Source organism: Schistocerca cancellata, chromosome 11 (genome assembly GCF_023864275.1).
Source record: "Schistocerca cancellata isolate TAMUIC-IGC-003103 chromosome 11, iqSchCanc2.1, whole genome shotgun sequence".
Taxonomy (NCBI): domain Eukaryota; kingdom Metazoa; phylum Arthropoda; class Insecta; order Orthoptera; family Acrididae; genus Schistocerca; species Schistocerca cancellata.
The window spans coordinates 12,971,339-13,115,517 of NC_064636.1; the positions used below are offsets into that span (position 1 = coordinate 12,971,339).

The 144,179-nt window shown below is 41.4% G+C and overlaps 2 long non-coding RNA genes across 2 annotated transcripts; one reads left to right on the top strand and one right to left on the bottom strand.

Annotated features, from left to right (window-relative positions):
• Window positions 1-12,353: 12,353 nt before the first annotated feature.
• On the bottom strand, window positions 12,354-40,918 carry LOC126108644 (uncharacterized). Its single transcript, XR_007523578.1, has 4 exons — window positions 40,774-40,918; window positions 40,552-40,666; window positions 16,688-16,797; window positions 12,354-14,823 (listed from the first exon to the last, which is right to left on the bottom strand). It is a non-coding gene; the product is annotated as an uncharacterized LOC126108644 (long non-coding RNA).
• A 17,183-nt stretch (window positions 40,919-58,101) lies between these two features.
• On the top strand, window positions 58,102-103,420 carry LOC126108746 (uncharacterized). Its single transcript, XR_007523618.1, has 3 exons — window positions 58,102-58,258; window positions 75,911-76,491; window positions 103,251-103,420. It is a non-coding gene; the product is annotated as an uncharacterized LOC126108746 (long non-coding RNA).
• The last annotated feature ends 40,759 nt before the right edge of the window (window positions 103,421-144,179 follow it).

Here is a 144,179-nt window from a genome sequence, read left to right on the forward strand (position 1 = left end):
GGTACAGTGTGCACTATTGGATTCGGCAGTCTTACAACGCTAAAACCCCGAATTTTGTCCGCGAGTGCTACGACAAACTTTTGTACCGTCGAGCAGTACACAGTGGATCGCTTGCCGCCTACTACACCGCACACATGCCAACTAAGTTGGCCAACGGATGCGTCGGCACAGTTTTCCAATTATCCACGTCGTGTTCGCAATAGTTCGATGCAGTTCCCGAACACACCTACTAGCAGTACTCGACAGGAGAGCGCTTCTGCATTCACACAGCCACAAATGCCGGCATCAGGTACGAACAATAACTTACCGTTATCTTATGTGATTCGGCAGTCGTGTGCCAGTGTTCCGTAACAACACAATGTTTTTCACACACAAAACTTTGAATTCAAACGTTTTACGTCGAGTACGAACTTTCCACGTGTTCCGAGTGCTCGACAGCGGCCGACACAATGTGCTCGAACATCTGTGACTCTGTGATAAGGAATACCGCTCAGTCCACGATATGGAGATTGTAGCATTGCACTGATACCGACAGACATCACTTTGAACACCTTCTGTAAATGGACGTTCGTACCAACTTTGTGACCTTCATTGATCTCCAAAGACCTTACTGTTCCACACCACTGGATTTGTCTCTAAAGCCGCTATCAGAAAATAAGTACCAAACTATAGCATCCCATTTAAAATGGCAAAGTTGACCTTCATATCTCTGACAACTTCACCTAGCAACAAAAAACCAATGTCATATTATGGCCCCCCATTGTCCCAGGCAACTTTTGTCCCACAAACAATTCGGCTCCTATCATACTTTGAGTTATCCTTGTGGCAACAGTTAGTGACTCACCCTGTAGATATCCTTAAAGTCAGTGGCTACACAAGGAGTTTACAAGGCATCACAAGGACAGACACCCTCCAGTTTCATGTGACAAATCCATCAAGGCTTACAGACACATCTGGCACATTAATAGACCATGATCTGTCAAATATACCTACAGACAGGTTATTACTACTGTTGTTGCAGACCGTTTTGGACAAACAATTTAACTGCGAGATCACATAAAAACCGAGGAAAAAGGAAGTGGCTGAATTTAGACAAAGTAACCTTAGAAATCTGAGCAGCCTAGAATTTTTGCTAGAAGAATAGCGTGGTACGATGTGTACATAGAACACAGTGCAAAAAAGAGCTGGGAATCTGGAATTAAGACACCACATAGATTGTCCTAAAATATACAGAACTACTGGGGTCAGACCACACAAAAAATGTTCACTACAAAAATTAAAAAGCAAGAGATGAACTGATTTACCTCTTTGAAATATATCAAAGGAAAAGGTCAGGTCAGTCTTGAGGCTTACAAGTATAAGAAGGAAGCATACACTGGGATGATAAGAAGCAAAGGCAAGCCACCAAAAATCTAAAATACAATCTAACATCTCTAAAACAGTCTGCAACTATATAAATGAAAACAGAAAAGAATCGCATGCCTTGAAAAATACAAATATAGTTGACAAGAGAAGGGAAAGAAGTGACCGATCCACAAAAAGTGTGCAATATTTTCAACCAGCACTATATAGAAACTGGAGAAACTTCTAAAACAAAACATATCAGCACCAAAAAGATTGGGAAGGCCTAAAAATGTGGCTCAGAGTTGATATGTCCTCCCTACAGATGAACCTTTAAAAAATTGGAGCACTAAAAAATAAAAATACAGAACTTGTGGATGGCATTTCAGAAAAAACAGTCAAACACTGTGCTAGATATCTTGCTAAACTTATGGCATTCCTGATACATTTAGTAATGAAGCAATGAGTATTCCCAAAATGTTTGAAGTAAAGTTGTGCCAGTGTTCAAAGGAGGGGGTATAAGAGACCGCGGAAACTATGGGCCCATAACCATCACACCTGTTTTGTCTAAATGGTAAAAGCAGTGACTATAGATGACAAACTTCGTAACACACATCAGTGAGGCAATGGATCATCAAAAGAAAGTATCTAGTGTCTATTTAGACCTTTCAAAAGCTTTTGATTGTGTCTGCCATAAAACTCTTACAGAAATTGGACTGCTATGGCACAAGAGAGAAAGCTGCTGAAAACAGACAACAGTGAACTGAAATAAAATAAAAATCTGGAAATACAGATAGAAATGTTTACTCTGATTTTCTGCAGGTAAATTGTGCAGTAGGTCAGGATTCAGTACTACAATCTCTGCTCTTTATCTTTACATAAATGATATGCCCACTGCTGTAAATAAAATGATCATGCATACCAATGACAACTTCACTAGTATGTAGTGACTCAGTGAAGGATTTGGAAAAAAGGGCCAGTAAAAACTTACAAATGGCAGAAAGGTATTTTACAGATACTGACTTATCGGTCAACAGGAAGAAAACTGTTTACAAATTTTGAAACAAACAAAACCAACAGATCAGAGGGATTTACAGTGTGTATTGGGGTGTACACTTAGAATCAGTGGACTGTAACAGTTTTCTGGGTATAGATGTGGACAAATGTCTCATGTGGAAACCACACTGACAGGATCTGTTCCAAAATAAGTACAAATATATTTGTAATGAAAAAAAGAAGTGCTATACAGTGGACACAGAAACCTTGCTTAATATGTACTATGGAATTTCCTTCCCACATGTATTTTACTGTACCCAACATGGGGTGGTGCAGCAGATGTCCACGAATAAAAAAATCCTAAAGCTTCAAAAGAAAGCCATTTCATGCACAGCTAAACTAATGCCTTGAGAATCCTGCAAAAACAATTCGAGGAATTTAAAATATTAACTGTACCAAGTCTGTACATATGAGAGAATACTTCTCTTAATGGTAAAGTGTACAGCACCTCTAAACAGAGAGACTACCATCTTGTATCAAGAGCATCAAGGAACTAAGCATGTTCAAAAGAAAACTCAAGGGACACCTCATCTCTGGATGCTGGTATAAGGTGAAACAGTACTTGCTGACAAATCAATAGGACAAATGTTATTTGAAATTAGTCTCGTGTAGTTCGCGAACGAACTAGTTCGGGAGAGCATTCCCACAGGTGAAGTACACGAAACAGTTCACGGATAACCTAGCTCCTTAGTTCATTCGCTCTTTTAGGAAGACCGACGGACACCAGCGAGACAGAGCGAGCCCGCAGTTGGCTTTAAAAAAAAAAAAAATCACATGCTTGGAAATTAAGAATAAAGTTGGCAGAGTGCAGTTACTTCAGAGGGAGAATCGAGATATTTTAGTGGCTGATCCTACTGCTAGTGACCCTTCGGCGTCTTGTTCTAGTAGCAGCAGTAATGAAAACAAAAAGACTATATGGGATGAGTATGACCAAGAAATAAGAAAAATCACTAGACCAAATAACCAACTTGCTGCTGGTATTCGCGAACTCGATAAATACCTCAATGAAGAGTATTTAGATCGAAAAAAAGATCCGCTCTAGTGGTGGCACGAGCGTCTTCAGTCACATCCTCATGTGTATGCATGTGTGTTACAGAGACTTTGCATAATAGCAACATCAGTGCCCTACGAACGCGTTTTTTCGGCGACGGGACAAATCCTTAATGAACGAATAACATTATGAATGAACAAAGTTTCCAAATTAATCTTTTTACATAATAATATGTAAATTTTTGTAATATTTCACTTGAAAATTAGAAGACTGATTATTTAAAGAATGATAATGCAAAGCATAAAATGTATGCTTTAGAATACGATCTCACTCAGGGGTGATAGTTATTTTTTCTATGTCTAATTGTTTGGTAACAAATTATAAGTGTTAGTGTTTCTTCTGTTAATGATAAAGGTATTATTGCTTGTGTCATATAGTACTTAACCTGCACCTAAAGCAGAAATATTTTTTGTTGGTTTTTCCAAAACTTTTAAAAAGTCTATTTATGAAAGTGTATTTTTATTTAAAAAAAAGCACAGAATTTGAAATAGACACAGGAGTACGACATAGAACTAGACTGTTTAGCATTTGCTGATGACATGGCACTGATCACACAAGACATTACCGATGCACAGAAACATCTAGAATTATTACAAGAACAGGCAGCTAAAATAGGATTACAAATTTCATTTGAAAAAACAAAATTTCTGACTGACGTCAAAGATGCACCTTCTGATCTCAAAACTGGCAATAACTACACTCTCTAGTAAAAGAATTTAAATATTTAAGTGAATGGATTGCAGAAAATTGTAATGAAAAGAAATCTGTCAGATCAAGAGTCCAGAAAATGGAGACGGCGTTTTATTTAACGAAAAACATCTACAACAAAAAGAGTCTCTCATGGAACTGCAAAATATGACACTATACAACAGTAATTAGACCCGAAGCTCTCTACGCATCTGAGACACTAAACCTTCAGCACAGAACACTGAAAGAGGAATTAGAAGTGAAAGAACGTAAGACAATGAGGAAAATCCTAGGACCAAGAACTAAAGATGGGGTACATTATCCAAAACCCAATGCAGAAATATATAAAAATATCTCCAAAATAACAGACACAATGCGCATGAGAAGAATCCAATTCATGGGGCACTTTGAAAGAATGGACTCAAACAGGTAAACGCACAAAATCCATACATTTTTAAAGAACAAAACTACAAGACCGAGCTGGTACAAACAGATGGAAAAAGACCCGAGAGAATTAGGGTCTCCAAATCTACATGATAGAAATGAAATCAGAAAAATCACAAACACACGGGGTTTTGAGGAAGAAGAGAGAAAAACTAACCGACATACACGGTCCACGCAACGAAAGCTAGCCCATTCGTTGTTTATGAAGGAATACTGGGCGAAAAGGAAGGCCAACAAATGTTGATTACGCGTGGTCCTAAGTGATCCATCCGCGAAGAAGAAGATTAAAAAAAAGCATTTAGCATATTCTGTAAGTAATATTCCTACACTGAACTAATAAATAAATAAATAAATATTTTTTTAAAATTAAAATACTACAAGTACACTGTATGTAAAATAAAGTAAAAATAAAGTAGTTTACTACACCATTTTACCCATTTTATAAATAACTGGTTTATTTGCCCTTTCGAAGTCTAATTACTCGACATAAAACTGTAATAATACAGGTATTGGCAACACTGGTCATTATTTAAAAGACCAGCATAACGAATAAAAGAGTGTGTGCCGTAGCGGTAGCAAAGCAAGCGAACTGTCTTTCCGGAAATCGAGATGGGAGCTAACGAACTAAAAGAGCGACCTAGTTCGCAACAGAACCAGGAACTAAACTGAACATTCCCAGTCACGAACTGTTATGCGCAAGACTAGTTGGAATGTCTAATTTTCCTGAAAGAAGGGAAAAGAAAACTAAGTGTAGTGCTGAAAATACAGAAGAAAACATGTAGACTAAGATGCAGAATTGCAATAATGTATAAATGTCCTAATTTTTCTATGCAGCGAGTTTAACATAGATGAACTAAAAGAGTCTTCAGTTCTTCTACACGTATTATTATTATTATTATTATTATTATTATTATTATCAGCAGTGTGTCAGAAAACATCAACAACAATTAGATTGTAGACTTTCCCTATGTGTGCTAGACTGCTGCATAAATGAACACAGGCTATCATATATCACTAAATAAAAATGTTATCAGTAAACATTACTACAGAATTATTTCATGTATCAAACGAAAAAATTTCCAAGAAATTTGTTCCTTTCGGTATAAATTTGCAACATAACACACCTAAAGTCATTGTAAAACTGATCAGAAAAATATAAAAATGGAAGACCTAATCATTTCTGAGAGTGAGTGATTATGATCATCATAGTTTTAGCAGTGATGATGGCTTGCCTTTGTCTTCTCTTGCCACTAATAGATGGAGTAAAATTTATTGTAGTACAAAGTGTCCCAACTTTTACATTTATGTTGGCATAAACGGCAAATTGGAAGATGAAGTTACCAACATGGCACAGCATAATTTGATTTCTGTTTTTCGGTGATGATTTGATTGAACATTTAACACTTCAAACTAACTTGTATGCCACCTAAAAGGCCACACGTGTAACCAAAAACAAAGTGTTTTTCTAGCAAATAATATTGTCGTGGGAATAAAACGCCCCCTTAGTTACTGTGACACTTGGTCTTGCTGTAAAGCGTTGAAGGACAACTGTACAAGTTCACTCATGCCCCTAAAAAGTTTTGGAGGGCTACTAACACACATCCATTTGAACAACAACATGACGCCACGAAGAGAGTCTCCAAATTATGGTATACTTTCATAAAATAATTGCTACGTTTGACCACATCAAGCAGTTGACGAATGAAAGGAGACATTCGAAGGTAGTATTATTTATAAATAATACGTGCCCGAAAAACCCACCAGAAGCGCATTTACAGTAAGGCTTCAGGCCGATGAATAGTTTTAGTGATTTTTAAGTGTACACTGCAAAAATAGATACAGCTGAGGATAATTTAGGGCAAAGAGCTGTACCTGACTTGTGCTAGGGTCTGGAAGGGGAAGGTTACCACACGATTTCTGACAACTGCCTTAAAAGTTCGCCACTAGCAGAAAGCTAAAAACATGGGATACACAGTTGTGGTACCTTCATGTGTGACCACAAAGGTTTGGCACAAATGAAGCATGAAGAACTCAGTAGAACGGAATCTAATTGGCCAGTAAGGAATGATGGAATATCCTGTAAAACAATGGACGGACAATTTTTTAACTACGATCAATTCTCCAGATGACGTTTCTGTCGTGAACAGAAACGAGGCTAACGGCAGCATGAAGCAAATTTCTTATCCTAACACAGCTAACACATATTGTGCAAATACAGGATGCACTGAAAGCAGACACCGTTCTATACAACTGACAGAAAATCGTGAAGGCCGCGGTTAAGATTTGTTTCTGTATTTTGTCCATTTATCAGTTGCGTTATATACCGGTAGGAGATTACAACTAGGAATTTAGAGTTAAAACATTAACTGGTTAATTACGTACTAGAAATGTGACAGGTTTACCACGTAATACACCACACCCCAAGAGATTCAAACGACAGGTGCCTACAGAAAAGAAAAAGTCAGAAGTGACACACACACTGCAGCAGGGGCCTCTAAAATGTCGTGCAAACTGTGGTACGAAAAAACACTTAGAACACGATGTATACTTATACTTGTCACCTGACAAGACCGGTTTCATTCCTTTCCATAATTAGTTATTTTGAGTCTATCCAGGCTGTGACTTACGTTTTTCTATTCGCTGTGTGTATCTCTAAGATTTGCCACAGTGGTTTCACACGAAGGCACCCTCCAACATTCATTCGAAAGTATAAGAATGTAATAAATTCAAATGTTTATTTCCTTACTGTGTATCTGATTTAATTTAATAAAATTCCACCTGAAATTCAGTGGTTTTACGTTACGTTCCATAAAAGGATGACCAGATACGGCAAGATAGGAGCACCGCGTGTCATTAACAGCCCCGTCTTCGCACTCGTGCGGCTGCAGACCGGTGCATCACAATTTGCCAGAGACTGTGACCACATACTGGACACTGAGGTTGTCGTCAGGCACCATCTCCTCCGTGAAGTGTACACGGGCGAGCTGCCACAGGGGAAGGGGAAGGGGACTGGGAAAAACTACTGCCAGCTGCAGACAATTGTGAGCTCCCTCTCCTTGAGGAGGCTCGTCAAGACTAATTGGTCCAGGCAGACACCGCCATCAAATTCCTAACCCAATAAAGTCAGAAGTTACAGTGTTTCATTTAAACAATCAACAGGCAACCCGATCCCTTGACGTTACCTTTGCTGGTAGAAAGTTAAAGCATAACCCAAACCCAAAATATCTCGGTTTTAAGTTGGATAGATTGCTTACATTCAAACCACACCTAATAGATACTGCTGCTAAGATACGTACAAGAAATAATAATATTCAAAAGCTCGCCAATGCTAGCTGGGGAGCTGATGTACGTACTCCGAAGATTTCTTCTGTAGCGCTGGTATACTCTGTTGCAGAATTGACAGGAAGAAGGGATCTCGCAGGCCATACAATGTCACCGTTACGTGAAATTCTTTTTCTTCGACCGACTGCGAAACTAGTGCCGTCGGCTGTGGGCAGCTGGCCGCCCCGTCTCGTCAGTCTTCCGTTCTCCAGACGTCCGGGGAGGCGCCGGGAGATTGGCTCGACGGTGACATTGAAAACTAAATCGCTGCCATTCCCCGAGATTTGCTACACCGCACATTCCAGAGTTTTCATAACAGGCTGTTAGAGTGTGAACACCGAATGGGAGCACATCTTTCCAATGTCATCTTTAAAAAGTAAAGAGACACTTTTGGACATTTTGATTGTAAAGACATACTGAATAATGGCATACTAAATACATTCAGTTCATAGAACTGGGACCAGAACTGCATGGGGGAGCGCGCTGGGGGAAGGAGGAGGGGGGGGGGGGGGGGGGGTGACGCCGGGGAGTGCACCAAAGTGTTACCCACCTTTGCGATTGTGGCCAGCATAATGAACAGCTTTCCCTGGTCTGCAACTGAACAGTGGAGACCGGTACAGTGATGGTGACTTGTCCCGTCCAACAGTTCCGTCATACAATGCTGCATATGAAGCAGATAAAACCCTGGTATAATATGAAATAAATGTCAATATATTATTAAAATTTTTGAGCCCCTCTGGTGCTAGGCCAGCAACATAGACCAGAAAACGCGTGATTGGCATATCAGAGTGTGAACATCACACACAAAGCTGAAGAGAGTGTTTTTAGCAGTAGGAGCGAGTTATTTTGCGACTGACATCACACGTGATGCGGTATTTTAGACGAGATTCTCCAGTTGGGGGTGGCAGAGGGGGGGGGGGGATTTTCTGTTGGGCTACAGTGTTCTTTAATTTGGTAACGCACTGTTAGGTGGGAAGGAGATGACGGTTTACGACTAAAGCCACCGAACAGCAAGGTCGTCAGCGCTCTCGTGTTAATGATGTACAGACGAGCACGGAGAACAATCTTATTTCAAAAAATGACAAAATGGAAAACCGAGTCTCATTCCCCTTCGAGAACTGGAAGGCAACCACAATAATGTGAGCTGCAGGAAAGCCCGTAGTAAAATCCCGATGAGATGCTGCGTGACAACTGGACGAAATAGTGGATGAAATACCAGTAAAGACATCATTAACAAGGAGTCAGATGTGCGTGCCTAGGTGACTACTTATAAATAAACAGTGACAGAGCCACTCGGTGACACGTTAAAATCTCACATTCAATATTTGGGAAAAATTTCCAGAAACCAGACAAAAATCTTAAAACACAAACACTACTCGCCTCATTATCAGTTACGATAGAGGGCAAGTCCTACGGGAGAGCCAGATCGACACTCATATCGACATAACACATCAAAATACCTCATACTGATGTGTGTCCCACATCTGTGACAAGTTGGGGGCAGTCTTGCATCTTAAAAAGAAGCCACGTGTCAATGTAGGATGTTCCACTACGAGCTGTATAACAGTTACTCCTTCAGACCCTCCCAGGTGGAAGGAAGTAACCCATGGACACACTGAACGTTGTACAGAATGTAGTTCATTACTCCTCACAGGGTGTATACGGGGAGAAGGAAAAAATTCCCGGATTTCTCCCGGATATCCCGTTTAAAAAATATGCTTTTTCCCGGGCGAAAATACACTTTTTCTGTTCTAAGTGACGGTAGGTTTTCCGTAAATTTTCCCTCAGAACTGTAAAACTTATCAATCCTTTGAATGGTTAGCGTTTTATACAATCGCATAGAACTTCCCGGAAAAAAAAGAAAAGACGGGGCAAAGAAGTTTTGGAGAGACTTTTAATAAAAAAAAAAAAAAAAGGAGAGAAGTTTTGGAAAGACCTTTGATTTGCAGCAAAATATACGTTTCATATTTTCGTATTACGAAAGTATAAATGCGAATTGCACCAAACACAGGGTGTTAGTTTCCGGGGCGTTGAAACTGAGGTTGCGATGTTCTTTTGTAAGCGAGTCATATCTCAAGCCACGAGGTCTCGTCAGCCGATGGCAGCAGCTATTCGGAGCATATGACACGTGTTATAGTCAGCCAACAGCAAGATCACTGGTTACATAGCGCGAACACGCAAGAGGAAAAGTTAACAGTTTACATTAATGTACACAGTACCGTATACCTACAAGGAAAGCTAAGGTTTCACATATAATGTTAGTCTCTAAGATTAACACGCTGCAACAGAACCTAAGCTTTTACGTGTAATATTGATCTTTTTTTGTATGTGTTATGCTTTAAGACACATCACACAAATGTGCTAGAAAAATTTAAAATTATGACATAAATGTCTCAGCTCCACATTCTTGTAAGTGGCTGGTCCTCAAACTGTTCAGTTTCGAACGCTCTGTGATTTAGATATCCATCCCACTTTCTCACACGTAACAATTCATCTTGCGTAAAAAGAAATTTACTTTGAAAGTAACGGTTTTCTAACTACCGTTCGTAATACTATCCGGAGACTGTTAGAAATAGGTTCGATTTACCAGTTGCCAGAGAGTGCCAGAAAACAGGCATTATTGTGCGTGTGCAACTGCAGTGGTGTAGGAAGCCCGCATGTTCGTGTGTATAAAGCACTAAGAGAGCTTAGATTACACCATCAAAGAAACAGGGCATCAGAGGATACTCCAAAGAGCATCGGAATTTCGTAAACCATACTAAAATGCATAATTCGGCTTGAAGTGCAAATTGGCTTTTTCCAGATACACAATGAAGTAGGTCCCATCTGATTAAGCTTTTCAGTGTGCTTCTTGGGATGTACATCTTCTTGGAGTACCAGTACTCTACGATCTCATTTTTGGTTCTTTATTACGGCATAATGCCATATATGGCAAAAGATGATAACGTGCACTTGAAATTCAGCGAACAGTTGGAACTAGCCAATACTGTAGAATGAAACACTTCGTTTCAAATAAAATGATTCCCTCGGCGGAAAGATTCATAAAGCCAAATTTCTTTAGCAAACTTGCAAAAATAACTTCACTGTTCGTCAAATACTTGATTGCTACTAACTTGGAAACAAAATAAAATCAGAAAACTGAAATTAATAATATATTTTTGCCCTCCGTAATTATGTGAATGTATTTTAATTCACTCGATAGCTCCCGGCCACAGAAATCCATTTTGTTTTCATTTGACATGTGAGCTGTACACGAAGAGAAGCAGCGAAATCACTCGACGGTAACACAGCTAACGTGGAGGTTAACCCCCCCCCCCCCCTCCCCACTACAACTCAGACCACTCTGTGCAAGCGTGAAACTGGCAGCTAGGGCGCACGAAAAAAATTTTTCTCGTTTGTATCTGGCTGCTTGCTGCTACTACCGATACAGCTAACAGCCAAACTTCAAGTAGCGGGAGAAGGTACTGCTTAATACGCGAGTCAAATGCGCATGCGCAACAGACCGCTGGCAATTGGTCAAACGAACCTAATGTGAACAGTTGTGACGTCGTGCTCATAGCAAGCAGTTTATTGTTACGAAGAATTACAGTCTGCGCCCTACGGCATTTGACATACTTTTGCTATTTGCAGACGCTTGTGCGTGCACGGTTTTTCGTTGTTGTAAATTGCGCATTTCCTTTGCCACTAAAGTTTTATTTTTTCCCCTCTCGTTTATATTTTATTGTTGCAGTATCATTCTCCAGTAGCAGGATATAACAACATTCTTTGTTAGAGAATCTATTCTGCAGTCAAAATTACAAAAATTTAACTGAAAGCTAAAACAATGAAAAATTCCCGGAATTCTGAAAAATTCCGGGGTTTTTCCCGGTTTTCTCCCAGATGAAAATATTCCCGGGTTTTTCCCGGATTTCCCGGTTGTCCCGGGTCGTATACACCCTGTCCTCACTTTCGGCAACTGAAAATCCTGCCGATACGTGACCTTCCCAGTCAGAAATGAGGGGACGGCGTACACAGGGTGTGTGTGTGTGTGTGTGTGTGTGTGTGTGCGGGGGGGGGGGGGGGGGGGGGGGGGGGGGGGGGGGGGGGGGTGAGCAAGAGTGAGAAGGGAGCGAGCCTCGTCGGCAGCTGCAGCGGTGAGTTCGTTTCCTCGAATCCCTACGTCCGGGAAACGGGCAGAAAATGGTCCCCTCGTCTCGCCTTTAAGGAGAAGGGGAGCATCCTGTACTTCTCGCAGGGTATAACAGACCACCAAAATTTCGAAGACTAGCCATTCCGTACCGGCGATGGCCACGTCGGGGACTAGGCACCGAGTAGTGGCAGAGCACGCACTGTCTCCAAATTGGGTCACGGTCGATTCCACGTGGGACCCGTCAGTTCGAGTCGGGACGTAGACTGCGGCACCTCAGAGTCGGCCGAGTGCCGTCCGCAGAGGGACCGCACGTCACATCAGCAGAGGACGGCACGGAACACCACAGTTACAAATGCGGCGATCGTTTTAAGCGGCACTGTGGAATTACACGCTACTGCCCGTCTCGAGATCGAAAGTCACGTGTCGTATGCAAATTTCTGAGGTTACTCACCGAGCTTTCGATTACTACTTTCTGTCTGTAGTTGTGAGTTTACTAGGGGGCACAGTAACTGGAATTTTTATTTTGCATTTTATCAAACCCTACATTTACAGTATTTTAGTCCCCTTCAAACTACTGTTCGTGTGCAACGGTGCACTCGGCGCAATGCTTTCGCCACTGCCGGAAACAGTTCTGGAACTCTCGTGGCAGGATACTGTTCGAAGCCGTCGGTGCGTTTTCTTTGATGTCGTCGACATCACCGAATCACTTTCCTTTTGGACTTTGCTCCATCCGTGAAAATAAAAACAAAAGTCAGACAGAGTGAGACTGGGTGAGAGGTTGGACGAGGGACAAGCACCGTGTCACGTTTTGCCACAGACTGTCAGCCTGTCGGAGCTGTGACGGCTGGAGCATTGTCTCGGTGGAGCAACCAGTTCCCATTTTTCCCCAGTCCTGGCCATATTCACTGCACACACCTTCATATCTTCCTAACACATCCACATAAAAATATCGGTTCACAAACTGTCTGGAACAACACACTCCTTGTGAACAATTCCATTCACACCGAACACACAGACAAACACTGTTTTCACATCGGACGGCACTCGACGTGCTTTCTCGGGTCGTGGCGATGTTCGAGTTTTCCACTGGCTCTGCACTCGCTTTTACTCCCCGGCTCCGGATTGTACCTGTAGTACCGACTCTCATCCGGCAGGTGGATAGTTTTGCATTTCACTCTTCGAGCCGTGGCAAACATTAACGTTGCTTTCTCTTTGGTCACCTGCGAGTGAGCGAGGAACAAATTTTGCAGACTCCGTCTCGTGTGCAAATCTTCAGTTAAGATTTGCTGGACTGTGCTCTGTGACACTTTTCTTTCCTGAGAAATTTGGTCAATGGTCCTCTGAGAATCACTCATTTGATTTATTGTAGCAATGTTTTCATCATTTCTTGATGTCGTAAGTACAACCACGGTGTGGCACGTTTTCAGTTGATGTTTTGCCAGATCTGAAATAAGAGAACCACTTAGTTCTGCAATTTCCCCAAAGCATCGTCACTAAAGGCTTGCCGAAGCATCCCAATAGTCTCTGCTGCAGTTTTCCCCGACAGGAAACAAAATTTCACGCAGACTCTTTGCTCGTTGTCAACCCCGTCATTAAATGCCGAAGGGTGGGAACAGGAACGCAAACAAAGCACAACAAACAAGCCACTAAACTCTTACTGATGCCAGTTTCCTGAGCCACGTGGAATACCCCTAAGTAACACCACCTAGTACCACAACACGTAACAACAAAGCGTGCACATCCAACTGCACGATTCCAGGTAGTTTTTGATCCCACCTCAAAGTTCCAGTTTTCATTGTGGTTTATCAGTGTGTAAATTCACAGCTGAACCAGTAACACTGCTATACATTCAGCCATTAAACAGAATTTTAACACCAACAGAGTTGTTAACAGTTTTGACAGTCAATAGTTGTATGTGAAGTTAATAGATGGTTTTAGTGAATACTTTTACGTGTTGAAACGTAAATTTGTTTTACTCAGATATCTTCAATCACATTAAATCATATGCAAATCCCGGCTTAAGGACCTACACCTGAGGCCACAGTTCAATTTTAAATTCCGCACATTAAAATTACAGGATATGCCGCAAATACGTGGCTTGCCAAAAATTAGTTTTCTGGGTTAGCAAAAGTAACCCTGAACAGGGGATTTTGCAGGGTGCTTCCCAAATCAGATGTAATGTGAAGCATTACTTTCAGGTCTAAAAATGCCTGCAAGTAATTCTGTGTAACCTCAATATCTCCTTCCCCACACTGGACCAAGTTTTCAAGTCTTACACACTGCTCACACAACTGGGTTTTTAGCACGTAATTGGCACAGTTAAAGATTTTCAGATTTTCCATTGCGGCAATACATTTCCGTGCAAAATAATACTGCAAAGGAGCAAGGCATCGAGAAGCAGATTCAAAATACACAGAGAACGGAGATGCGGCCAAAGTCCTCGAGGTCTCTGCCAGGGGAACAGACGCGAACAACCGGCGCGAACGCGGCTACACTCCACTGCACTGTACAGCGGAATTCTGCCGCAGTCGGGGGCCGACGTCAACATACAGAACAAATGGCAGCAGGGCGGCCTCCACATAGCGGCAGGATACAGCAGACAGGGCGCCGCAAAGCTCCTGCCGGTCCCCAGAGTGGACAGAAATGTGACGGACAGCGAGAGGCAGGCAGTTCTGCAGCCCGCTGCGGCACGTGGTGAAGCGGCCGCGGTGGGAGTGACGCTGCGGGTGGGAGTGGTCGAGTCCGCGGCTGCCGGTGACTGCTGCTGCTGAAGACCTCTCGAGCTCGCCATAGCCTATAACAGGAAGGTAGTAATTGACACTCCGAGGGGGATTCACGTCATGTAACGCAGCCCTGTTATACGATGCTGTAAGTAAAACAAATAAAGGACTTGTATGCCACACATCAAGTGCCAGCAAATTACTGAAATATGTATCCACTCCTCTTCCCCCCCTTCCACACCCACCCTTTCTCCTCCTCATACTGTCTTCCTTCCACACGTGAGACTTCCTTAACTACTGCCTTTGACTTTGTTCACAAATCTCTTGGGCTTTCCGAACAGAAGTTTGTGTTCACACCTCTCGAATATCAGTCATTAACAGTTGAACCTTTAGGTGTTTCTCGGTGGTGTGCACAGACTGGTCTGTTGCATAGCACGAGGTCTAGGTTAGGTAAAAGACTGATAATCTGACTGTAAAGTTAATGAAGCCAATGAACGTGAATGCGGGATATAGTGGGTGGTAACAGGAGTGAAAACTGAAACTGCAAAGTAAATTCAGGAAAGCTGTATCATAACAGACACGTCTGCGACACGTATTCCAGTACGTACTACGTGTACAACTTTGCTTCTGCCGTTTACCAATAGGTGGCGACAGCGGTAAGTAGCGGTCGAAAGAAACAGATCGCAGATGTCAGACCGTTAGCTCGGACCTCTGTCAACGTAACCTCGTTCAAACATTAGTTGATTTGTGTCTGCACTGTAAAGTTGTTTTCTGTTGAAAATGTCAGTTTACAAGCCTAATTGTAGTCATTTGCAGGAGGTGTTACTGTTTAGTTTCAATACGAAGAAAACTGCAGCTTAGTCTCATCGAATGCTCTCAATTACGTACGGTATTAGTGAAAGAACGTGTCTCGAGTGATTTTAACTTCGCAGACCAGCATAGTGGTGGAAGAGAGAATGTTTTCAAAGATGCAGAATTGGAGACACTGCCGAGTGAACACTCGCGTCAAAGTCGGGAAGAATTGGCACGATTAGTGGGAGTGACACAGCGAGCCATTTCAAAACGTCTCGAGGCCGTGGGCACGATTCAGAAAGAAGGAACTTGGGATCCTGTGTGAGCTGAAACCGAGAGAGACTGAATGGCATTTGTGAACAGTTGCTTCAGAGGAAAAAACGGAAGGGATTTCTGCATCGCATTGTGACTGGGGACTAACCGAATATTCACAGCTCCAAGATCGTGTTCTGCATTTGGTGGGACCAGCTCGGTGTCGTGTACTATGAGGTGTTAAAACCAAGCTAAATAATCACAGGTGCTCGTTATCGAACACAATATGTTTGAGCAGAGCGTTCAAAGACAAACGGCCACAACACAGTGAGAGGTACGATAAAGTGATTTTGCAGTATGGCAACGCTCGACCCCACATTGCAAAAGGGTCAAAACGTACTTTGAAACGTTAAAATGCGAAGTCCTACCCTACCCGCTGCATTCTCCAGACATTGCTCCCTCTGACTATCACCTGTTTAGATCAATGGCACACGGCCTGACTGACCGACACTTCCGATCTCACGAAGAAGTCACAAATTGGATCAACTCGTGGGTCACTTCAAAAGATGAACCATTTTTCCGACGCGGGATTCGTACACTGCCTGAAAGATGGGAGAAAGTAGTCGCCAGTGATGGAAAATACTTTGAATGATACGTGTGTAACCAATTTGTTTCATTAAAGCCTCAAATGTTGGGGAAAAAAACGGGAGAAGCAAAGATGTACACCTTGTATTACTCACATATGTTTCACATAAATTACGAAAAATGCATCAGGGTACCAAATGAGTTTGTTGCTGTATACAGCGACCTGGAATTTGGCCTCGAGGAAATCTACAGATCACAATGGACAAATGAATGAAATAAAGAACGAAAAGAAAAGGGATCCAATCTTACCGTGTCAACCGGCAAGGAAGCGTCCAGCGATTCTTCCATTGCGGCAACAAATAGGCTGACGATTGATGTTCACAGGAGTCAACTTCTGATTTGGTTTGTGCTGCAGGGAACTGTTCATAAACAGATATTTGAATCATTAACACCTTAACCGCAAATGGAACATTTTAACACAGATTAATTAATGCGAAATAATAATTCACACACAGATTCACAATAATTTACGTAGCTGTCTTAAATACATGTTTATTGACAATTCATAGTTATCACTTTTTTCTGTTTTTATTGAGCACAAACTGGACATGCTTCTAAGATATAAAATATTGTCAAGCCAAGTACACACACAGCATTTTCTACGCATCTGCATCCACTGTGTCACACTAACGGCAGTTCAACACTGAATACATTCTAGTAATATGTATTTAAATCCACACACAGTCCAATCGCATACATATGATAATGAGGCAGCTACACAAGGGATGAACAAAAGTCAATATTTTACAGTGCCACACTACATTCAACTATTCTCTGCTTGGAAGTCTGGTCCAAACCAGGCACCACCAAAATCTGAAATGACAAGAAGTGTTCAATAATCTCTAGAAACATCACTGGATCTGTTAATTTTGACAATGTGAGTCTGACGTGCTTTTCCATCAACACTTGGTATGGAAACTGCCATTAGTTCAAGGTTTTTTTGAGATGCAGTGGCAAGTTAAACTACTGCAGGCCTAGGGCAGCAAAGCTAAACGAGGTCCGCAGTCGGACTTACACATTTGTGTGCTTGTAGCGTCCACTCTGTACAAAATGAGTCAGATGCTTCGGAAAAAAATGAAGTATTGATAACGTGTGTAGTCTATGCTCTGATGAAGGTCAGTTTTCACTGCCCATCACGTCACCTCCTGTCATGTCGTGTCTAAACACTCCACAATGCATTTCAAATGGCAGCGTCCACACCGGCCATCACATCACCGTCGAGGTTTCTCAGGAAGAAAGTTTTGATGGCTGACATCGTGCATTTATCACACGATCCCGAAACGCATTTCCTTCCGATATACAGTGACATATGGATCTCCTAACTTTGTTTTGTCACACTTTGTGTGTTATTGCTATAATTTGTACCATTTTGTTATTTATTTTGTTAAAATGTTTAATTCTATAATGAATGACAAGAGATTAATTGAAGCAGTGAGGCAGCTTATGAATTTTAGAACACGAGTGTACTTCATTACTTGCTCTATACTACATTTCTAAAGTGGACTTCTATACATACTGCTACGTTATTTAATATTTTACAACGAAATGGATGGCAGTATGTCTGCAACTTGAAGTGGAAGAGATACTATGGTTAAAACGAGATTACCGGTATTAAGTGGAATATATCTGGAAGTGGTCAGGCATTTATAATGTTCGATGAAGAAATGGACTGAAACCTTCAGGCACTGCCCCTACAAACCACTGTGAGGTGCATGGCAGAGTGTACGTCCCACTGTACCAGTACTGGGGCTTCTTCCCACTTCATTCACGTACAGAGTGCGAGACGATCGAATGCCTCTGTACCTACAGTAATTATTTTAATCTTATCCTCACGATCCCTATTTGAGGGATACATAGGGGGTTGTCATATTCCTAGAGTCAACATTTATAGCTAGTTCTCGAAACTTTGGTCGTAGATTTTCTCGGGATATTTCACATCGGTCTTCCAGAGTCTCCCAGTTCGGTTCCTTCAGTCTCTGCGACACACTACCACGAATCAGACCAACCTGTAACCATTCGTGCTGGCCTGTACACGTTCGACATACCCTGCTAGTCCTATTTGGTATGGGTCCCACACTCCTGAGCAATATTCTAGAACCAGTTGTACGAGTGGTTTGTAAGCAGTCTCGCCTGTAGACCGACTGCACTTCCCCAGTACTCTACCAATGAACTGTAGTCCACCACCTGCTTTGCCTACAACTGATCCTGCAATATTCTAGAACCAGTTGTACGAGTGGTTTGTAAGCAGTCTCGCCTGTAGACCGACTGCACTTCCCCAGTACTCTACCAATGAACTGTAGTCCACCACCTGCTTTGCCTACAACTGATCCTATGTGATCTTTCCATTTCATATCCCTACAAAGTGTTAAACCTAGGTATTTGTATGAGTAGGCCGATCCCAGCAGCGATACTCTGATATTATAGTCATAGGGTACTACATTTTTTTTTTGTTATGTGAACTGCAAAATTTTACATTTCTGAGCATTTAAAGCAAGTTGACAATTTTTGCACCACTTTGAAATCTTCTCAGGATCTGACTGAATAAATAAATATGCAGCTTCTCTTAGATAGTACTTAATTGTAGATAACTGCATCAGCTGCAGGAAGTCTGATTTTACTGTTAACATTTTCTGTACGGTTATTAATACACAACATGAACAGCAGTGGTCCCAACACATTTCCCTGGGGCACACCTGAAGTTACATCTACATCAGATGACTTACAAGTTCGCGGCACCCTCAATCGGTAAAGTTGGAATTCAGTATGGTGTTAACCCACTCTCAGCCTCAGCCTTGACGACACTTTCCACTGTCAGAGGTATAAATTCAAACAGGTGCTGGCAAGTTTCTTGGGGAATGGCAGCCCGTTCTTCAGAGTGCTGCACTGAGGAGAGGTACCTATGTCTATCGGTGAGGGCTGGCACAAATTTAGCGTTCCAAACCATCCCGAGGGTGTCCTACAGCATTCAGGTCAGGACTCTGTGCAGGCCAGTCCACTACAGGGATGTTGTTGTCGTGTAACCACTCCCCCACAGGCCAAGCGTTACGAACAGGTGCTCGATCGTGCTGAAAGATGCAACCGCCATCCCCGAATTGCTCTTCGACAGTGGGAAGTAAGAAGGTGCTTGAAAGGAAACGGAAGGCAAGTGGGCTTCAAAAGTTTGCTTTTTAGATTTTAGCATATTTGAAATGCCCGGTCTTCCCTGCATGAAACAGTTTTTATTTTATATAAATACGACAATTTTTTGTGAGATATGACAGTTTTCGTGACGCTCTCTGCATTCCGGCACTGAAATGCCGCACCTTTCTTTTTGCGCCATGCAGAGATAATGCACACCATTTAATTAAATGAAATTAAATCAAATCAAACCCACATTTATTTTGTAAAAATGCCTTGTTGAAGAAATGTCTCTACGGGAAAACCCAAAATTTAAATGAATGTGTGAATTCTGTCATTTGGAACCGGTTACTGAAAACTGTATTCGTTCAGCTTACAACACCCAAAATTGGTGATTATGATGCTACTTTACGCTTCGATGATGGTATAATTAGAAACTGAATGTTTTGGAATTTTTGGCCATAAAATCTAGTTGAAGTACTGCAAAGTCCATGGTGCAAATAGATAAAGAGAATCCGCAAAACAGATATGGCTAATTTAAAATGCACAAAAGAAGCCAGACAGAAAAGAAGAGGGACCAAGAGAAGAAAAAAGACCAGTATGGTACAGATGCTGCTCAGTTTGGTGCAAGAAAATATTTATTAGTGGTAAGTAATTCTCAACAATAACTATATTAGAATTGCAACATTAAACTTTAAATGGATTTTTCTCAAAACTACATTTTTTACTTTCAGGTACCATTATTTGATAAACTAATGGGGTTAGAAACATGAAATTTGGTCAATTTGAACTGCAGATGGTAATAAGATATTACAAGTAAATTGAGAACCACCAAACAATCAAACTGTTTTATAATAATTAATGTACAAAAAGTTAAATTTTACTAGTAAAAGAATAATTTTTTTCTTCAAAACCATACGAGGTATTACATTCATTTTACTTGTAAATTGAGATATATAAACACACACACACACACAGTAAAAATTTCATTGTTTTATCACTTATCGCTCTTTTGAAAACTCTACCTATTCAAAGGGTAAAATAGCATTGGCAGAATAGGGATAAAAACTGCCTTCCATCTCTACTTAAAGCATCAATGTAGGTTTGTGCTGTGATATTGCCATGACAAACAACAAGGAGTGCAAGAGCCCTCCATGAAAAAAAAAAAAAAACAACCACACCATACCACACCACCTCCAAATTTTACTGTTGGCACTACACATGCTGGCAGATGACGTTCAATGGGCATTTGCTGTACTCGCACCCTGCCATCGGATCGCCTTCCGTGATTCGACGCTCCACACAACGTTCTTCCACTGTTCAACCACTCCTTACACAAAGCGAGGTGTCATTTCGCGTTTGCCGGCATGATGTGCGGCTTATAAGCACCCGATCAATCGTGAAATCCAAGTTTTCTCACCTCCCGCCTAACTGTCATAGTACTTGCTGTGGATCCTGATGCAGTTTGGAGTTCCTGTGCGATGGTCTGGATAGATGTCTGCCTATTATACATCATGACACTCTTCAACTGTCTGTGGTCTCTGTAAGTTAACAGACGAGGTCGGCCTGCACGCCTTTGTGCTGTACGTGTCCCTTCACGTTTCCACTTCATTATCACACTGGAAACAGTGGACCTAGGGACGTTCAGGAGTGTGGAAATCTCGTGTACAGATGTATGACACAAGTGACACCCAATCACCTGACCACGTTCGAAGTCAGTCAGTTCCGCGGAGCGCCCCATTCTGCTCTCTCTCTCGATGTCTAATGACTACTGAGGTCGCTAATATGGAGTACCGGGAGTAGATGGCAGCACAATGCACCTAATATGAAAAATTTATGTTTTTGGGGTGTCTGGATATTTTTGATCAGAGAGAGAGAGAGAGAGAGAGAGAGAGAGAGAGAGAGAGAGAGAGTGTGTGTGTGTGTGTGTGTGTGTTGTGTGTGTGTGTGTGTGTGTGTGTGTGTGTGTACAAATGTAAACATTAGGCTATGCCACATGTCAGTGTTACCGCAATCTTTATTTTACATTTGCCAAGTTCCGCAACTGACAACAAAATTATCACTTTTTAAACTAATGTAGAACGACTGCTACAGTTAAACCTATCCCACTAACCAACTTTTTGGAGGATGTGGGTTCCACTATCATACTCTAGCTCAAATGTGTTATGCTGACCCTTTTCTTCGTTTCTCACCCCCCCCCCCCCCCTTCCCGGTGTAAACTAATACCTATAAGCTGATCTAATATTCCTATGTAATTACCATTTGATAAACAGAACTGAATGAGCTGGACAACAGTACTCACATGTGTCTTTTTCCTTTTAGTCTACAAATTAACAAGGGAGACCACTTTCATCTGAACAGAAAACTCTGCTTGGGTCATTTGCTAATTCGAATGTTTCCTTTGAAACACTCTTCCTATTTCTGTAAACCAGATACAAATTTGTTGCTCAGTGACATTTTGACAGTCTTCTCCCACTCAGAACAAGCTGTCTTCAAGATAGATGAGTACTATTTTCTGCCTGGTCTTACATTAGTAAATGGGTTTTGTAATTTCCATTTTACTTATTATTTGTATTTTTCCATAATTTTTGCTCCTGAAATCCATGGCCATTCCTTTATAGGATACTCCAATTTATAAAAATGATTATTTGATTGTCTTCTGTGCACTCCCATACCGTTTATCCAATGGCAATGAATCTTTGGCTAGTAGTTGTGTGCATGCTCACAAAGGCTCTTGTGGGGGTACGAACCCCACTGCTAGCGTCAAAAGAGGACGACATAGCCTGTATCAGCAATAGCTGGAGCCATTTCGAGCACATTCTGTATGTACATGACTTGTTATTTGTATAATTATTTCCACAAAAATAGTAAGGAGTAAAATGAAACAGCTACCCCTAGGCAGGGAGAGTGGGGGAGAACGTGCCACACAAAAAATATTCGATAACGACTTTTTGAGTCATCAGTCTTTTGACTAGTTTGATGCGGCCCACCACAAATTCCTCTCCTGTGCCAATGTTTTCCTCCCAGAGTACCACCTGCAATCTACATCCTGAATTATTTGCCGAATGTATTGCAATATCTGTCCTCTACAGTTTTTGCCCTCTACAGCTCCCTCTATTACCATGAAAGTTATTCCCTGATGCCTTAACAGATGTCGTATAATCTTGTCCCTTCTTGTCAGTGTTTTCCACATATCCTTTCCAATTCTCTGCAGAACCTGCTCAGTCCTTACTTTATCAGTCCACCTAATTTTCATCATTCATCCACAGCACCACATCTCAAATACTTCAATTCTCTTCTTCCCTGGCTTTCCCACAGTCCATGTTGCACTTCCATACAATGTTGTGCTCCAAACTTAGTCTCAGAAATTTCTTTCTCAAATTAAGGGCTATGTCTCATACTTGCAGACTTCTCTTGGCCAAGAATGCTATTTTGCCAGTGCTAATCTGCTTTTGTGACCACCTTGCTCCATCTGTCACGGGTTATTTTACTCCCTAGGTAGCTAAATTCCTTAACGTCATCTACTACGTGCTCATCAAACCTGACAAATTTCTTCTTCTCATTTCTGCTACTTCTCATTATCCGCCTTTGATTTATTCTCGGTCCATATTCTGCACTTGTTAGATTGTTCATTCCACTCAGCAGATCTTGTAAATCTGCTTCACTTTCACTGAGGACAGCAATGTCATCAGTGAACCTTACTGATGTCCTTTCACCTCGAATTTTAATTTCACTCTTCAATCTTTCTTTTATACGAACAGTAGGGGCAGCAGGCTTTATCCCTGCCTCGCACCCTTTTTAATTCGAGCACTCTGATCTTTCTCTTCCACTCTTATCGTTCCCTCTCGGCTCTTCTTCATATTGTATATTACCTACCTCTCCCTATCGCTTACCCCATTTTCCTCAGCATTTTGAACTTCTTGCACCATTTGACATTTTCTAAAGCTTTTTCCAGGTCAAAAATCCTATGAATGTTTATCTTTTTACTCTCGCTTCCAATATCTACGACAACAGCAGAACTGCCTCTCTGTGTCTTTCCCCTTCCTAAAACCAAACTTACCATCTGACAACTTTGATTTGGTTTTCCATTCTTTTGTATAGAATTACTGTAAGCAACTTTGACGCGTGAGCTGTTAAGCTGATTCAGTGATAGTTCTTGCACTCATCTGCTCTTGCTATCTTCAGAATTGTGTGGATTATGCTCCTCCGAAAGTCAGATGGTATATCACTATACTCTTAACTCGACGCACAGACATCGAGTCATTTTTTTGCCACTTCTCCCGATGATTTTAGAAGTTCTGATGGAATATTATATATCCCTCCTTCCTTGTTCAGTCTCAAGTGTTCCAATGCTCATATCCATGTTGTTGTCATCTTCAGTCCAGAGACTGGTTTGATGCAGCTCTCCATGCTACTCTATCCTGTGCAAGCTTCATTATCTCCCAGTACCTACTGCAACCTACATCCTTCTGAATCTGCTTAGTGTATTCATCTCTTCGTCTCCCCCTACAATTTTTACCCTCCACGCTGCCCTCCAATACTAAATTGGTGATCCCTTGATGCCTCAGAACATGTCCTACCAACCGATCCCTTCTTCTGGTCAACTTGTGCCACAAACTTCTCTTCTCCCCAATCCTATTCAATACCTCCTCATTAGTTATGTGATCTACCCATCTAATCTTCAGCATTCTTCTGTAGCACCACGTTTCGAAAGCGTCTATTCTCTTCTTGTCCAAACTATTTATCGTCCATGTTTCACTTCCATACATGGCTACACTCCACACAAATACTTTCAGAAACGACTTCCTGACACTTAAATCTATACTCAATGTTAACAAATTTCTCTTCTTCAGAAACGCTTTCCTTGCCATTGCCAGTCTACATTTTATATCCTTTCTACTTTGACCATCATCAGTTATTTTGCTCCCCAAATAGCAAAACTCATTTACTTCTTTAAGCGTCTCATTTCCTAATCTAATTCCCTCAGCATCACCCGATGTAATTCGACTACATTCCATTATCCTAGTTTTGCTTTTATTGATGTTCATCTTATATCCTCCTTCGAGACATGGTCCATTCCGTTCAACTGCTCTTCCAAGTCCTTTTGCTGCCTCTGAATTACAATGTCATCGGCGAACCTCAAAAGCTTTATTTCTTCTCCATGGATTTTAATACCTACTCCGAATTTTTCTTTTGTTTCTTTCACTGCTTGGTCAATATACAGATTGAATAACATCGGGGAGAGGCTACAACCCTGTCTCACTCCCTTCCCAACCACTGCTTCCCTTTCGTGCCCCTCGACTCACACACTGCCATCTGGTTTCTGTACAAATTTTAAATAGCCTTTCGCTCCCTGTATTTTACCCTTGCCACCTTCAGAATTTGAAAGAGAGTATTCCAGTGAACACTGTCAAAAGCTTTCTCCAAGTCTACAAATGCTAGAAAGGTAGGTTTGCCTTTCCTAATTCTTTCTTCTAAGATAAGCCGTAAGGTCAGTATTGCCTCACATGTTCCAACATTTCTAATGAATCCAAACTGATCTTCCTCGAGGTTGGCTTCTACCAGTTTTTCCATTTGTCTGTGAAGAATTCGCGTTAGTATTTTGCAGCTGTGACTTATTAAATTGATTGTTCGGTAATTTTCACATCTGTCAACACCTGCTTTCTTTGGGATTGCATCTATATCAAATACATAACTTTCATAGTCATGGGACTTATTGGTGTCAGTCAAGATGTTTCACTCCTAGAGTTGGCTTCATGGGAGTGGGAGGAGGCAGGGATCCAAAGACAGCGACGTATCAGCATATGGCAATGGCAATACGCAATGAAAACCTTTTAACTCCACCTGTCTACGAAAACCTTGATTCCAGTAACCAGCAATCCATAATCAAAGAGAAATCTGAAACTACACGGATTTCTCTAACTGCTCAATAACTAAGCTTGTGCTTCGTAGTTAAACATGTACCAACTTTATCTGTATCACTTTATACTATCAATGTAGGAAAAGATATACTGCTACTTACTATAATGTTATCACACTAAATTGTAGACAGGCCCAATTAAAAGACACTTACACATGTGCTTTTGGCCATGACTTAAGTGGAAAAAAAGAAACAGACACGCATCATTTCAACTTTGTGCAGAGATTAGCAACTTGCTCTAAATGTTGAGAAACTTAAAATTTTGCACTTCAGAAAATGAAAAAAAATGTGACTATAATACCAATGAGTCAGTGTTGGAATTGGCTAACTCATACAAATACCTGCGTGTACCACTCTGTAGGGACATGAAATGGAAGAACACATCGGTCCAGTTGTGGGTAAAGCAGGTGGTAGACTTCAGTTTATTGGTTGAGTACTGGGGAAATGCAATCAGTCAACAAAAAGAGATTCCTTACAGATCACTCTTGCAGCCCATCCTAGAATAGTGCTGAAGTGTGTGGGACCCATACCACATAGGACTAACAGGGGATGAAACTTCCTGGCAGATTAAAACTGTGTGCCGGACCAACACTCAAACTCAGGACCTTTGCCTTTCGCAGGCAAGTGCTCTACAAAAATTTTCATTCTGGAAACATCCCACAAGCTGTGGTAAAGCCCTGCCACCAAAATATCCTTTCTTCCAGGAGTGCTAGTTCTGGAAGACTCGCAGGAGAGCTTTTGTGAAGTTTGGAAGGCAGGAGATGAGGTACTGGCAGAATTAAGGCTGTGAGGACAGTTCGTGAGTCGTGCTCAGGTAGCTCAGTTGGTAGAGGACTTGGCAACAAAAGGCAAAGGTGTCAAGTTCGAGTCTCGGTCTTGCACACAGTTTTAATCTGCCAGAAGTTTCATATCAGCACAAACTCTGCTACAGAGTGAAAATTTCATTCTGGCGAACAGGGGATACTGAACATATACGGGAAAGGACAGCACAAATGGTCACAGGTTTATTTAATCTGTGAATGTGTCAGAGATACTGAAGGAACTGAAATGGCAGACTCTTGAAGAAAAACTATCCCAAGAAAGCCTCTTAAATAAGTTTCAAGAACCGGCATTACAGCTGCATCTACCTGGGTACTCTGCGAATCATATTTAAGTGCCTGGCAGAGGGCTCATCGAACCACCTTCACAACTCTCTACGATTCCAATCTCGTATAGTGTGCAGAAAGAACAAATAGCGATATCTTTCCGTACGAGCTCTGTTTTCCCTTATTTTATCGTGGTGATCTTTTCTCCCTACGTAAGTCGGTGTCAACAGAATATTTTCACATTCGGAGGAGAAAGTTGGTAACTGGAATTTCGTGAGAAGATTCCGTCAGAACGAAAAACGCCTTTCTTTTAATGATGTCCAGCCCAAATCCTGTATCATTTCCGTGACACACTCTCCCATATTTCGTGATAATACAGAATGTGGTGCCCTTGTTTGAACTTTGATGTACTCCGTCAGTCCTATCTGGTAAGAATCCCACGGTGCGCAGCAGTATTCTAAGAGGATGGAGAAGCATCGTGTAGGCAGTCTCCTTAGTAGATCTGTAGGCGTCCTGCCAATAAAATGCAGTCTCTGGTTAGCCTTCCCCACAAAATTTCCTGTATGTTCCTTCCAAATTAAGTTGTTCGCAATTGTCATTCCTAGGTATTTAGTTGAATTTATGGCCTTTAGATGACACTGATTTATCGTGTAACCAAAGCTTAACAAATTCCTTGTGGATAACCTCACATTTTTCGTTATTTACTGTCAACTGCCAATTTTCGCACCATTCACATCTCTATTCTAAATCTCTTTGCAATTTGTTTTGATCTCGCGAGGATTTAATTAGTCAATAAATGACAGCGTCATCTGCAAACAACCAAAGACAGCTGCTCAGATTGCCTCCCAAACCATTTATGTAGGTAAGGATTAAACGATTAATCTAAGGATACACTACAACCTGCAACATATTGCTCACACAGGGATCTCGAGGATAAGATTAGAACATGACCGCACGCACAGAGGCATTCGAACAATCATTCTTCCCACACTCGATATGGGAATGGAACAGAAAGAAACCTAATAACTAATACAATGGTACGCACCCTCTGCCATGCACCTCATGACGGTTTGCACTGTTGAGCATAGATGCAGAGGCATTCTCACAGACAAGGATGAGGCATTCTCACATGACTGCCAACTCCAGTAGCTCTGAGCACTACGCAGCTATCACACGGGACAGTAGCAGCATGTCGTCATCTGGACTCGGGGCTGAGACACCCTAGCTTCATTTCTTCACGTCAACTCCTCCTCTCCCATACGCTTCGCCCGGTCCTCCTCAATGCAGCACGCCACCATCTTGGACATTGACCTCCTCCTCTCTGATGGCTCCATCCGCACCTCTGTCTACATTAAACCCACCAACCACCAAAAGCCCCGCATTTCGACAGCTGTATTCCCTTTCACGCCACAAAATCCTTCCCGTACAGACCGTCTACCCGGGGACGGCATATATGCCATGACACGAATCGCCTTTGCCCAGTATGGTGAGGTCTCACCGACGCCTTCACAGATGGGCACTATCTCCCAGACCTAGTCTGCAAACACATCTCCCATGTTCCCTCACACCCCTAATCCTCCCACCACCCCCGAGAACCAGCCACAAAGGAGTGTCCCCCTCGTCACCCAGTAACACCCCAGACTGGAACAACTGGACCGCATCCTTTGCCGGGACTTTCATTACCTACAGTCGGGCCCTGAACATCCTATTCCATCCCTATGCCACTCCCAATCCCAACCCCTTGCCAGAAGTATCATATTCACAATGTTGATAATGACTATGATGGATCTGAGTGTGGTACTGTCAAAGGGGGGGAGGGGGGGCTGCTCCAGGGATCAGTGTTGGGGCTGCTCCTGTTCCTTATTTATATAAATGATATGCCCTCTAGTATTATGGGTAACTAAAATATTTCTGTTTGCTGATAATAGCTTGGTAGTAAAGGATGTTGTGTGCAACGTTGACTGTTTCAAGTAGTGCAGTACATGACCTCAGTTCATGGCTTGTAGAAAATAAACTAATGTTAAATCACAGTAAGACTCAGTTATTACAGTTTCTAACACACAATTCAACAAAACCTGACGTTTTAATCTCACAGAACGAGCATATGATTAGTGAAACTGAACAGTTCAAATTTCTAAGTGTTCAGATTGTAAGCTGTCGTGGAAAGCCCATGTTCAGGATCTCAATCAAAGACTTAATACTGCCATTTTCACTATTCGAACAGTATCAAAAGTGAGTGATACTTTTAAACATAAATTAGTCTACTTTGCTTATTTTCATTCACTTATGTCATACGGTATTATGTTTTGGGGTAACTCTTCCCATTCTTCAAGGATATTTTTGGCTCAGAAACGGGCAGTTCGGGCAGTAAGTGGTGTGAGTTCACGAACCTCTTTTCGACCTCTGTTCACGACCCTGGGTATTTTGACATTGACCTCTCAATACGTATATTCCTTATTGTCATTTCTTGTTACCAATATTAGTTTATTTCCAAGAATAAGCAGCTTTCACTCTGTTAATACTCGGCAGAAATCAAACCGGCATTTGGATCGGACTTCCTTCACTCTTGTGCAAAAAGGTGTGCAGTATACTGCTGCATCCATTTTCAATAAGCTGCCACTCTAATTCAAAAATCTTAGCAGTAATCCACGCACTTTCACTTTCAAATCTAAACCGAAGGGTTTCCTCATGGGTCACTCCTATTCTGTCGAGGAGTTCCTCGAAAAATTAAGCCGATTCTTATTGTATCGCTGATAGCGTTTACTTAAACTTACGGACTGACTTTTCAGGTTCATGAACATTTATTTTTATCTGTTATTACTGTTGTTTTAAGTTCATGTAGTGACACATTCCATGACCTTTGAGGTTCGCTCCTCAATTTGGTCCTACAGAACTTGACGTGTAAATAAATAAATATCTACCTGCAAGACCCAGGTGTGTGAGCTGCCCAATCGACCGACCCTGCACTTCCTATTCCTGTCCTGCCACACATTTATCCTGCCCCATCAGGGACCGGGCCACCTGTGAAAGGACCTGTCCCATTTACCAGCTCCGCTGCAACCACTGCACAGTGTTTTATATTGCTACGACTACCGACAAGCTGTCCACCGGGATGGACAAGCTGTCCACCGGGACGAATGGCCACCGCCAAAGTGTGGCCGAGAGCAGAGTAGACCACCCTGTGACACACCGTGCAGCTGAACTTAACACACTTTATTTCATTGGCTGCTTCACTACCCGAGCCATCTGGCCCCTCCCCTCCATCACGAGCTTTCTGAACTGCTTATTTATCCATTTCTCCAGCCCCAATCAATCACGATTGTATCGATGTTGTCAACATAAGTATATTCAATAGCTAGGCAAATTTATAATTATCACAACCTGAATTCATGAACATTGTAACATAAAGATACATCGTTAAACCACTTAACACAGTTGATAATCTTTACAAATAACTATATATTTACATCATTCCAAGTAATCCTTGAAAGTATAAAAATGTTTTTCCAAGAAATATTTTTTTAGCGAATCCCTATTTTGCTCATGTCTTTGATCCCTTGTAGGCAACAGCCTCGCCACAGCGGATACACCCCCGCCAGATCACCGAAGTTCAGCGCTGTCGGGCGTGGCCGGCACTGACGGGTGACCACCCGGGCCGCCACGCGCTGTTGCCATTTTTCGGGCTGCACTCAGCCTTGTGATGCCGATCGAGGAGCTACTCGACCGAATAGTAGCGGCTCCGGTCAGAGAAAACCATCATAACGGCCGGGAGAGCGGTGTGCTGACCACACGCCCCTCCTATCGGCATCCTCAGCTGAGGATGACACGGCGGTCGGACGGTCCCGGTGAGCCACTTGTGGCCTACAGACGGAGTGCTTTGATCCCTTGTGGAACTTTGTTGTACAATTTAATTCCATTATATAACATGCTATTTTGAGTTTTTGATTTGTTTTTCCTGTGGAGGTGTAACTGTTGTCTGTGTCTGGTTTCATGTGCACGTATGGAACTGTTTATTGGGAACTGGTCAACGTGCTTTTTTTATGTATATTACTGATTGCAAAATGTACTCACACAGAATTTTAAATATACCCAAAGATTTGAATAACTCCGTGCAATGGGATCTATTGCTACTTTTGGTTGCGATTCATACAGCCCTTTCTTGCCTCTTAAATATTGTTTGCCTTTCTGCTCCGTTGATCCCCAGAGGGATATGCCATAACTAATTACAGAGTTGACATATGCAAAATATGCAGTTCTAGTACACGAGTTACTACAAACCGAGTTTATTATCCTACATGCATAGCACGCTAAAGCTATTCCCTTTCCAAGTTCCGCAGTGTGCTGGGTCCAATTTAGTCAAGAGTCGACAAGAGTGCCTAAAAATTTTGTTGACGGTACACATTCTAAGTGCTCCTCATTAACTTTTAGCTCGGTACTGTTCGGTTTTCTGTTTAGGTGGAAACTAATACTGTTGTTTTCACATTTAGGGTTAATTTATTAGCCTCTATCCACTGGAATACATGGTTAAGTGTTTCCTCAGCTTTTCCACTGAGTACACTTGGCAACTCAGCTTCGATTGTCATCAGGAAACAATACTGATTCACCACATTTGACACTTTGTAGAAAATCGTTGACGTATATTAGAAAGAGGATTGGGCCCAGCACACTTCCTCGGACTCCTATATTATTGTATTTTGGTTTTGAAAGGTATGATTGGAGTTTGAGTGATCTCCACCTGTTGGACCCTGTTTCGCAGGTATGAACGAAACCACAAGTTAGTTACTCCTCTTACTCCCAGTGCATTTAGTTTGTTTAGGAAAATTGTGTGGTCTACTGTGTCAAATGCTTTGGTCAAATCAAGGAAGATCCCTGTTTTGTGGCCTCCTTTGTCCAGTGCTCTGAGGACAACATTTGAGAAATGAGCTACAGCTGAATTTGTGCTTTCGCCAGCCCGGAAACCAAATTGCACTTTACTCAGGACATTGAACCCCATGAGCCTGTTTTTCATTATGGTCTATGACGTTTGAAAAGGACGACAGTAACAAGATTGGTCTATAATTTTCAATGATTTCTGGGTCACCTCTCTAATATATTGAGCAGACAGGAGTTACCTTCACAACACATTCTCTGCTCCCGGCCTCAACCTAAAGTAACACACTGTCCCCACCCCCTCTGTCCTATCATCTCCTCCCCATTCTTGTTTGCCACCCACTGCCAATGAACCCACCTAGCTTTCCCCTCTCTCCTCCTTTTCCACTCCGTTTTCCTCACCACCTCACCTCACGGCCTCCGCACGCTGTCCCCGCTGACACTGTGGTCCCTGCGTACTCCGCCAGACGGCGTTTCTCTCTTCCCCCCCCCCCCCCTCCCCCTTCACCACCTCATCCAGGTTGCTGCTACCATACCACTTGATAGTCACACTGTGGCCCGAGCTGCCAGAGTGGGTGGCCACGTGTGCGTAAGGTGTGCTTGCTTTAAGAATGACCTTTGCGTATCTCCGTTTATCTCTTCCGATGGAGGCCACGGCCGAAAGCTCAAGTGTGAGTTTCTTAAGGGGAGTCTGAACACCCTATCCCGACAGTGTTAAATTTAGTGACTTGGCTTCCCTATATTTCAGGAGCCACTGTAGCCATTGGCATGAAACTTTTACAGGACATTAAAATGTGTGCTCTGACTACTGAACTACAACAATTGCATTTCAGCCAGTGCTTTCAGAAATACAATTTTTTAATTACGCAGTTAAAAATTTGTGTACTTTCTTTGTATGTTATCCTAAATAATTTTAATTACATGTAACATTATGTCCTTTTAGTTCAGTAGATTAAGGATACGTATGTTACTACTCCCTGAAAATTTGGATCCTCTACTCGACGTGCTTTCTGAGATTTATGGAAAAATTCAACAAAAAACGTAAAGTTTCAGGAACGGTCTCTAAAGTTTCAATAGACTAACTCAATATATGCTTAACTTTTTATTTTTAGTCACTCTGAAGCACCCTGCACCGTACTGAATATCATCCTTTTGATCTTTTTCCAAGTTTCTTCTTCTTTCTTCTTTCTGGACTCCTTAGTGGCCAACAGTGCCGCATCTCTGCTTTATCAATGTGAACCTTGTCCATCCATTCAAGGTCTCTGATGCAGTTTGCTCCAGGATTAATTCCCATATGCTGTAGCACTTTCACCCCACAAATGCTGCCATCATTAAAAGCAACAACAGCGTCACTGACCCCCACTTTCTTCATTTCAACAAAAACTTTTTGGTTAGCGCGTCCAAATAAGATTATTGAACGACTCAGGATTTTGAGTCTGACCAGTAATTCAGGATTTACCAGGTCTCTATAAAAAGGTTTTATGATATCCATGACTGCTGCTGGGATGGAATATTTATGGCTGTATGAATTGTGTGTACTGGGCATTGAGGTAATTGCACCATGAATCGGATCCAGGAGGGCAAAAGTGGCATACTGCCGGCTTCATTTTCAACAAATCCTCAGTATAAATTGTAATGGTCATCCCATAATACTGCTGTAGTTCATCAATCATTTTGTCTGTCAGCCTGCCTGTTATGGTTTTACCAGTTCTACCATCTGAAAATTTCTTGTCTCGCAAACTTTGTTTCAACTTCCTAAACTTGGTGCCCATCCTCTTCTGGACATGACCTTTATAACAGCAATCCATAGCCTTCCATATAAAAAAAATTACCGATTTTGTTACATCTTGAAGTAATACACGTAAAAATTTTAACTAGCGTACATTATACTTAGAAAATAAGACGTGAGTTTATAAGTGATACATAAATCATTTTATTCAAAAAATTGTAAATTTTATAACGAGAAAAATCTGAAATGTGGGAACTGTTTTTTTTTTCATTATACCTCCCCTTAACTGTGCCTGTCTGCAACTCAGTGTGTTATCTTTACGGTAAGTAGCAATCTATCTCGTCCGAGACTTTATATTCCTACCTGGAGTTTCCATTGTTTGATTTCACTTAATATTATTTTTTTAAGAAACCTCTTCACATCATTTGTAAAATTTAATGAAACAGAATTACGAGGTTCTTGTTGCCTACCTCTGATGTATCTCTAGCACCTGAAGGACCATCTATCAAGATTGGTAATTTTATCGCTTGCTGCCTGGTGAAATTGTGGCAGTAACACAATACCCCTAGCAAACCTTCACCGAGGGTTTTGCAGAGGGAAGATGTGACACAGTTGTCTAGTGGAACCAGGCTCATTGTCAAAATACCAATCCCAAACGTCATCAAAGCAACAATTCTGAATGGCAAGTCAAAAAGGAAGCGCACCATTTGATTTCAAAAGACTGGAGCTCCCTATTCATCTTGCATTCGTAATGACCATCGAATCCCAAGTCAGTCGTTTTAGGTACGTGTAGGCTTTTCGAACAGTCAATTATACGTCGCACGCTCAAAAGTGTCTGCCAAAAAAATTTGTTATTGCGAAAGGCAGAAAGACAAAAATGCTCTGTGTTCAAAAGTATACCAATAAACTTCAAATTTAATTACTGCACAAAGAATCCTTGTCTTTCATTATTTTGCACACGCAAATGTGTGTGCTTCACATGTGTATACATACCCCAAAAGAAAAAGAGCCATCGCAACGCATGCTTGGCACAGCTCATGTTGAATAAAAATCTGCTGCCAGCCACAATCAAAGGTGGGTTATTTAGATCACAGCCATTTTCAGTCTTACACCTATCTTTAAGTAATCATACCTTATATGTTATAAATTCTGTTTTCAAATGTAGTACACATTTTGAATGTGTGAGTTAATGTCTCGTCTGCAGGTAACAACATTTTAAGTGGCATTAATGTGTGGAAATCTGAATATGACGGTGCAAGTGAATACTTTGGTGAGAAATGCTCAATTGTGATACAGATATTCCATCTAACAGTGAACAGTTAACTAGAATCGAACGTCAAAACATGAAACTGAATGTACAGTCATTTGAAGATCAGCATACGTACAAAACTGGTCCCGATTTAAATAAACCACCTCAAACAGTGATGACAGATTTTGTGTGTTCCCTTTACTTATTTGCTGAAACTGCCCAAAGAACATTTATTTTCTTACCAGGTAGCGCACTATTGCTGTTTACAGAAGCCACTTGACACCAATTTCTCTTGATCCCCAGTCAGTAGAACATAAGGACTGATGCTTCGTGATTTGGTACTTTTGCCACTTTGTAATGCACTGTCGCGCTTGGGGGTTAACCGAAGCGTCCGATTCCACCTGTCAGCTTTGACCCATGACAAAGACGTCACGATGGCGTGGAGTTTAGTTTGTGAGAGTGGCGTGTTTGGATGTGTGTCGTTTTGATATGATCGGTGATGCTCTCTGGTGGTGTGTATGTGTTGTGTATTAGGTCATGCTTTTGGTTCTGTGTGTGTGTGTGTGTGTGTGTGTGTGTGTGTGTGTGTGTGTGTGTGTGTGTGTGTGTGTGTGTGTGTGTGTGTGTAGGCAGTGCATTGTTGTGATCGGTGGTTCTCTCTGGTGGCGTGTTTACAGTTAGCGTGTTATGTGGCATATGGGGTTCATTTGCATGGTAGCATTGCATATGTGTGGTATCGGTTGTGACTGTGCTTTCAGCGGAATATTTTTCAGTGAGTTAACGATTTTGGTTTTGTTGTGTCGACGTTATTGTAGTTTTGTTCTGTTCGTCATGTGTGAATTTTTGTAAATCGCTTTGTTTATGTCTTTGGTAGGTGTGGATATGACTGACAAGGTGAACAGTTTTCGGTTGTCGTCAATGATGGGGAACAGTGAGTTGTCTCTAATAAAACTTCTTCAGCTATTTGGCCTGTTGGCTGAAGTTGTGAAGTGTTCAGTGTCTCGTGAAGAAATCAGGCTTACTAAAGTTCTGTTGTCTCGGATAAGGGGCAGCTATATGTGGAGATGTCTTAAGGATAACAGGTCAAGAGAATTGGTAGATTCTAATTTTGATTTTCTGGGTTGTTTTGTAGGATTATATGTGGTGGTGGTGAAAGTTTTGAGACTTATGTGGTGTCAGTAGTTGCTGTTGACCTATATAGGTCAAGGGAAGTGTTCGATTCCAGTGTTTTTAGTTGATTTTGGGAAGGTTGTGTTGGTTTTATTTTATTGTTTTTGTAGTTCGGTTTAGCAGCGTGTGTTTATTTTTAGTTTGCCCCCTCCCAAAAACCCCCAAGTTCCCTTGCTTGTCCTGTTAGTTTCATTATATTTTTGGAGGAATATGTATTTGATGGTTTTTTGATCTATTTTTGTGTTTGTTGTCATGTTTATGTTATGACGTCATGGTCGCGATATGGGAGTTGTGAATGGTCGTTTCTGCCATATTCGTGATGTCATTGGTCAAAGCAGATGGGTGGAACCTGACATTTCCGTTAACCAACTGTTGGCACACTAAGTTGTTTGGCTGTGGCAGCCATTAAGTTGCCTGCCTGGACAGGTTCTATAGCTTTTGCCCTTTATTTGGGCCTGTAATTTCTACTGGTTCTTATTCCTGGAAGAAGGTGCTACAGTTACTGACCACACCAGACATTGGAACCCAAATTCACAAGCATAAAATTCCAATTGGAATTCTTAATGTAATTAACTTTGGTCACATGTTTTGAACTCAAATCATAAATAAGACCCTGGAGCCAGTCACTGTTAGGTGGTATGAAAGACTGGACCATGACAATTATTACCAGTCTTCTACACCTTACCTTAAAATTGACAGATGGGAATGAAATTTTTAAAGAGATGCTTTACTTCCAAAAATATCAGGGGTCAGTCCAGTATAGCACTATTGTGTACCAAATTTAGCTTATAATGTTACACATTGTCAATTCAAGGGCAGCCTTAGCTTAACATTCGGGGAATACTGAAGTATGGGATACACCTTGTCAGCTTCGACCAATGACATAGGTCAGCCACAGATGATAGGTGATAAACATTTGAAAGCATGAATGAATGTTCAGAAAAAAGTAATGTAGCACAGAACACATCATACATGCACATCAGATGGACCCATAAATGAGAAAGAATCTTGTGTAAAGAAACAAAATTAGAAAGCATGAAATTAACAGGACTGACATGAGAATTAGAGGGTTCTGGGTGGGTACAACCTGAAAGCAGAACCACAAAAGAAAATAGAAACCAAATTATCAGGAACCATACTATGCCACATGAAAAAATATGACATTATGGAATACTTCTAGATGAGCTCAAGTACTGTGGGTATGAATGGTAGAGTGCTCAAATGGTTTAAATCATACCTAACTGGAAGAGTGCAGGAAGTTGAAATAAGCAGTTCACATAATATGCAAAAAACTGGCGATTTCTCAAATTGGGGAACAATCAAGAATGAGGTGCTGCAAGGTTTGGTCTTGGGTACTTTTCTGTTCTTAATATACATTAATGACTTGCCATTCTATATTCACAAAGATGCAAAGCTGAAACTTTTTGCCAATGATAAACTATAGTTATCATACCCTACAGACAAGAATTAACTGGTGAAATTGTAAATGATGTTTCTCAGAAAATCATTCAGTGGTTCTCTGCAAATGGGCTCTCATTAAACTTTGAGAAAACAATACATACAGTTCCACACAGTAAATGGAATGACACATTAATAACTACAGACTTCGATCAGAAATCGGTAGCTAAGACAGAATATTCAAAATTTCTAGGTGTATGCATTGATGAGGGGTTGAACTGGAAAAAACACACGGGAGATCTGCTGAAACGTTTGAATTCAACTACTTATGCTATTAGGGTCATTGAAAATTTTGGCGATATACATCTCAGTAAATTAGCTTGCCACACCTATTTTCATTCTCTGCTTTCGTATGGCGTCATATTCTGGGGTAACTCATCATTGAGTAAAAGAGTGTTCATTGCACAAAAGCGTGTAATCAGAATAATTGCTGGAGCTCATCCAAGATCATCCTGCATACACTTATTCAAAGAGCTAGGGATCTTCACTGTAGCCTCACAATATATATATTCACTTATGAAATTTGTTATTAACAATCCGAACGAATTCAAAAGTAACAGCGCTGTACATGGCTACAACACTAGGAGAAAGCATGATCTTCACTACTCAAGGTTAAATCTAACTTTGGCTCAGAAGGGGTAAATTATGCTGCTACGAAAGTCTTTGGTCACTTACCTAATAGCATCATAAGTCTGACAGATAGCCATATAGCATGTAAGAGGAAATAAGAATTCCTTAATGGCAACTCCTACTCATTAGATGAATTTGGATATAGTAAGTGGGTAATTTCCCCAACAGCCACAATAAATAAATAAATAAATAAATAAAAAGATTAAGTGTCATGTAATATTTTGTGTAATGTAATATCTTGTATAGACACCTTTTATTAACCTGATACGTTCCACATCATTACGAAGTGTCGTATTCATGATCTATGGAACAAGTACCAATCTAATCTAATCCAAGCTGAACACTGATATCCTGTTGTTCAACTGAGGAAGAAAATACCAGTGTTAGCCATGAAGGAAAAAGCAAGCAAGCAATCAAACACTGGTATTACCAACAGCCAAAAGAAGAACATACCCAACACTGGTATCGTGTACTTCAGTTCATCTACGAATTAAGTATTGCGAAGAAAACTATAACTCTCCCATTGGTATCCTGTAGGCCAGCTGACATTACCTATTGTGGAGGAAACCACAAACACAGTACATCATTTCAGGTCGCATGTATATTAACTGATGGGCAGAAAATGACACCTTTAACACTGGTATCCTATACCTATCAACTGAAAAATAGGATATTAGTGTTACCCCCAGCAAAAAGAATGACAAACCTGACATAAGTGTCTTATTTATTACGACACTGCAGTAAAGTAAATGGTACACAAATTTCTTAAAACAACAAACAAAACACACACATTCCTTCTTCCTTTCTTTTAAGGGTACATTCATTCATTCAAATTTAGAACTTGACACTTCGTTTCCCAAGCTATGCAATTTACTATTGAATTGAACTGAATTTTATCTGATCCTGTAAGATTACATTGTGTACAGTAAATGTACATCTAATACAGGACATGTCAAAGTAGTAACATTCATTATCACTTATTTTTCTACCCCTTTAGCTTTTTTTACATAATTCATAATGAATAACAAACACTTTTGCAATGAGAGAGTCTACGTTTCTTTGGAAAGTTGTGAAGTACACTACGTTGCACGTTTTCAGGCAGCCTTCTTAGTAGTCTGATACCAGAGTACTGGGGTCCTTTTCCTAGCATTTCCAGTCGGTGGGGTATGCTCCGTACTTCATTCTTCCTTCTTGTATTGTGGGTGTGTAAACTAGCATTTGTAATCCAAACTACCTTTTGTGATGTGCATTATTGTTTTCTATATATATATACAATGATGAAAAAGTTAAGATACCTAACTTCTTTAAGCAGTTTCCGTACGTTTCAGAGGTCTTTCTTCTTAAAATGGTCCTAATTGCTTTATTTTTTTTTTTGTAATGTGAACATGGACTGGTAGTGAGGTATGACTGAACAGTGAAGCACCAGCCTTTTACTTCTTTGCAAACAAACCCCTGCACACTAGGGGTGAACCAAATGAGGTCTTGCTGTTTTAAGTGGACTGACCCTGCATTTGAGTGGGTGGAGGTTCCCATTTCCATCTGACCATCCAGATTTAGGTTTCTGTCATTTCCCTAAATTACCTCCAAGTCAATTTCAGGATGTTTCCTACTATAAGGCTAAGGTCAGTCACCTGCCCCATCCTTGTGGAACGACCAGTAAGAATGTAACCGCCTCTCTAACCTATATGGTGGTGTTCTTAACTTTTACTGCTGTATGTGTACAACACCCCTGCAATAATAATCCACCAATAAATAAAACAAAGAATGTTCACCATAATGTTGGGTTATGTAAGTTATTTTTAGCTACCTTTTCCACAGTGGACCATTTCACAATACACTCGAGGCAGGTGGACTTGGGGAAGAAATAAAGAATTAGGCACATGCTGGCTTAGTTAACCAGTTATCACAATGAGGAATGTACTAGAGCCCAAACTGCATCAGCTTTTTTAGGGACAGCAAAGAGAGAAGCCCATCAATTACAGTGCATACAGGTGTTTAAACAGGCATTCTTCCCACAATCACAACTGGAATAGGAAGAAGGCCTGATAACTGATAAGGTAGGAGGTACCCTCTGCCATGCACTTGTGGTTTGTAGCGTACAGCTGCAGACTCCCCCCTGTCTATACTAGGGATAGAAAGAGCTCCACCTTACTGGCGAGTGTCAATGCTGAGACAGTACACTGTTTCAAAGAATGTCTTCTAGAAACGACAAAAAGCCATGGTACTGAAATATTTCCAAATGACCAGAAACTTGAGGTTTTCACGACACTTGTCACTTTTCTCTAGCAACATAAAGGGACTGGAAACAGGGAAATGTATGTGAACTTTGCATAACTAAGACACATCCTTGTTAATTTCTCATCTAATTTTAAGTCAAACTGATGTCTTGACAAATACAAACTCTTTGAAGTTGTAATGTACCAAGATGATACTGCCCGTCCTGACAGAATACGGAAGTCCAACTACTGCTATCGCATATTTCATCAGAGTGTTGGTAATAATGTACTGCATAAATGTGACTTGATAACTAAATTTGTAAGCCAACGATTTTCTTCCTGTGCTGTCACGCGAATATTAAACTAGCAATACGAAATATGCAGTGAACTACTTGATATGCTTAAGGGACTTTCAGATTTGCTCACAGTACCGGTATATAGGCAGTAGTCACTTTCTAATTTACTCGACTAAGTTTTGAAGTCATATGTGTGAATAGCATTCAAATATTATGTCAGCTTACTGTTAATACTGTATACAGACAGTTTCTAGTTTCCTCATGCTTTTGTTCTATATGTCTCGTCCATTCTGCATCCCTGATGGAACTCATTTTCGATGGAACCTAGGGAACACGATGAAAAAAATAATGAACGAAAAGGGACGCGTTCTCACCTTATAAACAGGGGCGAAATCAACCAGTGGGTCTTCCTTCCCGGCAACACGAGGAAGCGACAAATGGGCAAATAATTAACGTTCACTTCCTGGAATCGAGTCGTGTTCACACGAACTGTTGACACAAGAAGAGGCACTAGAATCTTCATTACCACATACAGCAAGGAAATGAACATTTGAACACAAATTAGTGTGTTATGACACATCATTCGCGATTCTTACCAATTCATGTAACTGCCGTAACTATAAATTGCCAGTAGACATGTAAGTATCATAATTTTGTTTTGAATTTTATCGAGCACAACCGACCACACACGCTTGTAAGACGTAATTTATCGTCAAGCCGGTCATTAGCGTAGGACTTCGAAGAATGGGATACAAACCGTGGGCTTCGACCAATAACGTCATTCATTTGTCAGAGTGCAGAGATAGTAATGTCTTCACTTCGAGGCATAGATAATAAAACAGTTCTGTCTTCCGGATAAGCGCTATCATTGTACATTAAAATAATTATTCGTAATGATAGTGAGGTAATTTGGAGTATTAGTTTGTTATTGTAGAACAATTTTTAGTGTCTTATTTTCGTTTATAGGAATGGATTTGTTTGTTTGTGGGTATGGAACTTTCGTTACTGTCTGTCTAGGCGAGCTTCGGTTATTCCTCGATATTTCCTTGTGGTAAGTTCACTTTTCCATTTGCTTCTTTCACTGTATTCCACTATTTTGACATATTTCACTGTTTTATTCAACCAATATGTGTATTTTCGTGTTGTAAAGTACGTAATAGAAATTTCTCAGCTGTTGATCTTCTTTCGTTTCCCAGCACTAGTATCAGTACGACATTTTCGAATGTGTACTTGCTATGTTACAGGCGAAACACCCGGCACAACTAAAATTTCTATCACGTCCTTCAATTCGCCTTTACACTGACGACACAACGAAAATTTGTATCCCATCCTTCACTTCGCCTTTAACTGACACCATATATGTCAACTGGCGAGCAAGATACAAATGTTGCGTATAGCTATATAGCTCAAGTAACGAATGGGATACCATTAGCTTCCAAGGCAACAAGGAAACTGTACCCCATAGTGAAGTACGGGATACAAATTGTACATGTGTCGTCTTCTTGTCTTCGTGTAGTACAACTGAGGTACAGTTGCGAATGTAGCGTAGGTCTATTTCCACCTTTTCGTTACCAGTGTACATATATAGAGGTCAACGGAAGTCTGGTGTACAAATACTACATACGTAGGTCCTTCTGTCATCAGTGGTACTGGTATGTACATAATAAAAGACTGTTAGTAATAGCGGAGACTAAATAAACAACACATCTACAATTTGTATCCTGTATTCCACTTGGGGGTTTACTGAAGCGGAGGATACATCGTTCAAGTGAAGAAGAGGACAGTAATGCTAGTGAAAACGTAGAAATCGACTTACGACAAACTTGTATTCCGTACTGTACTTAAGCAACACACTTCGGATGAGCTTTTAATTTGTATCGGGTGTTTCATTTACGGTTAGTAAAGCAGGGGATACATAGTTCAAGTGAACAACAGGACAGCAATGCTAGTTGAAACTAAAAAATCGACATACGCTGAACTTGTATCCCGTACTGCACTTAAGCAATACAGTTCGAAAGAGTTTCGAGATACAACCGACATACATGTAACGTGATGTATTCTTTGCTAGTAATATATTTCATTCATTTCTTTCCATTGTATTTTGCGGAGAAATACTAAGATACAAACACGCGATATCATTAACGTGAAAATACTACAGGCCCTTATATATGTGAAGTACAGTTTTTCTGTCTTGCATTCCTTTGTTTCTGAACATTCTTCTCGGCTCTTTCATCTTTATATTACATGATTTCTGGCCAATTCCGACGCCATTGGTCAAAGCAGATGGGTTGTATCCCCTGCTAAACTAGAACTGGACTTTTTGTGGGCAAGTTCTGCATTAAATACATTCTACAAGCATGCATTTAAATGCACATTTGGTCCTGTCGCAAACATACGTGTACAAAGATACCGCGGCACAAGAAAAAGAATAATCAAATTTCCACTTGTCTGTTGCCTTGATAACATTTAATTCATTTCTTTCCATCCCACGGGGACTTGCGACCAAAGATGAATTACCTATGTCTGCAATAATCCTATCCGTTCGTTTCGACAACAAGCTAACGAGTAACGAATACCTTCATAATATCCTGGTGGGAATGATCTTAACATTCGACAATGTTACTTACATCGTCAGACTATCGATTAATCGATAGTATATGCGCTATCGGTAGTCTGCTTTAACTATCTTTTATAATGTAATTCTCATTTAATTGGCGCCTGAAAAATTGTTGGTTCCTATTACCTCCATGGCGTTTGGAGTGCAGAGGAAAAGTAGACTGTATGGTGGTATTTAATCAACAACAAATACGGTGGCGCCTTAGCCAGTCTAAGTTGTTTATAAGCTATGTTGTTAATGGATTGTTTGCTGTGGGAGAGGGGTTCGTGAAAAAGGGAATTTTAATTTTCTTGCTTGTCTTCCAGTGATGACAACTCATGGTCGTGTGTCTCGTACCGACCAGATGCTTATGGTGGAAACTACACAGCTAAATAACACGTATTTGTGGATGTGCGTTATACTGATTTTTATCTTCAAATGTGTGGGTTTACTTACTTGTAAAATGGAATACAAATGTAAATAATGCTATTGTAATACAACACAGTTAGTAGAGGAAAATATGACATTTTAAAGGTTTTTTAAGTGTTTCTGATTGTACTGTGTAATGCATTTTAAAATAAATACAATTATTGTCGTTATCAAGTAAACACACCTGCTACTGCCCTCTTCTGTTTCTGAGTCCTCATTGCACTTACAAGTGTTTTCAGTTGTACATGTTAACACGTAAAGTGATTCGAAAACACAAAACACTGACGCAATCCTAATGCCTCTGCGTCACTTCTGCTTTTGCTGAAGCACAAATATCATTCATATGTTGGTTGCCCATGTTATGATCGATTAGCGAAGCTTATTCCTTCAAGGATACACCAGCTCCAGAAAAAAGCACAACTGGTCGAGTGTCAAGTTTTTAAATTTGTATCGTGGCTGGACATAAACATTAAAATATAGAGCTGTATTTACATGCTATATGCATTCACAGCATTGCAGGTCGTATTGATAAGTAATTCGGGCGAAATGTGAATCACTTCTTGCCAAGGGTTGACTGTGAATGTCCACGGCTGTTTTTGCAAAGCTCCAAATCCTGTATATATTTCTTAAGCTCTTACTCGTTAATGCTGAAACCCCTTGTTTGAAATTTGTGCAGCAGGTGAATAACCTCATCATTTTTTTTTTCATTTTTCGTGTTTACATCTTTCTGCAACCTGATGAATAATTTTTCGAACGTCACGAGAAAGAATTCTGCCCCTTAAGCTTCTCGCTCTATGAAGTACAATAGGAGGCGACCACAATATGCCAACAATCGCTTCTTCATCACTCACTTCGTTATTTAAACGCCACGCAACAACAAGATTATTATTGATCATGCAACTATAGTGCCACAACTGTTCAACCTCTGTCGTTGGCAGCAGTGAGACAAAGAACACAGTAACGAAGAAGTGTTCCGAATGGTGCTGACATGAAGCGATCAGTACTTTTTGCATGCCAGCGATAGTCTCTGTTGGCTGAGGAAATTCCGCGCTTTTGTTTATGTAAGAGCTGCGTCTTATTGTTCTGAAAATGAACCGTAAAAATCAATAATCCATGTGGATTTTTTTCAAGAAAGCGAAGGATAATAGTTTGTAAAGTGTACCATCTGCATTTGAGATAATAAACATTATCAGCGAATAGGACTAATTTAAGAGACCACTAAAAAGAAATCATGGTGAAAACTAGGAACCATGAATTAGCAATAGAAGCGAAAGGGAAGGGATCAAGTTGTGAGCTAGATCGAGTGCAAGAGGTGCAACAAAAAAGAAATCGAGAACCTCTACAACCAATTATTTTAACACAAGACAGTTGTACGCTTCCAGTTCAAAAGTACAAAAAGAACTTGGTTCTCTTTATGCACAAATGACTGCTATCTACATGCTGCCATACACAACTTCCGACCATCAATGTTTGAAAAAATTTGTTTGTGCCTTAGACAGGAGATATAATTTGCCAGATAAAACCACACTTAAATGTTTACCGATCTCAAAACTATAAGAAGCGATAAAAAATAAATCGGAGAAAGCCCTTACAAAATGTAATTTTTTAGTGTTATAACAGACATGTGGAAAAGCAACACAAATAACTCATACTGCCATTGACTTGCCACTCTATAATAAACGAAAAATTAGTTTCACCCATATTAAAGGTGACAAAAACTGCAGGCCACACAATGCATAATCTATGCACATGCAACTAGCATTTTTTAACAATATTTCCTCCTTTAACTTGTCAATGCCATGCTTAGTTTCGTTTCATTCTTGTGATCGGTATATGTCGGTATAAGCCAAGTCGGCGTAACTTGTAAGGCAATTCTTGGAAGTTTCACCCCTCCCCTTCCCGCCACCACTACACTCACCAATCTTGTCGATAGAAATCTGAAGTTATTGTGTATTTGTGTTCTGTTTAGACACTGCCAGCTCTAACAGATCATTGAATAATTGTGTTACAACAGGCTTAGTACATTTTCTTATTCATTACTACAAATAAGCAACACATTTGAACATAGATGTCTCTGTAATGCGCTTTCTCAAAATATTGTTACTTCCACGCCCATAGTTTTCTCTTGAGAGTTTGTGTGATAGCAGACTAACAAGTGAGAAATGAATGTTAACCCCAACACGATCTGAACCAAAGTTAATACAGCATAGAAAAATCAGCTGCAGTGGCATTACAATTACAATGTTGCTGTCTTCTGAGTATATAAACAACTTGCTTTTGTGGCGATTTATGTGGAAGTGTTTCCCTTATGTCAGAGAATTGGAAAGAATTAAAGCTTTCGGTGCTTATAAAATGGCATCAAAAATTAACGCATGTATTTGCCAAAAAAGACTAACCATAGCAAGTTGTAAATATAAGCCTTACTAACGAATCGAAACTTTCCAGTGGTAATGGAAAACTCTCAGCTATTGAGTAATGGAAGCTGTCGTATCGCCACTACAGTGAAGCTGACGAAACTCTATCTCTCAGGTTCTGTCAAGTGCATAATTCGAGCAACGCGGGTATGTTATAGCAATACATCGGTCTCTCACTGCACCTTACCTTATCCTTCATTAATACCGTGCTCTTTATACCGCTCCGTGTGTTTCCCCCCGACGAAAGGCAAAACACCCAACTAAACTTCTACAAGCTACATGCTTTATGTCAACTGCACTAAGACCACAAGTGCTACCGGTCTCTGTGATGTAGCGGCTGTAGCACTGCAGTAGAGTGATGGCCCTTTTGTTTCGGACTGAGTGTAAACTCAACCGAGAAAAAACATGAGTGAAGGAGCCACCCTTGATCTCTTCAACCCAGTTTCAGCCTTGTTATTCCCATGTGCAGTTTATACCGTAACTGCTGCAGTTCATCAGCAAGCATGCACACCTAAGGTAGCAGCATTGCGTAGCTGAACGGTGAACATTTCCCCTCTCACATCCCTATTCCTTACGACCACCTTCTTCTTCCTCTTGCTCTTCCTGCTTTCCCCATGCTTCTAAGACTCTGAAGCTCGATGTAACATCGACAAATAATATATTGGCCAAATTTTTATGTGAATTATTTTTTACATATGAAAGTAATTTTTCAGATAACAGGACGCTAAAGAAAGAAATTTTTTGACAATATTATGCAAAATTTCGGACATACTTGCAGGTTACATTAACATTACATATTTTCAGATCAAATCTTGCTAGAACACAATACCCGTGATAAGACAGTAGTAGTGGTTACAGACAACACTGCAATTACGAAAAAGCTGTCTAAATTTTAAGGATTCGACATTCACCCTGTTTTGCCCACTCCATCAAATTAAATGTAGAGTTCTATGTACTGACTTGGCACAAAATTCTTACTTCGAAGAGGTAGGAAGATCAAAACAAAATGTCCAGACACTCTGTGACCAAAATGGTACTGAAACAAAGGATGACAGACTTACGGCCGAAGTACTAAATGTCTTTTTCCAAAGCTGTTTCACAGAGAAAGACTACACCGTAGTTCCTTCTCTAGATTGCCGCACAGATGACAAAATGGTAGATATCGAAATAGATGATAGAGGGATAGAAAAACAATTAAAATCGCTCAAAAGAGGAAAGGCCGCTGGACCTGATGGGATACCAGTTCGATTTTACACAGAGTACACCAAGGAACTTGCCCCCCTTCTTGCAGCAGTGTACCGTAGGTCACTAGAAGAGCGTAGCGTTCCAAAAGTTTGGAAAAAGGCACAGGTCATTCCCGGTTCCAAGAAAGGACGTCGAACAGATGTGCAGAACTATAGACCTGTATCTCTAACGTCGATCAGTTATAGAATTTTGGGACAGGTATTATGTTCTAGTATAATGACTTTTATGGAGCCTAGAAATCTACGCTGTAGCATGGGTTTCGAAAAAGACTATCATGTGAAACCCAGCTCGCACTATTCGTCCACGAGACTCAGAGATCCATAGACACGGGTTCCCAGGTAGATGCTATGTTTCTTGACTTCCGCAAGGAGTTTGATATAGTTCCCCACAGACGTTAAATGAACAAAGTAAGAGCACATGGACTATCAGACCAATTGTGTGATTGGATTGAAGAGTTGCTAGATGACAGAATGCAGCATGTCATTCTCAATGAAGTAAGAGTGTTTTCAGTTGTGCCGCAGGGGAGTGTCTTAGGACCGTTGCTGTTCACAGTATATGTAAGTGGCCTTGTGGATAACGTCGGAAGTTCACTGAAGCTTTTTGCGGATGATGCTGTAGTATATCGAGAGGTTGTAACAATGGAAAATTGTACTGAAATGTAACGAATTGACACATCGTGCAGGGAATAGCAATTGAACCTCAGTGTAGGCAAGTGTAATGTGCTGTGAATACATAGAAAGAAAGATCCTTCATCATTTAGCTACAACATAGCAGGTCTGCAACTGGAAGCAGTTAATTCCATAAATTATCTGGGAGTACGCATTAGGAGTGATTTAAAACACAATGACCATATAAAATTAATCGTCGGTAAAGCAGATCCCAGACTGAGATTCCTTGGAAGAATCCTAAGGCATTGCAGTCCGAAAACAAAGGAAGTAGGTTACAGTACGATTGTTCGCCCACTGCACGAATACTGCTATTCGATGTGGGATCCGTACCAGATTGGGTTGATAGAAGAGAGAGAGAAGATTCGACAGAGAGGAGCACACTTCGTTACAGGATCATTTAGTAATCGCGAAAGCGTTACGGAGATGATAGATAAACTCCATTGGAAGACTCTGCAAGAGAGACGCTCAGTAGCTCGGTACGGGCTTTTTCTGAAGTTTCGAGAACATACCTTCACCGAGGAATCAAGCAGTATATTGCTCCCTCCTATGTGTATCTCGCGAAGAGATGATGAGGATAAAATCAGAGAGATTAGAGCCCTCACAGAGGCATACCGACATTCCTTCTTTCCACGAACAATACGAGACAGGAATAGAAGGGAGAACCGATGGAGGTACTCAAGGTACCCTCCGCCACACACCGTCAGGTGGTTTGCGGAGTATGGATGTGGATGTAGATGTAGATCCTGTGTGGACCTCAATTGGCAACCACTGTCCAGTTGACAACATCATTAACCAGAAGTCATGTGCACAGCACCTTTTTCTGTTCAAAAAGAAATTTGTGCCTTAAATGAAACTTTCACTCTGCGGTGGAGAAACTTCCTGGCAAATCAAAACTGTATGTTGGGCTGAGACTCGAAGGCTATTGTGACTTTCCTTCATAGCTCTAAACTAGCCAGTGACAAACTGTGCAACGTTCAAAAAAGAGCAAACAAAAAAGAAGCGAGACTGATGCAAGAGGTGCTGATTTGATGGAACAGCTCATGCCACATGCTCAAAAGAATTTTGCAAGTACGAAGTGAGCTTGGCATTGTGAGCAATGAAAGTTCAAAAGCACTGCCCTCACAGCAGAAAATTACCTAGCTATACAAAAGATAATAGATCCTTTTGAACCTTTTGAAATAGCAGCAATAACAATCTCGGGGGAGTCGTACATCACTGCTTCTTTAATTTTACCTCTTATATGAGGTGTCGCTGCAAAATTTTCGGACTTGTAAAGCAACTTGACAAGTAATGAAGGAAAAAGTGTTCTGGATTCCTTGATTAGTCAGTGAAAGAGTGAAATCATTTAACACATTGACTGTTAATATGCTGGTGACGTTATTAGACCCTAGGTTTAAAAACTTGTTTCAGGAAATTTCAAGAGGCAGAGAACGCTGCACAAGTACTTCAGAACGAGTAAGCTATCATTGCATCAACTACAAGAATAATACCTGTAACAGAAGCATCCATGGGCAGTGTTAATACGTCTCCTGATACGTCTAACAGTTTGAAAGTGGATGATCTCCTTTTTTTCCAATTAGCAACAGTGTAATGTCGATGTCGCTGCACTAGTCAGTGATTTGATAATTGAACTAAACCAATATTTTGAAAAAACTTGTTAGACAAGCGTGCCTGTGTGTTGATGACAAAGCTATCTGAAAAATGTTCTGTGGACATATGTTTCCCAAACTATTCTCTTCAGTTAATATACAGTGCAGTCTACATGTTGCCTAATTAAAACAGAATATTTGTAGTTCATAAAAGAGCAGTGAGGCAATTGTAAAGAATATGGCACAGATGGTCATGTACAGAAGGTTTTGTGCAGCATAATACACTGCCAGAAAACAAAATCCGACACTTTCAAGGACTGTGTTCAGACACACAGCGTATAAGATGTGCATACTGAGGGGCTGTAGTCTTAAGAGATTCTTGATGCTCAGTAGGGCTATTTGAGGACCCTGGGTTCTGACTAAGCATGCAATAACTGTGTCGAGTTTAGAGGTGAAAAGTGTTTGAAACATTCATTCTGGCGTACAACCGTACCTCACCAAAGAGGACATACTCTTGTTGAACAGCTACAGCCAGCAGGAAGATGGATGGACGGATTGCTACACATGTTGGGCACAATGTATTCGTAATACGTCGCTGCTTTCATCAGTGGGCTGTGGAACATTTCCACGTCTGTAGACCATGTTCTGGACTTTGACTTAGTACAGATGAATGTCAATGTCGACCCATTGAGTGAAGAGTGGTGGCCGCCCGAACATCATGAAGGATCGAAATCTGGGCTCATGTTGCATCTGCTGTGTCGTTAGGGATAATTGGGAACCATCAGCTTGCAGCAGCATTAGGGTCACATGCATCTTTGGCCAGGATACCACAGCCTCCATGACACCACTAATCATGGCTACCAGCACTCTGGTGTCGTTGAAGTGTTGACTGTAGAGTGGAATGGAGCTGTTGTCTTCAGTGATGAGAGTAGCTTCTGTCTATATGCAAGCGATGGACATACTTCTGCTGTACACCTGAAGAACTGCCTATTCTAGAGTGCATTCACCTATGACACATACATCTCATTCCAGAGTTGATGGTAGTGGTGGGAGAGAGGCAATCACTTAAGTTTAGTGGTCAAATCTGGTGTTTCTGCAAGATAAAGTAACCAGTGCCCAATACATTGCACAGGCATAGACCGTTTCTTCGACACGAAGGTGATGCGCTTTTTTAGCAGGATAATGTATGGGTGCTGTGTTGCAATGTGCTCTTCGTCATGTGCATCAACTGCCCTCATCTCTAGTCAATTGCAATAACTTACTCATTCTCCAGAGCCTGGAAGAACCATTGCCAGATTACAACAAAAGGCAAAAGATGCTCAGCACAGTTTACCACAGGACATCGCTTGGCACCTTTATGAAAGTTTGGACTCAAGAGTACACGTCTGTGCGTTCACCAGGTAGGGGTACAGTACACCATTTGGTCAAAAGTATCTGGGCACCCCCAAAAACATACGATTTTCGTATGAGGTGCAGTGTGCTGACACCTACTGCCAGGTACTCCATATCAGCGACCTCAGTAGTCATTAGACATCATGAGAGAGCAGAATGGGGCTCTCTGTAGAACTCACGGACTTGGAACGTGGTCAGACGATTGGGTGTCACCAGTGTCATATGTCTGTACGTGAGATTTCCACACTCCGAAGCATCCCTAAGTCCTCTGTTTCCAATGTGATAGTGAAGTGGAAACGTGAAGGGACACGTACATCACAAAAGTGTACAAGCAGATCTCGTCTGTTGACTGACAGAGACTGCCAACAGTTGAAGAGGGTCGTGATGTGTAATAGGCAGACACCTATACATACCATCACACAGGAATCCCAAACTACATCAGGATCCACTGCAAGTACTATGACAGTTAAGTAGGAGGTGAGAAAACTTGGATTTCATGGCCGAGCGGCTGCTCATAAGCCACACATCAAACGGGCAAATGCCAAATGACGCCTTGCTTGGTGTAAGGAGCATAAACATTGGACGACTGAACAGTGAAAAAATGTTGAGTGGAGTGACAAATCACGGTACCCAATGGGGCGATCCTATGGCAGGGTGTGGGTATGGCGAATGCCCAGTGAACATCATCTGCCAGCGTGTGTATTGCCAACAGTAAATTTTGGAGGTGGTGGTGTAGTGGTGCGGTCATGTTTTTCAAAGAGGGGGCTTGCACTCCTTGTTATTTTGCGTGGCACTATCACAGCACAGGCATATACTGGTGTTTTAAGCACCTTCTTGCTTCCCACTGTTGAAGATCAATTCTGGGATGGCAATTGCATCTTTCAACACAATAAAACAACTGTTCATAAGCACGACCTGTGACGGAGTGCTTACGTGACAATAACAGCCCTGTAATGGACTGGCCTGCATAGATTCCTGACGTGAATCCTATAGACACTTTTGGGATGTGTTGGAAAGCCGGCTTTGTGCCAGACCTCATCCACCAACATCTATACCTCTCCTCAGTGGAGCAGTCCATGAAGAATGGGCTGCCATTCCCCAAGAAACCTTCCAGCACCTGATTGAACGTATGACTGCGAGAGTAGAAGCTCTCAGCCGGCCGTGGTGGTCTCGCGGTTCTAGGCGCTCAGTCCGGCGCCGCGCAACTGCTACGGTCGCAGGTTCGAATCCTGCCTCGGGCATGGATGTGTGTGATGTCCTTAGGTTAGTTAGGTTTAAGTAGTTCTAAGTTCTAGGGGACTGATGAACTCAGATGTTAAGTCCCATAGTGCTCAGAGCCATTTGAACCAAGTAGAAGCTCTCATCAAGGCTAAGAGTGGGCCAACACCATACTGAATTCCAGCATTGCCGATGGAGGGCGCCAGGTGTCCGGATACTTTTGATCACATAGTGTATGTATTGATGCGACTGTTTGGGCACATTTTACTGTGCTATATGTGTTTTATTTGGTCAGAAGTTGTTGTCATATACTGGTACAGTGATGAATTACCTATCATCTCACTTATCATTAAAAAGACCTTGTCACTGAGGGTGCTGCAGTCTTGTTCCAGCACTGTACTCTGACAACATACACACTATGTGTTGCTGGCATAAGCTGTCGCCAGCACACCGATCGGCAGAGAGTTTGCAAGAAGACCGATAATAGGCCATGAATGAAGCGCACTTATCAGGAGAGAGGGGAAAAACAGACTCGCCAGCAATGCGCCGCCAAAGTCCTCTCGACCGTCAGTATTTAGATCGCCGCCGCGCCCAGTCAGTCACAGCCGGTCAACCGAGTCAGTCAGTCAGTCACAGTCAGCTCAGTCACTAACCTGGTTCGCGTCTGCCATTTTACATCACCATTTATAGTGGGACTTGTACTTCACCAGCAGTGAGGCTAATGTGGATTATTACAGAAGAGCTTGTACCACAACAACTTGGTTAAAGATAAGTAGCTTCTTGTTCTTATGAATAAAGAACCTTGTTAAAATATGTGTGCAGTTGTGTTATAGAAAGAGGATACCAGCTACCAAACAATATCCTCTCCTTGCTTCCCATGGTACAAGACTCTACAGTGGCAAATATGACACAAAAATATGTATTCATTTAAAACGCGCCTAAGATAAATAAGTATATATTTGTTGTGGATTATAGACACACCAACAAATTTGTTTTCCAGCCAAAAATCTGGATTTTCTATGCCCTCGTTATACGTTAGGGGAACAATCACTTCACTTAGTGTGATCAGATGACAGGAGACGTAGATATCGGCTGGAAATACGTACAACTGTAAGCAGTAATTCATTAATGTAAAAATTGTGTTGCTTACTATTTTCTGGTCAACCAGTATCGTGTATAAAAGCAAAACTGTGTAGTTCCAGAATAAACCCACTGAAGATTCCTTAAAAGGCGAAACTGTAGTGGAGTATAGGCAAATAAAGACTGCAGAAAGAAAAATACGTTTCCATTTATAAATTGGATATCTCAGTACTATGGCTCCTAATAAAGAAATTATTACACTAGACAGATGAATGTGAAACCAACGATGAGTGTACCTGGTGAAGCAGTCAAAATACTCTTTAATAAACAACTGAAATCAGTTATGAAAAAAATGTGAAATGTCTATAACATGTGGAAGTAGCTAAAATGGAACTAAATCTTCGAGGCTATATTGTAACTGAAAGTATTTAATAACCTGTTATGTGCCTGTTAAGTGTAGTTCTGTTTTCTATGATTCTCTCTCTCTCTCTCTCTCTCTCTCTCTCTCTCTCTATATATATATATATATATATATATATATATATATATATATATATATATATATAATCTTGATTTAATATTGCAGGGTAAATGCTGTCAGGAGACATGTATTTAAATTTGTATGTTGCATCCAATACTCTCACTGGTAAACTGTTTGAACTGTGTGGACAATATATTTCGTGTGTGATGGCGCAAAGTGCACTGTGTAAAATAGATCTCTTTGACATTGTCTAACACTCTTTGTGTGCGCTAATTATTCTGTTGTGTTCGCTGTTAATTTTGTTTGTTCTTGAATGTGCAAATATAGTTATTAGTAAAATGTCCTTTTTTCTCCTTAATACTTATTGAGCTGCGCAAATTCCAATAGGTTATGGGCCCAGTGTGCATTTGGAATAAGTATATCAATAAAATAGTAGGGAGAAAGTATTGGAAAAGTTCCAATTTACGTGAAGTGCGAGTTATCCTTACAAGACGATCGCAATTTTTTTCCGCATTATTTTTCGGTGTTCTTTACGGCAATAAAAAGCAAGTTACCGTTAAGAATGAGTGCGGCACAAATTCCACAGATTGAAAGACTTATAGGTCGCGAAAACTATACAACCTGGAAGTTCGCAGTAGAAGCGTATTTACGTTTAGACGACCTATGGGACGTGGTAGATGGGACAATGAAATCCACAGATCAGAATTGTTCAAGTAAGGATAGGAAAGCAAAATCAAAATTGATATTACTGATTGATTCGGTGAATTATGTTCACGTTGAAAAAGCTGCTACAACGAAAGAAGTCTGGGACAATTTACGAAGTGCATTCGAGGATGGTGGTCTTACGAGAAAAGTAGGATTATTACGCGAGTTAATTACCACTCGTCTGGACAAATGTAAGAGTGTAGACTAATACGTTAACAAAATAATAACCACGTCGAACCGACTGAGAAACATCAGATTCGAGATCGCTGACGAATGGATAGGAACATTGCTGTTGGCAGGACTGCCCGAAAGGTATGCACCTATGATTATGGGACTTGAAAGCTCGGGTATACCAATCACAGGTGACAGTGTTAAGGTGAAAATCCTGCAGGACGTAAAGAGTGCTTCAAGCTGTTGTACATTGGAGAAGGAAGGTGCATCTGCTCTCTACTCAAAAAACAAAAAGAAGAAATCGGTGAGGTGCTATAAATGTCAGAAGATGGGACATATTGCGTCTCAGTGCAAAGAAAAAGTAAGCCCAAGATCAGACACTCAGCAAAAGAGGTATGTTACTGATAGCCCAGAGAGAAGGTCCAATAACAAAGGTAAGGCACTCTCATGTTTTTATTCTTTTGGTGGGATGAGTAATCGTGATATGGAATGGATTTTAGACTCAGGTGCATCTGTGCATATTGTTAAAGATAAACCACTTCTTTATAACATCAAAGATAAGACTCATATGGGAATATCTACTGTTGATGGCAACAAGCTCCAGTGTTACCTGGCTGGGAAACTAGATCTACATGTAAGTGTAAATGGTGAATCAGATATGGGTACAGCACACAATGTTCATTATGTGAAAAATGTGGCAACTAACCTGGTGTCTGTAGGGGAAATTGTCAAGAAAGGAAATGCAGTCACTTTTGACATGCAGGGTGCAAGAGTAATCAGTGAAAGTGGTGACGTTACGAAAGGGGTATTTTTAAGTTGGATACCATTGACAGTAAACATAAAAATGTTAGTGATTCAGTATATTCAGCAGAAGGTTTTTTATGGCACCGGAGGCTTGGACATCTAAATAGAAAGAGTATGTCTATAATAAAGAATATGGTAAAGGGAATACAGAATTTTAGTGTGTCCAAGGATCCTTGTGAGGCATGTATAAAGGGAAAACAAGCAAGGTTACCCTTCAAGACTAGTAAAAGTAAATCCACAGAAGTCTTACAGTTAATCCACACAGATGTATGTGGCCTGATGGAGTGTGAATCCATAGGTGGGAGTAATTATTTTCTTACGTTTATTGATGATTACTCACGATATACTCATGTTTATTTTCTTAGTTCTAAAGACCAAGCGAGAGATATCTTTGAGGAATATTGCAATATGGTTGAAAGGTGGATGGGAAAGAAGATCAAGATCATCAGGTCTGATAATGGGAGAGAATATATTAACCAGAAATTGAAGAAACTTCTGGCAGAAAAGGGAATCAGGCATCAAACTACCATAAGGTACAGCCCATCTCAAAATGGGGTTGCTGAGAGGGCTAATAGGACCATTGTTGAGAAAGCAAGGAGCATGATGACTGACGCTGAATTATCCAAAGATTTTTGGGCAGAGGCAGTGTCAACAGCTGTATATTTGAACAATAGATCACCTACAAAAGCACTAAAGAATAGAACCCCTAATGAGATATGGATAGGAAAGAAACCTGATCTAAGCAATATAAGGGTTTTTGGGTGTGTTGCAATGGCACATATTCCAAAACAGCTAAGAGGAAAATGAGATCTGAAAACTAAAAAGTATATTTTTGTTGGCTATTGTGAAAATTCAAAGGGCTACCGATTAATGGATCCATTGACTAAAAATATTGTCACAAGTAGAGATGTAATATTCTTTGAAAATAGAAAGGACTCAAAAGAGAGCAAAACCACTAAGTCAACTGCACCTAGTTCAGAAGGTGAAACCTTGTGTGAGGAAATAGAAAGTGAAGAAGAGGAAGACGACAGCCAAGGACAAATGGATACAATTTATGATGACAATGAGTTAGAGGATGAAAAAAATGAAGAAAACAATGTAAGGCGTTCTTCTCGTGTACCAAAACCGAAGGAATATCCATATTTTGAGATGTATACAGCACAGTCTTTTAATGATGAGCCAAGAACAGCAGAAGAAGCAATGAGTGGCCCAAACTCTCAAGAATGGAAAGAAGCGATAAAGAGAGAATTAGAATCTTTATATCAGAACGAAACCTTTGAATGGGTAGATATGCCAGGAGATAAGAAACCACTACAGGCAAGATGGGTATTCAATTTGAAGAACCCTGAAAGCTATCACCAAAATACAAAGCAAGACTTGTGGTAAAAGGATATTCACAAAAACAAAGGGTAGATTACGAAGAAACTTTTTCACCTGTAGCCAAGTATGCATTATTGAGATATCTTTTAGCCTTGGCAGTAAAACGAAATTTAATAATTCGTCATATGGATGTTAAAACGGCATATTTAAATGGGAAATTGGAGGAGGAGATATATGTCATTCCACCAAGGGAAGCCATAAAAACCAGATCAGAAAGTAAAAAGATTTGGCGTTTGAGAAAAAGTGTTTATGGACTTAAACAAAGTGGACGTTGCTGGAATCGATGTCTACATGAAACTCTAATAAATATGAATATGAAGCAATCCAAGGCAGATTCCAGCATTTGCTATAAAGGGAGAAAAGAAGAAATAATAATAATGGCGATATGGGTGGACGATTTCTTTATCCCGACTGAAAGTGAAGGCCAAATGAGAATTTTCAAGAAACAGCTGCAAACCAAGTTTAAGGTGCATGATTTGGGAGAAGTCAAACGTTATTTAGGTATGCAGATTACTAAGGATGAAGAAAGACAAGAATTGAGCATAAGTCAATCATCATACACGGAAAAAATATTAAAGAAATTTGCCATGAGTGATTGCAAACCCATAAGTACTCCAATGGAAGTAGGAATGAAGTTAAGTGTAAATGAGACTGATGTGGAATGTGGCAAGAATGTTCCTTATTTAGAAGCAGTAGGGAGTCTGTTATATTTGTCTCAAACATCACGACCCGACATTGCTTTTGCCACCAATGCAGTGAGCAGATATTGCAGAGACCCAAAGGAAAAGCACTGGAAAGATGTAAAGAGGATATTCCGATACCTAAGAGGAACCTCAAACTATGAGTTAAAATACCATAGAGATGATAATGCAAAACTAGAGGGATATAGCGATGCGGACTGGGGGAGTGAATTGGGAGACAGATACTCCACCCCTGGCTGCTGTTTTAAATTAATGAGGGGCCTCACATCATGGTCCTGTCAAAAGCAAAAAACTGTTGCATTGAGCACCGTAGAGGCCGAGTATATGGCACTATCCTACACCCCAAAGGAAGCATTATGGCTACGAACATTAATAAGTGAAATAGAACCCAATTTAATTGAGGAACCTACAACCATCTTCTGTGACAATAAGGGAGCCATAAACCTAGCTAAAAATGATGTTACTAGTGCTAGGACAAAGCATATTGATATACGGCACCATTTCATTCGGGACCACATAGAGCGACAGAACATTGCCATGGACTATCTGTGCACAGAAGACATGTTAGCCGACCTTCTGACCAAACCCTTGGAAAGGGAGAAGTTTTAGAAGATTGTGGGACTATTTGGTTTATCTTGTGGAAGCAACACACAAAATATAAGTTCAAGGAGGAGTGTTGGAATTGTATGAACAATATATTTCGTGTGTGACGGCGCAAAGTGCACTGTGTAAAATAGACCTCTTTGACTTTGTCTAACACTCTTTGTGTGCGCTAATTATTCTGTTGTGTTCGCTGTAAATTTTGTTTGTTTGAATGTGCAAATATAGTTATTAGTAAAATGTCCTTTTTTTCTCCTTAATACTTATTCAGCTGCGCACATTCCAATAAAAACTAAGAGTTAGGCCGCAACAAAGAACCAAAGATGAACCTATAAGTTCGACCAGAAGTTGAAGCAATTCGCGGTGCTGCAGGCACTGCTGTCATTTCTTAGTCATCGGTGTTCATTTGTCTTCTGGTACTCGGTTTGAGTAGCCGAAAGTTAGTTACTGTTTGCCGTTCATTTGTCTGGTGGTTGAGTTCGTCAGTCATTGAAACAGTTGAGTCCTAATTTTTGTAGTCGTACTACAAAGGATTTTTCTCTGATGCGAGAACTTACTTTAGTTTTCTGCATGAAATACATTATAGATTCGTCCGCTGCAAGATTATGGTACATTAACGAGACAGTGTGTTTGCGCTTTGTCGCTCGTAATAGTTACTATAGATGATGTGATGTATGTCAGCTCAAGGAAGTTGTGCGTCCTGATAGTAGGATACGGAAAAGGTAATATTGATGCAATTTTTTTGTAGGTAACAATAGTTATTTTGTTGGCCTTCCTTGCAAACTTGTAATCGGTATCATTAATTCTGCAGCCAAGTGGTTTCGAACAGCATGTGGTCTTCAATTTCGCTTAAGCGGAAATGAGGTTGAATATGTGAACGGAAATACAGAAGCGTCCGATCTTACCCGTCGGCTTTGACCCATGACGTCACAAATACCGCGGAAACGACTATAAACAATTCCAATATGGCGGATATAAAAACATCGCATACGTATTGTAAACACTGAAATACACAAGTTTCACAAAAAGCCTAATGACTGTAACGGGACAAGCGTGGGAAATTAGGGGTTTTTGGGTGCGGAGAAACTAAATATACAGAAATGTAGCCACCGACCGCCATTCAAAACCACGCAAAACAACGAAATAAATCAACATCACAAAACTGACCAAATACCAAAAAACACATTCCTATCCATAATCGGACACTTCCCTTAACCTATATAGCTCAACAGAACCTACCGATCACATCCCCCAATAGAAAACTAAGAAACGAAAGCTTCCCTTACACCTACATACATCGGCACTTATGCAGTTTAGCAGGTACGGAAAAAATTTTTCATTTTTTTTCAAAATTTGATCATCATGTGTCGTTATGCGGTGGGGGGAGTCTGCAGTGCCCCCCCATCCCCCCACAGGCTTCATTAGTGTCAAATCAATATTTTCGAATCATAGGCGGCCGCTGCCGCGGCCGCATTCCAAAAAAAAACTCCCAACCTAACCTCAAGTGGGCTACGCTACAGATCAATATGTTCATCAAATTGCTTCATATTACGTATACATGTTCATTAGTGTCAAATCAATATTTTCGAATCATAGGCGGCCGCTGCCGCGGCCGCATTCCAAAAAAAAACTCCCAACCTAACCTCGTATTCAGGGCTACGCTACAGATCAATGTGTAGGTCCCTTACGTCACGGGTCAAAGCCGACGCGTGAGATCGGATGTTTCCAACCTATACCCAATACACAAAACATACATAAATAACCAAAAAAAAAAAAAACGGAACTTACCTCAAAAAAGTTCCAGTTCCACAAACTAGATTGGCCACCACAATCACACACAAATGCACACACGCACGCACGCACACACACACACACACACACACACACACACACACATACAAAAACACACACACACACACACCAACGAAAAAATACTGAACTAAAATAAAAACCCAACCCACCCAAACGTCAACCCCCTCCCCCACAACTCCAAAATACAACACACAAACACTATACAACAAAATAAACCACCCACCCACCTACCCAGCCCACCCTAACTAACCACTTTCGGTCTATACATTTTACCCACAGCCCTTAAAAAAACCCGAAGAATGCAATAGCCCTCTGGGACACTCTTCCGCCAACAGTACTCATCTAAATGAGACTGAAGGTTGGAAGAGCGCCTCTTCCCCCTCCCAAGAACAGACTTAACCGCTCCCCACATCCCCTCAATTGTGTTAGTGCAAGCCCCAGTATCATAATTCTTAAACTCTAGACTGTGGTTCACTACTAAATGATTAAATCCCCTCTCACCCAACCCCCTATATGAAGAAAACGCATCTGAAACTACTGTGGACCCCGGCTCTACATACTCCTCAATTAACCCCACTAATTCAGGCTTCGACCTCCCCTCCACAACCCTAAAAACACATTCAGTACCCCCACCCCCCTGAACAACAGCCCCCCACACCCAAAGACCAGCCACAGACTTCCCCCTCCCATACTTCCTTTTACCAAACTGCGACTCATCCACCTCCACAACCACCCCATGCCCACCCAACTTACCCCTGTACTTAATAAATTCGGAACACACCTCACGACAAAAGGAATACCAGTCTAAAACAGTCCTCTCACTCACACCAGTCTCAAACGCGCAAAAACTCTGCCCGCAACTATAACAAAAATAATACGTAATAAGCACAATCTCACGCATGGCCAATCTAGACTTCTCGAACCAGGTACCACGCCTTACAGAACGCCATACGCCATCTTTCCGGCAACACCACATGTATCCGTCCCTGGTCCGAGAGTCCGGAACTTTAACCAATTTCATAGGTTCACGGCACACACCGCACTTCACGACCTCGGCAATTAAGCCAAATAGCTGAAGAAATTTAATCAGCTCTAAAGCTGTCTCCCCCATCATCGCCCTCAACCGAACACTGTTAAGGCGGTCTTTCATATCCATTCCTGAACAAAAAACCACAACCAAATACACTCAATAACAAACTCACCCGACGTACAGCAATGAGCATTAAATTAACCATTAACTCACTAATAGAAATTCCGCTTCAAATCCAACACCTGAGCAACAGAAAACTGACCCCACCACACGAAACAAACGAAAACCATGAACACACCACCAGAGAGCACGACAAACAAAAACAAGACATCTACAAACACGCCACAATCGCAAATCAAACTCCGCGCCGTAATGACGTCACACACCACAACACGCTTACGTCACGGGTCAAAGCCGACGGGTAAGATCGGACGCTTCTGTTGACCCATGTGAACTAGGCGGATTTTCGTAAAGATTAAGAATTCATTTATTCATGTACCGAATGAAGTTAGCTGTAATGCGTTTACAGTAAGGCATTGCTTTCATAAATAGTTTTGGTTTCATAAGACAGACAATAATAGTAAATGTTATGTAATGGACTCCATTGAATTTTTGTGGTTTGTGCAGTGTGTGTACGTGTTATGCGTAAAAATATTCGTCAAGCCATATCCAGTGTTTAATATGGGTTTTCTGAATTTGCAATTTACTCTTTTGTAACGAAAAATGTGTTAAATATGGCACGAACAAAAACATTTGGGTAAACTACAGATTAGTCTGTTACTACTAGTAGTATTACTACCATGAACATTTCTGGGTGCGGTGTTGCTGGATTGATTGGGGGGGGGGGGGGGCAGGAGGCGGATGTGGTAGTGTCCCATGTATGCTAGGTTTTGTTTCAGAATGGTTACTTGTAGTGAGAACTTTGTTGAAATTCGTAGTTATTCAGGTAGTATAAAAATGGTACATATTCTACAGGTAGGCTACAGTCTACTCACATCCCTTTTCGCCTGATATAATCTCACTCTACTACGATTCACGACTCTTGTGGGAACCAAATGTCCCTGCTATGTTTTGCTATTGATATAGTAACATATGAGGTAACAGACTGGAAAGTGCAAATGTAAGTAGGTCCTACTTGAAGTTAAGCAGGAATTGTGATGTATCAAGAATTGAGGACACATATATGCAAAACATTTGGAATTAATCAAAAATGTATTCCCTAATATAGCAGATATTTAGTTAGCAGGATCTGTGTCTCAGAATAAGATTAGTAAATTTCACCCTTTTGTCATTGTTTGATATCCATAGATCAACTGCCATTGCCCCTATTGGTCAATGTAGCTGTTCACTGTAGACCTCGATGTAATGGTGTTGGTAGAAATACTTATTGAAATTGGTTGGTAAATGGCTCATTTGTTGGAGCTGAGACATTGACAGATTGCAGGTGATACCAGCTGCTAGCATTGTGTTGCTGGTATGAGGCTGTTTGTCTGCAGTCAGTTTGTTGTTATCTGAGGAAGAGTTATAGTGCGTTTAAAATGAGTTGCGGCTTTTGCCAGTTCAGTACAGAGTGAGTGGAGGGAAGCGCATTTGCCAGCATGTGCGGGGCGCATCGACAGGTGACAACAGTATATTGTCAGGCCTTCTCAGTGTGGAACCTGGCAGACTCGCTTGACTGTGTGAACAGCAAACCGATGGACCTGCGATTTTTCTAAAATTACTTTAAAGAAACTATTCTGTAACAAAAAACTGATTCTCGCATATCTTGTAGTTTAATTCATCGGCTTCATGGTGAACCCCCTCTCATTTTGTTGGTGGCATAATTATTGTGCTATATCCGTAGTAGGTAAACTCTTGAGAGAAATCCTTAGTTTTCAGCGAAAAATAGAAGCCGCAATGAAATTGTTTTGTGTGTGTTAGGTTGCGTGTTGCTACATATTAAATGTTAACAATATATTGAATTCTTAAATTTTGAAGGAAAGCTGTCTGGAAATGCAATGTATGTAAAGAACTCAGTCACGAACTCGGGTGTCGGTGGAAAAAAGTAGAATGAAATATTCACAAATTCCTCATATCTCATAAATAGTTTGATATATCGAACAAGATTTTGGCAAATGGCAGCACGCAAAGATGAGTGTTTTGCCATATGATTAATATGCAAAACATCCATATCTACCACGATATTAAAGCGACTACAGATTTTTCAGTGATTTAATGTAATTAATTAGGGCCATTGATAGCTGGTGAAACGAGAACTGCTGTTTTTGCAACAGTATAGCTGAAGAGGTTACTGTTTATTTTTATACTGAGCATGGGCTGTTTCATTAACTATTGACCTGACGCGCACTCAGTTGTTAGTTTAATAATTCACTACCTCAGGATTCTGTCACAATTTCAAATGCATTTGAAAGTTAGTGACATGAATATTTCTACACTCTGGTATGTTTTGACAAAAGAAGCAGATTTTAACAGGGCAACAAGAGAAGTTACGTATTCCTCAAAGCTTGCCACAGTCCTTCATGAATCAGTGTTCCCTCAACTACCTCCTTGGTATGGCTGACATCTCAAGACCAGTCCTGTTGTGTAACATTTGCAGTGGCTTCTTTTGTCAGCATTTCAATGTCGGTGAGCGTACACTTCCTGTTGCTTTTTGCCAGTGTACTTTTCACCTAGGCCCATATACTCTGTCGGATTTAAATGGGCACGATACGGAGGGTGCCTGATTAAACTACGCCCTTCACGTTTAGCCAGTTCGTCGACCTGGTAGTGTGAAGTTTTGACTTATACTGCACTAAGAGTTCCATTAACTTTGCTTTATACATGTTACGTTCAACTTTATCTGGAGCAACATTTCTTTGTACACAGAGCAAAACATCCCTTCCCTCCGCTACATTGTTGGAGATTTATGCATAACAGCAGTGTGGTATGGCATTCTGCCCATTACTGTTGTCATTCCGAGGAATGTTTTGCAGCACAGTGTTTCCTGACTGGTGAACAGTGACCCACATTCCCAACATGTCCACACCACTGCATTCGTGTGGACATGTTGTGAATGTGGGTCTCCTGAGGAGCGTGCAAGGGATAAGTCCTTGCAGGTGCACTATCCTCTGTGCCGTCAATGGCTCAGGTAGATAGAGCGTCTGCCATGTAAGCAGAAGATACCGGGTTCGAGTCCCGGTCGGGGCACACATTTTTCAACATGTCCCCAATGAAATATATCAACGCCTCTTTGCAGCTAGGGTGTCTATTTATTATAATTTAAATACAAAACACTTCTTCAGAATACAGGACTACACAACATATCAGTGCCATAAAATAAGACTTAATAAGAGCTGACATTGATGCACCTACTGTGTGATGCCATGCGGTACTTTTTACTTGTGCTTTGGCAACAGGGGCACTTTACCAGCCGGACTGCTGCCGGCACGGCAGGGAAAGCTGCCTCGCCATTGGTGTTACCTGGACAATGGCGTCGTGTCCCCCTCTGGTCAGCCAAACGTCAAGCTGCAACTAATTTTAAATGCACTGTAGTGCAGGATATGGTATAACATCCCTTGACCACCGTTACGTCTACTTGTTAGACGATTTAAATTTTTGGTGATTGTAGTAAATTGTGCTATTGGAGGTAGGAAACAGGGGTTGGATTTATGGTGAGTGTGCCAAAGTGTAGCAGATACGTTGCGAAGTTCTCGATTCGAGAATTATAGGCGAATATGTGATGCGTGTCAGTTCAGCAAGTGTTATCCCATAGCTATGGCAGTCTGTGATGATGTAAAATGTGCTGCATTAACTGCTGGAGCGAGATGTGTGTCTTCAGATCCATACAGTGGTTTGATGCAACTCTCCGTGCTAGTCTATCCTAACATCCCATATCCTGTCAGCTAACACCAAACAAATGTTTAAATGTTACAAGCACTTCACCAATATCGTACATCTGAAAAGACGTGAGGCTGCTACTGGCCAGTAATGTAATTTACATACATTGAGGCCCAAGAGAAAGACAGACTGTGGTGCATACATTTTGTACAGTGAAATTCTAGTTTGTATGTACGTGCCTAGTTAAGAGTTAATAGATGAAGAATTGCAGTTTGTCTGCTGAGTTGCGTGAGCAGGTGAGCTCGGGCCTACCTTGATTTTGTGATGTTGCTGTTTTCTGTTCTTATTTTCTGTAGAGCTTCACTTCAAATGAAAACAATGGTATTCTGTGACTGGGGTAGTTGTGCTTGACTACTAATTAGTTTTGTGGCTTTATTTCATTTCCACCATATTTGCAAGTCAAACATTAATCATCTTGCAGAACATTGAAGTTAATTTTGTCTATTTGCTAAAGAAATTCAGTTGTTATTAATTAGGTAAAATGAACCGTTCTTCAGTGTGAATCTAGAAATAAGAATGTCCACATCAGGCTGAATGGTTTTCAGTGTGGTTTATAAAATTGATGCTTTCAGTGTTCTGTGATGTCTCATTTGTTTTTATGGTGCATTGTAAGACCGTGTAATACTAAACATGTGAACACATGTTAGTGTCCATTTGAGGATGAGTAAACAGTTGAATGTGATAGCAGTGCAAAAATATATTTTTTCTTAAAATTTGTTGACAGCTTTAGCAGAATAAATGGTTCTTTTACTGATCTGCTTTCTGTGGAAAACAATGTTTTTCTATGACAAGACATTTCCACACCTACCTGGCATCTTCTCTCTAGGCTTCATGCTATTTCTATGTTTGTTTTTGTGTTATATTTACAGAATAGTGTTTGTTGGTTATTTATAGATTGGCAGTGGTTTATCACATGACTTAGTATTCTTCTCCAGAAATAAATTTAAATTTCCAGTTGTGCAGTTTCTTGGCTTTGCAGATCCTTACCAATTTTTTTATAAATTTTGAAATTGTCCTGAAATAACTTATTGTCTAGTTCTGGTGCATACAAATAATTGTATTTTATTATTTTTGCAACAAATTTGTGATCCTTCTTAGTGTATTTCTTGCATTGATGCTGTGAATATGTGAACCTGATTCAAAATATTACACTGTTGCCAACTGAAATCATATGGATTGATATTAAACTTACAGTGCATGTCATGACATTATAGTTGTGACAATTTATGGTAAATACATGGAAGACAAACCCAAATGTTAGATCCAGAAATAATTTCATTCAGAAATAAGTCAGGAGCCCCAAACACATTTTTTATAAAAGTAATGCTCGAAAATTAGAATGCCGTCTGCTGTGGCAACATAATGAACATCTGGCATGTAAATGTCTGCAGACATGGCTCTCTTCCAAGAATTTAGGATCTTAATTCATTTGTTGATGTGAGCATTTCAAGTAATTAATCTTTAGTGTAACAGCAGCTATTTCACACAAGTAATCCACAACTTGGCCAGTGGCTCGTCTGTTCATATGGCTCACTTTTTTCGCTACAAATTAACTTTATTTATCCACCCGACATCTTTGAAGATTGTGGGATAGGCCTACATTATTGGTTTGCGAGTATTGCAGATGTCCCCCCCCCCCCCCCCCCCCCCACACACACACACACTCTTCTGCGCTGCTGTTCTTGTTCCGGAAGCTGTGAAAGTGTACCTACTGGCCACTGTTCTCTAACATTTTTTTCAGTAATAAAATGGGAAAACATTGAAGTCAAATGAAGTATTTCATAATTGTTCCATGAAAACTGTGACAAAGCTTATGTTTCGAAGTACAGCCTCCAGGGACCAGTGGTAGAAGGAAGTTGGGGTAACAATGTACAACCAAGGAAATTTTTGTGGCACCAGAAAAGTTACACCACAAAGTGGGAGTTTCCACTCGCAAGTGCAATATGTCACTAGCTGTCTCAACACTTGTTGCATGTGAATCCGGCTTTACTGTCAACAGCCCACGTACTGTAAAGTGTTACAGGGTGAATGTGTGAAAGTTGCAATATTGGTCCTGTTGCCTACTGATGCATAATTTTTTTATACATACTAGCATGTGTGTCCGCATAGTGTTGTTTGACACAATTACATTAAATATCTAACGATTATGAAAATCTGCTGATAGCAGAGGAACTAGTAGCAGTTATTTTTGTTGCTTAGTGCTCCGTTTCTGCCCATTTGAGGACACCAAAAAAATCTAAGTCACCACATAGAAAAATATTATGATACTTTGAGGTGTAAGTCTTCAGTTATTAGCCACCCACCTCCCTTTTTGGTAGTTCAGCAAAAATAATTAACACAGCGGCAGCCTGGAAGAGAAAACTAGGCAACTTCATCTGTGAACTAGTGGTCTGCTACACAGAGAAACTCTAAATTTTCTGAATAGTTTTCTGAGAATATTTGAAGGTTTAAACTACTTTAATGTTTTTCAGCTTTTGGAAGAAAGCACAAAATTATAGTATTTTGTGTGTATGCAAGAGGAATTGTTTTGTGCTCTAATGCTGAAGTGACTTTGTTCAGTAAAACGCACATAGACCGGAAAAGTTAAAGTAATTTTTGACCTAAATTTTCAGGGATATTAAAATCTAAACACCACAGTAGTAGAAAAATGACTAACTTTGGAAACAGTGTTCATGAACGAGCCCTAAACTGAGAATATAGATTCCTCAGCCCCCTGCATATCTGTGCTGTGGGGACAGTGAAGACATCTAATTGCACCACACTCAGTCATTTAAACAGCCATTCTTCCCTGGGCACTGGGAGGAGACAAAATTCCATTGGAACTATTGATAGCCTTGGGAGAGCCAGCCATGACCAAACTCTTCCATGTGGTGGGCAAGATGTAAGAGACAGACGAAATACCCTCAGACTTCAAGAAAACTGTAATTCAAATTCTAAAGAAAGCAGGTGCTGAAAGGTGTGAAAAGTAATGAATTATCAGTTTAATAAGTCACGGTTGAAAAATACTAACATGAATTCTTTAGACAAATGGAAAAACAGGTAGACACTGACCTCAGGTAAGATCAGTTTGGATTCTATAGGAATGTAGGAGCATGTAAGGCAATACTGACCCCATGACTTACTGTAGGAGTTAGGTTAAGGGAAGGCAAACCTATGTCTATAGCATTTGCAGAATTAGAGGAAGCTTTTTACAATGCTGACTGGAATACTCTCTTTAAAATTCGGAAGGTGGAAAGGGTAAAATACAAGGAGCAAAAGGTATGAAAGGGAAGCAGTGGTTGAGGAGGGAGTCAGACAGGGCTGTAGCCTATCACCAGTGTTATTCAATCTGTACGTTAGAAAAGCAGTAAATGAACAAAAAAATTGGAGTAGTAATTAAAATCCAGGGAAAGAAATAAAAACCTTGAGGTTTTCTCAATGACATAGTAATTCTGTCAGAGACAGCGAAGGACTTGGAAGAGCAGTAGAACGGAATGGACAGAGGCTTGAAAGCAAAATGAGGATAATGGAATGTAGATCAATTAAATCAGGTGATGCTGAAGGAATTAGAGTAGGAAATGAGTTGGGAGGTAAAATAACTGATGTTTGAAGTAGAGAGGATTTAAAATGTTGACTGGTGATAGCAAGGAAAGCGTTTCTGAAGAAGCAAAATTCGTCACAGAGTTCTGAAAGTATTTGTATGGAGTGTAGCCGTGTATGGATGTGAAACATGGATGATAAACAGTCTAGACAAGAAGAGAAAGAAGCTTTCGAAATGTTACGCTGCAAAAGAATGTTGAAGATTAGATGTGTAGATTACATAACTGAGGAGGTACTGAATAGAATTGGGGAGAAGAGGAATTTGTGGCACAGATTGACTAGAAGAAGGGATAAGTTGGTATGAACATTCTGAGGCATCAAGGGATTGCCAATTTAGTACTGAAGGGAAGCATGGAGGGTAAAAATTGTGGAGGGAGAGAAAGTGACAAATACATTAAGCAGATTGAGAATAATGTAGGGTGTAGTAATTACTCAGAGATGGAGAGGCTTGCACAGGATAGAGTAGCATGGAGAGCTGCATCAAACCAATCTTTAGATTGAAGAAAACAATGGGCTATAACAACTGACAGCAGTTGAAATTATGAAAAATATGGCAGTTTGGGGATCTTAATGAATCAATTAATGAAGTATGTGATCCGGTGCATAAAATTCTGGCCTAAAGAAATGACGACATAGGTTGGAGTTTTATAAGCCCCAAGGCAATGTCTGCAAGTCAAGATGCAGCTATTTCTGAGATTAGAATATCTTGTGAATTAACGAGTATATCAGAATATGGAAAACGTTATTTAGAAGTTGAACCACTAGTCCTTATACCTAATGTTATCACTGTGCCCAGGAGTACGTTAGTTTGTCTTTCTTATGTTATGTATTAGAATTTTCATCTGTGTTTAACTGAGGTCTCAGTAAAGCTACGACCAGTATTAGAATAAGCACATTGTAAATAATATTTTGAACAATGAATCTAAGAGGTAAATGATTTGAAGTTTTGGAGAATCTGAACACCTTGCACATGTATACTATTTAGAGAAAGTACAAAATTTGAGAAATACACAAAGGGGGAAAAATCCACATATTCTCAGGAGCTGAAGTCATAACAGATGGAATTGTTCCAGCTTGCTAGCCGGCTGCTGTGGCCAAGCAGTTCTAGGCACTTCGGTCCGAAACCGCACTGCTGCTACGGTCGCAGGCTCGAATCCTGCCTCGGGCACGGATGTGTGCGATGTCCTTAGGTTAGTTAGCTTTAAGTAGTTCTAAGTCTAGGGGACTGATGACCTCAGAAGTTAAGTCCCATAGTGCTCAAAACCGTTTGAACCATTTTTGTTCCAGTTTGCTATCTCTCACTGGTTTTCCTAAGGCTGCCAATAATTCAGAGGGGACATTATCTACTCCAGTGCACTTACTTCAGCTTAGGTCTTCCAGTGCTCTGTGAAATTCTTGAAGTATCAAGGTTCCTCCTTCATGCTTACCTACTTCCTCTTTTTGATTAACAATATTATCCTGCAGTTTTGTCTCCTGACATAAACTGTGTATATATGCCCTGCACTGTCCAGTCTTCCCCTCTTTGACTGATAATGATTTGCCGTCTGAGCTCTTAATATTTATACAGATGCTTCTATTTTCTCAATTTTGCAATTTTTGGGATCTTTCAGATTTCTGTAGGTGTAATTTATCATTTCCCTAGACAAGCATGTTTCTACACAATTGCATCTGTCCGCTAGCCATACCTTCTTAGTTGTTTTACATTTTCTGTCTTTTTTCCCTTTCATGTGCTCTATTTCTGTGTGTTTTTCCTTTCGTGAATTAAATTCAGTACCCCCTGTGTTGTTCAGCTATCCACTGTGTACCGTAAACACAAACCAGGTAGTCCGTGGTGCAGGCTACTGGCTGTTTGTGGAAGTCATTCCCACTTTCTGCAGGCAATGTTTCTTCACATCTCCCTGTTTGCTACTGGTCTATACAAATACAATTTGTCACGGTCTACTGTAGTACATTGCATCACTTCAGTTACGCGAGTATTGAGAGGTTTTACTGGGTCCGAGGTACAAGTGGGCATTTTATTGACTTTATGTTCACTTTGTTAGAACAAATTATGTGCTTGCTGGTTGAGAATATGGCTCTCTTAAACATGTTGGTTGTGCTCCTTTTATAATATTCGGGATATATCAGTTCAATCTGATAGAAGTAAGTTAGCTGTAACTGTTAAAATTTCTTTCCATTCTGAGTTGTGTTGTTCAAGATTGACAGACCGGATGTTGTTTTACTACCGACTAGTTTGTGTGAGGTGAGGTACAGTATTCTCCTCTCCAGTACCAGTTAGGAGTACAGCTTTGTAGACATCCCAAGTATGTTGTATAGTTTGTTGAGCTGTGTGTGTTTGACAGGAATCAAAATATTCTACAGGGACTTGTCTAATATGTAATACAATTTACTTGTATTGTGCAGTTATTTGTAATGTAAATTGTATTATAAATGGAATTCATCCACGTGTGGTTTGTGTAATTCACAAAGATGGAAAACCTTCGGAGATGTAACAATAGTGAAAGCATATACGGAGGCCGGTCGTGGGACACCTCCTAATATCGTGTCGGACCTTTTGCCGAGCACAGTGCAGCAACTCGGGAAGTGTTGTGGCTGCAGGATTGTGCAGGAACTGACCTCTCGATTAGATTCCATAAATGTCTGATGGGATTCATACTGGACAGTCTGAATGGTCAAATTACTTTCTCGTATTGTCCAGAACAATGACGCATTGTCATCCATAAAAATTCCACTATTTGGGATTATGAACAGGGTTACCACAAGTTCTAGAAATCGGGGAATTTGAAATGTCAGGAACATCAGTGAAATTTGAGGAAAAAAAACATGGGAAAATTTAGTTTGTCTCAGTAGATGAAATGATTTGTGTACTGAGATATCGTGCACTGTCACTGCCTGGGTGCCATTTCCCTTCTCCCTCATTCTTACAGCTTCTCCCTCATTCTTACAGCTTCTCCCTCATTCTTACAGCTTCTCCCTCATTCTTACAGCTTCTCCCTCATTCTTACAGCTTCTCCCTCATTCTTACAGCTTCTCCCTCATTCTTACAGCTTCTCCCTCATTCTTACAGCTTCTCCCTCATTCTTACAGCTTCTCCCTCATTCTTACAGCTTCTCCCTCATTCTTACAGCTTCTCCCTCATTCTTACAGCTTCTCCCTCATTCTTACAGCTTCTCCCTCATTCTTACAGCTTCTCCCTCATTCTTACAGCTTCTCCCTCATTCTTACAGCTTCTCCCTCATTCTTACAGCTTCTTCCCTTGTTACAGCTTCTTCCCTTGTTACAGCTTCTTCCCTTGTTACAGCTTCTTCCCTTGTTACAGCTTCTTCCCTTGTTACAGCTTCTTCCCTTCTTACAGCTTCTTCCCTTCCTACAGCTTCTTCCATCGGCTTGCAATCAGTGTTGGCACCACTTGTTGCCACTAGCCTAGCAGCTGCCAATGAGAGGCAGGGAAGCATGAGGAGTGCTTCGTTTCAATCTGATTTTCAGATTGTCGATTCAGCGGCCAGGTAAGATGGACGTGCGTGCACTAGTTGTCCGAGTGATAGTCTGAATGTGTGTGCGCTCTCGTTCCTGAAAAAGTATATGGTTAAAAATTTAATTGAGAGGGTGTGGTTGTCTTTTCTACGTGACTGTAAGCGGCTCAGCATTTGTCTTTACGGTGAGTTCCCCCTATCCTCATTAGTACTGATTCTGAGTATTTGTGCAAGTTCTGCTGCACGGGTTGATCACTGCAGTCTCACTTCAACGACACGGTGTCTGTGACGTGTGAATAGTTGGCCACACGAGTGGACTTTGACGACGGGCCAAAACTGCAGGCCGTTTCTGCGGGTATCTCTAACGGATCGGGGCTGCCGCTCTGAAGCCCACCGTTTCCCCCTAATGTGCGGGCCCTGCCTGTCGGATCTGGTCTCACCGAGCTACGCACAGGCTGGGTCTGTTCGTGTGTGGCATAATGTGGTGGATTTTCGTGGTTCACCTGCGGACCTAGAACTGCGGTGCTCCTCGGCAGGCCGGAGGCTGTGGGTGATGGATTTCGGGAATTGAGGTGCATTGTACAGTGCAGTGTTTCGTAGATATTTTATTTATTATAGTACATTTTGGCACCTCAAAAGTAGTTCAAGTATTAGAAAATATGGATGGTAAGAAAAAGAAAATGTCGAAGTCACTGGAAGTTTGTATGCTATTTACTCATTTATTTCTCGAAAAAATCGCATGATCCCTGTAAAATAATAGACATAACAGTGTGTAATAACTGACAATTGTTGATTTACACAACTCTTCCCCATGTTATACACTTCTTTAGACACATGAGGTTCTTTCTGAAATCAGTGAAGGTATTTTAAATCTATCTTGCAATTCCAAGGAAATGCCTATTTTTCTCACCAAATGTATTTCATGTTATTGAAATAAAATAAGTGGTCTTAATGAAACACGCATACCATTTGGCTTGCTTTCTGCATCTAAAAGTAGTTCATTACAAAAGATTTTTGTGTTAGTACTAAAGATTTTTGCAGGAGAAATACAGAAGTCCTTAAACTTTTTGTCAAATTAGGTCTTAACTTACCATCGAGATCTCAGAATTTGTCAGGGGTCAATGCTAAAACTTGTGTGGAAGTCGGGGAAATATCAGGGAATTTCACTTGCGGCAACTCTGAAGTCCACAAATGGCTGCAATTATCTAAGTAGCCAAACATAAGTATTTTTAATGATCGGTTTCCATCTTGTGAAAATACAGCCCACACCACTGTGCACCCACCACCACGTTGCTCGGGACCACGGCTTCGTGGGGTGTGTGCCACACTCAAATCCTACAATCAGCTTTTACCAACAGAAAGCTGCACCCGTCTGACGAGGCTAGTCCGCCAGTGTAGGGTCCAACCGATACGGTCTCGAGCCCAGCAGAAGTGCTGCAGGCGATGTCACGCTGTCAGCAAAGGAACTCATGAGTACGTAATTAGCATTTGCGTGCATACTGGTAGCATCACAAGCTTTTCTGAAGCCAATATCTGACACTCCTTGCTGGAAACGGAAAGTTCCTGTAATTGTTGTGCCGTGCTCATTATACTTTATAGCGTCAAACTTTTTCGTTCCGAATCAGAACACTAGGCTATATTTTGGATTCAGTATTATTGCCTGACCTTTTGATGCAGGCAAGTTGTAATCATGTTTTCCACAGTAGTTGTGGTTGCTGAAACATTATTCGTGATAAATAATTGTAGGTACTCTCGAAGACAGTTTTTTTAATAGGCCTACTTACTGTGGGGTAGAAGGGATACGGTAGTTTTCTTGTTATATTATATTTGGTCGTTATTACAGTAGCCTACATTTAACGTTACCTGATTTTTGTAATCTTTTTCGTTTGTTATCTAAGAGAGGTATTCCAGTTGTTCACTTGTGACATGCAAAAAGTTTGAAGACTTGACAAGAAGTACTAATACGACTTGCACTTTTTGCATGTCACAAGTAAACAACTGCTTACGACTTTCATTCGTCTGGCATAATACAGGTACATTAAATCGTTAGTGTTATGCACTTCCGATACAAAACAAATGCTATACTCTATATTTTTTTATTTACGTTACTTTCATTGCAATATGTCTAGTAAACGAATTTTAAAGGAGATAAATGCAAGTAACGAATAATTTTTACAATCACTGTATCAAATTTTCCTGTGCTGTACGTAGTTGGCTATTAAGGGTACATTGTAGCTGTAAAGAAAGGCATTTAACGAATGATTTCGCCATATTGTCTTTGTCTTGTGCTTTTGATTTGGTGAGTGTGTACTCCAGTACACCACTACTGGCCATTCAAAAGTCCCGCCCGCAGTTTGGCAGAAAAATGGCCGCCGCATCGTTTGGTTGGCCAATCTCTCCATATACAGGCTCTCTAGCTCTGACTACCCCTCCACATTCAAAGTCTGTCAATTCCCATTGTATACAGTAATAAGACAAGCATATCATAGAAAGTTGAGTGTGTACTGCATTAATAACACTCGCTATTTGCAGTCTTTCTTCTTTCTTTCTCTACTGGTCGGCAGGGTTAAGTATGGATTTGGCACGGTTAAGGGGTGGCCGTGTGGCCCCCCCCCCCCCCCCCCTGCTGACACCCCGTACCGCCCGGGACGGAATTAGTGGACCCCGGCTGTCTGCTTCTAGCGTAAATCGTGAAATAGTGTGAATGTGTTTCAGATGTCTGCGAGTCGTGTAACTGAGGCGGAACGTGGGACCAGCCCGGTATTCACCCAGGAGGGCTGGCCGACACAACCGGCCGTCGTCGTCAATCCACCGGGCAGATTCAATCCGGGGCCGGCGTGCCTTCCCGAGCCCAGGAAGCAGCGAGTTAGCGCTCTCGGCTATCCTGGCGGGTAACACTCACTATTCCCAGTATGCCGACTAAATTTGAATGAGTGAACTGGACAGAAAGCTGCTACTGTTGTCTGCTCACTTCCATTAAATAGCAGCTGTTTATGTGCTGTTGGCGGCTTAGTATTTACTTCATTACAATGGTATTCATTGAAGTAAGTATGTGCCTGTATTAGTAAACAGTCCTTTCCACAATACGTTGTTACTGGTTGAGAAGGTTTACACTGAACACTGCTACTTGCCGTGCAGCTAACAGAACTTTCCAGTCCCTGACTCTAGATAATTGGGTAATTTGTGTGAAGAGTGAGGAGGCACGTATGTGGTGTTCGTCTGAACCGGTAGGTACTCCAAATTGCTTGCTTTGTGTGTGATGGGAGTGTGTCTGAGGTCTTTCTGCACAGTACATAACTGCACTGTGAACATTAGAAACAGGCACAGCCTCCGTGGAAATTGTCTTGCACTGTGATTTTGACCATCATTGTTAACCAGAAACTTATTGTCACTGGTAACAAACAGCATTACGGAGTAAATGTGATGGGAACAGAGACGTATCTAAGTTTGGAACAGCCTGTACAAAAGTGCTTGGTAAGGTTGTGCAGACTCCAGATCAGTGTAGACCTGCAATGCTGTTACCATAAAATAGACTTGCTTAGCTCACAAGGAATGTTGGGGACCCTGTTTCTGATTCTTAATTTCTTGACATATTGATTTACACGAAATACGATAAGTTGTTAATGTAACATTTATTTTCCGTGTCGACCCATTACAAATCGGTGTGAAGAATGCTGTACGAGAGCCAGACAGCTAAGTTTCTACTCGGTGAATGAGTGTGTGTTCTATCGCAGGCCGTTCTCTAACAATCTTTTCAAAAGGTTTATAGGTGGCTGTCATTACATGATACTATGGCCTGTTAGTTATGCCTACAGTCATACTGGACACACCTTAACATTAGTCCTAGCAACCTCCACAACATTTTAAATCTGCTACGAACCCCATTACGACCGTCAGAATTGCAATACTTTAGTTGCTCAATGTCATTTTGAGATTAACTGTTGACAGTGCATGCCCTGTGTCAAAAGTAAAACTAATGCATCAACACATCTGCAATTGTCAGTTTATTACTGGGTCCGTTGCTTGCCACCATGTTGAAGTAACAGTGTCTTTTTTGGCCAGTCATTTGAATTTTCACTGTTTTTGGGTGAGCTATTTTCTTTGTGTCAGTTTTATTTGCTTTGCTGCTTCCATTTCTTGTTTAATAACGTTCTGAACTGCTTGTGCCTCAAGCCGGAGAATTATACATGTTGAATGTGGTATGTACGTTTACCTTTCTTGTACAACTGGAGGATTTTTAGATTTGTGGTGACAGTGAACTTTACAGTGGATTGTCATCTAGCTACAGAATCATCAGGACCTGTGTAATTTGCTTTGTGACTTTAATTTTACTCGTACGAAGAATATCATATGTGCTGCAGGTAAAATTGAAGTCTAATCATCGTGAATAAAGTCGGTGGCTGTGTGGAGTAGTGTGAAGTGACTGTATCGGAAGTTGGGCAGCTTTTAATGTGTTTTTTTTCTTTTTTCTTTTTCCCTTCTAATTTCAGGTGCCCGAGTGTGGCCGACAGGAAAGGGAACTCGATCGGTGCGGTGCCGGAGCTCCTCGCGTGGGGCACAGGTGCCGATGTCAGTGCTGTGTGCCGGGGGTGGCAGGGTAGAGGCACACGGTGTGACACTGGCTGCCAGAAACCCTGCTGTCACAGCTGTGCTGGTGTGGCACGACACAGCAGAAACTGCCAGCGACTGTGTCCACATACTGGACATAGAGACCACCGCTGTGGACCACCTTGTCCGTTACGTGTCTGTGGTACAACTATTGGCAGCTGCAGACAAATATAACCTCCATCTCCTTAAGGAGCCTCATAAAGACAGGTTGGTACAGGAACTGACACTGGAGAATGTGGTGGAGTGTGCAGCATTGCTGCTCGTGCCTGCCGGACGCTGCCGTCGAGCTGCTGGTGGGACGGAACGGAGTCAAGTTTTGAGAGAAGTTAAGATTGAAACAAACCTTCAGTTTGATAAAGAAATTGAACAGCATAATCCTGGCACATTGGATCAGCGGACACAGCTGTCGGTTAAAAATTTACAGCGATCGGCAGAAATTTTATTTCCACCTGATTTTGTCTGAGTAAGTGTGAAATGCCAACTATCTTTAGTGCATTGAAATATTTGAGGGCTTAGAAGTAAAATTAATGAACTACTTCTGTGCACTGATGAATTAGTCATCGAACCCAGTTGATATAATCTGCCCCTCTGAACGTTGTGTGACCACTGGTATAGATATGTTAAACCTTACAGAATTTAAGTTAGCCTCCTACTTCTGTAGACAAAAGATGGGGAAAGGAGGAGTTGCCACATTTGTTAAAAACAGTTTTAAATTTAAGAATACTAACATTAATAAATTTTGCTTATAGCAGCACTTAGAAGCGTGTGCAACAGAGATAAAATTTCATAATATGTCCTTTATAATAGTAGCCATATACAGAGCACCTTCGTGGAATTTCAACCTGTTTATAAATGGTCTTGAAGGTTTATTATCTCATCTAAAATTTAAAAACAAAGAACTTATGGTTGCTGGTGATTTTAATATAGATGTTCTGAAAAAAACTTTCAGTGAACAGTTGCTGATATCAGTTACATTGTCATTCAGTTTAATTTCTACTGTAAATTTCCTGACTGGGGTATACAAATGTTCTAAGAATGCCATTGATAATATATTTATAGACAATTCTAGGCAACTAAGCCACATTACAAAACCAGTAGTAAATGGGCTATCTGACCATGACATGCAACACCTAACATTAAATTCTGAAAATTGTCAGGGTAAAACATCTATCAGAACAGAGTACAGAAGGCCAATAAAATAGTCAAAAACTGAGAAATTTAGGAGATTGCTCAAAGAAATTAATTTCATGGATTTTTACAGCCTCCAAGACACAAATGGAAAATACAAAACATTCATTAATAAAGTTAGCACCTTATTTGAAAATTGTTTTCTCTTGAAGGTAACTCAAATTAAGCAGAAGTCTAATAAGAAACCATGGATCACACAAGGGATAAAGATATCGTGTGAGACAAAAAGGAAACTCTGATACGTAGGGACACCTTTGGTACTAGCATTATAGCTCATTACAAAAATTACTGCAAAATATTGAAGGTTATCCCGAAATCTAAACACCTGCATTATGAGAAGAAGATAAATACATCCAGCAATAAAATAAAAACAATATGGGATATAGTTAAGTCAGAGACAGGTAGGACCAAAAATGAGGAGAAACAAATAACTCTAAAAATAAATGAAACCCTGACAAACAATGGAATATCTGAGACCAGTGCACACAAGCAATCTCAGTGAAAGGGAATTGACACTTACTTCACCCAAAGAAATAGAATCCATCATAAAGTCCTTGAAATCAAAGCATTCTAGTGGTTATGATAACATATTAACCAAGTTAATAAGAGTGTTCATAAGAGCTTAGTCATATCTCAAGTTATTTGTGTAATCAATCACTTATCACAGGAACATTCCTGGACTGGCTTAAATATGCTGAAGTTATACCTCTCCACAAGAAAGTGGACAAAGAAATGCTGTCAAATTACTGACCGATCTCACTTTTTCCAGCTTTTTCAAAAGACTTTGAAAATGTTATGTTCAAGTGTCTACTTAAGCACCTTAGTGAAAGTAACATACTGTCAAAGTCACAGTTTGGTTTTCTTAAGAGTTCTGGTATTGAGAAAGCTATTTACACTTACAGCGAAAATGTCCTAAATTCATTGGACAACAAAGTAGAGGCAACTGGCATATTCCGTTACCTGTCAAAGGCGTTTGACTGTGTGAATCACAGCATTCTTTTAAGTAAATTAAAATATTATGGCGTCACTGGTAGTGCTGCAAAGTGGTTTCAGTCATATCTTACTAATAGAAAACAAAGGGTGTCATTACTTCAGCAGTAGGCAATCAGACATCATCTGACTGGGAAGAAATTACATGTGGTGTTCTCAAAGCTTCTATACTAGGTCCACTACTGTTTCTTGTGTATATCAATGACCTGCCATCTGTAACATTACCAGATGCCAAGTTTGTCTTATTTGCAGATGATACAAACATTGCAATAAATAGTAAATCAAACATAAATTTAGAAAGGGCAGCTAATCAAATTTTTACTGACATTAATAAGTGGTTCATAGCCAATTCACTGTCATTAAACTTTGAAAAGACCCGCTATATGCAGTTAAGAACTTCCTCGAGATTTCCTTCTGGTGTGTGTATAAAATATGATGACATGGAAATAGGAGAAGTTAAGAGTGTAAAATTCTTGGGATTACAACTTGATAATAAATTCAGTTGGGAGCAATATACTAACTGCTAAAGCACCTAAACATGTCTGTGTTTGCAATGCGAATGATGTCAGACATAGGAGTTATAAATATAAAAAATTGGCATATTTTGCTTATTTTTGCTCCATTATGTCATATGGTATCATATTTTGGGGTAACTCCACAAACAGAAAAAAATTTTTAGAGTACAGGAGTGTATAATAAGAGTAATTAGTTGTGTAAATACAAGAGCATCATGTCGAAACCTATTCAAAGAATTGGGCATATTAACCACAGCTTCTCAGTATATTTATTCCTTAATGAAGTTTTTTGTAAATAATACATCACTTTTTACAACCAACTGCTCAGTACACAGCATCAATACTAGGAATAAGAAAAATATACATAAAGATTTAAAATAACTTACTTTTGCCCAGAAAGGAGTCCAGCATTCAGCAATGCACATTTTCAATAAGTTACCAGCAACCATTAAGAGTTTAGTTTCAGACAATAATTTAAACATAATTTAAAAGAATTTTTGGTGGCTAACTCCTCCTTTTCCATCTGTGAGTTTCTCAACAAGTGCAGTAGACCATTTAAATGAAAATTTATTATACTTTAATTTTTGACAATACTTGGTTGTAATAGCTGAGTAACTACCTACTGTGTGAATGATGGATGTATGGAAAGCAGATGTAAGTATTTAAGTCTGTAAATAGAGGAAGTTTAATTTTAAATCTTGTACATAATCTGACTGTTCTTAACTGAGGATTACTGAAATGAATAATTTATTTTAATTTTTGACAGTACTTGGCTGTAATGGCCAACAATCTAGCAAATATTAGAAGTCTAAATTTAATTCATGTACATAACTTTACTGTTTATTGGCTGAGGATCATTAAAATTAATGAAACTCGAGTTTTTCTAATTAAGTTTTTGTAGTGTGTTTATCTGACATGTTCCACACCCAGGAGGATTCCTTCTTTTATGCGTCTACGGAATGAACAATTAATGTAATCTGATCTGATCTCACGGGACTCTCTGGATGTGTGGAGGATGAAAGACTGGTGAGACGGGGTGGCCAGCTGCCCACAGATTGTGGCAGAGGTGTTACAGTTAGTGGAAGCAAAAATCAGGTTAGCATAAAGTTCTACTTTCCTATCTCCTTGTAAGTAGCACCTCTCGAACACTTCTGTTAAGTAATAGTTTGATACAACATTGAGGCTTCCTTCCATCGATATTTTACTAATTTAAATCTCGCATGTCTCGCACAATCCATAAATTCCCTCTGTAATGCACCTCTTTCTTCGGGGGGACAAATATTAATTATTATCAGTAGTAGTATATTAAGCTACAAATTATCATTTTAAACCTGTGTGGTCTCCCTGGCGTGCCTAGTCGACCACAAGTCCCCATCACACTGTTCACTCTAACAGAGTACATACAGGGTTGAAGACATGGAGAAAGATAGGTATCGTCACAATTTGAATTTAGAGTAATATAACTTTCTTACCTTTATTGGTCGGTGTTGCACGTCGTCGTCCAGTGATGAATCTCGCCATCTGCTGTTTGTTAAATCAATTTGAGGTCCAGGGTGTGTATTCTGCTGCGTAAGAACTGACACGTAGTTAAACTTCCAACTTTTATTTTATAAATGCTGATCGTGATGATATTCAATAATTTTCAGTGTAACAGCTTTTCCAATACATCATTTCGTTCCCTCTATCCTTGACCTTCTCAAAGCAAGCGTATTACAAGACGTCTCGACACCAACTGTCCATTGTCTCTACACCCGTCAACCACCGGCTCCTGTTCAGAGCTTACAAACTGTGCAGTACTGCCAACCTCGGTTGTATATCGCATGTATACAAATATGAAAAACATAGTATGAAAAATTAAGTGTTTATAATATAGTTCTGTGGCAATATACCTCATTATTGTACTCATATTAACAGTTTTGTCACTGGACTCGCATTCGGGAAGACGACTGTTCAATCCCGCGTCTGGCCGTCCTGATTTAGGTTTTCTGTGATTTCCCTAAATCACTCCAGGCAAATGCGGGAATGGTTCCTCTAAAAGGGCACGGCCGGCTTCCTTCCCCATCCTTCCCTAATCCTATAAGACCGATGACCTCGCTGTCTGGTCTCCTTCCCCCCCCCCCCCCCCCCCCGCCAAAAAAAAAAAAAAAAAAAAAAAGTTTTGTAACAAAATATTATTTTCCTTTATGTTTACATAGTTAAAGTTCACTTGCTCCTTCAAGTTGATTGACAGCACCGCACACCTCGCCATCCGGTCGTATTGGTAGTTTCAGTAGTCCGTTACGTTACACCTCGTGGAGCTCGTCACTCTTTAGCGGGTTCGTGCCTGGTTACCAGTGGGCCCCGGCAGCATCTTTTCCCTTCCGTTCTGCGTGTCTGTCCTCTTGTTGTTCCTTGTCCCCTCCTCTGGGGAACATGTCTGGGGTGTTTATGGAAATGTTCCTCATTGCCGTACCTGACATAAGTGCAGTCTCACCACTGTTTTTTGTTCCCTTTTCCTTTCTTCGTTCACCTTCTATTCTTCCTCCGCTTCGGTGTTTGAGGCTCCGCTTTTTCTTCTTCCTCCCTGTGCAATCCTGAAGTCTGACACGTAACAGGTGATTGCATAATGTGTAATTCCAAACCCTGGGTTGACTGGTGGGGTTCACATGTAGCAGGGTGTATACGACCTGGGAGATCCGGGCTAAACCCAGGAAATTTTTCATTTGGGAAAAACCCGGGAATTTTTTGTTCTTTCAGTTTTCAGTTAAATTTTTGTAATTTTGGCTGGTATGAATCGATACTCTAACAAAGGATATTACTGTATCCCACTATTGCAGAATAATACTGCAACAATAAAACGTGAATGAGAAAAAAATGTGAAATAAAACATAAATTGCAAAGGAAATCTGCCATATAAAACAAAATACAGTGCTCATACGAGCGTTTGCCAACAGCAAAATGTGTCAAAGGCTTTAGGAAGTCTATGCAATGCTTCATAACAAATTGCCTCCGACGAGGTGACGTCACGACTGTTTACATTAGATTCATTTTAGCAGTTAAGAGTGGGCTCCGTGCGCACGTGCAGTTGAGTGGCGTGCGAGTAGCACCTTCTCCCGTTTCTGGCTACAGGAACGTGGCTGTCGGCTGTGTAAGCAGTTGCAGCGAGCAGCTAGATGCTACTGGCAAAAATTTTACTGCCGCGCCCAACCTGCCAGATTCACACACGCGCAGTGGGCCCAGCTCTGCGGGAGGGACGGGGGGGGGAATGACAAATTCATATTGTGGAGGAGAACAACTTGTTTCACGAAGCGGCTATAATCCAGCGCACGTTGGTCTATCGATTTACTCATTTGATTTTGATGCGCATCCCTGTCGGTTTTTGAATACTCTGTAAGTTGATTTCTCACTGAATCGTATGCCGTGTGGGGTAGCTGTGCGGTCTCAGGCGATATGTCGAGGTTTGCACGGAAAACGCGTGGTATGAACACGTAATGACACCTAACCCGAGAATAATCGGGGATAACTAAACTGGTGATTCTGGCAGGCTTAGTGACGTTCACCGGCGAATAAGTTTTGACAACGGCAGGAATAGTTCCAGAATTAGTGATGACAAGATTGTTTGTTAGAACGAGGGAGGAGAAGAAACGGGGACATCACACAAATTAGGAAAGAATATGGCAATTCCAAATTCGTATAAAAATCTCTTACTACTACTTTTCGATCTCGTGCTCGAGAAACTGGAGCGTATAAATGAAATACGAAACTATCTTTTGCTTGTCGTACGCGTAATAGGCATTTTATGTCAGTCTTCGTGAATCATAATCTGCCGTGTTATAAAAATGACCATTTGTGCCAAAACAGTCTCGTTTAGTTTGGTGTGTGTTACAATTTCTGCAGTGTTAGATAGGCCTATTTTGTTTCACGTAGCAGACAGTGACAAAAGAGATGTAATCAGATCGAGAAACCGTACGAGTCTCGGGTACTATTTGTATTAACAGGTTATGCAGTATTAGACAACAATATTTTGATTTTTCATGTAGCAAAGCGTTTGACGAACTTTGATGAGATAATAGATTCTGTCGCTGAAAGGAAAGTGCGGTGTGTAAAGCTGTAGCAAGATTAGAGTGAAAAGAAATGCTAGGGGCACCCACATTCCTTTCAGCCTCCACGCACATGTATTCCCATTTGGACCTCTCCTCCTGTACGGCCCAGCTTGCCCGTCATCACGAGTGGTCCATTCGCTCTGACACGTACTCGAACAACCATTTCTCGTGTGCTACCCATTTGCTGACTCCTACCCCACCTAAGTGCACACGCAAATGGCAGCTCTCTGAGGCCAACTGGAGACTTTATTCCTCGCTGGCGACGTTCGACAAACCACATTTATCCAGTTGTGATGACCAGGTAGAATATTGTGCAAACATTATCTTTACCGCTGCAGAATGTTTCGTTCCTGACACTTTTTCTTTACTGCTCTGTGTCCCAGTACCTCGGTGGACTGAGGCGTGTCGCATTGCAATTTGTGCGCAGAGACGTGCTCTCCCCATTTTTAACCTTTTAAGTGGACATGACGGATATATCCGTCCGTACTCTGCTATTGCACAGTGGTTTCGACAGATATATCGGTCCACTGCGTTCTGTGGCTAGTAGCTAGTGGGCATGACGAGTTATTGGCCTGCCGTTGACACTGTGGTATTAGTTGAGCTTCGTCCACTAGATGGCAGCTCTTGTGATGCAACGCAGCGTGTTCTAGGCTAGTTATAACATTGTCCACCCGAGCGCGCGCCGAGAAAATGCGTCCTGTGAAGCAGCCACAAAAGCGTGCCTTTTTCGCCTGTGTTTACCGCAGCGTTAGCGAGTGATCTTTTGCAATGGTGGAAAGAAGTCGTTTATCAGATTCGGGGATTGAGAAGCTGCTTTTAGAAAGTGACAAGTTCAGTGGCAGTTCTGAAAGTTTTCAAGATACAGATGTTGAGGCTAGTGAAAGTGACTTAAATTCAGAAACATCTGACGACGAGACACTATTGCAGCAGACGGTACGTAGTGAATTTGTGCGTGCTAGTTCAGTTCGTATTCAATATTTGTACAGTGGTAATAGTGGTACAGTTGTGCCTCTAAAACAAAATGGTGTGATGAGTTGTTCTGTGTGTTTTGTGGATGATGCTTTGTGCACAATGATAGCTGAACAGACGAACTTCTCATCCCAATATAGCAGCACGCTCCAGGGTTCACAGTTGGCAGAATACTACACGCGATGAGGTAAAAACACTCATTGGAATGCTTGTACTTCAAGGAATTCTTCACAAACCAGACCACAAAATGTACTTTTCAAAGAGGTAATCAGTTGACACACCTTTCTTCAGGAAAGTGATGAGTTAAAAGTGGTTTCATGTTCTATTGAAATTCCTCCACTTTGCTGACAATACCTCGTATGATCCACTAGGCACTACCAGCAGAAAAGTATTCAAAATTCACCCCACTATGGAGCATCTGCGACGTAAATTCAGACAGGAAGGGGTTCCCTGACTTTGTAAAAAAGGAGAAACTGAAGAAAGGGGAGTACATAACAGGGTACAAAGGCAAGCAGATGGTAATGAAATGGAAAGACAGCTGACGTTGTTATGGTCAGCACCTTCCACGACTATACATTTGTAAATGTAAACTCGAAGAAGGGAATCGTTCAAAAGCCACAAGCTGTCGTTGACTACAACAAGAATATAGGGGGCGTGGATAGGTGCAATTCTCAGTTACAAAGCTACCAGGTGGCCAGAAGCAGGCTGAAAAAATACTATCAGAAGCCTTTCCGCTACTTGTTGGACACTGCATGCTACAATGCATACCTTCTGTACAAGAAGCACGGTGGCGAACAAAGTAGAATGAGCTTCGTGATTAGTCTCGGTGAACACTATATTGTATCTTTACCACATCGAGGGACATCAGTAGGACGCCCACCTCGAACATCAAAAGCAACACACCTTACAGCCAGGCATTTTCTAGACCTACTGCCACCCACAATGAAGAAAAGACCAACAAGGTGGTGTGTGGTGTGTACGAGAAAAGGCCTTCGCAAAGAGTTTTCATACTGATGCGCAGAATGTGAAGTTTCCTTGTGTGCAGCACCTTGTTTTAAAATTTTTCACACTGAAAACTATATGTAATATTGTGAAAATACAGTTTTGTTAACTTCTGCAATTTATTTTATTCATTTCCACCCAATATCAATTTAATATATCTAAAAACAAAGATGATGTGACTTACCAAACGAAAGTGCTGGCAGGTCGATAGATACACAAACAAACACAAACATACAAACAAATTCAAACTTTCACAACCAACGGTTGCTTCGTCAGGAAAGAGGGAAGGAGAGGGAAAGACGAAAGGATGTTGGTTTTAAGGGAGAAGGTAAAGAGTCACTCCAATCCCAGGAGCGGAAAGACTTACCTTTGGGACTCCTTACTCTCTCCCTTAAAACCCACATCCTTTCGTCTTTCCCTCTCCTTCCCTCTTTCCTGACGAAGCAACAGTTGGTTGCGAAAGCTTGACTTTTGTGTGTATGTTTGTGTTTGTTTGTGTATCTATCGACCTGCCAGCACTTTCGTTTGGTAAATCACATCATCTTTGTTTTTAGATATATTTTTCCCACGTGGAATGTTTCCCTCTATTATATTCAATATCAATTTAAATTCAACAACAAGGAAAACGTGAGAACAGTGCCCAGCACCACCACGAATGGGTGCGCTGGCGTATATTACCCACTGTGGAAGAGGCGCGTGTGCACGCGCAAACTACCCACTTGACAGGTTAACTGTCATCCTACGATGGCAAACTGCATTCATTATATACAATTGCACGCACAGTATCGTCGCGTTCTTCAGGATAGCAGAAAAGATGGCAGTGTTTTATTCACTAGTTCTTTTAACATTTCCCCCCCTCCAACCCCCCGCTCCTGTTGTGTAAGCCGACCTCTCTGGGACCGAGATCCACGTCCCAATTTCTGACGTGACAGTAGCAGACGATGTCATCGTGGACCCTATTGCTATCTCGGACACCTCGGGCCGCCATTTTGCGGAAATTTCGAGCTCTTCCCTCTCGTCACCCTGTCTTTCTCCATCGGAAACGAGTAGAGGCGGCGGCTCGACTGATACCCTTCTCTCCTCAGAATCGAGAGTCTCGAAATGCCGCCTTACTGTGAGAGAGCGAGATAATTCTCCCACTTCGTCCCGATCCTCCGCCCGAGCACCAGACACTGTGAACATTCGGATGTGGGAGCAGCTTTCTCTTGCGGCAAGTACTTTCTGCTCAGTACGTACAACTGCATCTGGGCAGACGGCACGTTTCCCAGGCCCCGGTGTGAAGGCACTGTCGTACCCGTACCAGAGCCCGGTGAGGACAGACGCTGCCCTCCTAGCTGCTGCCCCGTTTCTCCCACCAGCTGTATTTGCGAGGTGGCGGAACGTACGGCTCGTGCCCGGCCGGTCCGGTGGCTCGAGTCTCGCAATTTACTGACCTCTCACAGTGTGGATTTAGAGTGCGTCGTTCTGCAGTTGACCGTCTCGTCACTTTGTCCACCCGTGCCGTGAATGGTATTATGTGCAAATCCGAGACACCGGTTTGGAGAAGGCGTACGACACCTGCCGGAGCACTGGTATCCTCTGTTCACTCTACAAATGGGGCTTCTGTGCTCGCATGCCACATTTCCTTCAGGAATTTTTAAGACAGTTTTCGAGGTACGTGTGGGTTTTGCCTTGTCGGACACCGTTATCCCGGAAAACGGTATGCCTCGGGGGTCTGATCTGAGCCTCCTTCTCTTTGCTATTTCCCATTAACCCTGTTATGTGTCCGACTGGGCGTCTCCGGTTCCCTTTTCATTGACGATTTTGCCGTCTATTGCAGTTCTCCACCGACTTTGAGCAGCGTCTTATGTAATGTCTCGATTGTCTCGACTAGTGGAGTGTCGATAATCTCTTTCGCTTTTCCACTTACAAAACTGTTCGTATAAATTTCTGGCAGCACAATTGGTTTCTTCCTCCACCTTTACGTCTCGGGCCTGTCGCTCTTCCGTTTGTCGGAACTAAGAAATTCCCGGGGCTCGTGCTAGATAGGAAACCTGGTTGGTCCTCCCGCATGCCTTACCTGCCCACCTGCTGTACCTGGTCCCTCAGTACCCTCCTACGTGTCTTTGGTGGTACTTCCCGAGGAACGGGTCGAACTGCCCTCCTCCATTTGTACAGCTTCCTTGTCCGTTCGAAACTAGACTAAGAGTGTTTCATTTATGCATCTGCACGTCTGTTCATCTTCAGTCGTCTCGATACAATCCACCATTGTAGCACCCGTTGGGCCACTGGCATCTTTTACACTAGCCCAGGTGAGAGTCTGTAAGCTGCCAAACTACTGCCGTGACTTCCTCCTCGGCAGATAAGGCCGCAGTTTGTCTGCCATTTGTGGCAACCCGTCCTGTGCTTCCTTCTTTGGTGACTCCTTTGATTGCCATTATGGGGTGCGTCCCTCTTCAGTTACCTCCTGGAGTTCACTTTTGACTCTTGCTCTGGCAGCTTAACTACACGCTACCCGCAACTTTCCCGGTGGGTGTAAACCCTTCACCACCTCGGCTTCGTGGGGCGGCTCGTGTTCGTTCGCTTCCTAAAGACACTACTGCGTTTGCGTACACTGGTGGCTCTGACTGGTGTCGGGTGTGCCTTAGTCATTGGCACAGACGTTTCTCAGTGTCGGTGTCTGAAACACTGCCCTGTATGTACAGCAGAGCTCTTTGCCCTGTTTCGGGCCACACAGTACATCTAAAGGCGGGCTTTTCGATTGCGTCTTTTGCTCCGACACTCTGCCCTTCGGAGCCTCAGTGTGTTGTACGACGTCTGTCCCTCGTCGTAACGGGTCGGGGAAAGCTGTCGGTCGCTCGGTCTCGGTGGAGCCACGGCGCTGTATGTGGGTTCCCGGTCGTGTCGGTCTGACGGGAAACGAGGCTGCTGACGACGCTGCTGCTCCCGAGGCTGCAGTCGTCGTACCTCGGCCCGCCAGTTCTTACGTTCCCTCAGATGTCTGTGTTGCCGTGTCGCGGCAGGTGACGTCACTTCGGCGTCACCACTGGTCTCCCCTTCGTGGGGACGAGCTCTAGGAAATTAAGCCTCTGGCAGCAGCTTGAGGCCCTCTTGCTGTGAGATCATCAGTTTAGCTAGGTTGTGTATCGAGCATCGTGTTTTTAGCCATTGCTGTTTAAGTGGTACTTACACACCACTGTGCATTCGTTCCCCTCAACCTTTGACTGTTTGCTATTTCCTGACAGAATACCTTTTTTTAACCACTTTCGTTCCAATTTATTTTTACCACCTGAGTTATCGGCTGTTTCAGTGAACTACGCGTGGGCTGTCAATTGCTTTTTACTTCTTATCTGTCATAGCAATTTGGCAAAGGATGTTTAATCTTTAGTTCAAGACCTCTGTTTCTCTATGGTTCGTTTCATTGTATGGACCTTTCTCAAAGTACCTGTTTTTAGTTTTTTTTGTATTGATAGGGCTTAATGTATAGTTGCTTATACCTCTGCCCCTCTGCCGCCCCCCCCCCCCCGAAAGCACAATTTATATCCCATATCTATATTAAACTATCTCAACAATCAACAACTATCAAGGGATCACAAATTTAGTATTGGAGGGCAGCGTGGAGGGTAAAAATCGTAGAGGGAGACAAAGAGATGAATACACTAAGCAGATTCAGAAGGATGTGGGTTGCAGATGAAGCAGCTTGCACAGGATAGAGCAGCATGGAGAGCTGCATCAAACCAGTATCAGGACTGAAGACGACGATGACAACAACAACAACTGTAGACCCATGTCTCATCACTAGTTATTATCTTAAAGAACATCGTGTACTCATTTGCGTGATCCAAAAGCTCTTCACAGATTGCGAGGCAAAAGTCTTCGTGGTCTTGGCTCATGAGCCACGTAGAAACGAACTTGGCGGCAACACGATGCATTCAAAGATGCTGTCAGAATTTCATGACATGATCCAACTGCAAGCCTCACACATACAAATACTATCATAGTGAACATACCACATCAACGTGACTTGACAGAAGCTTCATGTGTAAACAAGGATGCATTAAATACGAATAATAGATGTAAACAAATCTGTGATCATTTCAATAACGTGACACTAATAAATGTAAGCCCTTTCAAAAGGGATCGTTATACAAAACATGGGCAGCACTTAAATTACTCCGGTAAATTAGCTTTATGGCAGGCTATTGAAGAAGTTGTCATTGATAAGATAAAACTGCTGAAAACAATCCAGTCTTGAATATAAATGTCTCTAGCAGGGAAGCTTGCAGTGATGACAAAGACCTGCCCTTACAAGTCTTGGTCTAGGCCTATTAAACTGCAACCACCACCATTAACTACAAAGTCAGATGATTGTAACTCTGTGCTAAAATCGAAAGTTAAAGATTGTGATTATCTGTCCTCCTTTCATATAAACATACAGTCAGTGAGAAATAAACTTCATGAACTTGAACTGCTATTAGAAGACTTGCATTGCGATATTCTGTGCCTAAAGGAGCACTGGCTTAAAGAACATGAATCCAAGATGTATACTCCTGTTGGTTTACAATTTTTAACTGGCTATTTTAGATCAGCTATGGAAAATGGACGAGTGTCAATACTAATGAAAAGTGAACTAAACCATACAGTTAAGATAGTAGATCTCAAGCACTTAGTCCACGAAGGAGAAATCGAAATTGCTGCCATTCACCTCCCCAAAAATGCAAGATTGTTGTAATATCCATGTACTGTACCCCCAAGACTGGTGCCAAAGTTTTTGTCCAGCATGTAGATAATCTCTTAATGTACTTAGTTAGATATAAGAAGCATAAAATGTTAATATTTGGTGACGTCAGTACTGATGCGTTGGTGCAAAATCCTAAAAGTAGATTGCTGCTGGATGCCCTCAAGTCGTACAGTTATGCTTGCCTTAACTATGAGCCTACCAGGCAGAATGCCTGCCTAGACAATGTGATACCAAACATTTGCAAAGATGATGTAATCTTAAATGTTGTTAAACCAATGCTCTCTGACCATGATGGAATTTTCCAAAAATTAATGCCATTCAAAAAAGAACAGGCTCAACCAATAGAACCCAGGACAGTGAGGCAGTTAAACCCATCAAATATAACAAATCTCACACAAAGACTTAATGATCATGGACTGGTGTAATGCTGTCATGGAAAATGAGTCATTAAGTGTTGCTTTTGATTATTTCTTAGACACCATTACTGCTATCTTAAATGAATATTGCCACCTCATCATTAAACACAATAGACTAAATGCAAGGAGAAAACAGAAAAGAAAAGTAACTTACTGGTATACACCTTACTTAAATAACTTAAGGATTCTGTTAAGAATTTACTATGATAAATCTTGCTCGCATAATGAGTATAGACACTCATATGCCAATTCAAAACAGCTGTACAGAAAAGAAATCATTTCTGCAAAGAAAAAAGCTAATGAAAACTATATTTATCAGTCCAGCAACAAATATAAAGCAGCATGGAAAATAGTTAAAGCAGAAACAGGGCTAATTGCAGAAAATTTACCTGTTCCTCTAAGTGCAGTGGAACTAAATAAGTTTCATAAATTCTGGAGAATTAGCTATGACAGATGAAAGTAATTTAGATGATTGTGAGGACAGACTTCCCAAATTGCAGGAAACAGAGTTGACAGGAGACTGGCCAAAATTTGAATGGAGAACCATTTATCTTAAGGATATACTGGATGTAGTCAGATCACTAAGCAATTCCAGAACTGAGGACATCCATGGTTTTTCTAATTTTACCATAAAGAAAATAAGACACTATATATGCATTCCACTGTCTTACTTAATCAATAGGATGTTTACAGAGGGAACATTTCCAGACTGCCTTAAAGTGACAACTGTATTGCCCATATACAAAAAGGGAGGCACAAATTCACCCCAAAATTACAGACCTATAGCAATAGTACCAAAACTATCTAAAATTATTGAAAGTCCAATTAAACGGTTTTTTTGAGTGTCACAACCTTCTCTATAAGGCTCAGTATGGATTCCGAACTGGGCTATCAACAATAAAAGCAGTTCAGGAAGTTGTCTTATCAATATTACAAGGTTTTGAAAATAGGGAACATATTATACAACTTGAGTTGATTTAACCAAGGCATTTGACACTGCGTCACATAGCATTTTAATTAAGAAACTAGAAAAATGTGGAATAACTGAAACAGAAGTATTACTGCTGAAATCATATTTGACAAACAGGAACCAAATGGTCTATATAAATTCAAACAACAAATCTGACCTTCTCAAGGTAAAATATGGAGTCCCACAAGGATTTGTACTGGAACCTTTCTTATTCACTGTGTATGTGAATAACGTGCCCAACACATTACCATATAAATCTGTCATGTATGCTGATGACACAACTTTTATCACGTCACATAATGATGTGAATGTTGTCAAACAAATGAACAAATCCATGATGGAAATGGCAGCTCACTGGTTCCATGAAAATAGGCTGTCGTTAAATAAAAATAAAACTGAACACATCCTTTCTTCCCTTAGAGATATTAATGATGGACCTAATGAAATCAGACATTCAGTAAAATTGCTAGGCATTTATCTTGATACCAAATGGTGCTGGAATACTCACACAGAAAAGCTGTGCAGTAGGTTGGCAAGATTTCTATATCTCCTCAGCAAACTGAAGCACTGTGTCAGTAAGGAGTGCATACTTATGGCATACCATGCCTATTTTCATACTCATCTGCATTATGGAATACTTCTTTTGGGGAAACTCTGCTGGGGTAAAAGATGTTTTCCTCTGGCAGAAGAAAGCCATTAGATGTATTTTTGGTGTGAGCAATTTAACTTCCTGCGGACAGTGCTTCATTGACCACAAAATTCTTTCAGTTCCCAGTCTATACATACCCCCCCTGCGGGTCCGGGGACTAGAATAGGCCCGAGGTATTCCTGCGTGTCGTAAGAGGCGACTAAAAGGAGTCCCACCCCCTCACGGGGGTAGTTAGCGCCTGCGTCCGGAGACGGACGGTTCCACGACCTATAATTGTGGTCTTTTTGGTTTTTCACTTCTCGTTTCCTCCTTCCTTTGGTTGGCTCCTTTCTTTGTTCTTCTCCACCTCAGTCTTCCTTACTCTTTCCCTTGACTTCTTCTCCTTGCCTTCTCATTGCCTTCTTCTCCTTGCCTTCTCATTGCCTTCTTCTCTTTGCCTTCTCTGGTCTCCGCCTCGGCGTTTGAGACAGTCTGTCCTCTTTCTCCCTCTCTCTCTTCTTTTTCCTCTTCTTCCTTCCTCCCTGTGCGTGCCTGAAGGCCGATCCACGCGTTCGCACGCGTAGCCGGTGACGGGGTAACGCGTAATTTCCCGCCCTGGGTAGACATGTAAGGCACGCGCGTACCCCCTGGTAAAGGCCAGGCCCGGGGAGGGGTGATTGCCTGAGCTGATACCTTCTGACCATGCCGATTGGTCCCTCCGTCTGTTTCTCGGGAGGTGTGACCTGAGGTGTAAACATTCACCTAAGGCGAGAGTGCCCTCTGAGAGGGTCCCCACAAGGAAGGAGCGCGCCATCGGAGATGCTGGCAATCATGGGGGATTCCTCCGCAATGGATTCCACTCCATCTCTCTCGACTTCTGCCCAAAAACAGAAACGTGACCAGCCACCAGTGACAAAAGTACTACCACCTGCCCCACAGTTACTCGTTGTTTCTCGATCTGAGGACGGAAAGGATTTTTCCTCCGTCAACCCTTTCGTTATCCAGAAGGGCGTAGATGCCATAGCCGGATCTGTCAAATCTTGTACCAGGTTGCGTAACGGTACCTTATTACTAGAAACTGAGAGTGCCTTTCAGGCACAAAAACTGCTTCGGGCCACACTCCTGTACACGTTCCCTGTCCGGGTGGAGGCCCACCGAACTTTGAATTCGTCTCGTGGTGTAGTCTATACTAGCTCCCTCGACGGATTGACTGACGAGGAGATTCAATCTTTCCTCGCTAAGCAGGGTGTGACGGCTGTCCATAGGGTCATGAAAAAGGTCAACAATGACCTTGTACCGACCCGGACACTTTTCTTGACCTTCGATAGTGTTAAGCTGCCATCGCGCATCAAGGCGGGCTACGAGGTTATTTCTGTTGGCCCCTATGTCCCGACACCTACACGCTGCTACCAGTGTCAGCGTTTCAATCACACTCGACAGTCTTGTTCCAATGCGGCTAAATGTGTCACTTGTGGCAGGGATGCCCATGAGGGTGACTGTCCACCTCCGTCTCCTCGTTGTGTGAACTGTCAGGGTGACCATGCCGCATCCTCCTGCGACTGTCCTGTCTATAAGGTAGAACGCTGTATCCAAGAAATTCGGGTCAAAGAAAAAGTGTCCACCTCGGCTGCTCGCAAGCTATTGGCTAGTAGGAAGCCCGCGCTGCTCCCAGCGGGGAAATACAGTACTGTCCTCGCCTCTCCTCGGACTACCAGGGAGGTGGCAACCCAGACATGCGATCTGACCTTCAGCACTACGGTCGTCCGTTCGGCCAGTGCTAAGATCGCGCGGTTGACGTCTCCTCTTCCTCCCATTACCCCACAGACACCAGCCCCTTCATCAGCTTCTGCTAAGACGAAGACCCCGAAGTCAGATGCACGGGCCTTCAAGAAGGAACCATCCCATGCAGACTTCCTACGTACCTCGACCTCCCAGCCTTCGACCGGTACTTCCACCAAACGTCCTTCCAAGAAGGCTCATAGGAAGCACAGTTCTCCTTCGCCACGGCGCATTTCTTCTCCTGCGCCACCCAGCGGTTGCCGCCCCAGGCCGTCATCCGTTTCGCCTGGCCGCACTGCTGGTAGCCGTACATCTGGCCGTTCACCGGCGGAGGAAGCTCCCCCTCCCGGCCATCCTCCCAAGATGGCCGATGAACCTATAGACCCAATGGACGATGACTGTCCGCCTACTGATAGCGGCGGCAGTGCTCGCTCGAAGCCAGGCCCTCAGCGGCCTTCGAGGTGACCCCTTCTTTCATCTTCCTTTTCTTACGATGGCACTTATTCGCTGGAATATTCGCAGCATTCGCTCCAACCGAGAGGACTTGAAGTTGCTGCTCCACTTGCACCGTACGCTCGTCGTAGCCCTCCAGGAAACGAAGCTACGCCCATGCGATCAAATTGCCTTGGCACACTACACCTCTGTGCGTTTTGACCTACCCTCTGTGGTAGGTATCCCAGTTCATGGAGGGGTTATGTTGCTGGTCCGGGATGATATTTACTACGATCCCATCATGTTGCACACCGGCCTGCAGGCAGTTGCCATCCGCATTACTCTCCCCACTTTTACATTTTCCATTTGTACCGTTTACACTCCATCGTCATCTGCCATTACCAGGGCAGACATGACGCAACTTATTGCTCAGCTACCTGCACCATTTTTGTTAACTGGAGACTTAAATGCCCACCATCCCCTTTGGGGCTCTCCAGCATCCTGCCCGAGGGGGCTCCCTGTTAGCAGACCTTTTCAACCAGCTCAATCTTGTCTGCCTCAATACTGGCGCCCCTACTTTTCTTTCGGACACATCTCACACCTATTCCCATTTAGACCTCTCTATATGTACTCCCCAACTTGCACGCCGGTTTGAGTGGTATGCACTTTCTGATACATATTCGAGCGACCACTTCCCGTGTGTTATCCATCTCCTGCAGCATACCCCCTCTCCGTGCTCCTCTAGTTGGACCATCTCAAAGGCAGACTGGGGGCTCTTCTCTTCCAGGGCGACCTTTCAGGATCAAACCTTCACAAGCTGCGATCGTCAGGTCGCACACCTCACGGAACTCATTCTCGCTGCTGCTGAATATTCCATCCCTCACCCTACTTCTTCCCCCCTGCGGGTCCGGGGATTAGAATAGGCCCGAGGTATTCCTGCCTGTCGTAAGAGGCGACTAAAAGGAGTCCATCCCCCTCACGGGGGTAGTTAGCGCCTGCGTCCGGAGACGGACGTTTCCACAACCTATAATCGTGGTCTTTGAAGTTTTCACTTCTCGTCTCTTCCTTCCTTTTGTTGGTTCCTTTCTTTGCTCTTCTCCACCTCACTGTCTTCCTTACTCTTTCCCTTGACTTCTCCTTGCCTTCTCATTGCCTTTTTCTCCTTGCCCTCTCATTGCCTTTTTCTCCTTGCCTTCTCATTGCCTTTTTCTCCTTGCCTTCTCATTGCCTTTTTCTCCTTGCCTTCTCATTGCCTTCTTCTCCTTGCCTTCTCATTGCCTTCTTCTCCTTGCCTTCTCATTGCCTTCTTCTCCTTGCCTTCTCATTGCCTTCTTCTCCTTGCCTTCTCATTGCCTTCTTCTCCTTGCCTTCTCATTGCCTTCTTCTCCTTGCCTTCTCATTGCCTTCTTCTCCTTGCCTTCTCTGGTCTCCGCCTTGGCGTTTGAGACAGTCTGTCCTCTTTCTCCCTCTCTCTCTTCTTTTTCCTCCTCTTCCTTCCTCCCTGTGCGTGTCTGAAGGCCGACCCACGCGTTCGCACGCGTAGCCGGTGACGGGGTAACGCGTAAGTCCCCGCCCTGGGTAGACATGTAAGGCACGCGCGTACCCCCTGGTAAAGGCCAGGCCCGGGGAGGGGTGATTGCCTGAGCTGATACCTTCTGACCATGCCGATTGGTCCCTCCGTCTGTTTCTCGGGAGGTGTGACCTGAGGTGTAAACATTCACCTAAGGCGGGAGTGCCCTCTGAGAGGGTCCCCACAAGGAAGGAGCGCGCCATCGGAGACGCTGGCAATCATGGGGGATTCCTCCGCAATGGATTCTACTCCATCTGTCTCGACTTCGACCCAAAAACGGAAACGTGACCAGCCAACAGTGACAAAAGTACTACCGCCTGCCCCACAGTTCCTCGTAGTTTCTCGCACTGAGGACGGAAAGGATTTTTCCTCTGTCAACCCTTTTGTTATTCAGAAGGGCGTTGATGCCATAGCCGGATCTGTCAAATCTTGTACCAGGTTGCGTAACGGCACCTTATTACTAGAAACTGAGAGTGCCTTTCAGGCACAAAAACTGCTTCGGGCCACCCTCCTGTACACGTTCCCTGTCCGGGTGGAGGCCCACCGAACTTTGAATTCGTCTCGTGGTGTAGTCTACACTAGCTCCCTCGACGGATTGACTGACGAGGAGCTTCAATCTTTCCTCGCTGAGCAGGGCGTGACGGCTGTCCATCGGGTCATGAAAAAGGTCAACAACGACCTTGTACCGACCCGGACACTTTTCTTGACCTTCGATAGTGTTAAGCTGCCATCGCGCATCAAGGCAGGCTACGAGGTTATTTCTGTTCGCCCCTATGTCCCGACACCTACGCGCTGCTACCAGTGTCAGCGTTTCAATCACACTCGACAGTCTTGTTCCAATGCGGCTAAATGTGTCACTTGTGGCAGGGATGCCCATGAGGGTGACTGTCCACCTCCGTCTCCTCGTTGTGTGAACTGTCAGGGTGACCATGCCGCATCCTCCCGCGACTGTCCTGTCTATAAGGACGAACGTTGCATCCAAGAAATTCGGGTCAAAGAGAAAGTGTCCACCTCGGCTGCTCGCAAGCTATTGGCTAGTAGGAAGCCCACGCTGCTCCCAGCGGGGAAATATAGTACTGTCCTCGCCTCTCCTCGGACTACCCGGGAGGTAGCAACCCAGACATGCGATCTGACCTTCAGCACCACGGTCGTCCGTTCGGCCAGTGCTAAGATCGCGCGGTCGACGTCTCCTCTTCCTCCCATCACACCACAGACACCAGCCACTTCCTCAGCTTCTGCTAAGTCGAAGACCCCGAAGTCAGATGCACGGTCCTTCAAGAAGGAACCATCCCGTGCAGACTTCCTCCGTCCCTCGACCTCCCAGCCTTCGACCGGTACTTCCACCAAACGTCCTTCCAAAAAGGCGCATAGGAAGCACAGTTCTCCTTCTCCGCCACGGCGCATTTCTTCTCCTGCGCCACCCAGCGGTTGCCGCCGCAGGCCGTCATCCGTTTCGCCTGGCCGCACCGCCGGTAGCCGTATATCTGGCCGTTCACCGGCGGAGGAAGCTCCCCCTCCCGGCCATCCTCCCGAGATGGCCGATGACCCTATTGACCCCATGGACGATGACTGTCCGCCTACTGATAGCGGCGGCTGTGCTCGCTCGAAGCCAGGCCCTAAGCGGCCTTCGAGGTGACCCCTTCTCTCCTCTTCCTTTTCTTACGATGGCACTTATTCACTGGAATATTCGCAGCATTCGCTCCAACCGAGAGGACTTGCAGTTGCTGCTCCGCTTGCACCGTCCGCTCGTCGTAGCCCTCCAGGAAACGAAGCTACGCCCATGCGATCACATTGCCTTGGCACACTACACCTCTGTGCGTTTTGACCTACCCCTTGTGGTAGGTATCCCAGCTCATGGAGGGGTTATGTTGCTGGTCCGGGATGATATTTACTACGATCCCATCACGTTGCACACCGGCCTGCAGGCAGTTGCCATCCGCATTACTCTCCCCACTTTTACGTTTTCCTTTTGTACCGTTTACACTCCATCGTCATCTGCCGTTACCAGGGCAGACATGATGCAACTTATTGCTCAGCTACCTGCACCGTTTTTGTTAACTGGAGACTTCAATGCCCACCATCCCCTTTGGGGTTCTCCAGCCTCCTGCCCGAGGGGCTCCTTGTTCGCAGACCTTTTCAACCAGCTCAATCTTGTCTGCCTCAATACTGGTGCCCCTACTTTTCTTTCGGACACATCTCATACCTATTCCCATTTAGACCTCTCCATATGTACTCCCCAACTTGCACGCCGGTTTGAGTGGTATGCACTTGCTGATACATATTCGAGCGACCACTTCCCGTGTGTTATCCATCTCCTGCAGCATACTCCCTCTCCGTGCTCCTCTAGTTGGACCATCTCCAAGGCAGACTGGGGGCTCTTTTCTTCCAGGGCGACCTTTCAGGATCAAACCTTCACAAGCTGCGATCGTCAGGTCGCACACCTCACGGAAGTCATTCTCGCTGCTGCTGAATATTCCATCCCTCACCCTACTTCTTCTCCACGTCGCGTACCGGTCCCCTGGTGGACCGCAGCATGTAGAGACGCTTTACGTGCTCGTCGACGTGCTTTACGCACCTTTAAACGCCACCCTACAGTGGCGAATTGTATCAATTATAAACGATTACGTGCTCAGTGTCGTCGTATTATTAAAGAAAGCAAGAAAGCCAGCTGGGCTGCTTTCACAAGCACCTTCAAAAGTTTTACTCCTTCTTCTGTTGTCTGGGGTAGCCTGCGCCGGCTATCTGGCACTAAGGTCCACTCCCCAGTTTCTGGCTTGAAGATCGCGAATGAAGTCCTTGTGGCCCCTGAGGCTGTCTCCAATGCCTTCGGCCGCTTTTTCGCAGAGGTTTCGAGCTCCGCTCATTACCACCCTGCCTTCCTCCCCCGCAAACAGGCAGAGGAGGCTAGGCCACCTGACTTCCGCTCCTCGAATTGTGAAAGTTATAATGCCCCATTCACCATGCGGGAACTCGAAACCGCACTTGGCCGATCACGGTCCTCCGCTCCAGGGCCTGATTCTATTCATATTCAGATGCTGAAGAACCTTTCTCCTGCGGGTAAAGGTTTTCTTCTTCGTACATACAATCGCATCTGGATTGAGGGACATGTTCCCGCATGCTGGCGCGAGTCTATTGTTGTCCCGATTCCTAAGCCGGGGAAGGACAAGCACTTGCCTTCCAGTTATCGACCTATCTCGCTTACCAGCTGTGTCTGTAAAGTGATGGAGCGAATGGTTAACTCTCGATTGGTTTGGCTGCTTGAGTCTCGACACGTACTTACCAATGTACAATGTGGATTTCGTAGGCGCCGCTCTGCTGTTGACCATCTGGTTACCTTGTCGACCTTCATTATGAATAACTTCTTGCGGAAGCGCCCGACCGCGGCTGTGTCCTTTGATTTGGAAAAGGCTTACGACACCTGTTGGAGGGCGGGCATTCTCCGCACCATGTCTACATGGGGCCTTCGCGGTCGCCTCCCTCTTTTTATTCGTTCCTTTTTAATGGATCGACAGTTCAGGGTACGTGTGGGTTCTGTCCTGTCCGACACCTTTTGCCAGGAGAATGGGGTGCCACAGGGCTCAGTTTTGAGCGTCGCTCTCTTCGCCATCGCGATCAATCCAATAATGGATTGCCTCCCAGCTGATGTATCAGGCTCCCTTTTCGTGGACGATTTTACCATCTATTGCAGCGCGCAGTGTACACGTGTCCTGGAGCGCTGTCTTCAGCGTTCTCTTGACCGTCTTTACTCCTGGAGTGTCGCCAATGGCTTCCGTTTTTCTGCCGAGAAGACGGTCTGTATTAACTTCTGGCGCTACAAAGAGTTTCTCCCACAGTCCTTACGACTCGGTCCTGTTGCTCTCCCAATCGTGGAGACAACCAAATTTTTAGGCCTTACATTTGACAGGAAACTTAGCTGGTCTCCACGTGTCATATTTGGCCGCCCGTTGTACCCGTTCTTTAAATGTCCTCCGTGTTCTCAGTGGTATGTCGTGGGGAGCGGATCGAACCGTCCTACTTCGTCTATATCAGTCGATCGTCCGCTCCAAGCTGGATTATGGGAGCTTCGTCTACTCCTCTGCATGGCCATCCATCTTACGCCGCCTCAACTCCATACAACATCGGGGTTTACGACTTGCGATCGGAGCATTTTATACTAGTCCCGTAGAGTGTCTTCATGCTGACGCTGGCGAATTGCCACTCACCTACCGGCGCGATATACTGCTTTGTCGGTATGCCTGTCGGCTACTGTCAATGCCCGACCATCCGTCTTATCATTGCTTTTTTGACGACTCTCTCGACTGTCAATACGGGTTGTATGTCTCTGCCCTGCTACCCCCTGGAGTTCGCTTTCGTCGCCTCCTTCAACACCTTAATTTTTCACTCCCTGCAACCTTCCGAGTGGGCGAGAGCCACACGCCACCTTGGCTGCAGGCTCAGGTCCGCGTTCACCTTGATCTCAGCTCGCTCCCAAAAGAGGTTACCCCCGGTTTGGTCTACCACTCCCGTTTTGTGGAACTTCGTTCGAAGTTCATCAATATGACTTTCATTTATACAGATGGCTCTAAGACCAATGACTGGGTCGGGTGTTCTTTTATTGTCGGGGCACAAAGTTTCAAATACCGGCTCCATGGCCATTGTTCGGTCTTCACAGCTGATGAGCTCTTTGCCCTCTACCAGGCTGTTCTTTACATCTGCCGCCACCGACATTCTGCTTATGTCATCTGCTCCGATTCCCTGAGCGCCATCCAGAGCCTCAGTGATCCGTATCCGGTTCACCCTTTCGTGCACCGGATCCAACGCTCTCTTCGGCAGCTGGTGGACGTCGGTTCTCCAGTTAGCTTTATGTGGGTCCCTGGCCATGTCGGTATCCCTGGGAATGAAGCTGCAGATGCCGCGGCCAAGGCTGCGGTCCTCCAGCCTCGGACAGCTTCTTGTTGTGTCCCTTCGTCAGATTTTAGCAGGGTTATTTGTCGGCGCATTTTATCGCTGTGGCATGCCAATTGGGCTGCCCTTACAGCCAACAAGCTTCGGGCCTTGAAACCTCTTCCCGTGGCTTGGACGTCCTCCTCACGCCCTTCTCGGTGGGAGGAGGTAGTTTTGGCCCGGTTAAGAATTAGACACTGCCGGTTCAGCCATCGCCATCTGCTGACGGCTGCACCGGCGCCGTTCTGCCCATGTGGGCAATTGCTGATGGTCCGCCACATTTTAATGTATTGTCCGGATTTTAACGCACTGCTCTCGATCTTAACCTGCCATGTACTTTAGATGCCGTTTTAGCGGATGACCCACGAGCAGCTGCTCGTGTTCTTCATTTTATCAATTTGACAAACCTCACTATGGACATTTGATGATGCTGTTTTTTAATCCTATGCCTGTCAGTCTGTCTTTTATCGTGTTTTCCCTTTTAGTTGTTGTTTTAAACTTGTGCCTCGCGGTGCATTCTTAACGTCGTCAGGGCGCTAATGACCATTGAAGTTGTGCGCCCTAAAACCACAAAAAAAAAGTCTATACATACTTAAAGCACTTATGCATGCCAAATAGAAAGCCCACATGTATGATAGCAGGTCAGATGTGCACTCATATGAAACCAGAAATAGGAACTTATTAGTCATTCCTTGGGCACGTTTGAGTAAAATCCATAATTTTTTACATGCTGGCAAAACATTTTACAACAATACATCACATGGAACGAGGGAATTGCATGAGAATAGATTTAAAATGGTGGTAGGGACATGGTTGAAAGAGAGAGCATTCTATAGCATAAGTGAATTCGTACATAATGGAAAAAATGATTCTCTATTATTATAAATGTGATTGTGATCAAAGGAACTGTAATTTGTCATACAACCATACTGACCTTTTGTATAATCATATACCATATGTTAACTTTTGTGTAATCATTTGTACCACAATCTGTATAACTATGTAACTACTGACCTTATGTATAATCATTTGTATAACCATCTGACGATGCCTAGACAACACAACAGTTGTCAACAGGCAAATAAATAAATAAAAATAAAAAATAGATAAAATAAACTGAAATGTTACATTCTTCTGCAGTCTCTATCACAGTCACTCATTGATTGGCACGCACAGTTTCGCCGAGGTTCCTGACACGAATGCTGTCACTAGGTGTTGAAGGCCTCCTTAATGTGGGTCATCTCTAACTTCCATCCGGCCATTTTTAAACCGTGTGAACCATTTGTAACACCGAGTATGGCTTAAGCGCTCATCATTGTAGGCCTCCTGCATTATTTGTTGGGTTTTTGTAAAGGTTTGCTCAAGTTTCAAAATTTAATGCAGGCACAATGCTCTTCTAACTCTGCCATCTGAAAATTCACAAAGAGAGAGACAATGTTCTACTCAATAAAGCACGAAAAAAGAAACTAACCAGGTATACAGTGACAAAACTTCCAACACTTAGGTTTCAAACGCAGGCATGTTCAGGGATGCCAATAGCATTTTGCTCCAACAAACCATAGCTGCGAACTGCGAAATTACAAATGTTCTGGAATTTTTGAACTGATCTCGTATTTGCCATGATAGACTGGTTTTCAAAATGTATAAAACTATATCCTTTGAAGAATGCAGCCAGCAAGAAAATAGTTACTAAATCACAAATGGCTGATTTCATGCTGTAGGCATACAAAAAGATATTTTTCTCGTACTGGAAGGCAATTCACATCAAAAATATGTAAAGAATTTTTTGAAGGCTGCAACATAAAAAACCATTTGTACTTATCACACTGTAATCCAGCTGAGTGATAAATGAGAGAAATAAGCCGTTTGCGTAGAATATACTGCAGCAAGGATCATTCAGATGGGTTAGAATGTATCAGTAGTTTTGAAGATGTGTTAAATAGCTCACCATGTGAACTTTTGTACAACAAGAAACCTGCTTACCTCATTAGTGAACTGCTTGAACTCCCTGCATGCAAAAGCAGGTGTCACTTAGAGATGATATTGTAAGAGAAACTATGAAACAATGTTACAGGAGAAAGCAGGGACCTGACAGGAAAGTAAAAGCCACACGATTTAAAATTGGAGTTTTAGTTCTAGCAAGGACAGTAAATAGTGAGATTAAGAACTTTTTCTATATTTACATAGGGCCTTTCAAAATTTTTGAATACCCCCCACCCTACTGCTACTGGATCATTTACGTCAAATCAAAGAAACTTTATGGGCTCAGAAATGTAACACAATGGAAACCATACAGGAATTCAGACTAGGCTGATACTATTTACTCACCAATTTATTTATTCAGACATTATACCAATTTGAAATTGGTTTTAGGCACATATGATAATTACATACACCCTGTAGAGAAAGGAAAAAAGTACTTTCAGGGAGATGCACGCTCTTTATGGATTGTGTGGCAAGAGCAGGACTCTAGCCATGTGACATTGTCTTCAACATAAACACGGTTTCTGATGTCACATTCCTCTATTCTTTTCTTTATAGCTTTTCTATACACAAACAGTACACATTGCGTACAAAACTTGCAATATATGATTTACATACACTTATTTTTATCATTCACATACGTATTTGAAACTCCTAATATTCATTTTGCACCTATACTATCAGCCTATTATTGCACCAAACTATGTATTCCTGTTGGATGTAAACTGCTGGTATGCTGTTTGTGTCAAGAATGAAAACAATTCCTGATGTATTTCCCTTTAGACACAAGAAAACTTACAATAAATCATTTATACTTACCTATATGAGTGTCTGGTAAACAGTTTGCAACATCTATTGCTCACATGCTTATATAAATTTTCACTGATCACTTTGTATTGTCAGTCAATTTATTACAAGCATGGCTGTACAGATTCAACACTGTGTATTCCTTACATTGTCTGTATGAACCAACACTTGCCACTTTGCTTACTGTTAGTCAATTTATTACACCTGTGGTTAAATGAATTCACTAGCAATTTTCTTATTTTTCACAGGCTTACGAGAACTTACTCAAACAATGAAAAATCCACGATGAAATGTAACAGTATTACGAAAAGGAAAGTTGTTACTCACCATATAGCAGAGATGCTGAGTCGCAGAGAGGCACAACAAAAAAAGAACTGTCACAAAGCTTTCGGCCAGTAAGGCCTTTGTCAAAAAACACGCACACGCACGCGCACTGTCTCAAGCAACAGAAAACAGAAACCACACTGCCAGCAGCAGCAGCACCAGTGTATGATGGGAGTGGTGACGGGGGGGGGGGGTGGTTAAGGAAGAGGCTAGGGCAGGTGTGATAGTACGTCACATTAATGGACATTTGGAGAAAGGGAAAGGAAGTTTTTGTTATGAGACGTGTGGACTATAAATTTTCAAGACTGTGTACATGTGTGCGATGTATAACAAATAATAATGTAAGTTGTTATCAAAACACAAATATTAATTGATGTAATTAACAAAACAGTTTTCCTGGTATAATCTCTGTGTAACATAAGACATGAAGATCAGAGAAAATGCTTTGATTGAACTAGCTCTCAGTTTTGTTTCGTCTGGCAGTAGGCCACCGTTCTAGTGCTGTCTGATAATTGACGTAAGTTGTATCTGTATTTTTTTTAAAATATAATAGAAATTGTTGTTAGAAGTGTGTATTATTGACTTTGTTGTCACCTCTCATGATCACAACCATTAATTATAATTAACAAAGTTTTTACAGAACTTCGTAATGCAGGGAGCTCATCTGCCCTAGCAAGATTTAGTCGGCCATTATGCTGACGATTTGTGTTATTAAATGAAAATGCGAGAGACTTCTCAATTTTGATCTTCCATTAATTTTGAAGTTAAAATTAATTTCGGTTACCAAAATTCACAGCTCTGAATGAGTTCAATGTGTTCCATTTTGGCCGCCTAACAGCAGACGAGATTCTCTCCAGTTTTGCCTTGCAAATAATGAACAAGAAATACTGAAAATCATTACATTCCGCAATATCTCAGTTAATCTTAATGTAATTTGGTACATAAATAACCAGTACCCCTGAGACCCATATTAATAATTACAGTCTGCGTAAGAATACACATATTTTCTTTTCTAAATAGCAGCGCACACGCAAACTATTTATTAGAAGGCGATGAGTTGTATGCTGTGTTTAAAAAAATATTATGACATATGTACTTCAGGGCAGACGATGTCCGTAAGAGTGTTATTGCGGTGTAAGTTAATTAAGTCTCATGCTAGCCCACAGTATTTAAAGCCAACCCAAACCAAAATCATAAAATACATAATTATAAAAATATATAATTATCCCATGATAAAGTGCACCCAGACACACACACACACACACACACACACACACACACACTCACACACTCACTCACTCTCACACACACACTCTCTCTCTCTCTCTCTCTCTCTCTCTCTCTCTGATACAGGGAGGGGGAGGTGGTGGATAGTGAACTGCTGCAGGTTAGACGGAGGACAGGGGAGAGAGGTAAAAGAACTGGATGTGATGGTGGAAGGGGGGGGGGAGATGGGTGAGGACAATGACTAACGAAGGTTGGGGCCAGGAGAGTTATGGGAATGTACGATGTATTACAGGGAAAGCTACCACCTGCGAAATTCGGAAAAGCTGGTGTCGGTGGGAAGGATCCGTATGGCACAGACGGTGAAGCAGTCATCGAAATGAAGGATATCGTGTTTGGCAGCAGGGTGGTCCACTCGTTTCTCGGCCACAGTTTATCGGTGGCCATTCGTGCAGACAGACAGCTTGTCGGTTGTTGTGCCCACATAGAATGCAGCACAGTGGTTGCAGCTTAGCTTGGACCACATGACTGGTTTCACTGGTAGCCCTGCCTTTAATGGGATAGGTGATGTTTGTGACGGACTGGAGTAGGTGGTGGTGGGAGGATGTATGGGACAGGTCTTGCATCTAGGTCTATTACAGGGGTATGAACTGCGAGGTAAGGGGTTGAATCCTCAATCCCTCGCTTCATTCAGATTCTCTGATATCTTTGCCATCTGGATCGAGGGTGAGGACGCCCTATCCGCATTCCTCCTGAACGTCAACAACTTCTGCCCCATCTGCATCACCTGGCCCTAGTCAACCCAGTGCCTCTGTCCACATCAAACCTACTGACCACCAGCAATGCCTCACTTGGACAGCTGCCATCTGTAATAGTATGAAACCAGCAGTGTTCCCAATAAAGGGCTAAACAACAGCTAAAGCAGTTTGAAGAGTTTTCATACAATGTGAATCCCATCAACTCTTAAGAACTTTATTAGTAAAAGAAAAAAGTTTGAAGGTTATTAAATATTAACAAATTTCTTTCAAAATACAGCATTTTGCTACTGCTGCATTGAATAGGTGTGGGGTACTTGACTTGATCATATTGCATATCTGTGCCATGTGCTAAGACTGAATAGCATAGAATACTGATACCTTCTGGTTCATAGAAGACACAAGTCATGTATGTATGTATGTTTGAGACTTCATAAAATACCTGCAATGTCCACATTTGTAATGATAGTGACATGCCACTGTACAGGGTGGTTTTGCTAAATGGTGACGAACTGGAGGAAATGATCCCTGAGAGAATATGGAGAAAAAACGTCATATGAACATATGTACATCTACGTACATGCTCTGCAAGCCACCATACAGCGGAATGTATCCTGTACTACTAGTCCTTTCCTTTCCTGTTCCACTCGCAAATAGAGCGAGGGAAAAAAGACTGCCTGTATACCTCCGTGTGGCTCTAATTTCTTGAATCTTGTCCTTGTGGCACTTATGCAAAATATGTTGGTTTGCAGTAGAATAGTGCTGCTGTCAGCTTCAGATGTCAGTTCTCTAAATTTTCTCAATAGCGTTGCACGAAAAGAATGTCGCCTTCCCGACAGGGATTCCCATTTGAGTTCCCGATGCCTCGTGTTGTTTGAACCTACCGTAACAAATCTAGCAGCCTGCCTTCGAATTCCTTCAGTGTTTTTAATGCCACCTAGTATGGATCCCAAATACTCGAGCAGTACTGAAGAATAGGTTGCACTAACATCCTTTATGTACTGATGAACTGCACTTCCCAAAATCCTCCCAATAAACTGAAGTTGACCATTCACGGTCCCTACTGCAATACTCACACGGTCATTCCGTTTCATATCACACTACGGCATTACACCCACATATTTAAATTAATTGACTGTCCCAAATGGGACACTACTAATGCTGTAGCTGAGTGTTACAGGTTTGTTCCCCATTCTCGTCCACATTAACATAAATTTTTCTACATTTAGAGCCATCTGCCATCCATCACACCAACTAGAATTTTGTCAAAGTCCCCTTACATCTTCCTACAGTCGCTCAACTTTTAAACCTTACCGTAGCCCACAGCATCATCAGCAAATGATCACAGGTCGCTGCCCACCCTGTCATCAATCATTTATGTATATAGAAAATAATAGCAGCCCCATCACACTTTCCTTGGGCACTCCTGATGATACCTTTGCCTCTGACAAACACTCACTGCTGAGGACAACTTGAGGTTGGAAATGCACGGTGTCTGCACTACAAGGTATTTATTAATTAATCATGCCTGTACAGTAACAGTGCAGCACACAACACGCTGTTAGGAGACTACCATTAGACGAGGTGTTTGCAGTGGCCCCCATAGGCCTCTTAGCTTGTGTGAACACAGTGCAGTGGCGAGTGACAAACATTCTCAAATGTGCCCTCTTGCAAACAAATGGCATCACAGGCAGCAAAAGCGCATTGTTCCAGTGTCTGCATGTCTAAAATGGGCTCCACGTACACAACTTCTTTCAGGTAGCCCCACCGGTAGAAATTCACAGGCTCGAGATCACGCAGTAGCCACATTACCATTCACACTACAAAAGGCGTATCTTCCAGAAGGGGAGGGGGGGGGGGTCAAGATTTCCTGTAGGAAAAGCGGATGTGCCTTCTTGCTTGTGAGGTGTTTTGGGGGACGACGACTGGTCACACGAGTCGGACAGTATTATAGTTAAATTATTTTATCTTGGTGGTTTGCGCATGCCCGCCCAGACGCGGGAGATTGCTGCGTTGCCAGTTGTACGCGCCAAGAGAAGCAGCGCCATAGTATAGTTTGCAGACTTACGTTTAGGGGGGAGCGCGCAGTTTATGAAGTAAAGCCACCACGGCCGCATTAACCCTTTCGCTGCTACACAGATGTGCTCCCCGCATTTTGTCATCACTGCACTGCTCGCCTGTGCTGACACACGGTGTTCCGACTGCTTTGACACACTTTATCATTCGATTTCACAAAAACTATTTGGTCAAAAAGTTTGATTTTTACACATATTTTTGACTGATACCTTCCCCCCATGAATGACTTAATTTTGTTTCGATGTTCAATGCAGCTATTTTGCAGCATTAGATGTAGTAAACCATTGCACGAAATTTTGAAGAGTTTGCAGAGGTAAAAGTCTATAGCGTATATTTTCCGTATGGTCGATTTTAGTTGCCACTAGAAATTTCAAAAAATTACATTCAAACAAATAAAATTCCTGAAGTAAGACACTTCAATATTGTTTTTAAATAAAGAAAATATTAAGTGCCGATCAACATTTGAACTCAGAACCTTTTTATTAGCAGCCAAATACCTTAACCGTTACGCTAACGCAGCTCGTCATTCAATAAAACTCATGGAGGACTTTAAAATATCGTGCAAAATACTGACAAACACTGTTGGTACGATTATGAATTACTCTCGTTTCGTCGAAGTACAATAGGAAATAAACAATTACCACTGTTCTTTATTGCGAAAAAGCGGTTAGTGAGAATGATACAAACACCTTTCCTTGCTATCGCCTGAATTAGGAGGCTTATTGCTTGTTTGGTTTAATTAATTAATAGAATATGAAGCAATTGGTATAAAGAATGCTTTTTCCAAACTTTCTATAAAAGAAAGTTTGCTATCAAGACATTGCTTTCGTTCAGTTACTTTATTTATGACTGAACGTTTCCAAAACTGAAGACACTCGTCCGTGCTCTGCACTGCAGTCGAGCTCTGGCAACGTCGTTCTCTGTTCACTGGCCGACTGTGTTTTGTGACGTCAGATGCGCAGAACGAACCTAAACACAGCCGCCGTCATAAATGATGCGCACTTTAGTACGCTTGTGGGTCACTGATACAAACAGTACATTGCCAGTTGCCTGGTCTACTCTCGTGTGTGGTCCACCTTCATGCGGGTGTACCTCACTTGACGTGCAATTCTGACTGTATCTCCGTAGGACCTTTTTTGCTCATTATTCTCTCAGCAACCATTTCTTGTAGTCTCTTCCCATTCAGCAAAATCATCCTGTATAAATACTAACCTGTAACATACAGCCCAGCCCACACACACTCTCAACCCATATTACTGCAGGGAATTAGCAGGGTTTAAAGAAATGCAGTCTCATTTTTTGTGTGAATTTGTGATCACTGTAGCTATAAACTGTTGAAGTGAAACTTTTTTGTACACGCCTAGTACGACAAGGATGGGACAGGCAGTGGGCTGCGCCCTTGTCAGCGGAACCGTGCCGGCACTCGTCCGAGGTGACTTAGCGAAGCCACAGAAATCGGGACGGCTGGATGGAGACGGCAGCCTCCACACTGCCAAACACGGGGCCACTCTGTGTAAAACAGTGCCGCCTCTTACAGTTTACGAACTGTGTACTTTACTGTTTGTGAAGACGTTCTTTAATAGCGTGAGAGGCTGGTGCTACACTGTTCATTTATTTCTCACTCCGTCATGGCACACAGTACACTCTTAACACTACACACACTGTCAGCAGATGATGGGATCATAGTGACGATGTTTGGATGCAATTTGGCATTTCCTAGCCTGAAAAACTAAGTCAAATCAGTAAGTTGTGCCAATTAGAAAACATTCACACAGTTTACGGGTGACAGTTTAACATACTGCGTTACACAACTCGGAGAGACGTAGTAACTCCTTTTTTAACAGTTCAGCTCTAACTTACTAACATAGATATACACGTGTAGACTACTAAACGCTACTGAAAATCACATGTCGGTTACATTTGGACTACATAGCAAGAACTGCACTAGAAGTTACATAAAGAGAGGTAGTGTGTAATGTCTTCTCACTCAGGCTGTTGTTACCATGCCTTTTTATAGACGTGTAGTACAGGAAACAGGTCACAAACAGGGAGAGCCAGAAGGTACATAACCCCAAGTTCGAAAACATAATGGGGTGGGGAAATAGAGCTTCGTATCAGTAGGAATGTTTGTGAAATTTATGTATACAGACAGAGGCAGCAAGTGAAAATTTGTACCGAGCCCGGGAATCGAACCCGGGAGTCCTACTTACTAGCTGGGCATGTTAGCCACTGAGCCACGTTGGGACAGCAGGCCACAAAACTGCACAGGTCACCCTGGCATGCCCCTCTCCTCAATCCAAATTCTCACTGCTACTTCAGTCTACTTTAAATTCCCCCCTACACACAAATAGAATTGCCGAGGCTATCCACGTTCTGGAAAAGCTCCTCAGCATCGAATGTAAATGGGTGATCCAGCCTGAACCTGAGATGCAGGTACTTACAAAAGTGATGTGACACAATTTCAGAGACTTTACTGATCTCATGTACCTTAGTAAGGAGCAGACTTGAGTAAAATTCCCAGCCTTGGTCCAAATTTCCACTCCCCACTTCGGTCTGTATACATAAAATCATACCTGTCAGAGACCAGTGAAGTCTCTGAAATTGCGTCATTTCATTTGTGTGTGTGTGTGTGTGTGTGTGTGTGTGTGTGTGTGTGTGTGTTGGCAACAGATAACTTTGGGGATAGATGTACAGCTTGTGGCATCCAAGCAGTTCACCACCCCTTAACAAATATAATAAATGAATCCTTCACATCAGTGACATTTACAGAGCAGTTAAAACAGGCAAGGGTTGTACCTTTGCTTAGGAAAGATCAAGCAGAACACGCAGAAAATTAGTGGCCCATTTCCCTGCTGTCTCCATTCACAAAAAAACAGAAGCAATTATGAAAGATAGATTAATGAATTACCTGAATAAATACAATCTTTTAAGTGAATCAGTTTGATTTCTGCAGTAGCAAAAATATGTAGTCTGCCATAGTAGAATTCACAAAAGTTGTACTTGATGCTATTAACAAAGATGAGTGTGTCATAGCCATATTTTTGGATCTTCCTAAGGTATTTGATACAGTCGACCAGAAGTTCTATTAAATAAATTAGAAGCATCAGGAGTAAAAGGGGTAGCTAATGTCAGGTTTCGATCATACCTAACAAATAGGGTACAAACCGTAGAGCTAACACATACTTCAAATAGATCTAACCATTTAGTAAAACACTTATCAGAACCAAAATACATTAATCTAGGGTTCTGCAAGATAGCATATTAGGACCAGTACTATTCCTGATATGCATCAATGACTTTCCCAGTAGTATTACTCGTGGCAAAAAAATTCTCTTCGCTGATGACACCAATATTATAGCCACTGAGAAAACGAGAGAACTCCTTGGAGAGAAAGCAAATGAAACTCTGAAGGAAGTTTACGATTGGTCAATAAGCAATAAAGTGACATTTAACATAAAGAAAACTAATGCCGTGAGTTTGTTTGAGGAGGGAAAATAACAGTGTTAAATTAAAGGTAGACAGCACCTCTATAAATGCAAACTTCCCAGGAATGAATATTGATTCTCAGTTGAAGTGGTGTGAACACACAAAGGTACTTTCAAACAGAATGTCATCAGCATGTTATTTACTTACAATCCTATCATCAGTGTGTAACACGCAGTGTCTTTTAGTTAGATACTATTCATATGTACATTCAGTTCTTAGCTACGGCATTCTTTTTTGGGGAACAAATGTACAAAATACAAACACAATTTTCAAACTATAGAAAAAGAACCATAAGAATAATAACCAAAAATAGTAGTAAAGCTCATTGTAAAGATCTGCTCAAAACGCTGGAGATTTTGACTGCTCTGTGTGAATACATTTACCAGTCAGTTGTACACATCAAAAATAACATTGGTAATTACTGCACAAATAGTTCCGTCCATGACCATGGAACAAGAGCTACACTCAACATTTACCAAGAAAAAATAAACATAAAACTCAAAACAGCATTTTCTACCAAGGAATAAAACTGTACAATAAGTTACCAAAAGACATTAAAGAAATTACAAAAATACACTTATTTAAAAAGGCAGCAAAAAAGTATGAGAGTAATCCCAAAAGTAAGGTCTCCTATTTCTGTATAAGTACATAGACCTGTTTATTTCTTCAATGGTTTACATCAGTTTACAGCTAGAACATTTAGCTATTTTTTGACATAATCACCATTTCTGTCACAGCATTTTTTGTAGATGCTGTGGCAGTTTTTGTATGCCCATGTCATACAAGCTCACTGCCATGCTTAACGAGCAATTTCGAACTGGAGAACAGGAATGTTGACCGAGGGCGTACACATTCTCCGTGACGACGCTCGCCCACACATCGCTCGGCAAACCGTTGCTCTCCTGCAACAGTTTCAGTGGAACATAATCACCCACCAACCCTATAGTCCTGACTTGGCGCCCAGCGACTATCACCTGTTCCCTAGGTTAAAAGAACATTTTGCTGGAAAGCCATTCAGCTCCAATGACAAGGTGAAAGAAGAGGTTCATAACTTCCTGAACAGCATGGCGGCCGGCGAGCTGGTATGACTTTGGCATACAAAAACTGCCACAGCGTCTACAAAACTGCATTGACAGAAATGGTCATTATGTCGAAAAATAGGTAAATGTTCAAGCTGTAAACCATTGTGGAAATAAAGAGGTCTATATACTTATAAAAGAATAGAACTTACTTTTGGGATTACCCTTGTACCTGTTATGCAATACATTTTATACATTAAAAGATTACTTAGATGAAACAGAGTAGGAGTTTGATAAAAAAAATGTTATACAAATAAATACTGACAATGATTATAAAACATTCCACATAAACCTTCACACTGTGTTTTGATTTCTTCTTTTTTCCTTTTCTAGAAAAACTTATCCCCATGCATAGCACAATACTAACACCTCTTCCTCTTTCTGATCTCAACATCTCACATTACAGAGGGATGCTGACTGAGTTTTATATATATATATATATGTGAAAGATAATGAGACTTACCAAACAAAAGCGCTGGCAGGTCGATAGACACACAAACATACACACAAAATTCTAGCTTTCGCAACCAACGGTTGCCTCGTCAGGAAAGAGGGAAGGAGAGGGAAAGACAAAAGGATTTGGGTTTTAAGGGAGAGGGTAAGGAGTCATTCTAATCCCGGGAGCGGAAAGACTTACCTTAGGGGGAAAAAAGGACAGGTATACACTCGCGCACACACACAGATATCCATCCGCATATACACAGACACAAGCAGACATTTTCCCCCTAAGGCCCCTAAGGTAGTATTGTATACCAGGAGTAAATCTGATGATTGTCTGCAGATGTATGTGTATATGAATTACCTTATTTTAAATTGCGCTAAACTTTTCAATACATTGACATGTCATATATTCTTGTATAAACAGATCTACAGATGAATAAAACTACTGATACTTCTTTTGATGTCAGTAGAGTTAGCTGTCTGCCAACAAATGTGCAGTTTTCTCCTGCTCGACATATGTTCATTCCTCAAAGTTACTTCAAATTGAAATTTTTCTTAAAACGTCAGGAAGTCTTTAGGCTAGTTTTTCTTGAAAGAAGGGTGCCTAACAACTCAGATTTGATGGATAGTTGCAACATTTCAGAAAAATTGGTGTGAATGGATGTGATCGTTCCAGCCGACCTTCAGTGTTGAGTGATGCTTCATTGGAAAATGTCTGTGCAGCACTGGTATGTTCACAAAGAAACTTAGTATGAAAACTGTGTCAGCAAACTGGAATCTCTCTTGGGTGTTTTTTAAGAGCTACAAAGCACCTCAAACACCATCCGTGTGGCATTCAAATTGTGCATGAGCTTTGAGAACCTGATAAGAGGAGAAAGACTACATTACTTCTGGAGTGTCTGCATTTTATTCGCAACAATGTTTGGGTACTGTATCGTGTTTTCTACTCTGATGAAGCAATGTTCCATCCAAGTAGCTACGTAAACAGCCAGAATGACAGATATTAACGTTGAGAAAACCATCACTTTCAACATTCACGGAATTTGGAGATTGTTGTGCAATTCCACTCAAAATAATTGTAGACTTTTTTTTTTTTAAATGGTAACGGCTGGATGTCACAAGTACGTAAACGTTCAGTTCGCAACACTGGCAGAGGCTGCTGAATGACACTGCCGGCTCCAGCAAGAAGGCGCAACAACGCCACACGGCAGGAATCCTAACTAGCGCGGACTGCATTGTGTGTGTTACCAAAGACAATAATTTCATACAGCTGAATTTTAAAATCCCAAAAGTGGTCATGGTTTGAATAAATAATTATTAGTAAAACTGAAGCAAATATCTCTAAATTTTCAAAAAAGTAATGGTAAATAAAATAAAATGTACGTGACTTTTATGTAGATGACAGCTCTGAGTATATATTAGCATATTCGACAATATAATAGAGGAATTAGCTCCCCCCCCCCCCCAGAAACTCAACAGAATAAGAGCAGTGAGCCATAAGGAAATGAAAGTGTAAGGATTACTACTAAGATTTTTTTCTTAAATTCTTGTGGCAGCTTATTCAAAATGGATGCAGCAGAATACTGCACTCCTTTCTGCTTAAGAGTCAAGGAGGTGAGATCCACATTCACTGAATTTCTGCCTAGTATGAATTGAGTGAAGGCTGCTGATTCTTTGGGATATGCTCATATTATTAACAAACAACATTTAATGTTTTATATGTTGAGAGGTCATTGTCAGAATTCTCGGATTCCAAACAAGAGATTCCTAAACCTATACCACATATTGCTCAAATCATCTCTTTCTGAGCCAAAAATACCCTTTGTAAATGGGAAGACTTACAACACAGTACATTACCATACGTCATAAACAAGTGGGTGGGGGGGGGGGGTGGCCTTTTGGCCCAAAGCTTACACATCTAGCAGTCTTTTTGTTGTGCCTGGCTGCTACTAAACATCTCCACTAAATGCTGAGTAGCAATTGTCATTATTCCATCCTGGACCTAACATTGCTTGAAAACAGATAATGGGACTAATTTTTGTGTTGGACTATCACTTGCAGATAAATATGCTGATTATAATGGTAAATACAGCAGTGTTCACTTTTTAACAAGGTCCTGAACATGAGCGTTCTTTAACAGATAACTATCTATGTGAACACCTAGCTACATGAACTTTCCAGACTCCCTAATCTTTTACCCATTATGAGTAATGAAAAAGTCAGTTTTAGTTAACTATGTATTAGAAACTATAAAAACTGAGTCTTACTGTGAGTCCCAAAAGGTTCTTTTTTACGTAAATGACCTACCACTTGCTATTGATGTTCATTCAGTCTTATTTGCTGATGATACATCAGTTCTAATTGAAAATGAGGTATCTGAAAATATTCCAGAAAAAGCCAAAAATACTTTAGAATAACTTGATTCTTGGTTCTATCAAAGTGGACTAAAACTAAATGTAACTAAAACCAAAATGATGCAATTTGAAGCTAAATCAGTAGAAAAGGAGAGAAATAAAGACAACTTGCAATGATCAGGATATCACAGAAGCAAACCACATGAAATTCTTAGGCCTAAATCTTGACAAAAATTTAAATTGGAAGGTACACATAGATTACTTAGCAAATAAACTGAACAACTTACTATTTGCAAGGTGTATTTTCAGGTGCCACAAACATGGTTACCAGAAAGATAGTTTATCACTGCTACTTTGAGTCAGTTATTCGTTGTGGCACAATCTTCTGGGGACATTCAGCAAATGTCACTAGGCTCCTAGTATTACAAAAGAAAGTAATTGGAAACGTGTGTTGCAAAAAAAATAAAAAACGGGAATCCTGTCGACCACTGTTAAAAAATTTAAAAATGCTATCTATCCCCTCACTTTACATATATGAGATGGTGGTGTTCCTATATAAAAATCAACATACACTAGACACTTTCCTTTTTGACCACAACTACAGCACTCACCACAGAGACAACTCCAAACTTCCAACACATCGTTTAAAACCTTATGCCCAAATGCCAGAGTATATGGGGTTCAAAATTTTCAATAAAATAAAAGGCAGTAATATATTTAAAATGGGGATTGGTTCACTCAAAAGATTGCTCTTTACTCTTCTGGTGGAAAAGTGTTATTATTCTGTCGATGAATTCATTGAGGACGGCTTCACAGTCTGAACACAGGGATTGTGTTACATGTATTATTTTATGTACACATGTAGCTGTAACTTTGAAAAGTAAAATAAAATGTAAACTTGTGACAGTTTGGTTGTCGTGCCTATCTGCGTCTCAACATTTCCACTATATGGTGGAGTATTGCTACATTCCATCCTGTATTTTCCATTGTGATTTAGAATCAATTTATTTTGTACTAGTCATGAACTCATATGTGTTGCAATTAATTATCTCATACACTGACTATGTTGCACTCAGCATCCTTCACTAGCAAGCTAGTGCCGTCAGCAAAGCGATTAGATGGTATAAAGAAACAGCACTGACCCCCAAGGCACACCCTACTTCACTGTACCCTAATCAGACTCCACATCATTACTGTGGAGGAGGACATTTTGCTGTCAGTTCTTAACTGTAAGGTGCGCGACAGAGGGTACCGTGTACGACAATAGTCATTTCTTTCTTGTTCCACTTGCAGGTAGAGTAAGGATAAAATGACTCCTTATGAGCCCTAATTTCTCATATCTTATCTTCACGATCCCTACTCGAGATGTACGCTGGTGGCAGCAGGATTGTCCTGCAGTCTGCCTAAAATGCTGGTTCTGTAAACTTTCTCAGTAGTGTTCAATAAAAATGAATGTCTCCAGGGAAACGGCTCTTGAGTTACCAAGCATGCTGATCAAACCTACTGGTGACAAATCTAGCAGATTCCATTCTGACCTCCTGTGGATCCCAAACACTTGAGCAGTATTCAAGAATAGGTTGCACTAGCATTCTATATGCGGTCTGTAATATTATTGGGTTTCCAATGCTCTGTTTATGGAATATTTGTCATAAAAGAGAAGAACACCCATTGAGCTGTAGTTGGTAAAATGTTATATTTTTGTAATGTGCATCTAGACTAAGATGCGTGTCCAGCATAAACTACTTCAAATACACACTATGATCTGCTGGGCACCGATATTTAAAGCATTGCTGCAGCGCTCGATCCTAATAAGATGTGAAACGTATGAATGATGAAAATTTGTATACATAGTTATGTTTACTTCTAGAGACTCAATTACCTTTTACTGTTTGGTCGCCGACATGTTAAGAAGCTCTGTGTAGTATCCCCACGAGTTATATTTTATTTTGAGTACTGAAAAACGTAAATCATTGAAGAGACGCTTCAAAAAACGTGTGACATAATGAAATACTCACGCACGTGCCAGTACATTTAATTTTAATAACTATTGGACAGACAAGAGAAGACATTGTTGAACATTGTGATGTAAGTTTCATGTTTCTTGAATACTTGTACCTCTTTAAGAATATATTGATGTCATAATGAAATCTTCTTCTTTCTATTCTTTTCTTTAAATAACCTCAGTGGCTTTCCGATGTATGTAAGCTAACGTTACAGGTCAGCTCTTTATAGTGGCATCTTGATTGTTTTCGGGAGGTGACTAATGTGTTCAACCCCAGACTTGATAAACAATACCAAAAATCCACTTTCGTGCATTCATTTCCTTTTTTAATATTCAGTTAGGTCTCTTAGGTATTTGCATCAGAGATTCAGATTGCGTGAAGGCAATCCGGATTAAACGTCAGGTTCAAACCACCTTCGCGTAATTGAGCTTTATTCATCCTGAACATAATCAAAACCCGACATGACGCAGATCATCTGCTTTTTCTCTCTCTCCGACCCGTACCAAAATCAGTAAAACAGTTGCTGTGAGTATGGAATCTAGTGTAAATTGTATTCTTGAGATTATCAGCAATATATGATATCTCATCATCATCATGTATAAATGCCACACATATATAAAAAATGCAATTTATACTAGAGGTCTCCTTTGCAGATGAACTACACTTTCCAGAAATTCTGCCAATAAAACAAAGTTGAACTTCAGCCTAACCTACCATAATCCGCACAGGATTGTTCCATTCCATATTGCTTCAAAATGTTCTGCCAACACATTTAAACCACTTGACAGTGTCTAGCAGGATTCTAGTAGTACTGTATCCAAACATCACTGGTTTGTTCTTCCCACTCATCCACATTAACTTACATTTTTCTACATTAAGAGCCAGCTGCCATTCATTGCACCAACTAGAAATTTTGTGTAGGTCATCTCGTATCAATCTAGAGTCACTTATCTTCGACACCTCGTATCCGATGAGAGTCTTGAACAATCTAATTATTCACTCAGTCTCCCCCGTGTCAGTACCACTGAAATGTACTTCAGATAGCAGCCTTGGGAAGCCATTTTCTAACAGAGTTATGTGGTTACCTGTAGAAACTTAAGTTTTTATTTAATTCACGTGCTTTATTCAGAGATTGTTAAACAAGTAAACAAAAAATACTTTTACTGTGTAATTACTTAAGCTGTTTACCAGACACTCCCAATATGACTGACCATTCGGTTTTAATTTTATCCTGAGAACTGGTTATTGTATCTGCATACTGGTACCACATGCTTTTTGCCTTCCTGATGACATCTTTATGCACCTACAGTACTTCTTGAATTGGACTACTGCATCTCGATTTTTACTATCACTAGTGTTTTTCTCCATTATATCTTTGTCTCCTCAGTCAGCCACCCAGGTTGCTTGTTAGTGCCTGTACCCTGTTCTAAACGTTCTAATGGAGAGCAAGTTTCAAAGAGTGTGAGATATGTGTTGGAGAAAGCATTATATATATTTTCTGTGTTACCTGCACAATAAACTTACCACCCTTCATCTTCTTTAATGAGGCTTAAAACATGTTCTGTTGCCATTGGATTAATATTTGTAAATAGCTTGTAATTATATGAACCATGAAAGAGTATAAAAATTCCTTTTAGTGTTAAAACTTGTGGATTATGGTCTGAAGCCCTTTTATGAACAGAGTTCCCCTCTAGCGAGGAAGAATTCATGAAAATATTGTCTATAGTTGTCCTTCTGTTGCCCTGCTCTGTGGATGGAAAGAATACATTCTGTATCAAATGTGAATTTAGGAGATCTTCCAACATTCTTTTCCTCACATAACCACTTACAAAATTAATGCTGAAGTAGCCACACACATTAATTTTTGGTACTTTCTAGAAAATGAAACTGGAACTCTCTGGCTTAAGCAGAAACGTCTTGAAACTACAGCTACAGGATCTATAGAGAACTATAACCAAAAGTGTAGTTTTACTATATTCAACTACTTCTGCATAATATTCAATGAATTGTTGACTGCAGTGTTTGATACGTCAATAAATTCAAATGGAATACAATTTTTCATGTGCATGGCCTCTCCTCCCATGCTGCCAAGTGCTCCTTGAAAAATAGCTAATGAATCCCCTGGTATAGAAAGCCTCTGAATTGTCAAATTGTTTAATCAAAGTCATCAAGCAGTTCACTAACTTCACCTCTACTACATCCTATATTTTGACGGAATACGCTAATTTCTTCATTACTTAGATACCCGGCCTTTTTTGAAGGTGGCCCCTTTGCAAGAGTTTTCCCTTAAACAGGGATACCTATAGCTGACTTCAGTCTAAAAAAGGGCAGCTCTAATACAAACTGCTGCAGGAATTGTACTGTGAGTGATCTCCCCCACCCCATAGTGTCACCTGTAAACTCTGCCCACCCCCACTTGAGGTGCAGGCTGTGCCTTGTGAGGCTCGACCTAAAGGCAGGCTCAGCTGGCTCATATCAAAATAGTAAAAAATAAATTCTAGTGTCTATCTATGCAGCATTTCAGCATAATTTATTTCCAATATCTGCTGGCCAACTTCTATAGCAGTTTGCTACTATAACTTACTTGCAAATCAGCAGTACCAGCAGACTTAATTTTGATGTGACTGTGAAACTGAAAACTTTGATAAGAGCTGTTACTTCTTTTACTGTTATAACGTCATCTACTGTTTGCCACCTTAGATGCAGTTAAGAAAAGAAGATACTGTTTAACAAGCTTAAGTTCGATAGCCTGGATGGGTGGTATGTATTCCTGTTCACGGATAATAGAAGGTAAAAACTACTTTACATACTGTAAATCTAGCCTTCATAGGGAAGTAGCTGTTATTCTGGTTTGTGGATAACAGAAAGTGTAAATTATTCAACATGCTGTAAAGTAAGACTATATTAGGAACTTTCCTTCTTAGCACTTACCTTTTCAGAAGGGTACTTCACAAAACTTCTTCTTTTTCTTTTTTTTAAAAAAAAAATATCTGTTCTCTGGCAATACTGATGGATATGAGTCTCAAAAGATTTTATTATGTGGTGCTGGTAGTCAACATATTGTTGGAAATATCAACGTCAAGTAAAGACTGAAATGTGCATCATCCACTACAGTCAGGTATAGACTGAACTTTGTACCTCCCGAAATTCATACATTTGCACACAGCATTCACCAGCTTTTAACATATGGCACAAAATGGTTGTAATGTAGCATACCAGAGGAATAATGTGATGCAAAATACATTTTGCTTCATAAATTTGGAGAAGTAAATATTAAAATGCTACAATTCCTACTCATGCTAACGTAGTAAGCTGTATTTAGTTGGGGACACAGTTTTTGTGAATTTATTGTACCACATAAAATACACTGATAAACCATGACTGCTTTCTGTTTATTCATAAATTAAACAACTGTGTTGTAGCTATGTACTTAAATGGGACACTTTGTTTGCGATAGAATCAAATATACTGTAAATACATTCAAAGTTTGTGCATAAGTTTACCAACACAGTGGCCACCGAGAGCCTATTCAGTTTGTGTGCTGTTCACAGCAGACCACTTTGGAGTTTGTGGGGCCTCGGTCTTTATACAGCGGTCTGGACACAAGCAGTGAGTATTCTTTATGGAGTTGACATATGGGGGGCTGCAGCAGAGGACACACATCTAATATTGATAATTTAGACAATAGAAACTCCTGGTGAGTATCAACAATGTAGGAAAAGATAGACTGCTACGTACCATAAAGAAGATACGTCAAGTTGCAAACAGGTACGATTAAGAGACACTCACGTATAGCTTTCGGCCACAGCCTTCTTCAGTAAACACACACACAAATGTACAGCCAAAAGCTACACTTGAGTGTCTTTTAATCGTGCCTGTCTGCAACTTCACGTGTGTTCTGTATGGTAAGCTCATATTGGCAATTTACTTTGAGAAGATCGTGCAAAACTTTGTTAAGAATACCCACATTTGCTGCAGCACAAGGATAAAGTTTTAAATATTGTACATATTGCTACTGAAGTCTTCCTGTTTTTGCGTTTATGTTTATGAAAGGGCAACACATGTAGGAGATACATTTCCAAGATATTTCTAAAAAAATGAAGTTCAACTGTAAATTCTCGTGACGGCTGACGGTGTCACGGAGGACATTTTACGTCAGGTCGGTCGAACGGCGAGAATCGTTCGCCGTGATGTAACACCGTCAATCTCGGGCAGTAAAGAATCAAATTCGGGTAGTTCAGTCACTGGCTTCTGTTTTGTCTAGTCGGGACGCTCGTCACCCTGTTTCGCCCTGCGTGTACCGAACGGCTAATCCACCTCAATTTTCTACATACGACAAGTCTGTGGAGGAATGGGACACATGAGAGAAACTTCTGCAACAACACTTGAAAGCTTTTGGGGTTACCGATTCTATTTCACATCGTGCCTCGTTCCTTTTGATGATATGGCCGAGGACGAATCTGGATGTATCGAGTCCTGTGTCAACTCGCCCCTCTGCAGGATCTGTCTTCTTTAAGGTTTGACCAAATGTGTGAACATCTTTCAGAATAGTAATGTACTGTATTTACTCGAATCTAAGCTGCACTTTTTTTCCCTGTTTTTGTAATCCAAAAAACCGCCTGCGGCTTAGAATCGAGTGCAAAGCAAGCAGAAGTTCTGAAAAATGTTAGTACGTGCCGCCACAACTAACTTCTGCCATCGAATAAATGTAGCGCTACACAGGCATGCTTTGTAGGTACAAAGATAAATACTGGCGCCAAAACCTCTGCGTCAGTAAATAAATTTTTTAAAAAAGGTGGAAGACGAGCTTTTTTTCTCCGCCCGAGTTTCGACCACTGCATTTTCATACATTATCCAACGAAGTAAATGTAAATTCCATATTGTTCATCTTTGAATGTAGCAGAATTTTGATGTACTACGAAATCCAACTGGCAAGACTGTTCAGGTTGTTTGTCAATATGGCCAACTCTGTGTTCTGAATTTTTTCCTACCTGTGAAAAGAGATGCTTGCTAATAGGAAACTGATGAAATGTGAATCATCTGCAGTATTCTCTTCACCATAAGACTAATACGAACATAAACATTTTGCCATGCATTCTTTCGTGTTTGCTGCTATCTCATTTAAATCCTGTCTACCTAATAAACTACAAAACTAGAGTGAGACAATAGCAAAGGAGGAAGAATATACGTATCGTGTCGTGTTTATATTCGTATTATTCTTATCCCTAATAGTGATACAGTCAGGAATGAAGCACGGCAACTGACTAGATTTTTAAATCTAGAATGACTCTAACTTCTGTGCAGAATTTTATGTACTAAAGAGGCGTCTGCAAAGATTTTCAAACGGAGAAAAATTTTCGCCTAACTCTCGTTCAGAACGTTCTATCATACACAGTCTATTATTTGGTTCTTGTTGATCATTATCAAAGTAAGCAGCAGTGTAAGCAACAACAAATAGCAGTCTCTTGCCATTGTTTCACTAATGAGACGATTCCTCTCTTTTTTTTATTGTAAGCGGCGGTAGCGCGCACAAAAGCAAGCCGTGCCGCGAGCGGCGACAGGCCGTAAACACGCACTATCAGAATGCGACACACAATGCATGACACTGTACAGTAATGCATTTTCAGCTTAGAGTGACGTAAACACCTATAACAAAGAGAACGGCACTTATCAGATCAAAGCAAAATAAGCAATCGATTCAAACCAGACGAAGCACGTGAAAAAGGAAGGGTACCCGTATAAATACGGACGGAGCGCCTGATGCATAGCAATGGCTATGTGGTAAAGTTTAACTGCTAAGCTTACGACTTGAACCAAACTACTGTAGCTGTATTGTCATTCATTCAACCTAAATTGTGTCTCATATTACAATGGACCAACTTTGTTTCGATTTGGATGTGTGGCCTAAAACTTTTCTCTACCCTCGAATTTCGAGTCTCAAATTTCAGGTGCGGCTTAGATTCGAGTAAATAGACACACCCACAGCACTGCATCCCCGGTCGAGTTTCACTGTCGTAGGAAGCAACTGCTTCAATCCTGAACTCCACAGATTGTTATCATCGCATTTTGTGTCCGGTGTGCATAGTGAGTCGTGCGGTGTTCAAATTGTGAGACGTGCTGTCATTTGCTTAGCTCTGGAGTGTGAGGTTTGAAGGTGTACCCTCCAGTGGTGAAAATCCATCCCCGAATTGCTCTTGGACAGTGGGAAGCGAGAAGATGCTTAAAACATCAGTGTAGGCCTGTGCTGTGATAGCGCCACACAATACGAGGGGTGCACGTCGCCTCCACGGAAAACACGACCACACCGTAACACCTCCGCCTCCGAGTTTTACTGTCGGCACTACACACGCTGGCAGATGACGTTCACCGGGCATTCGCCGTACTCACACCCTGCTATCTGATCGCCACATTGTGCATCGCGATTCGTCACTCCACACAACATTTTTCCACTGTTCGATCCTCCAATGTTTACGCTCCTTACACCGACCGAGGCATCGTTTGGCATTTACAGGTGTGATGTGTGGCTTAGGAAAACTGCTCGACCTTGAAATCCAAGTTTCCTCACCTCCCGCCTAACTGTCATTGTACTTGCATTGGATTCTGATACAGTTTGTAATTCCTGTGTGGCAGTGTGGATAGATGTCTGCCTATTACACATCACGACCTTCTTCAACTGTCGGCGGTCTCTGTCAGTCGACAGACGAGGTCGGCCTGTACGCTTTTGTTCTGTACGTGTCCCTTCACGTTTCCACTTTACTACCTGACCACGTTCCAAGTCTGTGAGGTCCACGGAGCGCCCCATTCCGCTCTCTCACGATGTGTAATGACTACTCAGGTCGCTGATATGGAGTTCCTGGCAGTAGGCAGCGGCACAGTTCACCTAATACGAAAAACATATATTTTTGGCGGTGTCTGGATACTTTTGATCACATAGTGTAGGTAGGCCTAATTACGTGCATCACACAATATTTGTTGTTACACAGGAAACCTAAACCTAATGAAAATTAAACTTGTATAAGGATACATTACCTAAAAGATGTTAGTTATGTCATGTAAAATGTAATTTTTTCAGTTAATTTGCAGATAAAAGCTGAGTGTTACAATGTTTGTGCATAGCTACAGTACCTAATTCATGAGTCTCTGAACTTCTTGCACTGTATGTAGTTACGAGTAGCATGTGCCCAGTTCTATTGATATGTAATATATTTTATATATAGCAAAACAAGGATAATGGAATGTAGTCGAATTAAGTCGGGTGATGCTGAGGGAATTAGATTAGGAAACGAGACACTTAAAGGAGTAAAGGAGTTTTGCTATTTAGAGAGCAAAATAACTGATGATGGTCGAAGTAGAGAGGATATAAAATGTAGACTGGCAATGGCAAGGAAAGCGTTCCTGAGGAAGAGAAATTTGTTAACATCGAGTTTAGATTTAAGTGTCAGGAAGTCGTTTCTGAAAGTATTTGTATGGAGTGTAGCTGTGTATGGAAGTGAAACATGGACGATAAATAGTTTGGACAAGAAGAGAATGGAAGCTTGTGAAATGTGGTGCAACAGAAGAATGCTGAAGATTACATGGTAGATCACATAACTAATGAGGAGGTATTGAATAGAATTGGAGAGAAGAGAAATTTGTGGCACAACTTGACTAGAAGAAGGGATCGGTTGGTAGGACATGTTCTGAGGCATCAAGGGATCATCAATTTAGTACTGGAGGGCAGCGTGTAGGGTAAAAATCGTAGAGGGAGACCAAGAGATGAATATACTGAGCAGATTCAGAAGGATGTAGGTTGCAGTAGGTACTGGGAGATGATGAAGCTTGCACAGGATAGAGTAGCGTGGAGAGCTGCATCAAACCAGTCTCTGGACTGAAGACCACAACAACAACATATTTTATATTATAATGTATAGTTATAATGTATAGTTTTGAAGTTTTTATATTGCTTAAATAAGGAAGTTTGTAACTAAATTGACTGATAGTACTGTTTCTGTTTACAAGAATCATTTCACTCCAGACCAGTTTGAAACCAGCAGAGCTGGTGGACTGGTAAAACGCAAAAAAAAAAAATGTGCTGACCATTTTTGGTGATCACAAGCCACCAGTGGTACATAAAGGTCCTGCTGAGAGGAAACCTGTTGGCCTACTAAAAAAAACATACTGGAATGAAACAGGAAAATAAGGTTCCCTAGTTCAACAGATTTCTACATGTGGTATGCCGTCACTTGCTGCTGAATTACGACACTTTGAACACCTTGTGTGACTGCTAACAGTTCACATTTATTGTTTTCATCAGTAGGACACACAGAATTTCCCTTCAGAGCACTATTCTTGCCAACAGTGGACTTACTTGTAACGCAGAAGTTGTCGCAGGATCTACTTTGTCAATTGAGTACAATAAGCAAATACTTTTTAAAAGTTGTTCTAAATATGTAGCTTAGAGTTTCTTCTTTAGAAATTATATATCATAGTCTCATTCTAACCATCAGTTGTGTACAGAAGCAGACTCAAACATTTCATTTATAACAGCTGTATATTTTTCAAACTGACATGTCCGGGGTCTGTTGACGGTGGGAACAAAATACTTTGTCACACGGTAATTTAGCGAACAGGACCACATCTCTGAAATCCTCTGCTATACCCTCAGGGCAGGACAGATAGTTTAATTTGTGGAAAGGGGCGACAATGAATGGCTGTCAGTTGCACTCAAACATAGTACTTTATTCATTTGACAACATTACAAGAGTAAAGAAAACATTAAAAACAGACCAAGCCAAACATTTATTTTAGAACTTAATTCCTCACTAAATCAGCCATTCAATCCCCTCAGGGGAAAGACTACTTTAATTTAAAATTAACTGAAAGCCAATAACTTAAAACCAAAAACAGGAATTTGAATTTAAAAGGCAGAGAGCCTTATCTTAAAGCATTTCTTAAAATCAGGCTGAAGGCCCAAACAACGTCACGCATTAAGGGCAAACAACTTTAACTTAAAATGGGCTAGAAGCCATACAGAAACAAAGAACAAGGACAAATAAGAAAAGACAGTACATCAAACTGCACTCAGAAGTTTCCAAGGGCTGGCACGGAATTCAAACACTAACGCTCGCTTAGGTGAGGCAGGCAGTCGGCCCAACAATTCTCAATATGACGGCAACCCAACCGGCAGACCAAGTGTTAGGATAACTTCCACTCCACCCGACCAGCACACGACGAGGAGTTCAATGGAACAACGCAGAAGGTATCGGCGCCCACAACGAATTACACATTCAGCTGTCAAACTACACGGCATGCTGGACAGCCACGACACGACGAGGAAAATGCACTGCCCAAATTTACGTCTACGGGCAGGGCAGGTAACTGGAACGTTAACGGCCACAATGCAGGAGATTCCGCTGGTGCACTTCGATTCAAAATAATCCAGTTAAGTTAAACTCCACAGAAGGATGGGCTAGAATTTCGCCAACTCGAAAACACACACTGTTGCTCACGGGAATGTCCCAACAGCCCACAACGAAATTTGAGCATCACAATGTGACCAGTTGGGGCTGGCTGGTAAATTAAGTAAAGACTCAACTTTCGTGTCCGGGATCGGTGAGCCACGGCCCTCGTAGCAACTGGAGCAGCCCCTCACACTGTGGACACCGCCAGCGGCCCGGGCCGAACCACGCGCCACGGAGACTTCCTCGATGCTCCACGCCAACCGACCGACTCCCGCACGTGGCCCAGTCGGAAACTGTAAGCGCGGGGCCGAAGATATTACGAGGGTGCGAATATCGGTACACGCTGCTGCTGCTGCCACTTTGCGGAGAGAGGGGATAACACCACAATCTCAATAACGGCGGGAGACTAATCACAGAATAGCGACCGAGGTTTAATGCAAAGCATAACACGAGCCAGAAACGGCTCAATCTCTTACATACACAGTTCACTTGTATTGGTATCTGATGGAAATAAAAACCAATGTCTTTTCTCATACCTTTCAGCTACATCATTTCTACTGCTTGCCATTGGACACTGTATATACCGTATTCTAATTTGCAGTTAAACATTATACCTATCTGAGAAAATAGATATTTTGATTTGTTACCACAGCTGTTTAAAGTTTACTTCAAAGCCTGTGGCTTTTCTGTACCATTTATGTTTTTAAAACTCTGTATACAGGGCTTAGGATTTGTTGGCAATATGTGGTACAACAGGTGCTAATATGTCTAATGTTGTGGTTAGCTTTGCTCGTGATTATTTAATCTTTTATTGTAAGTAATATTTATTTGCACTTAAACATAACTCGCACTACAACCCACATTGGTAAGTACCACTGGTCTCACAGCTCTTGTAATTCAAGTATTCGAGCCTCACGTGCTCCACTGCTATTGAAGTGTTGTACGGTGAAGCTGTGTTACTTACATTCTATTGCAGTCAGATTTCTGTGGTGCCTAGCAAAGATCGTACAGAATTTTGGAAACACTATGGCATTGTTTGCTGGGAATTAAATATAATTGGTCACCAATTTCAGTTTAGTATATGGCATTACTTTCCATTACAACGTAGTAAGAGGACACCTGGAATATTACCACTCAGATTGTCATGGATTTGCTTCTGTCCCTTGAAACTAAGATTTTAGCATCTTATGAATCTTTAAATCACATGCACAACCTACTGAGAAACAATTACTGGCAACTTATAACCATATTATAGTAGTAAATGCTTTTTTTATTTTTGAAGATTGTAATATTACAAATTTCTGTTCCAGAAATTGGAGAGCCTTCGAATGTCACCAATGACATCCGTCCTGCAAAGAACTTGGACGCAATAGAAGATGAAGTCACCACCCTGAAGAACAACAGCTTCAGGCTGGAACTGAAGCTTTAAAGAGAAAACTCAACCTCTCTCAGACAAAGGAGAGAAGAGCGTGTTTAGAAAAAGACAACCTCCTTGCCAGTGTGCATGGTTTATCGGTGCAGATCAGTTTGCAGTATGAACAAAAGGGACACTTAAAGGTAGAAAATTGTCAGTCAAAACACTGCGAAAGGGCTAAAAATTAGACTAGCTTGTCGTGGTATGGCGTACAATGTCCTGGTGGAAAATAAATTGCCATTTCCCTCAGACGGAATCCCGATATGTTCGCTACAGAACATTGAATTTAGGCATAGTGTGCTGAGGGAGCTCGTGAGTTATCTGAAAGTCGAGCTTTAGCTCACGTTACCAGAGGAAAAACATGCTGTTCTCATGATGGATCAGGTTAGTATCACTCCATCATTGCAGTCGAAGCATTGGCTGCACCATTGTTAATGATACCATACCTCCATCAAATCTTGCCCTTGCAAGCTTCTCATGCATTAGGTGTTATGCTGGGTGGTAATACCTCAAGATGGAAACAAACAAAAGCTTGTTACACAGGGCCATTTTTTTCCAGTTCTCATTCCAAAGACATCATTATAAGCGTTATTAGGGAATCTGAGGAACTCAGTCTGAATGTCCACTGTGTTGTGTCAGATATATGCTGCTTTTTTGTTTATCTTCATAATCTAGCAATTTATGTACAAATCCATGAATATGTGAATGGAAATGCAGTCAACTGGGGTAACTTGGCAACACTTTAGACCATTTTTTGAAAATACTGCCCACAAAATATGTTACTTGTTGCAACACGTGTTGTAGTTAAAGTTACTGAGTGCTTTTGATAGTAAAAATATAAACAAACTGACCTTTTGCTGTAATATTTTAATATTTATTCTGATAAAGTTACACTGCCATTCTGGCTAAGTTTAGGTCAGTTGTGGACAACGCATTATTTTACTTACATAAAATGCTCTGGGTAATTTTCAGTCATTCCCAGAGTACATCAGTGGTTAATAAGAAGCCTAAATAAATTGTTCTATTTCAGTAATGCAGGTTTACATTGAAATTTAAAGATATCTATATAGGCCAGTTATTAACAGTTATTAAGCTAAGCGGGTATAAATGTAAAATAACACATTCCTTCAGGATGTTTTTAATGACACGTATTACAAATAATAGTGCACACATTGTCTTCAAAGTAGAACAACACTTTCAGTAATACCATATAGTAAATACATTCCATCAAACATTTTCAGATATAGAGTGTAGATGTTCAGTGCTATTATGGACCATGCCCCTTTCTGTTAACAGGTATTGGGTGAGATTCAGCTTTTCTATTAATACACTGTCTTTACAGTACAACACTCCATCTTAGCTTTCAAGCCAAAACCAATTTCTTTTTTCCTTTCGTGGTCCTGCAATTGCAACTTATTTTAAATGAGATATACTTGCCTTAAATATCTGCTGCAGTGACTTTTCCAGCTTATGATTTACCTTCATACAGTCTAATGACAAATCATTTATTTGGAAGCTATATTCAAAGATAGGCCTAAATGATAATTTAACGAACAAATCTATCAGAAAGCCTAGAACCATGTTCCCTTATTGGTAGTCACAGAAATGATGTTTATAAGTTCCCTGTGAGACTGCTGTTTACACCTAATTCAGCTAATTTCATGCTACTATCAGGAGCATCTCCGGGTTCAGTATTTCAATTTCAATGTCTGAAGACTGCAGCATGAGTTTTTATACATTTTCTTGGTTTTGGGTTTATCTTGGTCCGAATGGGAAAGATTGCAGGAACTCGACTTAACCATTCAGTTAATTTTAGTCATTTCTGGCGTTTTGTCTTCTTTTACATTTCTCTTACTTGCTTTCCAATCCATTTGAACAGCAAAGAAAAGTCAGAAGAGGTAATAGGATGGTTTAAAAATAATTTAATAACAAAATAGAAGTCTTAGAGACAAAACTGCCTCTGCTAGCAGATAAAACAAAAAATAGTGAGTGGGACCGTACAAAGTTATAATGACTCGTAAAAAATTTGACCTGACTGTAAAGTATGGTTTAAACGTATATTTAGGATGCTCACAAAAATAAATTGTACTTTCTTCAACACAATAAAAAAGTAAAAAAAAAAACATTCAGGCACGATGCAAGTACAACCTTACATTCAGTAAACATTAACGTTACTGGGAGACTATTATTTCTGGTGCAATGTTGCCGAAGATCTGTAGTATACTAATAAAGAGTAGACTTGTTACTGTTTCCTACAGCCTACGTTTGATGATACGACTAGTTTTATTTGAACAAATTTCAAAAATATTGTATTCTCTGGTACTTTCGTAATCATTCTCCTAATGCCATGAAGAAGAACATGCAGAAAATATTTTGTGAGGTAGGCCTGACAAAAATATAAAGCATGCGTAATCATAAAGGCACGTTTATCGATTCTATTGACTATATATGAATGCAATGCTTTATTTCGAATAACAAAAGAGACATTTGGCGAATTTTCGTACTACGGAGTAGCAGGAACAAGACGTAAGTTCATATGGAGCTTTAAATTAGCGATTGATTTTGCCCTGCACTTGCGACCTAATAATATTGGTTCCCTTTTGTCCTGACTATTGGGTAGGATCAATTTAACGCTAATTACGAAAACAGGTGTTGAAACACGATACCGTATCACGAACTGCGAAATCTGCTTTCGCTATTAATAAAGAATAGCAGGCAAAAAACTGTTATGGTCCCCACAACAACTCATTTAGCTTTAATTTGTTGAAATTTTTTGTAGAAAAATATCCGACATGTTCCGTTTGAAGCCACTGATCAGTTTTACCACTGCATTAGAGAGCTAAGTGTACTTTAATAAACACGGGCCACGGCTAAATACTCTGCAGCAGTCAATGAATCAGCAGGCGGCCATACTTTCCCTATACAGAGATTCATGCGCTTCAGCTCGCGCCTACCATCTGTCGGTGGCAGTCCGTACTAATCGAGTCCGGCTACTCTCCACTGCGCCCACCTGCTGCTCTCTCGCGTCACTCTTGTACACTACGTGCAGCCTCCTCCATACACCTCCTGCCGTCTTCTGCTTACTTGGATTTCCAAAGTATCCATTTTGTTTCCCATTTTTCATTAGAGTCGTCCATTTTCTCTTTACTTTACTATATGATACACTTATTTCAATTCGTTTAAATTTCACAACTTATACACGTATCTTTAGGATAGTTGCCAAAAGTGCTCTGTGAATAATTTGTCACACTTTACAATTGTCTTTGTTTTTAATTCTGTTTTCTTTTCAAGGATTTCGATATTGGCGGACATGCCGCCGCCGTCGCTCCCCGTCCACCTCCTCCAGTTTGCCGATGACACCGCCTTCCTCGCCCTTGCCCCCACCCTGCAACGCTCTCAACGCCTTCTCCAATCCCATCTTGACCGGTTCACCGTTTGGTGCAACCAGTGGTTGCTCAAGGTCAATCCCTCCAAAACCCAGGCGATCATTGTAGGCCCAACCACCCCTTCCTTCCGCCTCCTTGATTTCTATCTCACCGTCTATGGCCATCCTATCGCCCTCACTCCCACCCTTAAGTACCTTGGCGTCACCCTCGACCGTCGCCTCTCCTGGACTCCCCATCTCCAGACGATCCAAGCCAAGGCACGTTCCCGACTCCGTCTCCTCAAGCTCCTTTCCGGCCACACGTGGGGTCTGGACCCCTCCACAATCCTCCACACCTATAAATCCCTCATCCGCCCTATCCTTTGTTACGCCCATCCAGCCTGGATCTCCGCCCCCCCTACCTTCTATAAATCCCTCCAAATCCTTGAACGCAATGCTCTCCGCCTTGCCTATCGCATCCGTCTCCCCTCCCCCACGCTGATCCTGTCTGATCTCATCCCCTTCCCCCACCTCCTCCTTTCCCTTGAAAGGATACGGATCCTGTACACCTCCCGTAAACTTGATCCTCCTCACCCGCTCGTGTCCCCGATCCTCTCCCACCCCCGCCCGCTGCCGCGCCTGTATTCCCACATCCCACCCGGTCTCCATCTCTCCACCCTCCTTACCCTCTCCCAAGGTGGCTTCCGCCAGCTCCCCCTCCCTGATGATGTCCTCCTCCCCTGCATATACCCCTCCTATCAACTTTGATCCTCCCCCCCGCCTCCTGTGTCCTTTCCTTTAGGCACCCTCCCTCCCCCCCATTCCCTTCCCTTCTCTTTCCTTTCCCCCCTCCCTCCTACCCTCTCCTCTGGGCTTCCCCTCCCCCTTCCTCCCTCCCCCTCTCACCTTTGCCCATGGCATCTCTGCTCTCCCCTCTCCCATCTCCCCTTCCTCCTCCTCCACCTCCTCTCTCGGCAGGTCCCCGGACTCGTACACGCTGAGTGAACATTCGCGCGCCGGAGATCATCGCCATCAGTGTATCGTGTGTGCCGTCGTGTTTAGTGTTCAGTTTCGCCATCACACTCCATTGTTCACCAGTGCCATTGTCTTCTTCAGTGTTTGTGCGTCGTGTCAACAGTTCGTAGTGTGGATTGTCATCGAGTGTGAACGGCTTCTTGTGTTTTTATGTTCATGAGTCTACTGTTTTTTCCCGCCGTTTTTCTAAGTGGTGTCTCTTCTCTGTTTATTTCCTTGTACTCTCTTCGGCTGAAGAGCAGCGTATTGTGCTGCTGTCAGCCTACCTGCTTGCTCAGGTGTCAAAATAACAATAAAGTAAAAAAAAAAAAAGTATAATACTGACATGCACCCACAATTACATCTCTTTTCATGCGTTGTTGTAAAGATGTTATATTAATAAATAACTAAATTACATAAAAAAGCACGACCTTCTGGCGCATAATTTTTGAAAGTCGGGATGGCATTCGCACTAACCTGGAAAAAAAAAAAATAAAGAAATGCTGAGTGCAACGGACAGTCTGACGTCGTCCCAGATGGTACCAAAGCACATATTCTTGGCATCTAAGCATCACTTTTCGCCATAATTCGAGAGTTCCACTGGGTAAGACGAAACGTGTGAAGAATTTTTACGTGAAGCACCCTGCTTTGGTTGACGTCGCTGCGCTGTTTACATGTAGTCCACATAAACCTGGAGTACAGTCGAAGGAAGACCCTAAAACATCAAGTTGGAAAGTATGCTTGAAATTCGAAACAAAAAACTAAACTAAAAAAAGTGTGTAATCAAGCACTGAGATCGACCGAGGATGTTCCTCGATACACTCCTAAGTACGGCAATTCCACTACTGTAACTAATGTCACCCCGTGCGATGCATTTGACGGACGAGAGCCTCCATCGTCATCGTACTACCATTTAAGTTAAACTAGCAGGCTCCGATACAATCATCAGAGCCGTCCAAAAATATGCCAACACATCAGATGGCGACGAGTATAATCAAATGTGGCAAGTTACCATATGTATAGCACACCTTACCAAGAAAGTTTGTGGGTATGAAGTACATTGTTCACAGATAATAAAAATACATGGGCGCTTATTGCTATTTTGTTAGCAAACTACGAATAAGCAACTCATATACCTGCAAAAAAAGGACTCTGGGTTAAGTAGATATAATCATGCATAGGAAGGACCTCATGTCAGGACACGATACAAGAAAACATAAAAAAAGTATTTACTTTCACAGTTACTTTTTATTTTCCATGTACCATTAAGATTAATCAAATATGTGTAATGAGATATCTGATCACAATACCATTACTTCAGACAAACAAAAATTTATGAATAAACGCAAGTGGCAGAACAGCCTGGCAAGACATTTTAAGAGCAGTAACTGAAATGTATACAGGTAGTGAATAAGCACCATGGATTGTGAACTTGTCAGTACTGTACTGCATAGTCCAAAATAAAAGAACTGTGATTGTACAATTGAGAGATAGCAGAATCCGAAAACTGAATCTTACTATTCTGCAAGTGGCGCCAGTTGCACACCTATTGCAGTAAACTATGCATTAAATCACGATCAGGTTCAGATATGACTATGAGTGACTGACACTTACAATGAAAATCAAATTATGTGCATTTTGTGTACTTAGGTAGAACTTACAAAAATTGTTTGTGTAAACATTTTGAAATCCCCCTTGCGAAATGTGAACAACAATATTTTAGAGTCATTGGCGAATCTAGAAAATGGAAAAAGGAAACTGAGCAGGCGAGAGAGAGAGAGACAGAGAGAGAGAGAGAGAGAGAGAGTGGAGGATGCTGGGACATAGTAGAGACAGGATAGTGAGCTGCTAGTTGCAGCACCTGCAGGCTATGCTGGGGCTGTGGGGGAAGTGGAGTAAAGTAGAGAAGGGAAAAACATATTGCCAGTGTGCCGGTGGGGTAGAAGGTTGTGTAGGGCCGGAGAATCTCAGTGGGAGCAGGGAAGGTTAAGATGAGGGTGGTGGTGTGGGTGGAAAGAATCCAGTCAGTGAAGAAGTCACTGAATTCGAGCATATCGTGTCGGGTGGCATGCTCGGCAAATGGGTGATCCGGCTGTCTCTCGGCCAGTTTGGCATTGGCCATTCATTTGGAGACACAACTTGGCAGTGGACATGACCGTGTAGTGTGACAGAAAGTGGCTGCAGATAACTGGGTAGATCACATGACTGCTTTCACTTTTGCCCCTGCCTTCCATGGGATGGAAGATGTCAGGGACAGGACTGGAGTGTGTTGTGATGTGGGTCAGGTTTTGCATCTATTACAGGATAAGCCCCATGGGACAATTATGTAGTCTCTTCTAGGATGCCTCTTCAGTAGCACACCATTCTGAAGTCATAAAGTGGAAAATCTTAATGAGTTCAGGATGGTGTTTGCTCGAAAATGTACACACCGCCACAATTTTGGTTTCACTTTTCATATATTGTCTTCAACGTCCAATTGTTGGATGATGTCCAATTTCTTAACGTCATATGAAAAAAATATACTATTCAGTATAGACTATAATTATTGACAATAATTTGGTCTGTAAAAAGTGTAGTGATCTAGGACTTTGGAACAGTATGTGGAATCATTTTACGCATCTGCGTTGGCACTAATCCATTTACGGGTACGAGCGCAATACTGAACATCGTGGGAGATTACACAATTTTCGTAACTAATCAGTTAATGAAGTAAGCCACCGTATGCATAAAAATTGGAGTAACAGAAGTACAGCACTCGGAGATGAAATCTAATAAGCACAGAGTCAAAATTTGCAATGAAAAATGTGTCTACTTCTAAACTTTAATGATGATTATCTTGTAAGTTAAATTTTTCTACAAAATTTTAACTATGTTAATGAAAAGTAGGAATGCTACCTAATCTATTTATTAGCTCAATTAGCTCAAAATACTTTCACTGCTATTTACTCCAGTAAAATTTTCAATCAGACATAAACTTTAATTAACACAGTTTTAAACAAAACTAATTGTATTTTTGCTGTCAGACACTGAGACTACAACTGCAACAATGAAACCTGAACTAAATAACAAATGGGCAGATTTATGCCTATATCATATAGAAATATTACTGAAAATCAGAACCAAAAGACACCCAGAGACAGAAAGGAGAGAAAAAGTTACTGGTAGTAGTTGGGGTGTAACTAGAGCAAGTGGTGGGTGCCACAGTATGCCAGGACCGTCCCCTGTGATATGTACAGTTGTAGCTCATCTTCACTGAGCCGGTGTTTATTAACACATAATGCAGTCTTCTTGTTTACAGCTAACGGAATACTAAGAATACCAATTTTATTTTTTAATGACCTGACATTTATATATAAGAGTAATTGTGAGTCATCGCCACAAAGGGGTAAAGACAGACAGCAGCACATCATTGTCTCCACTTTATACGTAGTCATCTGTTATAAGGACATTACATACAAACAGCAGCAGCTAGCTCCTGGATTGCATTGAATCCAGATGCTCCAGGGCGAAGTAATTTGCTCAGAACCACGCATAAAAAGATCACTGTTTCCTTCTGTTCTGGCAGACTCTCATACAATGACTTCTTTGTTTTCATCCAAATTCTGTGTATTTGTTTTTTGCAATGTCCTACTAATGTAATTGAACATTTGTAAAACTGTCCAATGAAAGGACTGTAACTGTTTCCTTTTTCATGGATTTCTCTATGAATTTGTAAAAGAGGTGTCTTATTTTAACTACGATTTGACAGAAATTTATAAAATCAACAAAAGACTGTTCCCACACTAAAACAAGGGAAGTAACATCATTCACAGAAGTTACCCCACCGACTTCAACTACTGAGTATTGTCTCAATGCTGTCAGACTGTGCCCAAATACTGATGCTGCATACTTGAGGAACATGCATAAAATACAGCAAAAGACATCAATCATTAAGTGCTTTAAGAATGGCTACAGATTTCTGGCTTATTTAAGATACGCGGGCAGCAAGAGTACATTACTGCAGTGCTCAAAAAATGACTGTATTCCAATCGTGGGATGGTAAGCCCAATATATAAGATTTGTAAAATGAATAGCTTACAATGTATGCATTTAAGGTAGTTTTATTTTTCCTATAAACAAGTGAAGAACTGCTCTGGGTGCATTTATTGAGTTTCATCCTCTGTGGCCATTATTCTGATGCAGTTTTAAAGTCTTATTTTGACGTGTCTATAAAGATTTTCTGCATATACTTCTTCATGGCATTAGGAGAATGATTACGAAAGTACCAGAGAATACAATATTTTTGAAATTTGTTCAAATAAAACTAGTCGCATCATCAAAAGTAGGCTGTAGGAAACAGTAACAAGTCTACTCTTTATTAGTATACTACAGATCTTCGGCAACGTTGCACCAGACATAATAGTATCCCAGTAACATTAATGTTTACTGAATGTAAGGTTGTACTTGCATCATGCATAAATGTTTTTTTTTACTTTTTTTGTGTTGAAGAAAGTACAATTTATTGTTGTGAGCACCCCAAATATACGTTTAAACCATACTCTGCAGTCAGTCAGGTCAAATTATTTACGAGTCATTACAACTTTGTACTGTCCCACTCACTATTTTTGTTTTATCTGCTAGCAGAGGCAGTTTTGTCTCTAAGACTTCTATTTTGTTATTAAATTGCTATTAAACCATCCTATTACCTCTTCTGACTTTTCTTTGCTGTTCAAATGGATTGGGAAGCTAGTAACAGAAATGTAAAAGAAGACAAATGGCCAGAAATGAATAAAATCAACTGAATGGTTAAGTCGAGTTCCTGCAATCTTTCCCATTGGGACCAAGATAAACCCAAAACCAAGAAAATGTATAAAAACTCTAGCTGCAGTGTTCAGACATTCAAATTAACATAATGAGCCTGGAGATGCTCCTGATAGTAGCATGAAATTAGCCGAATTAGGTGTAAACAGCAGTCTCACAGGGAACTTATAAACATGATTTCTGTCACTACCAATAAGGGAGCATGGTACTAGATTTGTTCGTTATATTTACATTTATCTTTGAATATAGCTTCCAAATATATGGTTTGTCATTAGACTGTATGAAGGTAAATCATACGCTGGAAAAGTCACTGCAGCAGATATTTTATGCAAATATATCTCATTTAAAATAAGTTGCAATTGTAGGACCAAGAAAGGAAAAAAGAAATAGGTTTTGGCTTGAAAGCTAGGATGGAGTTGAAAATCTGAATCTGGCCAAATACCTGTTAACAGAAAGGCGCATGGTCAATAATAGCAGTGAATATCTACACTCAATATCTGAAAATGTTTCATGGAATGTATTTACTATATGGCATTACTGAAAGTGTTGCTCTACTTTGAAGACAATGTGTGCACTATTATTTGTAATATGTGTCATTAAAAACATCCTGAAGGATATTAGTAGAAAATCTGAATCTCGCCCAATACCGGTTAACAGAAAGGGGCATGGTCCATAATAGCACTGAACATCTACACTCAATATCTGAAAATGTTTGATGGAATGTATTTACTATATGGTATTACTGAAAGTGTTGTTCTACTTTGAAGACAATGTGTGCACTATTATTTGTAATATGTGTCATTAAAAACATCCTGAAGGAATGTGTTATTTTACATTTATACCCCCTTAGCTTAATAACTGTTAATAACAGATCTATATAAATATATTTAAATTTCAAAGTAAACCTGCATTACTGGATGAGAATAATTTATTAAGGCTTCTTATTAACCACTGATTTACTTTGGGAATGGCTTAAAATTACCCAGAGCATTTTATGTAAGTAAAATAATGTGTTGTCCGCAACTGACCTAAACTTAGCCAGAATGGCAGTGTAACTTTATCAGTATAAATATTAAAATATTACAGTAAAAGGTCAGTTTGTTTATATTTTCCCTATCAAAAGCACTCAGTAACTTTAACTACAACACGTGTTGCAACAAGTAACATATTTTGTGGGCAGTTTTTTGAAAAAATGGTCTAAAGTGCTGCAAAGTTAACCCAGTTGACTGCATTTCCATTCACATATTCATGGATTTGTACATAAATTGCTAGATTATGAAGATAAATAACAATAGCAGCATATACCTGACAGTACACAGTGGACATTCATGCTAAGTGCCTCAGATTCCCTAACAATGCTTACAATGACGTATTTTGGAATGAGAACTGGATAAAAATGGCCCTGTGTAATGGTAACCTTTTGTTTGTTTCCATATTGAGGTATTACCACCCAGCATAACAACTAATGCATGAGAAGCTTGGAAGGGCAAGATTTGGTGGAGGTATGGTATCATTAACAATGGTGCAGCCAATGCTTCAATCACATTCCAATGATGGAGTGATACTAACCTCATTCATCATGAGGACAGCATGTTTTTCCTCTGGTAACGTGAGCTAAAGCTCGACTTTCAGATAACTCACGAGCTCCCTCAGCACACTATGCCTAAATTCAATGTTCTGTAGCGAACATATCGGGATTCCGTCTGAGGGAAATGGCAATTTATTTTCCACCAGGACATTGTACGCCATACCACGACAAGCTAGTCTAATTTTTAGCCCTTTCGCAGTGTTTTGACTGACCATTTTCTACCTTTAAGTGTCCCTTTTGTTCATACTGCAAACTGATCTGCACCGATAAACCATGCACACTGGCAAGGAGGTTGTCTTTTTCTAAACACGCTCTTCTCTCCTTTGTCTGAGAGAGGTTGAGTTTTGTCTTTAAAGCTTCAGTTCCAGCCTGAAGCTGTTGTTCTTCAGGGTGGTGACTTCATCTTCTATTGGGTCCAGGAGGACAGATGTCATTGGTGACATTCGAAGGCTCTCCAATTTCTGGAACAGAAATTTGTAATATTACAATCTTCAAAAATAAAAAAAGCATTTACTACTATAATATGGTTATAAGTTGCCAGTAATTGTTTCTCAGTAGGTTGTGCATGTGATTTAAAGATTCATAAGATGCTAAAATCTTAGTTTCAAGGGACAGAAGCAAATCCATGACAATCTGAGTGGTAATATTCCAGGTATGCTCTTAATACTATGAAAGGGAAAAGTAATGCCATATACTAAACAGAAATTGTAGGTGGCCAATTATATTTAATTCCCAACAAACAGTACTATAGTGTTTCAAAAAATTTGTAAGATCTTTGCTAGGCACCACAGAAATCTGACTGCAATAGAATGTAAGTAACACAGCTTCACCGTACAACACTTCAATAGCAGTGGAGCACGTGAGGCTCGAATACTTGAATTACAAGAGCTGTGAGACCAGTGGTAGTTACCAATGTGGGTTGTAGTGCGAGTTATGTTTAAGTGCAAATAAATATCACTTACAATAAAAGATTAAATAATCACGACCAAACCTAACCGCAACATTAGACGTATTAGCACCTGTTGTACCACATATTGCCAACAAATCCTAAGCCCTGTATGCAGAGTTTTAAAAACATAAATGGTACAGAAAAGCCACAGGATTTGAAGTAAACTTTAAATGGCTGTGGTAACAAATCAAAGTATCTATTTTCTCAGATAGGTATAATGTTTAACTGCAAATTAGAATACGGTATATACAGTGTCCAATGGCAAGCAGTAGAAACGATGTAGCTGAAAGGTATGAGAAAAGACATTGGTTTTTATTTCCATCAGATACCAATACAAGTGAACTGTTTATGTAAGAGACTGAGCCGTTTCTGGCTTGTGTTATGCTTTGGTCGCTATTCTGTGATTAGTCTCCCGCCGTTGTTGAGACTGCGGTGTTATCCCCTCTCTCCGCAAAGTGGCAGCAGCAGCAGCGTGTACCGATATTCGCACCCTCGTAATATCTTCGGCCCCGCGCTTACAGTTTCCGACTGGGCCACGTGCGGGAGTCGGTCGGTTGGCGTGGAGCGTCGAGGAAGTCTCCGTGGCGCGTGGTTCGGCCGGGGCCGCTGGCTGTGTCCACAGTGTGAGGGGCTGCTCCAGTTGCTACGAGGGCCGTGGCTCACCGATCCCGGACACGAAAGTTGAGTCTTTACTTAATTTATCCGCCAGCCCCAACTGTTCACATTGTGTCACTTGAATTTCGTTGTGAGTTGTTGGGACATTCCCACGAGCAACAGCGTGTGTTTTCAAGATGGTGACATTCTAGCCATCCTACTGTCGAGTTTAACTTAACTGGATTATTTTGAATCGAAGTGCACCAGCGGAATCTTCTGCATTGTGGCCGTTAGCGTTCCGGTTACCTGCCCTGCCCGTAGACGTAAATTCCGGCAGTGCATTTCCCTCGTCGTGTCGTGGCTGTCCAGCACGGCGTGTAGTTTGACAGCTGAATGTGTAATTCGTTGTGGGCGCCGATACCTTTTGCGATGTTCCATTGAACTCCCTGTTGTGTGCTGGTCGGGTGGAGTGGAAGTTATCCTAACACTTGGTCCATTGACTGTCTGTCGGTTGGGTTGCCGTCAGTTTGAGAATTGTTGGGCCGACTGCCTGTCTCACCTAAGCGAGTGTTAGTGTTTGAATTCCATGCCAGCCCTTGGAAACGTCTGAGTGCAGTTTGATGTTCTGTCTTTTCTTATTTGTCCTTGTTGTTTGTTTCTGTATGGCTTCTAGCCCATTTTAAGTTAAAGTTGTTTGCCCTTAAGGCGTGACATTGTTTGGGCCTTCAGCCTGATTTTAAGAAATGCTGTAAGAGAAGGCCTTCTGCCTTTTAAATTCAAATTCCAGTTTTGGGTTTTAAGTTATTGGCATTCAGCCGGTTTTAAATTCAACTTGTTTTGCCCTTAAGGGTATATGGAACGCCCTATGCTTACAATGTCAAATTGAGCTAAAAGTTAGGAACATTTTCTCATTTGTTATTTGGACGACACTCTTGATTTTTTCACAGAACGCAGAGATATGTTCTGCTTTTATGCTGAATTATTAATTTTGAAAAAATAATGAATAGTTTTTCAATTATTTTATTTTTTGTAAATGTTAAAAAAAGTTACACATTTTAACAAGTATTTTAAAATTTACACCCATTAATACAAAATAATTCCACATATCTTTTAATTCAGATATATTAGAAGGTCTCAAGGAACAACTACAGAAAATTTCATCTTTCTACTATAAATAGGCCCTGAGAAAATGTACCTTGTACACAAAAAAACTAAAGTTACGGGAAATTAGCTTCAAAGTTTTTACTTCAGTACAAGCCTGCTCCATAGCTTGTATCATCAGAATCGTCCCACAGCTTCCTCTTGCTGGCTCTGCTATGCTGTCTAGCCATCTTTGAATATACTTTTATGGCATTATCTGAAGACCTGAGCCGTTCCTTGTCCAAACAAAGCATAGCTGCGGCAGTTCATAGTCCTACACAGAGCCCCAACTTCTGCAAACTTTGCACTTTGTTATATTGCCCTGATTGAATGATGAAACAGCATCATAAAACACCAAAGTGAAGTGTGTTTATACCCACAAACATAGTTTTAGGTAGTCTATTCCGTAACACATGGTTCACACACTCATTTGGATTTTGTGTCCGGCCATGAAGACATTTCTTTAGTAGACTAATATCTGCGAGGTCTCGGAATATTGGTTTTATTTCATCCATTATGGCAGGTGGCAGGTGATGAGGGTAATTGTATTGTTTCTTAGTTACCTTGCCTCTGTTGTACTTGTACCGACTATCATCTCCTTTTGGACATAGCCCATGTTGGGGATTCTCATTGTTTGAAGCTGTATGAAAAAAACAGAGCCCAGACTGCTCTTCTCATTAATTCTGCATCTGCTGTATTCTGTCTTATTGCTAGACCATAGCACTTCTGAATATGATCTATTGTAGCATCTGTCAGTCTATTTTTCCCATCTAAAGTTTTTCCATCGCTCAGTTTCTCGCCTTTCATGCTAGCCTTGAGCCGTCGAAGTCTTGATCCCATCCTTTTCTGAACATGGCCGACACACTCCAGTCTGGAAATTTTCACGTCGTTACCGTAGGGTCTCAGTTCCTCAATTTCTTTGAAAGCCTTTGAGTCACCATCTCCAAGATAATTTATGTATCTAACGTTGTACCATTTTACTGAGCGTCGATAAATACTTCTTACACCAGCAACTTCCATACCACCACTTGACCCATAGTAATTTGCCATGCACTCCTCTTCATGTTTAGTTTTGATTTTCTCCTTGCATCTGCAATGCTTGGAAAGTATTGCCACATCAACTACCTTACCAGTGTCCACACTCGCAGCTGTTACTACACCATTCAGAGATGTGTGGCCTCTCTTCTGCCAGTTTCCATCAAAAGCTATGGACAAGTCTCTGCTATTATTATTTTCAACAACTGCTTCCTCAACAGCATCTTTCATGTTTCCCTGTGCCACATCTTCTACAGCAGAGGCTATTGCAATTGTGTGTTTGTTAAATTTTGAAGGTGGAGGAGGGAGGTTCATCACACCACACAACATGGCACCTGCAGCCCTGCCCTTTCCTATACACCGTAATCCATAAACCAGTCTAATGTTTACATCATATAGTTTACCTGTATCTGCAGTAACATGTGAGGAATTGAAGAAAGTAACACTGTGTTTGCAATAACTGCACATCAACTCTAATTCACAAGCCTACATGTAAGTTTGTTTTCAAGGAAACACCACATTTTCCACATTGTTTGCAGCACACATTGTTCTCCAAAACGTCTGATAATAAAGAGACGTTAATTACCTCATATTTTGTAGTCCCAGCATTTAGTTTCTTGTATTCTTCTTCAATTCCAGCTAGTTTTCTTCTCGAAGCACTTTCCGGTGTAGTGGCAGCAGCATCACTCAATGTATCACTACCAGTGTTGAGGTTAGTCGCTAATGGGACATCAGATACTGATGAAGATGAATCAGACGAATTTTTACTACACTTTACTTTCTTGCGCCAATGTACACACTTTCTAAATACCTTCAGACTAGGTCTTGGCATGTTGAAGGAAAGAAAACTCAATGACTTCTCCACATACGACTTTCACAACAATGACATGGATGTACTCACAAAGGAAACAATGCAAATGGTGCAGAGTCTATTCTCAACTGTCTAGCAGTGTAGCCAACAGAAATGCTAACTCTCTTGTGCTCAATTATATCTCTGGCAAGGCTGTCTATATCAGGTATATTTCGCGTCTCATATACAAGGTGCGGAACATCGTGTGTCGAAATTATTTTAAAAAATTATTTAAAATAGTTCTATTCACGTCATCCAAATATTTTATACATGGTATTAAACGGGACAGTCTAAATTTTTCGAAAATGCATTTACCCAAAAATCGATTTTTTTCATCGAAAAACTCATTCCGTATACTCTTAAGGCGTTAGATTGAATGGCGCATTTAGCTGGGAATTAAGTTCTAAAATAAATGTTTGGCTTGGTCTGTTTTTAATGTTTTCTTTACTCTTGTAATGTTTGTCAAATGAATAAAGTACTATGTTTGAGTGCAACTGACAGCCATTCATTGTCGCCCCTTTCCACAAATTAAACTATCTGTCCTGTCCTGCAGGTATAGCAGAGGATTTCAGAGATGTGGTCCCATTCGCTAAATTACCGTGTGACAAAGTATTTTGTTCCCACCATCAACAGAGCCTGGACAAGTCAGTCTGAAAAATATACAGCTGTTATAAATGAAATGTTTGAGTCTGCTTCTGTACACAACTAATAGTTAGAATGAGAGTATGATGTATAATTTCGAAAGAAGAAACTCTAAGCTACATATTTAGAACAACTTTTAAAAAGTATATGCTTATTGTACTCAATTGACAAAATACATCCTACGACATCTTCTATGTTACAAGTAAGCCCACTGTTTGCAAGAATAGTGCTCTGAAGGGAAATTCTGTGTGTCCTACTGATGAAAACAATACATGTGAACTGTTAGCAGTCACACAAGATTTTCAAAGTGTGATAATTCAGCAGCAAGAGACAGCATACCGCATGTAGAAATCTGTTGAAGCAGGGAACCTTATTTTCCAGTTTCATTCCAGTACGTTTCTGTAGTAGGCCAACAGATTTCCTCTCAGCAGGACCTTTACGCACCACTGGTGGCTTGTGATCACCAAAAATGGTTGGCACAGCATTTGCTTTTTCTTTTACCACTCCACCAGCTCTGTTGGTTTCAAACTGGTGTGGAGTGAAGTGATTCTGGTAAACAGAAACAGTACTATCAGTCAATTTAGTTACAAACTTCCTTATTTAAG